The 119877-nt window shown below is 47.5% G+C and overlaps 3 protein-coding genes across 5 annotated transcripts in view; 1 reads left to right on the top strand and 2 right to left on the bottom strand.

Moving 5' to 3' along the window:
- Positions 1-23892: 23892 nt before the first annotated feature.
- On the top strand, positions 23893-70260 carry MMS19 (MMS19 homolog, cytosolic iron-sulfur assembly component). 2 transcript variants are annotated; one of them, XM_040436011.1, is made up of 31 exons: positions 23893-24036; positions 32372-32420; positions 35385-35485; positions 37524-37609; positions 38153-38227; positions 38317-38386; positions 39239-39367; positions 46417-46478; positions 46562-46648; positions 48452-48526; positions 49659-49736; positions 49814-49952; positions 50033-50187; positions 50793-50868; positions 51098-51223; positions 52465-52546; positions 52854-52951; positions 53902-54057; positions 54237-54386; positions 55516-55615; positions 55697-55799; positions 56523-56597; positions 57306-57432; positions 58113-58213; positions 59160-59216; positions 59704-59890; positions 60004-60086; positions 61219-61383; positions 61991-62050; positions 62131-62231; positions 69546-70260. In XM_040436011.1, exons 1-31 carry the CDS (start codon positions 23949-23951, stop codon positions 69571-69573), a joined length of 3069 nt encoding a protein of 1022 aa, XP_040291945.1. In that variant the 5' UTR covers positions 23893-23948; the 3' UTR covers positions 69574-70260. The 2 variants fall into 2 exon arrangements, with proteins under 2 accessions (XP_040291945.1, XP_040291946.1); XM_040436012.1 differs by lacking the exons at positions 23893-24036; positions 32372-32420; positions 35385-35485; ... (4 more) ...; positions 46417-46478; positions 46562-46648 and adding exons at positions 47960-48034; positions 48068-48112.
- Positions 70261-74915: 4655 nt separating this feature from the next.
- ZDHHC16 (zinc finger DHHC-type palmitoyltransferase 16) lies at positions 74916-103337 on the bottom strand. 2 transcript variants are annotated; one of them, XM_040435959.1, is made up of 11 exons: positions 103141-103337; positions 98750-98981; positions 98457-98651; positions 92579-92667; positions 90510-90538; positions 89549-89682; positions 86434-86481; positions 84552-84637; positions 83346-83469; positions 77868-77938; positions 74916-75254 (listed from the first exon to the last, which is right to left on the bottom strand). In XM_040435959.1, the coding sequence occupies exons 2-11, from the start codon at positions 98963-98965 to the stop codon at positions 75140-75142; spliced, it is 1107 nt and encodes a 368-aa protein (XP_040291893.1). In that variant the 5' UTR covers positions 98966-98981; positions 103141-103337; the 3' UTR covers positions 74916-75139. The 2 variants fall into 2 exon arrangements, with proteins under 2 accessions (XP_040291893.1, XP_040291894.1); XM_040435960.1 differs by lacking the exon at positions 86434-86481.
- A 16293-nt stretch (positions 103338-119630) lies between these two features.
- EXOSC1 (exosome component 1) overlaps positions 119631-119877 on the bottom strand; it is an 18086-nt gene continuing 17839 nt past the window's right edge. Inside the window, exon 8 of the mRNA XM_040437759.1 lies at positions 119631-119877. This exon is cut by the window's right edge and continues 155 nt beyond it. The gene's annotated coding sequence lies outside the window, so the exon portion shown is untranslated.

Here is a 119877-nt window from a genome sequence, read left to right as displayed (position 1 = left end):
CGTGGAACGGATGCGGACCCGAACTAAGGCTTTGTGCATGAGCCCTTAGAAGAACGTATATCTCCTATCTTCAGACGGTGGGGGTCTGACCCCTGGGGCCATGTTCCCGCACTTGAATGGAGCGGCAAATTCGCCATTCTATGGGATTGCCTCAATGGGCAGCACGGTGGGGTAATTTACTACACCATCTTAGATTCTACCCTGCATTGCCGTAAGAGTCATGCGCTTGTCCTAAACTAGACGTATCCACTTGGAACCGAACCCGAGTTCGGGAAATGTTTTTTTACAGTAGAAATTAATTTATGAAGTTATTGCGCGATGTCTCGTGAGACTAAAAATGTTCAGTATCACTGCCCCCACACATTACAAAAATAAAAACAAATAATGACAGTTACACTTTAAACATTAAAAGGGTTTTCTGAGATTTTAATACTGATGACCTATCCTCTGGACCCCTACGGATCAGCTGTTTGAGAAGGCACCGGCGCTCCTGTAAGCACCGCTGCCTTCTCCGTGCTCGCCAAGCACAGCGCCGTACATTGTAATGTGGCTGTGCTTGGTATCGCGCTCAGCCACATTCACTTCTATAGGGCTGAGCTGCTCCTAGGCCACGTTTAGGAAAAGCAGAGAGAAGGGCACGGCGCTCCTGCCTTCTCAAACGGCTGATCGGAGGTGGTCCCAGCTGTCGGACCAGCACCGATCAGATACTGATGACCCATCCAGAGGATAAGTCATCAGTATTAAAATCTCGAGAAAAAAAAACCTTTTTAAATTACACATTAGATCAGGGATGGCCAACCTGCGGCGCTCCAGCTGTTGCAAAACTACAACTCCCAGCATGCCCACACTGCCTACAGCAGGGCATGATGGGAGTTGTAAGCCGCAGGTTGGACATCCCTGCATTTTGGCCACTCCTGCAGAAATCGCTGGGTTCAATTGTGTAATGTGCATGGCCAGCTTAAGGCCTCTTTCACACGGGCGTGTGCGCCCCGTGGTCGTGCTGCGGCCTGCAAAATGCGGGCCGCAATGCACGAGCACAGTCCGTGGGGCAGCCGCAGCGGATCGCGGACCCATTCACTTGAATGGGTCCGCGATCCGGCCGTTCTGCAAAAAGATAGAACATGTTCTATCTTTTTGCGGAACGGAAGTACGGGACGAAAACCCCACGGAAGCACTCCATAGTGCTTCCGTAGGGTTCCGTTCCGCATCTCCGGATTTGCGGACCCGTTTAAGTAAATGGGTCCGCATCCATGATGCGGAATGCCCACGGAACGGCACCCGTGTATTGCGGATCCGCAAATGCGGTCCGCAATACGGCAACGGGGCGCACACGCTCGTGTGAAAGAGGCCTTAAGGGGATTTTAAAGGCTTTAAAATAATCATTTATGAAGGTCGCTGTAATTTTATAATGTATTTCTATTACCTTTATCGCTCCTGTCCCCCCTTTCTGGGATGTGGTCACATGACCATGTCCATGCCACTGCTTCTTATTTACTGTGATGCTACGTCCATGGGCGGGGCAGTGACAGGGGAGTGTCTATGTATCTAGCTGGGTGGGAGGGGCTATAAACTAGCTGGGTGTTGTTAGGGGCGGGGCTTGAGCTCTTTCAGAGGAAGGAGAAGTGCATCATGGGTTTGGTTGGATACAGCAACAGGAAGTGCTACATACAGGATGGAAACAAACCAGAGGGATTGGTTTACATGGGAAAACGGGTCAGGAGAGTCCAAATTGCAAAAAAACAAAGCATGGGGAAGCCATATATGAGATAAGCAACTACACAAGCGTATCTGTTAAAGACCAACGTAATCCTGGAAAACCCCTTTAAGAGCCCATTTACGTGGGCAGATTATCCTCATTCCTGATAATTTCCCAGTGTGGGTCTCTGTAACATGTCCATTCACTGACGTGTGAAAGAGGTCTAAATGTGCAAAACACTTGTTTTTCGTTTATGCGGCACCTATCAAACAATAAATCTGCACGGGGATGAATGATCGCACGATTTGCGATCATTCATCCCCGTGCAGATTTATTGTTTGTTAGGTGCCGCATAAACGAAAAACCCACAATGTTGGATTTGCAGGTGCATGAAACACCAAAGACAGCACAACGAACAGGGACTTGTCTCTTAGATCAAAACACACGCGTGCATGAAAAGCAGGGTCTCCAGTGACCGGTACTCCGCAGGGTGATGATGGTCTCGGGCATTCTCCCGGCAGATCGCTCTCCTGGGTCCAGCAGCACAACAGGAGCTGAAAAACCAGAGCTGCTGAGTAAGAACCTGAGATCTCACCGACCACAACCACAGATGCTATGCACTGGACTGGCACCACCCTGGTAATGGAAAGCGGGCATCAGACTTACCGAACGGAATACAGGCAGCATTGTGATCCCAAAATATGCCCTTTTCATCTCAGAATGTCTGTTCTTTGCATCTCCATCAGGGACATCCCTTTGCATAATGTGTGCCAGGGTCCGTCCAAACATGGCATTTCATCTTAAAGGGGGGGGGGGGGGACTTAAAGGGGTTTTCCAGAGAATACAATATTGATGTCCTATCCTTAGTATAGGTCATCAATATGTGATCGGTGTGGTCTGACTCCCAGCACCCCTGCCGATCAGCTGTTTGAAGAAGCCATGGCCCTTTGGTGAGCTCTGTGGCCTCCTTACATCTTACCAATCACAGCGCCATACATTGCAAAGTGGCTGTACTTGGTATTGCAGCCCAGGCCTATTCACTTGAATGGGACTGAGCTGCGCCTAAGCCACGTGACTGATTAATGTGACATCGCAGGCCTAGGAGAAGGCCATAGCGCTCACCGGAGTGCCTCGGCCTCTTCAAACAGTTGATCGGAGGGGGTACCGGGAGTAAAACCCCAACCAATCAGATATTGATGAGATGACCTATCCTGAGGATAGTCTATCAATATTGAATTCACGGAAAACCCCTTTAATAAGAGGTGCACTTTACCACTGCTAAACCAACCAAATGTGTGGAACCTCAGAGTTCAGGGCGCCCCCTGCTGGCTGGATAAAAAAAAAAACTACCAAAGGGATGGACATACTATCTTCAGCTGCACAGGGGCCCTTACCAGCTGTAGCGCAGGAGCATAAGTGCCCAGGCTGGACTGGTAAGCTGAGAGTGGGACTTAGCTGGCTCATGGTGGTGGAGTGTACCAGTGTAATGGAGCGGAGCTTGGCACTGTGATGGTGGCCATCAGCCATAACTTTGCTTGGGGCCCCAGATATGCTAAAGCCTCCTCTGGCTGCAGTAGGATGCACCACATTTTTTAATAGGCACAGGCGCATCTTCCGACCGTCTCTGTGCCAGAAAAGCAGTTTGTGCCATAAACCATAGTCAACTCTACCCCATCCATTAGTTTTTTTTTGAAATTACACATTTTTTATGCAAAATGTCCTCTGCACAAATAATGTGCAACCCTTGTATTGCAGATTTTTGTTTTTAATTCTCCCTTAATATATCTCATGTTAATACTCCCTTAAAATTGAAAAATCTTGCTGCAAAAAGTCATTGTGCAACCGTCCTCTTCCCTTTGGGGTCTGACCCCCGTGGCCAGCTGAATGCATTCTCTTGTGGCCTGTTTTATGGCTTCTCATTTTGAATGCACGCTGATAATTACCCGTGGCATTGTAGTGTGCGCCCCTCTATGACATCATGGCTTTGATCCATTTGTTCATTACGGTCACCAAACAAAGGCATCTGTTCCCAGTTTGGCTGCACATTTGGATGGGCTGATCTGACCATTTGGTGCTGTGGTCACAGGTGATGTGCACATTCAGCTCAGCACTCCCATCGGACCTCCTGGCAGGATAGACAATGCTAGGAGCAGGCACCTATGTATGTGGCATGGGAAGAAGTATGAGACCGTAGGGTGGAGCTGCTAATATGCCACAAAGTTGCACAAAATGCAGATTTTATGCAGCTTTTGCACAGGTGGATCCAGGAAAATTCGTCTGCTCTTCCAGATTGTTCAGGAAATACGAGCGCGCTCACTCACTCCCGTACAGGGGCGCGCAGATCTATTATTAGGGCTACTAGCGGCCACCAACTCGAGGGAGTCTCCTGCATATGTATTTATATTGCTCTCATTGACATCAATGTAAGCTGTAGAAATATGTATACAGTGATCTGTCATTTAAAGGGGTTGTCCAAGATTTTCATATTGAAGGGAATCCTCGGGACAGTGCATCAATATAAGATCAGTGGGGGGTCCGCTTTTTGAAGAGGCCATGGTGCTCCTGTGAATGTCGCAGCCGCCTAACTACTTACCAAGCAGAGCGCCACCCATTGTATAGTGGCTGTGCTTGGTATTGCAGATCAGGTCCGTTCACTTGAATGGGACGAAGTTGCACCAAGACCGTGTGATCAATGAACATGACGTCTCTGGCCTAGGAAGAGGTCGCAGTGCTCATTAGAGCGCCGGGGCCCCTTCACACAGCTGATCAGCGGGGGCGCTGGGAGTAGGACTCCTACCAATCACATACTGATGACCTATGCAGAGGAAAGGCCTTCAATATCAAAATAAAGGGGTCCTCTACTTTAGAAAATCCATTTTATACACCCTATTAGGGAATTAGAGGGGACCGTCCTTCCAAGTCTTTTTCTCTTGGACAGAGTGGTTACAAAGAGCGTCTCTTACCCTGGAGGACCCGTCCTGTCCTGCATTATACAGACATCCTATTTATATATGTGGGCACTGTGCAATGCCTAATTTCCCCTTTGGTGGTGCTGTAGGCAAACTAAACAAATACACCTACAATGGCCAGCAGCTATTTCTCTCGGTTTGAATGGCTAGAGAGGAGAACGTCACTGCCAGAGACCTCACTGACAGAACAGAAGGATCGGGCGTTGAAATTCCAACCTTGGCAGATTCTTCTTTCCCAAACATTATCTGTTGGAAGTCGGGAAGCCCCCTTACACATTAGTCATAACTGCTAGGTTTCCCCACAATAACTGATTCCTGGGGGACAACTTGTGATCAGCTTATTGTCAAAGAGACCTTTCCAACAAGTAGGTATTTCCGATGTGGAGAGCATCTTTAAAGCGAACCTCCAGTTCAAGAAAGAACAATCAGGTGACCTGGTGACCTCCTTTCCATCTTTTCAACAGGAGATCCGCTGATTCCAAGGCTCGTCTTCTGTCATCCAACAAGATGGCAGCCCCGTTCTCAGATTGTCTGATGCATACTGTTCCTTGGTGGTCCAGGTGGGGGGGGGGGGGGGGGTCGTTTCAGTTTTCGCCTCTGGTCAGGTGCTCCAGACTTCCCAGCAGGCCATGAGCAGGTCACCCCTATTACCTTTATCAGTGGTACAGAAGATATTCCCTTGTGCACCTTTAGCAACCAAAACATTTTTTTATTGCTGCAGTGCATCGAAAATGGAAAATAAAGCAATTTTGTAGATTTCTAGCATTCTAGGACTCTTATGAAGATCTATGTGTCTCCATGGTTACAGACTACAAACAAACCCTGTGTAGTCTGATCCTGTAGTCATACTCCAGTCCCTTCCATCTGTCCCCTAATGTTTACTACCATACATTCAGCAGATTAGGAGGTAGCAGGGGACAACAAGCAGGCTTGGACAGGCCCACCAGAGGATCCCCCAGTGGGCCCAAGCTCTAACGTTAATGGACCCCTAAAAAACAGAGATATATAGACAGAGGGTGGGTGCTCAGAATTATTTCTTCTGGTGGGCCCAAGGGAATTTGGTCCGACGCTGACAACAAGTATGACTGCAGGATCAGACAACAAAGGGTTTATCTGTTGTTTGTTGCCATGGGAGACACATAGGGCCAGATTTATAGTGGCTTTCCAGCTATTGCAAAACTACAACCCTCAACATTCCTTGACCGCCACATAGAATGCTGCAGGTTGTAGTACAAAGTTTTATTTAAAAAATTTACCCACGACACCTGAAATTATTATTACAGCTATCACATTTCGGGATAACGGGGTAGGATTTATATTACCGTCAGTCCTTGAGTCGGACTAAACAAAGGAGATTGACAGATCGATGGATGAAAGAGATGAAAGAAATGTCTCTGAGGCTTCAAAGCATGATGTCTGAGGCCACACATCCTTCCTGTATGGCTTTTATGGGTTTTCTTTGAGGAAAAATTAATAACAAATGGTGAATGAATCAGCGAGTTACCCATGTGAGGGACGGCAGCCGTCTCCAGCTCCGGAGCCCTCGGCAGCTTCCCTATTATTAGCGACTGATAAGTGAAACATATTGTAATAAAGAGTTAATTCAAGTCATTTTTTAGACTTTCGGGCTGCGATGAGATAGGACAATAAGTCTGAAATGTCCGTCAGGTGCATTGTTGCTATGCAAATCTATTAGCGGTCTCCATGGAAACAATGTACCAGGACCCTCCACCTTCCATGATGTCTGACGTATAATACTGGTGTCAGAGGGGACTTTGGACCGGCCCCAAGTGCCCCCCCTGGTGTGCCTCCTAAAGATACACCCCAGTCCCACATGATGATATGTTGTCCTCACAATCTATCATTTATGCAGCCTCAGGCTTCAGGCCTAAAATTCAACATCATATCCATACTTTCCTACACTTAAATTTGGGTATAATGGTTTTCCGAGATCTTTTTAGTGATGACCTATCCTCAGGATAGGTCATCAGTATCTAATTGGTGGGGGTCCGACACCCGGGACCCCCACTGATCAGGTATTTGAGAAGGCACAGGCGCTGCAGCCTTTTATCAGCTCACTAAGCACAGCGCCATTCAGGGGCGGATTGGCCATAGACCCTACAGGGAAATTTCCCGGTGGGCCGATGCCCACCTAAGCCCTCCTCTTTGACAAAATCCAGGTACATGAAGATCTGATTCTCTCAGCATTAATTCATGTTGGCAGTATGTTGTGCTGCACTTTGGTATCTGGGGCCACTTTTAGTTTTTTTCCAGGGCCACATTAAGTTCCCAGTCCGCCCCTGGCGCATACATTGTACAGCGGCTGTACTTAGTATTGCGCTCAGTTCCATTCACTTCTATGGGGCTGAGCTGGGCCTAGGCCATGTGACCCATGAACATGACGTCATTGGCCTAGGCAAAGCTGCGAGAAGGCTGCAACGCTACTGAGAGTCACACTGCCTTCTCAAACAGTTGATCAGCGGAGGTCCCGGGTGTCGGCCCCCCACCGATCAGGGTACTGATGGCCTATCCAGAGGATAGGTCATCAGTAAAAAGATCTTGCGCCCCAGGCACAGACAAACCAGTTGGGGACCACCCACTACTGGACTGAGGCTACATAAGTCTACCCATTTCAGGCCTGGACAAACCGAATTTTCCACGATTGTCTCTAAAAATTCAGTACAGTCCTGACAATACATGCAGAGAGCCTGAGAGAAGAGAGTGAGAGGATGACCAGGGTGGTGGTGAGGATAGGAGTAGTAGTATTCAAGTTAGTGGTCCTCGCTCTGGCACTTCCTGGGCCGTGCAGTGGATGGAGAGGTGCACCCTTTCTTCCCCTAGGGGCACACCCTGGTTAGGGGTCTCCTTGATGGTTGTAGTTGGGGTGCTCTTGGGGTTGGTGGGTTTTGGGGTACAAGGAGTGGACGAGAAACTCAAATCTACACCAGCTAGGGTCTGGGGAAGTGGTTACACCAGTCTCTGGTGGAAATTATAATAAATCGAGCAGGTCACAGAAGCCTGCTCTCTCCATTAGGCTCCACCTCTTTTGCTGCACTGTAGAAATGTGTCAAGAAGCTCAAAAACTCACAAATTATGGCGCAAATATGACGTTGACTGTACTTTGGAACTTTATAACGTGCCCCTCTTCGTCTATTTGGATACCGACTATTGGTTGGCTTAATTTGCAACAGAATTTTACAATTGTGGTGCAATTTTTGAGCTGAATGTTTTATATCAGACCACCCCCCTTTTCCTGAAAACCACACCCCTTTTCCATTAAGCCACACCTCTTGACTGGCTAGGCACAGACAATTTCTTTAAACCTAGATGCACCAAATTACGCCACAATTTTGGTACAAATATGCCAGAATCTAGGTCCACTCACTTAAGAAGATGTGGGCCTGTATGACAGTGGGCGGCAGCCGTATAGCTCTGTCCTAGAGAACTGCGTGCGCCGCATTTATAATTGTACAGACACAGAAGTTTTTTGTGGTCCAGTAATGCACAGAGAATGCACTTGGTCACTTGGAGGATCTCAGCCTTTATTATACTTTCAGGATATTGATCGAAATAATTTTGAGTGTCATTCATGTAATGAACCTGAGCTGTACCTGAAGTATGGAGGAAGCTGTTGAGGCCGGTGACCCAGGAGGATGAGCAACACGGTGGAATGCTGTTCTGTAGGTGACTTCTGTACAAGGGAATGGACGCACAATGAAAAAGATGTAGGAAGAGATTACCCCAGATCTGCTGGAGAAAAACAGGTTCAATGAGGAAGTTTGTCTTACATTAGTCATAACCAGATCTATCTATCTATCTATCTTCAATATGAGCCTTAAGTTTGGGAAAGGTACCACAAGTTGGTAAGGCTGATTAGTCAGCCTGCATTTGTGGGAGGGGCGGAGGCTCTTCATATACGAGCCACACCCTCACTCACAGGCGTGTGTTTTCAGGTGCACAGCTGCCACTGGGTGTCATTAGCGGACTAGCTTCTCTGGTGGTAGGAGTCTTTCTTTGCAGCATGGAACTTCTTATTTTGCTCTCTGCTACCGTAGCATGCAAGCGCCATACAATGTAAGTAGGTTGGGCCGGGGCCGTCTCTCCTGGCCGGTCAGAACCGACTTTGCTAGCGAACGGGAGGCTTCGCCTCAGAATCTGCTACCTCAGGTTTGTTCGTTGGGCCTAAATACTTCTATTTTCTTTTCAACTTTGTTTGTTGGTAATAGGAGTTAGTTCCTATAAATCTTACAAGTTTCACTTTGCTTCGTTCGTCTCGTATGAAAAGTTACTTCAGCCGGTTTGCTGTAAAGAAATAGTTACCCGGGCTGCACGTGATGTCATGTTGGAGATTGGACGCAGCTGTTATTTTTTAGGCCTCTTGCTGTAGCTGTAGCTGTTCCTTGCCATGTGTCTGCCCCGCTACCACCATCTTTAGACTTCATGTATTTCACTGCTCCATGTACTTAAAAACCCTGCCGCACTTTCATGCTCTGCTGTTATCCTGAGCGGCATTTACACTTTCGGCTTTTATTTCATGTCTTATGCTGCATCCGCACGTCCTCACTGTCCTGCACTTTTCTACTCTTGGTTCGTATTCACTCAGATTGGTCTCACATTCAAGCTGCGGTCACCTGTTGGCTGTTACATCTCATTCCGTCCCCAGCCGACAGCCCGTTCCGTATTACACGCCTGTTATTACATGTTGTATACTCGGCTTACAGCCATAGCTGCTACTGTTACTCCGTTTTCATGCTCTGGACGCACCACCCTGGTGTTCCCACCTTGCTCCACTCACAACCAGAGCTGCGTTTATACCAAATTTCATGCTCTGCTTATACCCAAAGTTGTGTTCACACTTCTACTGCTACACCAGGTCATATACCCCACTCACCAAAGCCGCTTTCCATGTCTGCTGTCACATCAAGTTAATATTCTGTTCACATCCAAAGCTGCGTCCGCATGTCTGCTTTTACATCTTGTCCTATACTCCTTTCACTACTAGAGCTGCGTCCACGTGTCTGGTTTAACATCACGTCAATACTCTGCTCACTTTCAAGTTGCATTTATACGTCTGCTTTATACCATGCTTTTCATGCGCTACCCATACTCAGAGCTGCGCCCATACCATGTTTTTTAGGTACCACTCACATCCAAAGCTGCATTCACCCATTTATTGTTACATCATGTGTTGTACTCTGCTCCCACTCAAAGCTGCATTCTCCTGTTCATTGCTACGTCATGGTTTTGCTCAATCTCACCGGGGCAGTCTGCACCCACCGCTCTGGTACCTCTCTCCCGACAAACATAACTGCGTTCTTTTCAGGCTTACGTTCCCTTCCTCGGTGGTCTGTTACATTCCATAGGCCTACTTTCTGTTTTAATCCTGGTTCATATTCACTCAGACTGGTCTCCTTTTACTTCTGGCTTGTATTCACTCAGATTGGTCTCCTGCCCCAGTTCACCAAACAGCTCCTCAGCAGAGGTCAGTGGGCCAGTAACTTTCCTGCTATGTTTTCACAAGCTGTTTATTTGTTTGTCACGATAAGAGACTTCTCTTACCGAACTTTCAATGCCTCAGGCTCTATTTTTTTCTCCCATCTCTGTTTCAATTTCATGTTTACGTTTATGGTTCGCGGTGGTTAGTGTTTTATGTATGCACGTGCTTCGGATTACTAATGTCTATATTTTTAACGCCTGTTGGCAGTCCTCTTCCTTAGGCCACCTTCCAGCCAATCCAATCATTCAAGTCTCTTCATATGCCATCAGGTCCAGCTTATGTTTTAATTACTTATCGTCACCGCAACGTCATCCCTCTGTCTTCGGGGGCCCTATGACTGATCCGGCCTCATGGCTCCGGGGGCCCCATGACCGTTTTTTCATGTTTTGTTTGTTAGGGGTACGACATGATTGTAGGCTGGTTAGTGTTCCAGGTTTGCTGTTGGAGGGGGTCATGGTTATGCGAGTCCCCAAGGCATTCTGGTGCTGCATAAGTGGTTTATAAAAAAAAAAAGAAAATCATAAGAGGCTCGCACGAGTGGCTCTTTGCTTATAGGACCTCACGACTGGCATCGTCATTCGTAGTTCGCACAGTCATGTCTCCCGCCATAAGGGGCTCTCACGCATGTCTCCCGCCATAAGGGGCTCTCACGCATGTCTCCCGCCATAAGGGGCTCTCACGCATGTCTCCCGCCATAAGGGGCTCTCACGCATGTCTCCCGCCATAAGGGGCTCTCACGCATGTCTCCCGCCATAAGGGGCTCTCACGCATGTCTCCCGCCATAAGGGGCTCTCACGCATGTCTCCCGCCATAAGGGGCTCTCACGCATGTCTCCCGCCATAAGGGGCTCTCACGCATGTCTCCCGCCATAAGGGGCTCTCACGCATGTCTCCCGCCATAAGGGGCTCTCACGCATGTCTCCCGCCATAAGGGGCTCTCACGCATGTCTCCCGCCATAAGGGGCTCTCACGCATGTCTCCCGCCATAAGGGGCTCTCACGCATGTCTCCCGCCATAAGGGGCTCTCACGCATGTTTATATTTTACAGATTAGTACTTGCGGTTCATTTCAGCCTCATTTCATTAAGAAGCTTTACCCCATGTCTTTGTCTTTCTAGGTTATCGAGTCCCGGTTGATTACTAAACCCATTGGGTTAAGCCCCAATCTTTTCCCCAGCCGTCCTTAATTCTAAGGTTCGCATCCCGGCGGCTGCCCGGCCCCATGGGCCCCTGGTGGTTGCTTCGGCCCCATGGCTTCAGGGGTCCGACCAATGGTTGTCTGTCCACCTGTGCAGCTATGCTTTTGAATGACTCATATCTTTACCTGCTTGCCATCTTATGTTATTCAGGTTTAATTTTAGTTTATGTCCGTTATTATCTCCATTTTCTGTCACGTTTCCCTTCGTCTTTTCAGGTCATGCAGTTGAACTCATATTGGGGTCACCTTCCACGTCGGTCAGGTCATGTTATTCAGGCCACGTAGTTTATCTTAGGTATCGCCTGCCACATCGGTCAGGTTCATGGTTTAATTTCACCTGCACCTTATTCAGGTCACTTTTCATAGTCATAATTATAAGAAAAAAAACAAAAAACGGCCCCATGGCTTCGGGGGCCCGATGACTGCTTTGGCCCCATGGCTTCGGGGGCCCGATGACTGCTTTGGCCCCATGGCTTCGGGGGCCTGATGACTGCTTTGGCCCCATGGCTTCGGGGGCCCGATGACCGCTTCGGCCCCATGGCTTCGGGGGCCCGATTGCCGCTTCGGCCCCATGGCTTCGGGGGCCCGATGGCCGCTTCAGCCCCATGGCTTCGGGGGCCCGATGGCCGCTTCAGCCCCATGGCTTCGGGGGCCCGATGGCCGCTTCGGCCCCATGGCTTCGGGGGCCCGATGACCGCTTCGGCCCCATGGCTTCGGGGGCCCGATGACCGCTTCGGCCCCATGGCTTCGGGGGCCCGATGACCGCTTCGGCCCCATGGCTTTGGGGGCCCGATGACCGCTTCGGCCCCATGGCTTCGGGGGCATCTGGGCTGATTTGGCCCCTATGTATCGCATACATACCTGCTTCCCTAATTTCCTAATAATCCATGTTGATTGCTCACTTTATGTTTTGACCGCAAACTGGTCCGGTTCACCCTACAGCATCATTGTCATGTCTTGCGCAGATATTTCGTCTTTCTTTAATTGTTCATGCTTTCGTTCAGGTCCTGCCAGAGGAAGAACAACAAGTAGGGCAATTCCCTCTAACATTTCAGTCTCTGATCGTAGTCGATCATATCTTGTCAACCAGGTCCCTGCGCAAAGTCTTTGCCTTTTTACCACGACCAGGAATTCATTTTCGCCGGTAGCTTCATTGCATTGCATTCCCTCACTCATGGGAGGGCATAGACAGAATCTTGTATATTATGGCTTCGTAGCTTCTTGCCGCACTAACCTCAGACTCCCTACAACCACGTTGAATCGGATTTTGGACAAGGTCCAGCATTTCCTCACGGTAGAAGATTCAGATAGTAGGTCGGTCTTCACGTCTCAAGCGTAAAAACAATTCTCAGGGGCTCACAGTAGAACAACGCGCGGACCATGGCTAGCAGTTAGCTGTTGTCTGGGGAACTATTCAAGGACTCTCTTCCTATGTACATGGTTCTTTTTGGCCCTCATTCCTGCATAGTCTAGGCAGTTAGGTTGCGGTCCCACGATCTCCTGAGGCTAGGGCATTGCCTGTACTCGCACTAGAACCAAACTTTACTAGTTTCAGTTGGTTTTTATGATCCATTTCACAACGTATTCCCGGTCCTCCATTCCGCTTTGGGGCAGTATCCGCAATATTGAGCATCATGTCTCTGGCCTTATCATCCACAAGATGGGTTGTAGGTCTCCTACTGGTCTTGCCTCATATACCCCGAATTTTCGCTCAAGATCCCTGATGCCTTGCAGTTGGCTTGGGGATTAGTTTGCACATGCCATTCGAATTCCTTTTCTACCCTACTTGGCTTGGTTTTTGCCCACTTATAGGCCTACCCACGATCATGGCTTAGGGCACACAACAAGCCATTTAGTCAGGTCAGCTAAGACACTCCTAGCTGGGTCAGGTTGTTCCCGTTGTTTCTCTCCCTAGGGTTCTTCGGATACCTCTTGGCCGTAGCCATGACCACAAGTTGGTAAGGCTGATTAGTCAGCCTGCATTTGTGGGAGGGGCGGAGGCTCTTCATATACGAGCCACACCCTCACTTCCAGGCGTGTGTTTTCAGGTGCCCCACCCTCCCTCCCTTATCTTCTCATTTCCACAGGGTATGCCCACTTATAGGCCTACCCACGATCATGGCTTAGGGCACACAACAAGCCATTTAGTCAGGTCAGCTAAGACACTCCTAGCTGGGTCAGGTTGTTCCCGTTGTTTCTCTCCCTAGGGTTCTTCGGATACCTCTTGGCCGTAGCCATGACCACAACTGTGAAAATCATCTTGTGTGGTACCAGTTCAGAAGATACCTCATCCGATGGACCTCAACAGCTACACATCGGTGGCATTGACATCCCACTTGACGAAGGTCTTGGAGAGGTTGGTTCTCACTCATCTCCGCCTTCTAGTGAGCTCATCTATGGAACATCTCCAGTTTGCCATCATCCACCTTCTAGACCAAGCTCTTTCACACCTTGAGAAACCTGGGAACACTGTGAGAACAGTGTTCTTTGATTTCTCCAGTGCTTTCAACACCATACAGCCAGGGCTACTAAGAGAAAAACTGGATCTTGTAGACAACCAATTTGATCGTAGACAACCTGACAAAACGACCTCAGTATGTGAGAGCCTGGGACTGTGTGTCAGACATGGTGATCTTTAGTACAGGGGCACCTCAGGGCACAGTTCTTGCTCCTTTCCTCTTCACATTGTACACTGCAGACATCAGGTACAACTCATCTAGCTGCTACTTAAGAAGTTCTCTGATGACTCGGCACTAGTAGGCCTCATCACAGAGGAGAATGACATGGAATACAGAGAATCGACCCGGGAATTTGTGGATTGATGCCAGAAGAACCAACATAGGATTAATGCTGGGAAGACTAATGAGATGGTGTTGGACTTCCCCAAGCACAGACATTCTCCTAAACTGGAGGACATCCAGGGGCCGCCAATGAGATTGTCAACACTTATAAGTACCTGGGTGTGCTCCTCAATAATAAGCTGGACTGGGCCGATAACATGGACGCACTATACAGAAAGGGTCACAGCAGGCTCTACCTGCTTAGGAGGCTGAGAGCTTTTGGAGTGCAGAGGGCACTTCTTAGGGCCTTTTTCAACTCTGTAGAGCATCACCCATCCTATTCGGAATGGCCTGCTGCGGTAGCAGCATCTCCACCAGTGAGAGGAAGAAACTAGACAAACTGATTAGAAGTGCCAGCTCCGTCCTGGGAAGCCCCCTAGAACCAGTGCAGCTGGTAGAAGTTGATCTCCATGCTGGAGAATAACTTGCATGAGAAAGTCAAAGCATGGAGTTGGCAAATCTCCCAGAAAGCAGCCCTCCATATATTTAGCTGTATGCCCCCCCAGGATTATCATATGCAGTATCAGCACCCAAAGGGCACTGAGGGGGCAGAGCATCATATGAATGGGGGGAAGGGGGGCTGCATAAGGGGAGTTCACTGTATAAATCAGAGTTGATATAGCTGTGGCTTGATAAAAAGGGTGTCCCGATGATGGAGGCATTTGGCACTTTGTGCCTATACAGAGGCATATATTGCACCCATGAATACATGAACAGAGTCTGACCATAGGAACATGGAAAGCAGATTGGGGGCAACCAAAACCCCTAAGCTGATTAGATTCATTCAACTTTTTCAGAAACAGATATAAATGTATGATGGCAGGACAGGAGGGGTGAGGGGGGGACGCTCTTGCATCCGAGTAAATCTGGGGTCAGTCCAGCCATGCATAGCGCTGATCTGCCAGCAGATTGCAGGCGGACCTGTAAGCCTATCCAGCCACCATTAAGCTGAGTGCATTGTCTATTTATATCAGCTCCTTAGTGCCGGGATCAGCGGCTCTTAACCTGCCGGCCGCTTCTCTGAGCGCAGAGGACAGAGTACTATGCACTAAGGCTGGGTTCACATCATGTTTTCTCCATCCTTTAAAAAGACTGCCCTACAGTGGCATCCGTTCACCATAGAGGGCCCAAACTGACCTGGAGGCCGCCATTCTAGACTACACATCCAGACTGCTGTTATAGGGGCGCTCCAGACTACACAACCAGACTGCTGTTATAGGGGGCGCTCCAGACTACACATCCAGACTGCTGTTATAGGGGGCGCTCCAGACTACACATCCAGACTGCTGTTATAGGGGGCGCTCCAGACTACACATCCAGACTGCTGTTATAGGGGGCGCTCCAGACTACACATCCAGACTGCTGTTATAGGGGGCGCTCCAGACTACACATCCAGACTGCTGTTATAGGGGGCGCTCCAGACTACACAACCAGACTGCTGTTATAGGGGGCGCTCCAGACTACACAACCAGACTGCTGTTATAGGGGGCGCTCCAGACTACACATCCAGACTGCTGTTATAGGGGGCGCTCCAGACTACTCATCCAGACTGCTGTTATAGGGGGCGCTCCAGACTACACATCCAGACTGCTGTTATAGGGGGCGCTCCAGACTACACAACCAGACTGCTGTTATAGGGGGCGCTCCAGACTACACATCCAGACTGCTGTTATAGGGGCCGCTCCAGACTACACAACCAGACTGCTGTTATAGGGGGCGCTCCAGACTACACAACCAGACTGCTGTTATAGGGGGCGCTCCAGACTACACATCCAGACTGCTGTTATAGGGGGCGCTCCAGACTACACATCCAGACTGCTGTTATAGGGGGCGCTCCAGACTACACATCCAGACTGCTGTTATAGGGGGCGCTGCAGACTACACAACCAGACTGCTGTTATAGGGGGCGCTCCAGACTACACATCCAGACTGCTGTTATAGGGGGCGATCCAGACTACACATCCAGACTGCTGATATAGGGGGCGCTCCAGACTACACATCCAGACTGCTGTTATAGGGGGTGCTCCAGACTACACATCCAGACTGCTGTTATAGGGGGCACTCCAGACTACACATCCAGACTGCTGCTATAGGGGGCGCTCCAGACTACACATCCAGACTGCTGTTATAGGGGGCGCTCCAGACTACACATCCAGACTGCTGTTATAGGGGGCGCTGCAGACTACACATCCAGACTGCTGTTATAGGGGGCGCTCCAGACTACACATCCAGACTACTGATATAGGGGGCGCTCCAGACTACACATCCAGACTGCTGCTATAGGGGGCGCTCCAGACTACACATCCAGACTGCTGTTATAGAGGGCGCTCCAGACTACACATCCAGACTGCTGTTATAGGGGGCGCTCTAGACTACACATCCAGACTGCTGCTATAGGGGGCTCTCCAGACTACACATCCAGACTGCTGTTATAGGGGCGCTCCAGACTACACATCCAGACTGCTGTTATAGGGGGCGCTGCAGACTACACATCCAGACTGCTGTTATAGAGGGCGCTCCAGACTACACATCCAGACTGCTGTCATAGGGGGCGCTGCAGACTACACATCCAGACTACTGTTATAGGGGGCGCTCCAGACTACACATCCAGACTGCTGTCATATGGGGCGCTCCAGACTACACATCCAGACTGCTGTTATAGAGGGCGCTCCAGACTACACATCCAGACTGCTGTCATAGGGGGCGCTCCAGACTACACATCCAGACTGCTGTTATAGGGACGCTCCAGACTACACATCCAGACTGCTGTTATAGGGGGCGCTCCAGACTACACATCCAGACTGCTGTTATAGGGGCGCTCCAGACTACACATCCAGACTGCTGTTATAGGGACGCTCCAGACTACACATCCAGACTGCTGTCATAGGGGGCGCTCCAGACTACACATCCAGACTGCTGTTATAGGGGCGCTCCAGACTACACATCCAGACTGCTGTTATAGGGACGCTCCAGACTACACATCCAGACTGCTGTCATAGGGGGCGCTCCAGACTGCACATCCAGACTGCTGTTATAGGGGGCGCTCCAGACTACACATCCAGACTGCTGTTATAGGGGCGCTCCAGACTACACATCCAGACTGCTGTTATAGGGACGCTCCAGACTACACATCCAGACTGCTGTTATAGGGGGTGCTCCAGACTACACATCAAGACTGCTGTTTTAGGGGGACCCTCCAGACTACACATCCAGACTGCTGTTATAGGGGGCGCTCCAGACTGCACCTCCAGACTGCTGTTATAGGGGGCGCTCCAGACTACACAACCAGACTGCTATTATAGGGGGCGCTCCAGACTACACATCCAGACTGCTGTTATAGGGGGCGCTCCAGACTACACATCCAGACTGCTGTTATAGGGGGCGCTCCAGACTACACATCCAGACTGCTGTTATAGGGGGCGCTCCAGACTACACATCCAGACTGCTGTTATAGGGGGACCCTCCAGACTACACCTCCAGACTGCTGTTATAGGGGGCGCTCCAGACTACACATCCAGACTGCTGTTATAGGGGGCGCTCCAGACTACACATCCAGACTGCTGTTATAGGGGGCGCTCCAGACTACACATCCAGACTGCTGTTATAGGGGGCGCTCCAGACTACACATCCAGACTGCTGTTATAGGGGGCGCTCCAGACTACACATCCAGACTGCTGTTATAGGGGGCGCTCCAGACTACACAACATCGACAAGAATCAATACAAAACTAGGTTTACTAGCTATCCAATTAATGCAATATCATACATTCTGGACAGTACTTGAAAACACTTTAAATATTAAGCACAGTAACTAGCCCGGGACACCTGGAGACTGACAGCTAGAGCAGCCAGAGGGACATTACATCATTATTCTTTCTATTCTCTGTAATTGTCCGGCACAGCCATAAAATACAGGATGAGTTTATAGTGCAAATGTAGCTGACCGGGTTATTTTATAAATGTATTATTCATGGCAACCTTTAGGGTAAATGTGCTGTTGTACAAAATCAGATAATGCATATGAAAATGTGCCTGAGACCAATGAATCTACCTACCACAAGCTGGTTTACTGGTATAAATAGGGCATATGGATGTAGCAGAGTTGAATGTGTCCTTCGAATGTTGAGGGCTCACCATCCTTCCCAGCAAACATCTCTTATTATATTGTACCTGTTAGTCTACTTTCACACTCGCGTTTTGGCTTTCCGTTTGTGAGATCCGTTCAGGGCTCTCACAAGCGGTCCAAAACGGATCCGTTTTGCCCTAATGTATTCTGAATGGAAAAGGATCCGCTCAGAATGCCTCAGTTCCGTCTCCATTCCGCTTTGGAGACGGACACCAAAACGCTGCTTGCAGGATCCGTCCTGGCACACAATGTAAGTCAATGGGGACGGATTCGTTTTCACTGACACAATCTGGCACAATAGAAAACGGATCCGTCCTCCATTCACTTTCAATGGTGTTCAAGACGGATCCCTCTTGGCTATGTTAAAGATAATACAAACGGATCCGTTCTGAACGGATTCAGACGGCAGTATTATCTGAACGGTTCCATCCATGGCGGATCCGCACAAAACGCCAGTGTGAAAGTAGCCCTAGTTGACCTATGGGCAGTTTTCTGGATTTTTCTTTATCTATCAAAAAGGGTTTTATGGATTAAAATTTTTAAAAGGGTTGTCTAGGTTAGAAACCCCATTCTATCAAATGTGCTGCTAGGGCAATCCTTTCATTCTGGGGACCTGTCACATGTGTGCATTAGGCCCCTTTCACATGAGCGAGTTCCACGCATTGGACTTGCAGCGTGTGTCAGCGAGAGCACCCGCCCTGACCTTCCAGGACTGCCAGAGTCGCATAGCATTATATTGATTTATGATGCTATGTAACCTTTACAGTTCAGGAATGTATTGTATAACACTGACGGCATTATGTCAGTGTTATACAATGCATTCCAGAACTGTAAAGGTTACATAGCATCTACACTGACAGCATTATGTCAGTGTTATATAATGCATTTTGGAACTGTAAGGCCCCTTTCACACGGGCGAGTATTCCGTGCGGATGCGATGCGTGAGTTGAACGCATTGCACCCGCACTGAATACCGACCCATTCATTTCTATGGGGCTGTTCACATGAGAGGTGATTTTCACGCATCACTTGTGCGTTGAGTGAAAATCGCAGCATGCTCTATATTCTAGTTTTTCACGCATCGCAGGCCCCATAGAAGTGAATGGGGTTGCGTGAAAATCGCAAGCATCCGCAAGCAAGTGCGGATGCGGTGCGATTTTCACGCACGGTTGCTAGGAGACCCGATCATTATTATTTTCCCTTATAACATGGTTATAAGGGAAAATAATAGCATTCTGAATACAGAATGCATAGTACAATAGGGCTGGAGGGGTTAAAAAAATTAAACTCACCTTAGTCCACTTGATAGCGCAGCCCGGCATCTCTTCTGTCTCCTTTGCTGAACAGGACCTGTGGTGAGCATTCATTCCAGGACCTGTGGTGACGTCACTCCGGTCATCACATGATCTTTTACCATGGTGATGGATCATGTGATGGATCATGTGATGACCGGAGTGACGTCACCACAGGTCCTGGAATGAATGCTCACCACAGGTCCTGTTTAGCAAAGGAGACAGAAGGAGATGCCGGGCTGCGCTATCAAGTGGACTAAGGTGAGTTTAATTTTTAGAATTTTTTTTTTAACCCCTCCAGCGCTATTTTACTATGCATTCTGTATTCAGAATGCTATTATTTTCCCTTATAACCATGTTATAAGGGGAAATAATACAATCTACAGAACACCGATCCCAAGCCTGAACTTCTGTGAAGAAGTTCGGGTTTGGGTACCAAACATGCGTGATTTTTCTCACGCGAATGCAAAACGCATTATAATGTTTTGCACTCGCGCTGAAAAATCGCAGGGGGTTCCCGTAACGCACGCGTACATTTTCCCGCAACGCCCGTCTGAAAGAGGCCTAAGGGTTCTATAGCATCACAGTCTACCAACTATGTAATGCTTCATTTCTCCTTTGGAGGCGCTGCAGGGTAATTATAAACTTGCTGTTGGGTCCCTCCACATATTACAGGGCTCCCAGCAGATTGGCTAATTGTGGAGGCAACAGTGGGTGACCAAACTGGACAACCTTTCTACAATCTACTGACGGCCACAGAGTTAAAGGGTAACTCAAAAGACTTGCATTCACAAACTAAAAGCCTTTAAGGGGTTTTCTGAACCTTTAATATTAATGGCGTATCCTCAGGATTGGCCATCAATATCTGATCATCAGGAGTCCTATACTCGACATCCTCATGATCAGCTATTCAGCTACGATGTGGGAACAACACAGCTCTGACCATTGTGTAGTGGACGGAGCCGATTACTGAAGAGCCGCTCCCATTCACTTCAGTGGGAGCAATGCTGCAGTAACCGTCCACAATAGAAATGGACAGAGCTGTGTCTGCATCAACATTGGGCCCACATACCAAAGGTTGATAAACCAGGAGCAGGTAACCTGCAGCTAGTTTCCAAGGCAGTATGTGTAGTGCATGGATGTGCCGGGTCCGGATGCTCTTTGTAGTCGCTCTCTGCTCTGGCTAAAAAAAAAAGGAGTGTTCTAGATAGAGGACTCCCTTATATTACAATACTAACCAAGAGTTAAAAAAAAAAACACAAACATTAAAACAGCACAATCCTCCGCCAAACCAGCACAGATGTTCTCGTAAATGTACACGCTACTTGCCACTTATTACTACTGATATATCATGACCTAGAACAGGGGTCAGCAACCTCCGTCACTCCAGGTGTTGTGAAACTACATCTCCCATCATGCACACTTGCTTGGCTGCTCTCTAAACTCCCACACAAGTGGAAAGAGCATGCTAGGAGTTGTAGTTTCACAACAGCTGGAGTGCCGAAGGTTGCTGATCCCTGACCTAGAAGAATGAGAACCTTCACAGACACACTTGGCGTCTCTCCCCGAACATCCAGGAGGGCTCCAGGATGAGATTCATTGCTCCCTGTTCATTGCTCCAGTTGCTCTGCTAGATTCACTTCAGGCTTGCAGCTCAGGGGGCTGGTCCTTTCTCAGTGTGTCCTTTGTCATATGGTGTGTCCTTTCTGCTGCAGCTCTCCCTGTAACTTTCACAGCTTCTAACAGATGATACGGCTGGTGGCAGGCGAAGGATGCAACTGCGTGTCTACCTCGGTGACACGGACAGAAATATAGGGAAAGGAATAAACAGCAGGTGGCGCTATAAAGATACACGTTGTTGAATAACTCAATGGTGATACTACATTTTGAATTAAATCCAATTATAAAAGTATTCAGATCCAGGTGCTGGTTTGCAATATGTAAAATATTTTTCGTGAGACAACCCCTTTTAACATCAAAGGAAAATCGTCTTCTACCCGCATGTTTTACTAAAAGCTCACAAAACATTGCCTAATCAATGCCAGATCTTACAGAATCTAGGTGAACTACACGAGGTGAGATGTGACTGCTGTTCACTCATTATATCTAAACTACACTGCTCAAAAAAATAAAGGGAACACTTAAACAACACAATGTAACTCCAAGTCAATCACACTTCTGTGAAATCAAACTGTCCACTTAGGAAGCAACACTGAGTGACAATCAATTTCACATGCTGTTGTGCAAATGGGATAGACAACAGGTGGAAATTATAGGCAATTAGCAAGACACCCCCAATAAAGGAGTGGTTCTGCAGGTGGTGACCACAGATCACTTCTCAGTTCCTATGCTTCCTGGCTGATGTTTTGGTCACTTTTGAATGCTGGCGGTGCTTTCACTCTAGTGGTAGCATGAGACGGAGTCTACAACCCACACAAGTGGCTCAGGTAGTGCAGCTTATCCAGGATGGCACATCAATGCGAGCTGTGGTAAGAAGGTTTGCTGTGTCTGTCAGCATAGTGTCCAGAGCATGGAGGCGCTACCAGGAGACAGGCCAGTACATCAGGAGACGTGGAGGAGGCCGTAGGAGGGCAACAACCCAGCAGCAGGATCGCTACCTCTGCCTTTGTGCAAGGAGGAACAGGAGGAGCACTGCCAGAGCCCTGCAAAATGACCTCCAGCAGGCCACAAATGTGCATGTGTCTGCTCAAATGGTCAGAAACAGACTCCATGAGGGTGATATGAGGGCCCGACGTCCACAGGTGGGGCTTGTGCTTACAGCCCAACACCGTGCAGGACGTTTGGCATTTGCCAGAGAACACCAAGATTGGCAAATTCGCCACTGGCGCCCTGTGCTCTTCACAGATGAAAGCAGGTTCACGCTGAGCACATGTGACAGACGTGACAGAGTCTTGAGACGCTGTGGAGAACGTTCTTCTGCCTGCAACATCCTCCAGCATGACCGGTTTGGCATTGGGTCAGTAATGGTGTGGGGTGGCATTTCTTTGGAGGGCCGCACAGCCCTCCATGTGCTCGACAGAGGTAGCCTGACTGCCATTAGGTAGATGAGATCCTCAGACCCCTTGTGAGACCATATGCTGGTGCGGTTGGCCCTGGGTTCCTCCTAATGCAAGACAATGCTAGACCTCATGTGGCTGGAGTGTGTCAGCAGTTCCTGCAAGACGAAGGCATTGATGCTATGGACTGGCCCGCCCGTTCCCCAGACCTGAATCCAATTGAGCACATCTGGGACATCATGTCTCGCTCTATCCACCAACGTCACGTTGCACCACAGACTGTCCAGGAGTTGGCAGATGCTTTAGTCCAGGTCTGGGAGGAGATCCCTCAGGAGACCGTCCGCCACCTCATCAGGAGCATGCACAGGCGTTGTAGGGAGGTCATACAGGCACGTGGGAGCCACACACACTACTGAGCCTCATTTTGACTTGTTTTAAGGACATTACATCAAAGTTGGATCAGCCTGTAGTGTGTTTTTCCACTTTAATTTTGAGTGTGACTCCAAATCCAGACCTCCATGGGTTGAAAAATTTGATTTCCATTTTTTTTTTTGTGTGATTTTGTTGTCAGCACATTCAACTATGTAAAGAACAAAGTATTTCAGAAGAATATTTAATTAATTCAGATCTAGGATGTGTTATTTTTGTGTTCCCTTTATTTTGTGTTATTTTGTGTTCCCTGCGGATCTCCGTTCTCGATATAGGTGCAGGTCCCAGCGTTGTCCATGATGAGATAACCCCTTTAAAGAGCGACAGAGGGACATGGGTCAAAAAGAGGGACACTTGGGAGGCATGCGACTATATGACCCAAAGCTACCGGTTACAATAAATTAGCAACGACAGCCAAAAAAATAGGACTGATGTAAATAATGTAAGCTTTAGAACATCGCAGAAATAAATTTAAAAAATACACTTATGCCCTTACAAATAAAAATTTATAGCCAGTTGCGAACAATTCTGGTCATTAGGGGGTTAATAAACATACACTCAATAAAGTTTACCATTTTGAACGTCACGTGATTCAGCAAAGCGAAGAGGGGAAAAAAACTTTATTTATAAGAACTTTCGGCACAACTTTTAGAAATACGCCTAGCGATTCTGTCTCCTGTCGTGCTCACGGGCGGCCATATTTCTGTAGCCTTCTCTTAGCGCCCTTCCCCTTGAGGCCGGGTTTGCCTGAGCAGACAGAAAGCTGACGTTACAATTTTGTTCTCTAGTGAAAGCGCGTCCCGTCACGTGATACGCGGCGAAGCGTGCCGCTGGCGCAGGCGCAGTTTTGCTGCCGTCTTCTGCCCCCGGCCTCTGGCAGCGGTGTGATGGCTGAGGCGCAGGAGTCGCTGTGGGGGTTGGTGGAGGAGTTCGTGTCAGGACAGCAGGATAGCAGAGCGGCCGAGGTGGCAGCAGGTAGGGCTGGTAGTACATTGGACCTTTCTCCTGGGTGAGGTGGGAGACATGTGACTGCCTCGTTATTTACATGCCCATTGGTCGGTGGATGCCCATGCGCCTCATGTAATGCATGTCCCCTGCAAGCCTGATGCTGTAGTCACACATTTAAAGGAATTGTCCATATTTGAGCTCATGACACCGATTATTTGTGGAAAGAAAGTGGTTGTATGTGAATAAAGTGCAGCCGTTATATACCTGATTTATTCTTCAACTTTCTCATATACCTTGTGCCAGTTCTTCACCATTTGCAAGATCTCTGCTTGCTGTCAGTGTATGAGAACGTTCTTGTTTAGAGCCAGAGGTTGAAAACCTGTAAACACTGAATCCCTTTTGACAGATGCAGGTTTGGTACAGTCTTAGGTCTCATGCACATGGTCGTGCGGTCCGCAAAACACGGATACCGGCCGTGTCCGTTCTGCATTTTGCGAAACTGAACTGCCGGCCCCTAATAGAGCAGTCTTATCCTTGAACTTAAAGGGGTTGTCCGAGTTATGAAAAATAATAATATTGCACTGAAAATCTGATATATAACTGAGCTAAGCAAGTTTTATGCAAAAAAATAATATATATTTCCTCATTTCCCTGGTTCTTTTCTGGCCCTTTGTTTACATGCAATAAAAACAATCTCTGCCCCTCCCCCCTGCTCTGCTAAGGGAGTGGCTACAAGAGCTGCCGTGAGTGACCTGTCTGCCTGCTGGGAGACTCTGCAGCATGTTGTATGTGTAGGACTACAAGTCCCAGCTGTATAATGACACTGCTAAGGGAGTGGATACAAGAGCTGCCCTGAGTGCTGGGAGAATCAACAGCAACTTGTAAGTGTAGAACTACAAGTCCCAGCTGTATAATGACACTGCTAATACACACAGGATCTTCCCCCTACCTTCTTGTGCAATGCTCTCTCTAGTATGTCAGCACCAGTGCCAGGCATTGTCTCCTCACTGCCTGCAGAGCTGTGCAGCTGAAGGGGTTAAGAATCCTAGCAGAGAGCAGACGGCAGTGAAGGGGGGGGGCGTGGCCAGCACAGTGATGTCTGGTTTACAGGCTTGTAAACGACCTTTATCAGAGCAGGGAGAGAAGCTGACCTCACAGGTCATGTGATCCTCAGTGAAATCTGAGAAACCAACCACTGGAGATAAAGTGAGTTAATTGGAAAGCTGTTACATTTTCTTAGATAGGAACATAGAACAAAAACATAACTCGGACAACCCCTTTAACAATAATAACAATCATTTTTTTTTTTATACTTTATTTTTTATATTTTTAGTTAACTCGTTTTTATTTTTCATACATGGGAGAATGTAAAAAAAAATGTTTTTGTTTTTCACTTTTTTTCCTTCAAAGCACAAATGAAATATTTATATTTATTTAGGTTGCCCTGTGTTACGGCCATTTTCATATTGGAATATATTATTATTATTTTTTATAGATATTTTTCTTTACACATTGTGCTGCCCATAGTATCATACAAGGCTTTTGGGGACATTTTAGTTTTATTTCAGATTTGTCCTGTAACTGGACCTGATGTATTAGCCCAAGCTACAAGAGGGGTGTACAGCTCCCGGAGCCTCACTGCGGAGCTGTTCTGGGTCTGCTAAGACACAGCATCTCCTGCAGTTACCTGGTGATCATGTGATCAGCAAGTTGGGAGCAGGAAGCGTCAGGATAACCTCAGAGAGGTTGGGGGATTGAGGCCTCTTCCACCTAGGTTCAGTGGTGGTCCAAGCTCATGTCCGCGCACCAATGGCCAGCTTCCTTCATGCGTAATGCAAGATATACTTGACCACTGCTTGTTGACAGGCTCCTTAACGCCCAACCGGACGTGACTTAACACCCAGCGCTGTACATGTATGGCGCAAGGTCCACGGGGCTCTAGGGAAGGATCGGGGGGGGGGGGGAACGTCGCGGCACCATGCCTACTCTTACCGGCAGGCAGCCATGCCGGGTAAGGGCAGCATGGTGCTGCACGGCCCCCCGGCAGCTCCAAGCGCTGCGATTGGCCGATCAAGGAGACCGGCACATTGCAGCGCAGGAAGCTGTCAGAGGCATCGGGGCGGGAGGAGGTGGCAGGGGCTGAACAAGTCAGGTGAGGCAGGGGACACCAGTGTTTTGGGTCCCCTGCCAGCGATGCTATTGGCTGGAACAACTCTCCAGCCAATGGCTGCGCAGGAAGAGGCAGAACTTCCCTGCATGCAGCCATTCTAGCTGGTGACTGCATGCAGAGAGGTTCTGTGCCTTTCTGTGCTGCTTGTGGCTTGCTGGGACTTGTGATTTAACCCCTTTCATGCTGAAAAGAAGAGAGAACATCTGGAATAGCTGCACAGATTTTTTTTTTTCTTTTGCAGCTGTTCCAGATCCCTAAACCACCCTCCATCCCTGTCCCACTTTTCATCAAACACTACATATTTATTTCTGTATAACACCTATTAGGTCAAAAGTGCCCTTTCCACCCCTCAAAATGTTCGCACGGGGGTGCTCTTTTCCGAAATGGGGTCACTTGTTGGGGTTTGTCATTTCTGGGGACCTCAGGAATTTATTTAATGCGACATGGCAGCTAAAATACATGTCTGCCAATTTAGGCCTGTCAGCAAAATTCATATTTAGCTGTTAGGGCCCATGGCAGGGCTCTAGAGTCATACATCATTTTTTGAGCACATATGAGGTGTTGGCGTATTTGGGCGGACATGGGGAACAAAATGTGAGGTGCATTTTGTTCGGTTACCCCTTGTGAAAGTGAAAAATGTGGGTGTAAAGCATCTTTTTCTGGAATTTTTTTTTAATTTTCACAGCCTATTTTTTCCTAATTCTGTGAAACGCAGATGGGTCAAAGTGCTCGCTACACACCTTGAAATATTCCTTGAGAGGTGTAGTTTCCAGAATGGGGTCCCTTTTTGGGGGTTTCCACTCTAGGGTTACCTCAGGGTGTGTTCAATTGCAAGATGGCGCCTGTCAATTATTCTGGAGAAATCTGCCTTCTAGAAGCCATTTGGTGCTCCTTTCCTTCTGACCCCTGTGGTACGCCCCCATTTAGCAGTATACAAGCACATATGGGGTATTGCTGTAATCAGGAGAAAATGGGCAATAAATTAGGGGGTACATTTTCCCCAGTTCCCCCTTTTGAAAGTGAAAAATGTGGGCCTAAAGTAAATTTTTCTGGAAATTTTTTTTAATTTTTCATTTTCACAGTCAACTACATGAATCACTTTTGAGGACAAAGTTCTCACTACACATCTTGAAATATTCCTTGAGGGGTGTAGTTTCCAGAATGGGGTCACTTTTTTGGGGTTTCCACTCTAGGGGTACCTCAGGCTGTCTTTATATGCGACATAGCTCCCAATCCTGCAAAATCTGGTCTCCAAAAGCCCTATGGCGCTACTTCCCTTTTGAACCCTGCCATGCGCCCATACTAGGGATCGACCGATTATCGGTTTGGCCGATATTATCGGCCGATATTGAGGATTTTGAACGTTATCGGCATCTATTTTGCCGATATACCGATAACGTATTGGGAACACAGAACGCGCTGCTCTCAGCGCGTTCTGTGTTCCCTCAGCAGCACAGGGGAGAAGGAAGCAGTGTCTCCTCCCCCTGTGATGCTGCTGCCGCTGCCTCCAATGACAGGACGGAAGACAAGAGGAGGGGAGGGGCTGTGGCCGCTGCGCCACCAATGAAGATGAGTCTTTCATTAATTCAAATACAGGAGGCGGGAGCTGGCTGCAGAATCATATAGCCGGCTCCCAACCTCTATGAACGGCAGCTGCGGTCCGCGGTAGTTAACCTCTTAGGTGCCGCGGATCGCAGCTACCGCTCATAGAGGTCGGGAGCCGGCTATGTGATTCTGCAGCCAGCTCCCGCCTCCTGTATGTGAAAGAGAGGTATCTTCATTGGTGGCGCAGGGCGCCCCCCCCCCCCCTCAAGCAGTGCGCCCCCCACCCCAATAGTAAAAACATTGGTGGCGCAGTGCGCCCCCCCCCCCCCCCTCAAGCCCCCTAGTATTAGTCATTGGTGGTGCAGTGCGCCCCCCCACCCCAATAGTAAAAACATTGGTGGCGCAGTGCGCCCCCCCCCCCCGTTCTAATCATTGGTGGCAATGGCCACAGGATCCCCTCTCCCCTGCTCCTCCGATCGGAGCCCCAGCAGTGTAAGCCTGGGGCTCCGATCGGTTACCATGGCAGCCAGGACGCTATTGAAGCCCTGGCTGCCATAGTCAGCTCCATGCTGCTGTGTGCACAGAGCACAGGGCAGCAGGGAGAGTGCGAGATCCTATTCACTCTGATAGAGATCTATCAGGGTGAATGGGACAAGGGTTCTAGTCCCTAAGGGGGCTAAAAGTTAGTAAAAAAAAAAACACAAAAATATTAAGTATAAATGAAAAAGATTTACAAAAAAAATAAAATAATACACGTTAACAATAAACATTAATTTTCAGCAGATTTGTGTAGGAAATTTTTTTTTTTTCCTCAAAAATAAAAATACCCAGAATATCGGTATAAATTATCGGCTATCGGCCTGAAAGTTGACAAATTATCGGTATCGGCCCTAAAAAATCAATATCGGTCGATCCCTAGCCCATACATCATTTTTTTTAGCACATATCGGGTGTTGGTGTATTCGGGGGGGGGGGAAATGGGGAACAAAATGTGGGCTGCATTTTGTCCTGTTACCCCTTGTGAAAGTGGAAAATGTGGGTGTAAAGCAACTTTTTCTGGAAAAAATTGTAATTTTTCATTTTCACAGCCAATCGTTTCCTAATTCTGTGAAACGCCCGATGGGTCAAAGTGCTCACTACACACCTTGAAATATTCCTTTTTGGTGGTTTCCACTGTAGGGCCACCTCAGGGTGTCTTCACATGCGACATAGCTCCCAATTACCATTCAAGCTAATTCCTCTCTCCGAACGCCTTATGGTGCTCCTTCCACTCTGAAGCCTGCTGTGCGGCCATACATCTTTTTAGCGAACATGGGGTGTTCTTGTAAACTCCAGATTCAGGGTAATAGATTTTGAGTTTTGTTTGGCTGTTAACCTTTGATGTGTTGCAGGAAAAAATAGCTAAAAATTTAAAATCCTGCCAAAAAAAGTGAAATTTTGAAATTTCATTACCATTTTCATTTTATTCTCGTGGGACACCTAAAGGGTTAACAAAGTTTGTAAAATCAGCTTTTAATACCTTGAGGGGTGTAGTTTCTAAAATGGGGTGATTTATGGGTGGTTTTTAATATCTAAGCCCCAGAAAGTGACTTCATAACTGAACTGGCCCTGAAAAAATTGGGGTTTGGAAATGTTCTTAAAAATTTTAAGATTTGCTTCTAAACTTCTAAGCCTTCTAACATCCCAAAAAAATAAAATGCCATTTTCAAAATGATCCAACATATGGGGAATGTAAAGTAATAACTATTTTGGAGTTATTACTATTATAAAATAAGAGAAATATAAATTTGGAAATTTGCGAATTTTTCCAAATTTTTGGTAGATTTGGTATTTTTTTTTTATAAATAGAAATGAAGTTTTTTTGACTCAATTCTACCATTGTCATGAAGTACAATATGTGACGAGAAAACAATCTCAGAATGGCCTGGATAAGTAAAAGCGTTTTAAAGTTATCACCACATAAAGTGACACATGGCCTGATCATTAAGGTAAAAAATGGCCAGGTCCTGAAAGGGTTAAAACTGTATTCCAGTTGGTAAAAGTTATCCTCTTTCCACAGGATAGGGGATAACTATTAGATTGATGGAGGTCCTACCGCTGGAACCCCCACCGATTAAGAGAACGGGGGCCCTGTATCTCCTGCAGCCTCCTGAAATGACGGGAGCAGCCGGTGAACAACACAACATTGCATATTCGCTGTAGAAATGTACTAATGCTACGTTATAAATGTGAGATTCTTGGCAAATACATTTTGTACAAAATTATTTGTGCCTGTCCACCAACGACAAGGCGATCTCTTTAGGACAGGAACCTACGCTAAATACTACCTCCTGTGGTGCTGTACTGGCCTCCATTAAATTCAGAGTATGCAGGTTCTACATGCATGCTGAGCCCATTCTGTATTCTACCTCTTTTGGTGCCACAATGGCCTCCATTATCTTCAGGGAATGCAGGTTCCACGTGCATGCTGAGCGCACTCTGTATTTTACCTCTCTTGGTGCCTCCTTTAAATGCAGGGACAGCAGACTACAGCTTTATACTTGCACTAATTAAAATCAGTCCATTGGACGGACGGGTTAGTCAGGAGCGCACGACCAACGGAGTCCGCCACGCCTCCAATGCAGACTGCAAAGAAAGAAATGAGGGTTAGTGCTCATGCACACAAACTTTTTTTTTTTTGCGGCTCATATGTGGAACCATTCACTTCACTGGGGTCACAAAAAGAAAAAAGGAAAGGACTCCATGTGTATTCTGTTTCCATATGTCCATCCACAAAAAAATATCCGCCTTACTGAGAAGGATACTGTTCTGTTGGGGGCCAGCTGTTCCATTCCGCAAAATACAGAATGCACACAGCCAGTATCCGTATTTTTCGGATCCGCTGTTAACGGACCGCAAAACACCCAACGGTCGTGAGCATGAGCCATTACAGTCAGCACATCCCAGTGCGCAAGTCCACGTCGCCGTGCTGGACACACTACTTTGTTTCTACAGTGGATTTGCTTTACCTAAGGATCCGTACACAGAGGACTGGCAAAGGCGGTGAGCTGATTGCATTTATTTTTTTGGTGTATTATTTAGTGTAGGTTCCTGTCCTAAAGGGATCACCTTGTTGTTGGCGGACGGGCACAAATAATTTTGTACAAAATGTATTTGCCAAGAATCTCACATTTATAACGTAGTATTAGTACTACGTACTAGTACTTTACATGAAGGCTTACAGTGGGGGGGGGGGGGGGGGGGGGGGCTGCAGTGTGTTTAGCACAAGCCGGGGGCGCTATCAGCTTGCCCCATGTGTTGGCAGAGAAGGCAAATTTATATAATAGTCCTAGTGAGATACGAGATAAGATAAGATCACTGATAGCGACGCTGTATGAGCTCACTGCAGACAGCTCCGGTTTCCTGTATGTCGCTGTTTCTTTCAGCAGCATACACTTCATTTCCTGCACAAGTAAACAGAACAATGTGCGGTCACTAAGTGGTTAATGCAGAGGAAGGAATCATGCACACAAATGTATTGCCGCTCTGTACAGCGCAGTATTGACTCCATGGCACAAAAAAAGTACCTTATGTATTATAAACATCATGGGTGGTGCAGAAGCGGGAGCTGTGCCCACAGCGATAGGTGCCAGCTGTGCCGCCCCCTGACACCCTGCTGCAGAGTGACCCGTCCTGTGTCTGCCTGATAGTGCTGTGACGTCACAGGTAGGTTAGACATCATAGACTACTACTCCATCCGCCTCGTCTCGTGGATCTGCATTACCAGCCTTGCCTCCGTAATAGAGCTAATTACTGCACGGTGCGAGCTTGCAGAGGATGCGTACAGCGATGAAAAGCAAAAAAAAAAAGGGAAAAGTTCTTGGGTTAATGTTTTTCATTATCCTTGTGGCCAAGGTCATCCAAAATGTAAAATACATCCTGACCCTAAAAGGAAAACCACCTGCCGGTCTAGGCGCGGTTCGCGACATGGATTTAACTAAAGGGGTTGTACAGAATTAGAAAAACATGGCTGCTTTCTTCCAAAAACAGCTCCCCCCCTGTCCTCAGGTTATGTCTGGTATTGCAAATAAATCAAAAATTGGAAGGCACACCGTCCAGGAAGAGGGAATGTAAATCCCGAGGGGAGGTGCTCAATGGAGGGGCTGTCACGCCACTATACAAAAATATATAAATCCACGGCACTCTCGTAGAGATTGATTAGATGAATTTATTGTTGTATCCAACACCAACTTTATATAGCAGTACAAGAACGCAGGACCTTGATCACGGCCTATAAGTAACATAAAGACATATGTATAGCATCAATGAGTTGTTGGATCACAATAGTCAAAATAGATTACATACAAGAAAAAATGCAAAGAAGTCTACAATTGCAGCTCTGCCCCAGAGCTATTCTGAGCTGCAGTACCAGATGCAACCCATGAACAGGTGTGGCGTTTTACAAGGAAGCCGCCATGTTTTTCTGATCCTGGACAAGCGGAGGACACCAAAGTGAGAGAATTTCTGCGCTTTACATTGCCCTTCTCAGGCCCTGTACAAAGTATAACCCAATGGGCCTGAAATCTGTCATTTTTAGTGCACAGTACAGGTATATGTATGTATGTGTACCGGAGTGGTCATTGACTCTGCCGTCTGTTCCTCCCGCAGGTGTGAAGGATGGGGCGTTCACGGTGTTACAGGTGGTGGAAGCTCTTGGGTAAGACATACTCTGGCTATATCGCATATTGAAGAATTCCGACTCCAATCATTCATCTGTGAATCGCCGTAAAAATCACAGTGTCCTGGAAATATTAGTCCCAGTGTCGACCTGTATTCTGCTTCTTCAGTGTCAGGCCTCTTTCACACGTCCGTGAATCATGAACCACGGACAGCACACGTACCCATTGATTTTAAAGGGGTTAACAGAGAATTTATATTGATGACCTATCCTCGTGGGGGGCTGACACCCACCGATCAGCACTCTGTGAAACACCGCAGCCTCTTCCTAGGCCATGTTATGTCACTATACCTCGGTCGCGTGGCCCAGTTGCAGATGAGCCCCATTCAAGTCAATGGGACTGAGCTGTAATACCAAGCACAGCCACTATGCAGTGTATGACGCTGTGCTTGGAGCCTGCATTGCCCACCAGAGCTCCGGAGAGCGCTGCAGCTCCCTGAAACAGCTAATCAATGGGGGTGCTGGGACTCGGACCCCCGCCAATGGGATAATGATGACCTATCCTGATAACCCCTTTAATGTATTTATTTACCCATGAGCGAACCAAACATGTTCACTGAGGTCTGTGAAATCAACTGAAACATCATGGATGCCCTCCATGTTCATTCAGGGATTTTTCACTGATGCTTGCTATGAGATTCTCTGGAAACGAATTTTCAGCCAAGCATTTTATGTGGAATACAAATGACGCACCTTTCAAAACCGGATCCTTCGCTGACCATCGTGTCATTGATGTCATCACGAACGTGTGAAAGAGGCCTTATATTGGTAGAACAGGTGCCGTGCGGAGATACCTACCTCCTGGTGACCTCCATTATCAGAGCCCATTGGGGTTGTCATTCACTCATTTACTGACCGTGAATTACAAATAAAACATTATGCAGGGTGACCTCGTCCTCCGCCATCTTGCTGCTCTTCCTATATACCTATCATAGTATTTCAGGAACACTAGATGTGACCTTGATGGTACAAATGGCCCATATCTGGCTGTAACATTGGTATTGGCACAATATTAACTTATTCTCTATCCAGAGGATAGATGTTGAGCATGTGATTCGTAAAGGTCTGACTGCTGGGACCCCCAGTAATCACAGTAATGGGGGTTTGGTGCACCAGTAAGAATGGAGTAGTGCTTTGAGCACTCCCTCTACAGCTCCATTCATTCTCTGTGGGACTGTTGGAGATAGCTGAGCGCTGCACTCGCCTCTCCGGCAGTGTTTCCCAACCAGTGTGCCTCCAGGTGTTGCAAAACTACAACTCCCAGCATGCCCGGACAGCCTATAGCTGTGCAGGCATGCTGGGAGTTGTAGTTTTGCAACACCTGGAGGCACACTGGTTGGGAAACGCTGATCTAGAGAATCAATAGATTATTGGAGGTCCAAGGGCTCTGACTCCCACCAGTCAGTTCTTTTTCCCCGTGGATAGGGGATAAGTTAATATCATCGCACAACCCCATGAATGTTGCCATTTTATACTGTAGATGAACATTTTCTAAGTCTAAGGGACCCCTTGGGTTCTCCGGTAATTAAGAAAATGAAAATATTTAAATATTACTTTATTGTAAATATGTTCCCAAATAACTTTCATTAGGTATAATGGCTTGTTTTGTCTAGGAAGCAGTTGTCAGGGGAAATAAAATGGCCGCCATCCTATTAGCACATAGAAAACCTGTCCTAATCACACATGAGGACAAGTTACTTCAGAACACTGAGCCAAAGAGCTGCCTCATCCTCCTCTCCGCTCGTCGGGGATTATGATCCTGAATACAGCCGATTTAAGGCTAGATCTACACGACGACATTTGTCGCACAACAATTTTTATAATGATTGTCTATGGTGTCGCACTGCGACATACTGCGACGCGACAGTCGCAAAAAATCCATTCGAGATGGAAACTGTCGCAGCATGTTGCATTGCGACACCATAGACTATCATTATAAAAATTGTTGCGCGACATTGGTGCGACAAATGTTGCAGTGTAGTTGTGCCCTATCTGTCGCACGACACATGTCGTCGTGTAGACCTAGCCTAAATGAATCTGTTGGAATGGAGCTCATGAGGAGATTGGATGTGGCTAATGAGCAGCAGTTGTATGCAGTCTCCATTACCACAGCCCAACATTACCACAGCCTGTCCGTCCTCTCTGTACTTCATGTCTCCTCATGAACTCCATTCCTACAGAGATTCATTTAATTAGCCGTATTCAGGATCATAATCCCTGATGAGCAGAGAGGAGGATGAGGCAGCTCTTTGGCTCAGTGTTCTGAAGTAACTTGTCCTCCTGTGTGATTAGGACAGGTTTTGTGTGTGCTAATAGGACGGCGGCCATTTTATTTCTCCTAATGATTGCTCCCCAGAGAAAACGAGCCATTTAATGAAAGGTATTTTGGAATAGATTTATAATAAAGTAGTAATTAAGTATTTTCAGTAATTTTTATTTTCTTAATTCCCAGAGAACCCCTTTAACCCCGTAAGGCAGTATAGACTTTGCTGTAGGAGGACCCAGAATAATGACAGGTCAGCGGCTGTAGTGTCAAGACAGAAATCTAGTCTGGAATGGAGCCAATGGTCAAAGCCTGGATAGAGACAGCGGGTACTGGGTAAACAGTCTGAAGGATGAAGCCGGAGCCATGTCCATGAACAAGGCCGTGGTCAAACAGGAATCTGGATCAGGGGCACCAGAACAGATAATGAATCTAGCAAGGCATGCCGGGAAGATTCCCCTTTAAATAGGCCGCAGTGTCTGACATTCTGACATACTTTTTGGCTGCCAGTTGCCTTAGTTACCTGATGCTGTTGTGCCAGGAGCAGCCATAGAGGCTGCCAGGGGTGAAATGAGTAACAAACGGTCATTGGCATTCACCGCTCTTAGAAATGCCATGTCTCCAGTGGTTAGGACTCTGGTCGTACAGATTCTTTGCTTATCTTTTTTCTTTTTGCCCAGGTCCTGTCTGGCAAGCCCTGAACCCAGGACTAGAGGGCGAGGCGTTCAGCTCCTCTCGCAGGTCTTACTACAGTGTCATGCCAACCTGAAAGAAAAAGAAGGTACAGCGCGTCCTCGTCAGCCCTCACGAGCCTCTCTCACGTTCTGTTCCTCCGTCAGGACACATTGTGATTTGCAGGGATGACTCCGCTGTGTTACAACAGATGTTTACTTTGATTTTAAAGCCGTTCTGTTCCTTTGTAATTGTCGGCTAATGGGCACGTCCAGATGTTTTTGATGGCCGGGCTCATTGGTGCGGATTCTGCTCATTGTGCACTGGCATCAGTACAATAGCCCAGTGAGCGCAGCGAAAATTGTAAAAAAATAAATGCTGAATATGAAATTAAATGGCTCAAACGCAGCGGATGTCTGTATGATGCTGACTCTCAATCATCTGACTTGAGTCATGGAAAAAGCAGATATTTCAGTTCTGACGATCTGTGTCATAATGGCAGATTAATTACAACCAGGACCTCGCTGGATGTCCTATACAAAGCAGTAATAATCTGAAATTGCATTGAAAAATGTCCAATGAAGCCGCGTTGCAAATAGCTTTGATTAAAAATCTCCTACCATGATGTGTGTACAGCTCCTGTGAAGATGGATGTGTGTTCATGGTGCCAGACAAACCCTGGGCAGCCATACTGTCTTCTAATTCCCTCCTACCTCTGAAGCTTCACTAGGGAGCAATTCATATTGGTAACCATATACTTATGGTGCTATGTGCCCGCAGCTGCAGGTAAATACCGCCTCTGTGTGATGTCTCTTGACGATTCAGGTCGGGAGTTGCTGTACTTGGCACGTAGTGTTCTAGTGCAATATTATCAGCGTCTTTTAGATCCTCTTAAAGGGCATCTGTCAGCAGTTTTGTACCTATGACACTGGCTGACCTGTTACATGTGCGCTTGGCAGCTGAAGGCGTCTGTTGGTCTCATGTTCATATGTGCTCGCATTGCTGAGAAAAATTAGGTTTTAGTATATGCAAATGAGCCTCTAGGAGCAACGGGGGAGTTGCCGTTACACGTAGAGGCTCAGCTCTCTCTGCAACTGCTGCCCCCTCTGCACTTTGATTGACAGGGCCAGGCAGCGTAAACGTCATAACACCTGACCCTGTCAATCAAAATGCAGAGAGAAACAGAGAAGCCTCTAGGTGTAATGGTAACGCCTCCGTTGCTCCTAGAGGCTCATTTGCATGTATTAAATCATCATTTTTCTCAGCGATGCGGGCACTTAGGGACATGGGACCAACACAGATGTCTTCAGCTGCCAAGTGCACATGTAACAGGTCAGCCAGTGTCATAGGGACAAACCTGCTGACAGATGCCCTTTAAATAAATGGTGACGGTTTCCTTTTAAACCAGGGGATACAGGGGGGAATTTATCGTCGGAGGAATATTTGAAGTCAGTTTTGATTGAGTCTGTGTTGAGGCTGTACTCTGTGCCACATTTTAAATGTCACAGGTTGTTTTATAAATTTGGCTTTTCCTTAAACCTAACACTTCTGTGTAGAGAAGCTCCTCCAGTTTTCCTCCTCTTACTGGAGTGAGATTGCGACGTTAAAAAAAGTCGCAATGATAAATCTGGAGTGCAACTCATTAACATAGCTAACCTCACCCACTTTTCCACCCATATTACAAAAAAAATTTGCGCAAGTGAGTGTAAAAAGCTGTACGTTTTTGCGGAAGCGCTTAATTATTGCACAGTCAAGTGTGAAAAAGTTGTGACTTTTTAATGCCAGAATTCTGGAGTGAAGGTGTGATAAATCAGGGCCACAGAGTGTTGTTCACATATCGCATCATTTCTGTATTCATTATGCCATACAGTGCACAAAAAGTCTGGCCTATCGCAAGCCTTTTTCAATCTTGTGAACTGCATGGGATATTAAATAAAGACAGATTATGGGATATAATGGCCCTTATTATACAGTCCTATAGTTCCTCTGCCTACATTTTGTGGTATATTTGCCGTTCAGAACTTTATCAGAGCTGAATGATAACTGATGCAGAAGCTGAAAACTTCTATCTATCTATCTATCTATCTATCTATCTATCTTGTTCTTTGACTGACATTTGCTTTCTTCTGTGTTTTTGTGTCATTTAGTGGAGGTCTTAGTTGTGTTTTATGAAAACAGACTGAAGGATCACCACATCATTACACCACATGTCCTCCATGGACTCAAAGCGCTGGTAAGTCTGCTCGTATGCCATCTTCCTTCTGTGCCAGCAAAGCAGTGTACCTCCAGTTATAGAGCATGAGTGTGTGCAAATATCATTTTTCTAAATACATTGCATTGCAGATTCTGTCTCCAAATCGCAGCATGGATCGGCCAGCCCATGTGCTGTGGTCTGACTGTATCCTACTGTCTCCTAGGCGTCTGTATTGGCTACAAGGGCGCTGTCCGATGTACTGTGGATGAGAGCCTGTGAGACGGAGCAGGACACAGACTCCTAGTGCATAGATATGAATAACCTGTATCACGGGCATTGGCTGCTCCATGCTGTCTAGACGTGTAGTCTTAAATGCAAATTATTTAGAAAAATTATTATACACACCTTACATGATATATTGCTTACGGCCCCAAATGGGGAAAACATCATTAAATTCCCCAATAGATTATATACTGTGTCCTGATGCTGTTACCCCATTGTCCTATTATTGATCCACATGGTTCATTTTCACAACGATATATGCCACCAGGGATATATAGAATTGCACGTTTTCTCTGGCAGAGTATGTCTGTGGTCTTCCCCCCGGGGCGCGTGGTGTCGGTACTTAAATCCATATTCCAGGAAGTCCACGTTCAGGTTAGTATCTGGATTGCCTTTCCACTATTGAATTCTGCAATGTCTTGGTTCTAAGTAACTGACTGTTTATCGTCTTCCTTGTGTTCCAGTCTTTAATGCAACTTGACCGTCACACCGTCTATAGGATCATCACCAATTTTATGAACAACCGGGAAGAAGGTATGAGCCCATAGAAATCTATGCCATCTATGACCTCTTAATGGTCCCTGACTTCTCAACAAACTTTGCATAACTTCATCGTACAGGTGAATATAGAAGATCTTATTAGAGACAGCAGTTCACTCCTCCTCGCCCCTCTCCTCTCCGTAGACTTCTATGAGCAGAACTTCCTTCTGTGAAATGACAGTCCGTCTTTTGTCTCAAGACAGATTTAACAGAATGTTGATTTAGGAGGGGGAACAAAGCATTTTTCTTTGATAAGGTATATTACACAGTTTCTTATATTCACCAGAACAAGTAATTTATGCAAACCTTGTTGAAAGGTTAGTGATCATTTAAATATAACAAGGAAGGGAAAGCTATATGCCCTATACTTTGGGGGCAGTTGGTGTCAAACCCTTTTACAACCTTGAGGATCCTTAAAGAGGGTTTTCAACTTTTGGATTGATATACTAGTCCTTAGAATAAGCCATCTCTGTGTAAATGATGGGGGTCTGACCCCTGGGCCACACACCGATAAGCAGAGGTAGTTCCTCTGAGGTATTGCCTCAGGCTGTAATAATGTCCTCCTTGGTGCCCCGGAGAGTAAATGTTCCCCCATTTTTTGAATTGAAGTTAATTGGGGCTGAGCGCGATACCAAGCACAGCCGCTATCAAATGGACAGTGCAGTGCTTGATGAGCAGGGAGAAGGCAGCAACAGTACTGCGAGCATCGGTGCCTTTTTCAAACAGCTGGTCAGCGGGTGTCAGACCCCCACCGATCAGATACTGATGACCTAAGTCTCGGAAAACCCCTTTAAGGTTCGTTAGTTGTTGCTGCAGCAGCTAAACCATTTAACTATTTCACTGCAGAGCTAAAGAGCCTTGGAGCAGATTTCACATTTGGGTTTATTCAAGTCATGGATGGAGAAAAGGATCCAAGGAATCTTCTGGTGGCCTTCCAGATTGTACAGAACATCATTACGAAGAACTATTCTCTTGGTAAGGTAACATCTAGTATAGTGATGGGTTTTACCAATGGAGGTGATGCCTTGTGCCGATTTTAGAGGACCTGTCACCTTTTTTTTAATACCTTTTGCTGTTGTCCTTTCTAAGGAGATTCCAGCATTTTTTTTCCCAAAGGGCCCTTCTTTCCAGCGCAACGACCGTATGTGTTTTGTGGTTCACAAATTGCGGATCCACCAAAAAAAACGGATGACTGATCCATTGTAACAATGCCTATCCTTGTCCGCAAAATGGACAAGAATAGGACATGTTCTATTATTTATTTATTTTTTTGCCGGGGCTACGGAACGGACAGACGCATGCGGATAGCACACATTGTGCTGTCCACATTTTTTGTGGACCCATTGAAATTAATGGGTCTGCATCCTATCCGCAAAAAAAACGGAACAGACAATGAAACAAAATACATTCGTGTGAATGTAGCCTTAGGCCTCTTTCACACTTGCGTTGTCCGGATCCGTCGTGTACTCCATGTGCCGGAGGTGCCTGCCGGATCCGTAACACCGCAAGTGAACTAAAAGCATTTGAAGACTGATCCGTCTTCAAAATGCATTCAGTGTTACTATGGCACCCAGGACGCTATTAAAGTCCTGGTTGCCATAGTAGTAGGGGGGAGCAGTATACTTACCGTCCGAGCGGCTCCCGGGGCGCTCCAGAATGACGTCAGAGCGCCCCATGCGCATGGATGATGTGATCCATGCGATCACGTCATCCATCTGCGTGGGGCGCCCTGACATCACTCTGGAGCGCCCGGGGAGCCGCACGGACGGTAAGTATACTGCTCCCCCGCTCCCCACTACACTTTACCATGGCAAACAGGACTTTAGCGTCCCGGCAGCCATGGTAACCATTCAGAAAAAGCTAAACGTCGGATCCGGTAATGCGCCGAAACGACGTTTAGCTTAAGGCCGGATCCGGATTAATGCCTTTCAATGGGCATTAATTCCGGATCCGGCCTTGCGGCAAGTGTTCAGGATTTTTGACCGGAGCAAAAAGCGCAGCATGCTGTGGTATTTTCTCCGGCCAAAAAACGTTCCGTTCCGGAACTGAAGGCATCCTGATGCATCCTGAACGGATTTCACTCAATTCAGAATGCATGGGGATAATCCTGATCAGGATTCTTCCGGCATAGAGCCCCGACGACGGAACTCTATGCCGGAACAGAACAACGCAAATGTGAAAGAGCCCTTAGAAATAGCAGCTGGGAGGAAGAGGAGGTTGTTCATGGTAGATAAGAGTGTGGAGAGGAGGGAAACATCCAAGGAGCGCAGACAAACACCCTGCTGCAGTGGCCAGGATTAGAGCTAGACTGGGTTATCAATATTACAGACCCTGCAAATAGTTTATATTAACTTTTCTCGCTCATATCATTGGGGGACACAGGACCGTGGGTATAGTTTGCTGCTGCCACTAGGAGGCGACACTAGGCTGAAAACTGTTAGCTCCTCCCCTGCAGGCTATACCCCCTCCAGCCTGGAGAGAGCATTTCAGTTTTTAGCTTAGTGTCGTAGGAGGCAGACCTCCCTGCTTAGCAGGGTGGCTCTTTTGGAAATTTTATTTTTTATTTTGTTAGGTTAATGGGGCACAGATTCGCATGGCGTCTGTCTCCCTGGGAGGCTAGCTGGTGTCGGTTGTCCCACCGCCTTGCCCCCCCAAGAAGACATGTGGACCAGGGCGGCCTCGCTCCCCTGCTTCCCACCAGCAATAGGGCCACCTACTCACCAGCCCTATCCTGCCCGGACCCCTGATGCATTCTGCCAGCGGTCGTTGGGTGGCCCTGCTGGGACGACATCTAAGGGCGAAGTCCACAGAAGACAGGTGAGTATTAATCCCACTCTCTCCCTCCCTTAGCTCCTCACCCCTGTCTGCTGGGTTGCGATCTCCCTCCTGCGTCCTCAGATCCTCAGCAGCGGTACGGCACTGCAGGTTTAATGTCGGCAGCATCGCGGCTGCAGCGGCTCTGCTACTACAAGGAGAGCGGTCCGATCTCTCCCTCTTCAGCGCTCTTCCTCCCCACTCCACTTCTTAAGTCTCCAGGCATCTCCTGAGGCAACATGTCCGGCGCTATATTAACCCCTTCCCGTCTCATGGCGGCTCCTAGCATGCGGGGGGGGGGGCTTCTTCCCGGCCGTTTCCTCAAACGACCCGTGCGGGGGCGGAGCCTATATTCCCACTGCGGCACTCCGGAAGACCTCTCCAGTGCTCCCTTGCCACAAGGACACAGGACCTGGGACTTCTAATGGTAGGAGATCGCTACCCCCTCCAGCATAGAGAAGCCACACAATGTCAGACCCAGCCAAGACCCCTCCCCAGGCACCCTGCAGGACCACTTATTATGCCTGCACTTCATGTTCTGTTAAATTCCCTCGTGGCCAGTCACTCTCACTATGCTCTGCATGTCAGGCAGCCCCACAGAGCCATCAATCCATATTGTCACAACCCACAGGAGTTCAAGACCCCTCTGGCTGTGGAGAACCTGACTGGGCAAGGTCCCTGTCCCGGGCAGTAGAAGACCTCTCAAGTCTCCCATTCCACCCTTTCATTACTGGGTCGTTTGGTAGAGAAATCACCCACAGTGCAGCCCTCACCTTCGCACAAACTAGGAGCAGGCTTACTAGCAAGCGTCCCAGATCAGGTCGTCATTCCTCTTCTGACGCCTCTGCATCCCCTCCCCCTCCTGGTTCCCGATCTCAGACGTCCTCCATTTTAGGTGACGCACTATCAGATGGTGAGATTGTGGATTCAGATACGGAGATGGACCTGGAGCAGTCTTCCCAGATTGCGTCTATGGTAGATAGTCTGATTTCAGCTATCCGGGACACTTTCCAAGTTCAGGAGGAACTCCCCTCCACCAGCCACCAGGGAGTGTCGTTTTTGTGTACAAAGCAGACCCCTAGGTCCTTCCCTGTACACAACAACTTTTCCGTTTGTCGCAAAGGCTTGGGACTAGCCAGGTTTGCGCTTCATTGTCCCAAAGCGTGGGATTGTGGGAAAAATGGGCCTCCCCTCCGAAGGTAGACCCACCGGTCGCTCGCCTCACAAAGAACACGATTATTCTGGTGGCGGATGGCTCCTCTCTCCAGGACCCAGTAGATCGGCGCATTGACTCGCTATCGAAGTCGGTCTTTGCAGCCAGTGGTTCAGCCTTACGCCCAATCTTCGCATCGGCATGGGTAGCCAAGGCGGTTTCAGAGTGGGCCCTCCGTTTGAAAGACCTTGCGACCAATCTTCCTTCGGCGGAATTCCAGTCCTTGGCGGTACAAATTTCCCAGGCAGGAAAGTACCTCTGCGAAGCGGCTCTGGACGCGGTGCCGATGGTCGCCCGTTCCTCGGCTCTCGCGGTATCTATCCGCCGAGAACTGTGGCTTAAAGTCTGGTCGGCGGATTCATCCTCCAAATGTTCTCTTTCAAGACTTCCCTTTGCCGGTTCTCGAATCTTTGGTACCCGGTTAGATGATATTATTTCAGAAGCAACAGGGAGAAAAAGCCCAACCCAAGGTGAAACGTTCCTTTCGTCCTAGGGTCACATCTTCCCGTTATCAGTCCTTTCGTAGGTTTGCAGGCACTCGTCCGGCGGCCCCACCTGCATCTAGGCCACCCAATCAGGACCAGCGAAAAGGCCCATCCTTCAAACCCCAGCCAGCATGGCGTCTGCGAGCGCAACAGCCTCGCTCCGCTCCCGGGAAACAGCCCTCAGCCCTCACCCTTACAGGTGGGGGGTCGTCTCCTTTTTCAGGAAATGTGGCGAACTCATATATCAGACGCTTGGGCACGAGAGGTGGTGACATCAGGATACAAGATAGAATTCAAATCTATCCCACCCAACCGTTTTTCCCTCTCCCAGCCGCCCAAGGATCCAGGTCGGGCGGCTGCTTTCTTCCAAGCAGTCCAGTCCCTTCTCATACGGGGCGTTATAATTCCGGTCCCCTTACGAAAAAGATTTACGGGTTTCTATTCAAACCTTTTCGTAGTACCCAAAAAGGAAGGCGATGTTCGCCCAGTGCTGGACCTCAAGATAGTGAATCGCTTCCTCCGCATTCAACGGTTCAAGATGGAGTCACTCTGCTCCGTGATTGCCTCTTTGGTACAGGGGGAACTCATGGCATCGATAGATATCCAAGACTCCTACTTACACGTTCCCATCGCACCTGCTCATCAACGTTTTCTTCGTTTTCTTCGTTTTGCCATTCATTCATGTCACTACCATTTCTTCGCCCTGCCATTCGGCCTAGCGACAGCTTCGAGAGTGTTCACAAAGGTGCTTGCCCCCCTCCTGGGTCTCCTGCACTCCAGGGGCATCACTCTCCTCCCGTATCTAGACGATATCTTGATCAAAGCATCTGCGGTCTCCCAATGCGAGGAGAGTCTTCAGATCACTTTGAGCACCCTGTCCCGCTTCGGGTGGATAGTCAATCGGCGGAAATCCTGCTTATCTCCCACCACACAAATCAGGTTTCTGGGCATGATACTAGACTGCCATTGGACAAGAGCGTGGACATTCAGAGATCTATACGCATATTACTCAAACGCTGCAATACGTCTATCTGCAATTGCATGCGGGTGCTGGGCATGATGGTGGCCTCCTTCGAGGCCATTCCCTTCGCTCAATTTCACACGAGGTGTTTTCAACGAGCCATTTTGTCCTCTTGGGACAAATCCCCGGATTCTCTGGATCGCCGGATCCGGCTGTCTCCAAACACGTACAGCCCTCGGTTGGTGGACAGAGTCTGCGCATCTGTTGGCGGGGAAATCCTTCCTTCCAGTGATATGGACGATCATTACAACAGACGACAGCCTTCACGGTTGGGGCGGAGTTCTCGCCACACGGACGGTCCAGGGTGTTTGGCCTACATCGGAGTCCAAACTTCCCATCAACATACTGGAACTCCGGGCCATTTATCTCTCCCTTGTCCATTGGACTCCACTTCTGCAGGGTCGTCCGATCAGGGTGCAGTCGGACAATGCCACAGCTGTGGCCTACATCAACCACCAAGGAGGGACTCGCAGCCTTCCGGTGATGCAGGAGTCTGTGAAGATTTTGCAGTGGGCGAAGTCCCATGTTCCGATGATTTCGGCAGTCTTCATCCCGGGAGTGGACAACTGGACGGCAGACTTTCTCAGCCGGACAACAGTAGACCCGGGGGAGTGGTCCCTCCATCCGGAGGTGTTCGAGGCCATCTGTCTCAGGTGGGGATGTCCGGAAGTGGACTTGATGGCGTCCAGGTTCAATCACAAGCTCCCGTGCTTCCTCTCTCGCGCGCGCGAGGGATCCAACAGCACATGGCGTGGACGCTCTCGTGGCGCCTTGGGACAGCTTCGCGTTTCTTTATGTGTTCCCACCGTTACCACTTCTACCTCAGATCCTATGCAGAATCAGGAAGGAAGGCATCAAGACGATCCTGATCGCCCCAGACTGGCCTCGACGAGCTTGGTACTCAGAACTCATTCTTCTGCTAGGAGATGCTCCGTGGCCTCTGCCAATCACAACCGATCTACTCTCCCAGGGCCCAGTCTTCCATCAGAGTTTAGATACGCTACGTTTAACGGCGTGGCTGTTGAAACCTTTCTGTTAAAACGCAGAGGTTTTTCTGATGCGGTCATTCAAACCATGATTAGGGCCAGGAAACCTTCCTCTTCTAGGATTTACTACCGGACCTGGAAATCCTTCCTGCGTTTCTGCGAGGAACGAGCTCTTCCTCCCAGGCGTTTTTCCCTTCCGACAGTTCTAGCGTTCCTTCAGTCAGGATTGGACCTGGGCATGGCTCTCAGTTCCCTCAAAGGGCAGGTCTCGGCCCTGTCCATTTTTTTCCAACGTACTCTAGCCTTCCTAGGTCCGGTTAAGACTTTCTTGCAAGGAGTAGATCACACCGTTCCCCCATATCAGCCCCCATTACATTCTTGGGACCTGAACCTGGTTCTCGGTGCACTCCAGACAGCGCCGTTCGAACCCCTGAGTGAAGTTTCCGTCCGTCTACTTTCCTGGAAAGTGGCCTTTTTAGTGGCCATTACCTCTATTCGACGGGTTTCGGAACTGGCAGCTCTCTCCTACAAGGAACCCTTTTTGGTGGTTCTTCGTCCATTGCCATCTTTTTTACCAAAGGTTGTTTCTGCCTTTCACGTGAATGAGGACATTGTTTTGCCCTCAGCCTTCTCATCCACGGGAGGTCTCCCTCCATCGTCTGGATGTAGTACGGGCCTTGAAGATCTATCTGTCGGTGCCCCTTTAGACGCACTGACGCTCTGTTCGTTACCCTCGGAAGGCCCTTGTAAAGGTTTGGCGGCTTCAAAGGTGACTATTGCTCGGTGGATTCGCTCGGCCATTGCCGAGGCCTATCGTTCCAGGGACAAGGTTCCTCCACCCGGGATCACGGCTCGCTCTACCAGAGCGGTCAGGGCTTCTTGGGCACACCACGATTCTGCGTCTAAGTTGTGTAAAGCAGCGACTTCGTCCTCTCTACACACCTTTACTAAATTTTACCGGGTGCATTCATTGGCCTCGGCGGATGCTTCTCTCGGCCGCAGGGTTCTGCAGGCCGCAGTTCAGTGACTTCCATAGAGAGTTGGTTTGGGAGAATTTTGTTTCCCTCCCCGGGAACTGCTTTAGGACGTCCCACGGTCCTGTGTCCCCCAATGATATGAGCGAGAAAATGAGATTTTGGTGAACTCACCTGTAAAATCTTTCTCGCTTGATTCATTGGGGGACACAGCACCCACCCACATATTGTTGTCAGGCAAGTGGGGCAGATGACGGTGTACAGTTTTCTGTTGATTTTCATTTAATTTGGTCTCTCCTACTGCTGGAGCACAAACTGAAATGCTCTCTCCAGGCTGGAGGGGGTATAGCCTGCAGGGGAGGAGCTAACCGTTTTCAGCCTAGTGTCGCCTCCTAGTGGCAGCAGCAAGCTATACCCACGGTCCTGTGTCCCCCAATGAATCAAGCGAGAAAGAGATTTTACAGGGGAGTTCACAAAAATCTCATTTTTTCCTTTATTTTAATTGAATATTTTTTTTCCCTTTTTTATTAGGTCCATTTGTGGAGGAATTATTTGAAGTGACGTCCTGTTACTTCCCCATTGACTTCACCCCTGTAAGTGTCCACTGCGCTGTGATTTTATTCATTTTATCACCATGTTGTTTTGGTATCCTGTCACCTATTTGGTTGTTTTGCAGCCAACCAATGATCCACATGGAATTACCAGAGAAGATCTGATACTGGGCCTCCGAGCTGTGCTGGCGTCTACGCCTCGTTTTGCTGAGGTGAATCGTCCTGTATAAAATAGCAAATTAATACAATTGTGGAACTGTATATCCCAATATCCTTTATTGCAGATTTAGCTTAAAGGTTTCGCCCAGTTTCAAGCTGCAATAAAGAACGGGTAAGCACTTACCTGCCAGATCCTGCGACGCTTCACCTGTTCTTCCACCCTCCTTTATTTACCTGGATGCAGCAGTGACATCACGTTGACAGCACATGACAGCTGCAGTCACTCACTGGCCTCTTCGGCTGCACCATGAGGCCATTGATTGGCTGCAGCAGTCATGTTTTGTCGACGAGACATCTCCACTGCAGCCAGGTAAATAGAGCCCAGCTGGGAGAAACTGAGCAGCAGCATGGGATCTGCCGGGTAAGTACCTACCCATTCAGGAGGGTTGTTTTAAATGTATTGTCTCCTGAGGCTTCCGCAGTCAACCCACTTGTCTACTGGTTTTGGACTCCTTAAAGAGCCTGAGCTGTACCTGAAAAGCTAAGACTCCGTCCACATACCCATTTACAAAGTAGTCTGTTCCGGCAAAGAACAGACTACCGGTGTTCACTGTATCCGGCATAGCAGAATACTGCCGTGTACCGCCAGATCCATATTGACTATAATGGGATCCAGCAGCTTTCGAATAAATGCTGTCATTTATGCCGGAAACCATTTGGATCCCACTATAGTTAATGTGGATCTGGTAGACCGCAGCAGTATCCAGCTGTGCCTGGTGTAGTCGATTTGTAAATGGTTATGTGAACGTAGCCTAACCTGTGGAGAGAAGACACTTTGGGGGAGATTTATTAAGACCGGCTCTTTCTGTGCTGGTCCTCATATCCTCTGCAATGCCGGAGGATGCGCCTAATATATGACAGGGCGCATGCCTCCTCATATATTAGATGCATCCTCCAGCAGTTCATGTGACTAGACCGCAATCTACAACAGTTTGGAACGGTCATAGATTTCTGGCTTAATTTGCGCCGGGAAAACTGGCGTAAATGAAGATAAATTTGACGTGGCTGCTGGTCACGCCCCTTCCCACCCTGCCATGCCCCCTTTCGGAAAAGTGGTTTAGCTAAAACCCACCACTTGCGACAGTTTTTTTTAAGTCATGTTTAAAAAGAGGCAAACATTGCGTTTGTGACTTTTTTTTTTTTAACACCACTTTTCTGCCGCAAACTAAATTATAAATCTGCCCCTTTGAGCAGTACTTGCCCTTTGGTCGCTCCGCTGATTTTGCAATCCTGGCGGGGAACACATGACCTCCTGAGTGGCAGCTGGCTCTTCCTCGTGACCAGATGTGCTGCTCGTTCTTTCTGTTCAGCTGCTTAATGTAGGTGTAGCTGAACGGGAAGAAAGAGGAGCACATCTGGCCGCAGCCACTTGGGCAATCGCATGATCCCAGCTGGGATAGGAAGAAAGAGGAGCATGATCCCAGCTGGGATCGCCGAATCGGCGCAGCAATGGAAAAGTAAGTACTGCTCAAAATGTCTTCACTCCGCAGGTTAGCTGAAAAAGGCTTTTTAAGTACAGGTCCGGAGCATCCCTTTAACCGTAAATGTCTACAGCAAGGCTCTAAAGTAGCTGCCAGTGAATGCACATGTGTTTGTATCCTCTTCTTTCCAGATATGTGTGTGATCGGTTTTCCTACTTTGCCTTTGTATGATCATTTCCTGTTTTAATTAGAAATATGGTGTCCAGCAACATCATCCCTAGCCCGTCAGCAGCGATGTCCAGTCCCTAAACGAAGTACTAGTAATATGCTCAGAGATGAGTAGTAACGGACTTGCCATATGTTCCTGTTTTACAGTTTCTGCTTCCGCTGCTGATTGAGAAAATGGATTCTGACGTACAAAGTTCCAAAGTGGATGCACTGCAAACATTGGTAAGGAAATGATATTGGAAAGCGTGTGGTCTAGATTATACCCCTGGTCAGTGTTTGGCATCGCAGTGTAGTTAAAGGGGATGTCCGTTTTTTTTATTGTTTTTTTTTTATATTGATGACCTCAGGATAGGTCATCAATATCAGATCGGCGGGGGTCCAACTCGCAGCACCTCCGTCGATCAGCTGTTTGCAGAGAAAGCCGCGCTTGTATGACTGCTGCCTTTTCTTCATTGTTTACTTGCTTGCCGTTGCAACCGCAGTGGTGAGCAGGTGTTATTACACCTAAGCTGTGCTATTCACTTCTATGGGACTGCTTAGTTGTAATTACATCTACTCACCGCTGCAACGGCGAGAAGCTAAACAGTGAAGAGAAGACAGAACTCGTACTGCACTCGGTGGATCGGCGGGGGAGCCAATCTGATATTGATAATTAGAGTTGAGCGAAGCGAGTTTCGGATGCTTAATACCAATTCACTTTGTTTAAAACTTCAGAATGATACTGTACGGAGATTAGTCTCTGGAAAGTATTAGAATGTATGGGCTCCGATGAGCCAAAGCAAGTTATTCACGAAGCCGCGCGAGACTTCGTTGAATAACTTCAGTAATTGATTATTATAGTGAAAAACCACTTCAAAACTTGGAACCGAAGCCGACTTCGTGAATAACTAATTTCGGCTCTTCGGAGCCCATACATTCTAATACTGTACGGAGACGAATCTCCATACAGTATTATTCCGAAGTTTTGAACGAAGATGACCTATCCTGAGGAAAGATCTTTAATCTAATTTATTTTTTTTTTTAAAAGTGGACAACCCCTTTAAGGACAGAAGAGGATACTACAAACATTACCTACATGTTCAGACTCCAAAATATAGTCTTAGAAATCTCTGTCCTTCCCTAGATTGGCATCAGTATTGCTGTGCAGTTAACATTACTCTCTGGTATTGCTCTGCTTGTGTCAGTCTTCACTGTAGTTCTGGCATTCAGTTCATCAGGCAAGCTCAGGATGAAAGGTGCTATAGGTCTGAAGCTTATATAGGAAATATTCATGAAAAATGCATAAAAATAATTAGCAGTAAGCAATACATGTGTGGCCGCAATCATTCATATAAACCTCTGCCTTTGATCGCAGACTGCGGCATGTGCGGTGTATGAACAGAAAGAACTGAAAGAGTTTCTGTCTGGCCTTTGGTCTTCCATCCGCAGAGAGGTTGGTTTCTCTTGATGTTTTCTACGGATTGCTGTTTTATCATGATGGATTTGTGGTGATTGTTGCTTGTCTCTTAGGTATTTCAGACAGCGAGTGACAGGGTTGAAGCTGAAGGCCTGGCCGCTCTCCATGCTCTGTCCGCCTGCCTGTCCCGCTCCGTCCTAGGTCCAGACTCTGAAGATTTATTAAATACTTTCTTAACCAATATCTTGCAAGGTAAGAACACCGCCTGCTGATATGGATTGCTCAACCATAACGATCAGTACCGTTTAATCTTCCAACTCTTGTCTTCTTAGACTGCAAGCATCATTTGTGTGAGCCAGATATGAAGCTGGTATGGCCCAGTGCTAAACTACTACAGGCCGCCGCTGGTGCCTCCCCCCGGGCCTGTCTAAAGGTGACCTCTAATGTCCTGCCACTGCTTCTGGAGCAGTATAACCAGCATGAACAGGTATGTGGCCTCTCTTGGCGGTTACCCTACCCTCCTCTAGGGTTGTATGGGATGGCAGTGCATATGCTTGGCCACTGCTTCATACAGCTCCTCCTTACCATGCATGTGCCGGTGGGGCAGAATGGGGGCTGGGTATCCCACTAACTTAACATTTAAGACATAATGTATGACATGGTAAATTTGATGGTTGGAATATCTATTTAAGATGACCTAATCTAAAGTGGTTTTGAAAATAAAATTTATTGAAGATGTATTCTTATGTTATAATGTTGCGGCATATTGCTATGAAATACCATTACAACCTGGAGCCGATTTCAGGGACTCCCAACGATCCGTTGTCTAGTGCCTCAGTGATGGGTCCATAGAAGGTAGGTTTTACACTGTATGTAGTAAGGTCAACACTCGCTGCATAATCCATTGTGCATATAGCTGCACCAATCTGCTGTAGCCTGAAGGAAGTCTGCATAGCCCGAGACATCAGTATATGACCTGCACCTTACCAACAGCTAGGGGGCGCCACACTGCTGGAAAATCAGAGGATTTTAGCGGTAGCAGCCGGGTCACTGAGCAAACCCTTTCTGAACAATTTTGTTCTCTACTTTCAGAGCAGCCATCGTAGGACAATACTGGAGATGACGCTGGGATTCCTCAAGCTGCAGAGCAAATGGCTTCCAGAAGAAGGTAAGAAGGCATGTCCATCCCACATTAACGCACGGCTCCGTTCTCTATTTTCAAATGGTCTCTTCAGACATTTCTAAGTTACCTAAAAAACCGATGGCGGAGCCTTCCTGTATCATTGTAATTGTCTTGCACTACGATTTGTTCTATAGCAGTTCTGCATTTGTAAATTAACCTTACATTTTTTATTACTTTTTTCTTATGGTTTTTTTTTTTTTTTTTTTCTTTGCAGATGAGAATGGGCTGAGTCAATTCAAAGACCCCCTGTGCAGTATGGTGTTCTCCGCAGTCACTGATCCCAGTCCACAGCTCCATCAAGTAGCCGTAAAAACTCTCACCGTGTTGGGCACACACCAAGGTATTTTACCCATCTCGTCGAGAGTCGGCCCTCTTTACGTAAGGAACCCCCACTAAAATCAATGTTATAGGATAGCCTACTGTTATGCTATAACATGCTAAGATTGGAATTCCCATTTAACCCTTTGTCACATTAAAATTGGAAACATTCTCCTGAAAAGTCACTTTTTTTATTGTAGATTTTGAATTTATGTCTGAAGTAAATCTAGTTGGCACACAGCTCAGGGGACACTGGGCTATTTTAAACCCTTAGGCTGGTTTCACACGGGCATTGCGGGAAAAGATGCGGGTGCGTTGCGGGAACATGCTCGAGTGCAAAACATTGTAATGCGTTTTGCACGCGCGTGAGAAAAATCGGCATGTTTGGTACCCGAACCCTGACTTCACAGAAGTTCAGTTTTGGGTTAGGTGTTGTGTAGATTTTATTATTTTCCCTTATAACATGGTTATAAGGGCAAATAATAGCATTCTGAATACAGAATGCTTAGTACAATAGCGCTGGAGGGGTTTAAATAATAATTTAACTCGCCTTAATACACTTGTTCGCGCAGCCCGGCTTCTCTTCTGTCTTCATCTTTGCTGTGCAGTAGGAATAGGACCTTTGATGACGTCACTGCGCTCATCACATGGTCCTTCACATGATCCATCACCATGGAAGGAGGGCTGCATTAACTCTTCATAACTTGGGCTGTGTAGCAGCTAGATATATGGGACTGTTTGAAAGCTGACAATCTATGCTTTAAAACCAGACCAGAATCACAGCATTATCTCCACTACATTGGGAAATATGGCTGTTAGAATTCATGTCAGGAGTGAAAGCAGCTGAAACCTGTTTTCACTTTCAGAGCTGCTATCACTCCAGACTTTCAGAGCTGCTATCACCCCCAAAGTAGAGTAGATAATGGATAATGCTCTGATTCTGCTTTTTTAAACCTTAGACTGTCATCTTTCAAACAAGACTGCTACCGATCCTTAGATACAAGTGCATAAAGCAGCCCTCGCCCCTCGCCCTCCTGTCTGTGCTCTTCTGAGGCTGAACTATTAATTTATTTTGACAAAGCCTGAGCAAACGATGGGCAAAACCGTTAAAGGGGTTTCTAATTTTATAACAATTAAGTAATTATGGCCTTATTAAAATCTCTGCCTGTGCCTACAGACAGTGAATAGAATATTTTTTGCTTTCAGACAGAGGCTGAAAACATGTCCTAGTACTTCTTACTCTTTTGTGTTTTTTTCTGAAAGGTTTCTTATCATCTGGTGACATTGATCTGGTGGTTGACCACTTGACCCGACTTATCCTGGAAGAAGCAGATGCTCAGAGCTGGTATTTCTGCCTTTACTGTTCCTGTAAAGAGGGGGAAGATGGTTGTATTTCTTAACGTCTACTGATAGTAATTAGACATCCCATTTAAGCTGGCACTACAGGTTCTATCAATTTCAGGAAATCCTAATAACATTTTTTGATGCGCCCAGGGGCATTCTGATTGTCCCCTAATGTCTCCTGTTGTGGAGGCCAGGCTGTCCATTCAGTGGTTAGCCACTTATCCTTTCGCAATATTGGGTGACCCAATGAGATTGTGTTTATTCCTGCAGTTGTTTTCTGTATAACATGATATTCTCTGTTTTTGCAGCCAGGCTGCGATTGAATCTTTAGGATCATTGGCCCGAGTTCACCCTGCAGCGTTTACCAGTCGTATGGTGCCTCAGCTCTGTTCAAGGCTGCAAACAGGCAAGTGAATGAGTCTGTCAGGTAGACGGGATGCCTTTGTGCTGCATGTGGTGATTTACAGTTTTATTTTTTTTTCTCATCCCACAAAGTAAATGGGCTATCATTTTATAATTGGCGGGTGACTGCTGAAACCCCCCCTTCCCCCCCCTCCTACAGATTCTCAAAATTGCAGCACAACCGGTGACGAGGAGTACCGCTCTGTATGATAAAACTTAAGAGGCCAACACCCTTTTTTTTTTTTTTTTTTTTTTTTTTTTTTTTTTTGGCACTGTGTCTGGTGTTGCAGAATATAATCTATGGGCTGAGATGCAATACCAGGCACTGCCCATCAACCAGTGTGATACCACTTTGTAGAGGTTTTCTGGCATGAGAATATTGATCGCTTAGCCACAGGATAGGCCATCGACAGCAGATAGTGGGGGCCTGACTCTGCACCCTACAGATCCACTGTCTGAAGGAGCGATGGCACTTGTGTGAATTGTGCAGCTGCTTCTTTGTTTATTCGGGTCTGCCTGCATGCCCACATGCTGTCTTAGTACGGATCGTGTAGGGGATTGCAGCTTTGTCCTGTTAAATTTAATTGGGTGAAGCTGCGATATCCTGCACTTGGCGTGCAGGTTGACGGTAAGGTGTCAACCATGAAAAGACCGCAGAGCTCGTGCAAGCATTATGGCCCCATCAAACAGTTGATGGTGAGAGTTGGACCGCACAAATCTGATACTGGGGGCCTATCCTGAGGATATGAACATAGGATCAACACAGATGCCTTTAGCTGCCAAGCGCACATGTAACAGGTCAGCCGGTGTCATAGAGACAAGCCTGCTGACAGATGGACTTAAAGACAAATAAATGTATGAGCGAAAATTGTGGAGAACAAGAATGGATAAGGGAAAGCATGGTTTGGGTGTATTCCGATATTTATCCCCTACGTAATTTTATGATTTTTCTAGTGCCTATGGAGGGTGCTGATCACCCTGCCAGCGTTGTACCCCAGCACAGTATATGGCAGCGCTGTCTTGAAGCCTTAGCTGCAGTGTCCACACATTACAGTATTGTTCAAGAGACTGTGCCAATACTCCTGGATTATGTGCGACAATCACAAAAAGGTAAGTTCCTTTTACATGAAGGTACTGACTGTACTACAGCCGTATGTCGCGTTAATATACTCTTTACAAAATAACTCCTTCAATGCCGTCCTACGTGCCATTTGTACTCCTTAGTAGAGACTTGCTATTCAGCTAGACCTATGTACTTATGTATTTATTTTTTTCCCTAATCATTCAAGGAGAAAGAAGTGCAGAAGATGTGGTCACTGTGTGCAAGAGCCTTCATCATGTCGCAGTGCTGTGCCAAGAAAACGCAGAGTCTCTCTGTTACTATCACCAGAAAGTGGTGCCCTGTCTGCTGTCCCTGACCATACAGGCTGCAATGCAAGGTAACACAACCTTCTGGATATCAGCTCTGTGACTACCCTCCCGCACACAGGCAGAATCATTGCTCCAAATCTGCCCTCCCTCCTACCACACCGCTGCTAATTGCTGAAAAATGTACTGCTGTCTGCTAGGTCAGGGCTGTGCAACGGGGCTGTGCAGTCAGAGGGCCCATGCTGAACCCTGTACACTACTGAAAGGGCCTACATGGTGCACATCAGCAGCAGAATTGGACCATTGTCCTGGAATGGTTTGAGGAACTAGACAAAGAGTTCAAATTGGCGATTTGGCCTAGAAATGCTCCAGATTTTAATCCAATATTCCTCTGTGGGATGTGCTGGAAAAACAAGTCCAGTCCATTTTGCTGCAACCCACAATTTTCAGGACAGGACATGTTGTGACAGATCCCATAGGACTCCTCCAGAGATTTTGTGGAGTCCATGCCTCGACGAGTCAGGTGTTTAGGACATATAAAGGGGACCTACACAATATTGGGCCGATTGATTTAAAGAGGACCTTTCATGGTTTTATATTAATTGAGATAAATACCTTTAATTGGGAAATAACCCCCCCACTGATGCTGCCACCCTGCCTGATTTTTTTTTTTTTTTAAATATCGCTCCTACGCCCCGCCAGTTTTCGCTCTCAGGATGCTAATACTGAGCATCGGTACACGGAGGCCAGGGTTTCTCAATGGGCGTCTCCCTCTCCCTGGCTGTGCCGCTATCCAATCACAGCGGAGAGCGTCACAGCCAGGCAGAAGGTGAGCTTTTTTTTTTTTTTTCTTCCTCCCCTGCTGTGACCTGCTCTGCTGTGATTGGATCGGGAGACACCCATTGAGAAACCCTGGCGTCTCCTCCCTGTACCAATGCTCAGTATTAGCATACTGAGTGGGAAACATACAGGGGGGCACAGCGGGGTGTGCGTGATATTTTAAAAAATCAGGCAGGGTGGCAGCATCTGCAAGGGGGGGGGGGGGGGGTACCCCGCAAGTAAAGGTATTTATCTCAATTAATATAAAACCATGAAAGGTCCTCTTTAATGCTATGGCTGATCTGTGTAAATCAAAATCTGTGAATTATTTGGGTGTAATTGCTAGTGTTCAGATTACAGATTAATGGTCTCCTTTCTCAGACAGGGGGGATGCAGCAGATCTTCACGTCCTCCTCCATGACAGCCTCCTTACAGCTATGGCGTCATTAATCATTGCGTCCACTACACGCCTCAGCCCTGAGTGAGTATTCGGATGATGACCAGTCTCTGGTGGTCCTCCACTACCGATCTGCTGCTCACTTTCTGTTCTGGACTCTCTTAGGTTACAGTCTTCAAGTGTTTCCCAGGTTGTAAACCTGTTCCTGGATGGGGATGTCTCCATTCTTACAGAGAATAGCTTTACCTCCAAGTTCCTTCCTTTCCAGGTAATTAACTCGTTCAGCCCCGAACGGTTTTCCAATTTAGTGGAGCCATGGCTTTATCTTTACGTTCACCTAAACATATGGAGGCTTGTTTTTTGAGGGAAAAAGTTGTACTTTCTAATGGCACAGTGTGATACTGCATATTGTGTAGGGGGAAGCTGGGAAAAATTTCACTATTGTTTTATGGGTTTAAAAACATTTTTTACGCATCTTAAGTCCCCTTAAGGGACTTTAACAAGCACTTACTAGATCACTTGTCCTTTAGGCTGCAGTGAATTACCGTTGCAGGCCTCCATAAGAACTACTGCTGTCTGTAGTAGCCTCAAATCCTTCAGAGGGACTGAGGCTACTAAAGGAATGAACAGCTCCCCCTATCGTTACTTGAGGGAGGCGTTTTGGGCCCCGATAAGCCCCCGTCAGATTCCGTGGTCACAAATCACCAGGCGTCTGAGGGGTTAAATGTCTGTGATGGGTGTTATTGCTGATCACGGACATTAGCCCAGGGTCTCTGCTCCGAAGCAGGCACCATCTTTAAAGACCCCCCCAACAGCACCTTACATGAATATGCCGCTGGTCAGGAAGGGGTTAATGAAGGGCTTTGTGTGAAATAATGCCATTCTCGCTGGAATCTGCTAAATGCACCTTTACAATTTGCAGTTGCTCTTTAGCAGCAAATTCGTTTTCCATTTCCTGTTAAAAATAAGGACTATCCTTTCTTGATTCCAGGTTGATGGACCGGCAGCCACTCAGAGCCGCCTAGTTGCGCTGCTTATGGCTTACGTGTGCTCATTGCCAAGAAATGTGAGTAACGGCAGTAGATGAAGCAGAGGCGGAAGTTCTGTGTGCAGAATCTGTAACCTGACCCACACCGTCTACGTACCAGTTAGGATACCGGTGTTATCCTATGTGGCCGAAGAGCCTTGAGTGTGACTGCTGTACTTTGCTCTTTTTGTAACTAAACCCTTAAAATATACATCACTTCTTGGTACAAAATCACAAATCTAGGCATCCTGTGAGTAGGTATGGTTGCTCTTATGTCTTGGATCATGTTTTCCGAGCCTGCATTTGATTGGTAATGCAGAACATCCAGAAACAAGATCTAAGGTGAGATTGACATGTGCAGTTTTTGTTGCAGTTTTTTGAGCCAAAGTCTGGAAGTGGATTCAAAAGGCGAGAACCACAAAAGAAAGACCTTGTGCGTCTCCTTTATCTCATCCACTCCAGTGTTTGGCTAAAATGCATCAACTGCACCAAAACCTGCATGTGTGAAGGCAGCCTGTATAAAAGTACATTCAATCCATAATTACATAGTGAGATGTACAAATACAAGTGCTAGAAGCTGATGCACATGGGGTGAGAGAGATGTAAAAAAAAATAATCTTCAGAGAAGCCACCTATCACCCTGTCATTGATCATGCGTAAGAGATGAAGGCAACCGTGGACAATGATATGCCTTACTTATGCCCCATGTCAGGTGATTCTTATTCTGAATTGTAATTTTCCCTGCAGGTGGAGATCCCACACCTGAGCCGCTTGCTGCAGGATTTGCTGTCCCTGAGCCTCGCTGGATGCTGTGCCTTTGCTTTCACATCTGCTGCTAAATGCTTTGCTGGTCTGATAAATAAATGTCCTGCAGGTCAGTGGTTATTGCACTTTTCTTTGGACTCTCGTAACTGGTTCTTTCCACTCAGTCTTTTGATTCTGTTCTCCTCTGTAGACAATCCATTCTTAAAGGGGTCATCCAGTTAAGGATAATGATGACCTACCCTTAGGATAGGTCATCAATATCAGATCGGTGGGAGACTGAGTCCCAGGATCCCCGCTGATCAGCGCCTGAGCTCTGGGGAGCGCAGCCAGCTCCTGGCAGCTTTCCAAGCACCGTGCTGTACATAGTACAGCAGCTAAGCCCTATTCACTTTTGTGAGGCTGAGCTGCAACTAGGCCATGCGACCGATGTACAGTGATGTCACATGGCCTTGGAGGAGGCCGCGGCGCTCATTCAGTGGTGTTGGAGTGTGAGGTTTGATCCACATGCTGTCATTTTGCTACCACGAATAAAGAGATAAGCGACACAACAATTAATTTGCAGTGCTGCTGCTGGAACGTCATTTATCATTGTTTTGCTACCAAGAAAAGTGTTGTTTGTAACCGCTCTCGCCTAGAGATGAGGATCCTGAACAAAGGAGCCCCGTCTAACCCAGAATTATCTAATTGGGTTATGAGAACGGGGTTTCTAAAACCGAGAATCCCATTAAAGGTGTGCTAAGTTCAGATGATCATCTTGACAAAGCTTTTGTGCACTTCTTTGCACTTTAGGGGAGCAGCTCGATGATATTCTTCAGAGTGCGTCTCGCGAACTGACGTCGGGACTGGAAGATGAAAGCAGAAGAACTCAGGCTGTGACGCTGCTTGCTTGGGTAAGACTGAGAATTCATTCTGCTGTATTAAGTTATATGGTCAGACGGTGTAGACGCCTCCAGTCACTGCTTACAAGGAACGCTCCATCCTGGCATTTGCCATTGACGCGACCCTCAGGTTCAAAAAGAAAACTTCACATTGACTGGGGAACAAATAGAACACTTCCCTGGAGCTTTTCCCTTCCATCTTTTCAGCTGCAGATCTGCCTGCAGGTCAGTGATTATTGCACTTCTTCTGCCATCCAAGATGGCCGTGCCGCTTTTCAGACTACCTGATGCGTACTGTGTATTTGGTAGCCCAAGACACTTCCTGCTGCTGAAGTGAACAGCGATGGCCAATCCAAGAACAGGGCTGGACAAGCAGGATGGGTCTTGGACTTGTCATGCACAGTGTACACCAGGTAGTCTGAGAAGGGGTGCAGCCATCTTGGACGACAGAAGAAGAGCTCGGGAATCGATGGATCTGCTGATAAAAAGGAGGCCACCAGGTAATTGTTCTGTTTGTTCCCCAGTTAATGTAAACTTTTTTTTTTTCCTTCTGAACATGGAGGGTTGCGTTAACTACTCCGTGCCAGCTTCCTTGAAGGTCTGACATCTTATATAAAGTTGAAGGTGGGATTCCTATTATCCTTTTCCTATAAAATAGAGGCAGGGGCATTCAGTTCTTCAAACTACCCTCCCCCCACCATAAGAAACTTGATACCCTATAGCAGGGATCAGCAACCTTCAGCACTCCAGCTGTGAAACTACAATTCCCAGTATGCTCCATTAATTTCTGTGAGAGATCTGAGAAGATGAGAGGAAGTATGCATGCTGGGAGTTGTAGTTTCTAAACAGCTGGAGTGCCAGAGGTTGCCTACCCCTGCCCTATAGTATATGTAACCACCATATAGACCATATCATTCGTTTTATGTTTGTGTTGAACACAGATCTTGTTTTTATCCAGGTAACCAAAGCTTTGATACTACGGTACCATCCCATGAATGGACAGCTCACTAACAAGGTGACTATAACACAGGAACGTGGGCACGTCTTATAATTCGCTTGATGAGACATAACAGAACTTGTCATTGCTGGGACCCTTATGGCCTATAAAACTGAAGTGGCTTGCACTAATCTTAAAATCTGAGGGATGCTGATGGGCTTTTGCATGAAGAAATAGTGTCCAGCGCCTGGGTATACGCAGGCCCCCATCCATTCTAGCAGACCGTGGGAGTTCTTGTTCCTAGACCCCCTTTATGAGAGTGACTAAGGTCAAGGTGACGTGTGGTTTCTAGTAGGGGTGAAAACAAGCCTGCATATTATGATTTTAGGAAACCCAAACCAGATGGAGAATTTGTGTGATAACCACAAGTTGCATGAAATTTTAGTTCCCATTGGGAATAATGGAAAAGTCTTAAGTCTTTGTTATCATGTGGCTGGTGAATGTTGCCTCTTATTACTCGGTCTGAGCTCATTCGGTTTCCTACACCTGTTGGGTTCTCTTGTAGATGATCGGTTTGTTGTCTGACAGAGATCTCGGACCCCTGGCTGCTGACATGTTCTCTCTTCTCGTCTCCGATTCCCCTGATATCCTTAACAAAGCATGTCACGCTGATATCCGCATCATGTTCCGCCAGAGATTCTTCACGGAGAATGTGCCCAAACTGGTGCAGGGTTTCCATGCTGCTAATGGAGGTAACACATAAGAGCGTGGCTTGCTTCAGTCTCGAGGTGAAATAGGTCATGATGGATCACGAAAGCGACTGTAGCTGCTCACGTTATAAACGTATTTGTTTAATTTCTTACAGACGACAAGCCCAATTTCCTAAAAGCCTTGTCCCATGTGCTGAACTGTCTGCCAAAGCAAGTTCTCGTCACAGAACTCCCATCGGTGAGTGAGCGCAGCCCAGTTTTCTAGATTGCTGGGTTAATGAGGTTTTTCACGATTTACATTAATGGGCCGTCCTTAGAATAAACTATAAATGTATGATTGTGGATGGGGCCTCCGCCAATCTGGAGATGGTCAACCACCTGATATGGCACCCTCCATGTGTGTGTGTCAGCCTAGTACACTTAGGCTTTATTCACACGTCAGTATTTTGTAATGCAAATTTGCAGAACAGAATGCGGACCCATTCATTTTAAAGGCCCTGCAAAAAATGCGGGCAGCACTCAGTGTGTTGTCCGCATCCGTTGTTCCTTTCCATTCCATTATGCGGATTCGCAAAAAAAAAATAGGGCTTGTCCTACTATTGTCCGCAAAATGCGATCCATGGTCCCGTTGTCAGTGGTTTCGCAAAAATTTGGATGACATGCGGAATGCATCAATGTCATGCGTAATTGCTGATCCGTTTCCAGGAAATAGAAAAAAAATATTTTTTAGTACCCTAGCAACATATATACCTCCCGTGTTTTTTTTTATTTTTATTTTTTTGCTGAAAAACTGAATGGATGCGGATGTACAATTAATAAAAAACCGAAGGTTTTTGTGGAAACGTGGATCCGCAAAAAACAGAACGAAAATCTGGAAAACAAAAATACAGAAATGTTAATGCCTCTTCAAATGCCCAGGCCCCTCACACAGATTGTACTTACCTTGCTCCCCGGCATCCGCGCCGCTTTTGATGCCTGCGTGGGTGACGCCAGGGAGGTTTGTTCCTGTCGCGGCCTGCTATTGGCTGTAAACTCCTTGCCCCCATAATCCTGCATACCCCCAAACACCTGTTTTCATCCGCTCAAGGGGGAATTGAAGCATTGGCCATGCAGGCATCAGAAGCGACGCGGGTACCGGGGAGCAAGGTAAGTAAAATCTGTGTGAGGGGCCCGGGCCTCTGGCGAGGCATTATAGGAGTTGCATAACCCCTTTAAATGAGTAGAGCTGCAGGACCAGACATGGCCACACATATGAAGATCATGTTAGGGAACAGACCCCCCACTGATGATTCATTACTGACCTAAAATCCTGAAAAGCACTGTACCTGCACTATGATAATCCCAGGACTTGTTACCCTTTTCTCCTGTAGTTGATCTCCTTGCTGCTCGAGGCTTTATCCTGCCCTGACAACGTGGTTCAGCTTTCCACACTGACCTGTCTGGAGCCACTACTTCTAGATGCTGCTGAAATATTGAGTGTTCATATAGATACCCTCATCTCAAGGCTCCTCCGCCTGACGTGTAGCCCCAGCATGGTAGGACTAACGCGCTGATGTCCTGCATTATTTTACACCTTTGTAAATATTTAGGTGGTTGTTTGTAGTGTTTGATACCCTAATGCAGGGATGCTCAACCTGTGGCCCTCCAGCTGTTGTAAAACTACAACTCCCACCATGCCCTGCTGTAGGCTGATAGCTGTAGGCTGTTCGGGCATGCTGGGAGTTGTAGTTTTGCAACAGCTGGCGGGCCGCAGGTTGAGCATGCCTGCTTTAATGGATGGCTATTGAACCCTTTAATCGCCATAAATACACAGGAAGCTTTGACTGCTATGATGCCATCTCTCCCATATACATGCACGCTCAGTGGAGAATGCATGTGTGAACTGCTGAGGGGAGTAATCTATTTGCAGACAACACTGGGATTGGTTGTTGAAATCAAACTGCCTGACATTGCAGGAGAGTTGGAAGGCTCCGGCTTACACAATAGATGGCGGGTTCTGCTGACCTACTTCCCTGCACAGTTCTTACTCCCGTTTATACAAGTAGCTGTCATTGAAATAAATGCTTATTTGGGCAGTCCTGTAGAGTCTATAGCAATTTGGAGAACCACTTTAATCCTAGGAGTACATTTTTGTGTTTGCAGGCGGTGAGGATTACAGCTCTGAAGTGTATGCTGGCCCTTCCAAAGCTCCCTTTGCCTATGGTAATTTTTTAAAAATTTCGTTATGACCGACTTCAATGACTGTCTTGCCGACTTCAGCTGTTAATTTCTTGTCGTCACAGCTCCTGCCTTACAAGCAACAAGTGATCTGTGCCTTAGCTAAACCGCTTGATGATAAGAAGAGACTAGTTAGGAAGGAGGCCGTTGAGGCCCGATGCCAGTGGTAAGTAAAGATGTTTGGTTTTTTAGGTATTATACGTTGTCAGGTTTGCTGAACCTTTTCACTTTCAAGGACGTATGTCATGGCTTTAAGTGATTGTCAGAACTTTTCTTCATGTTAGTAATCACAGGAGGATCTGTGGTTTCACAAAAAATACAGCAGCCAGATGTTGCCAAGTAGGAAATTATAATAATTCTTTATTCTGTCCCTTGGCATTTGTTTACACTTTTGGCTGAGTTTTTATTTTTTTACCTAGACGTTTTCCCATAGACTTCTCTTAAAGGGGTTCTGCAGTTTGTTTAAACTGATGATCTATCCTCTGGATAGATCATCAGCATCTGATCGGTGGGGGTCTGACACCCTGGACCCCTGCTGATCAGCTGTTTGAGAAGGCATCGGCGCTCAAGTGAATGGAGCTTAGCCCCACCCAGGACAGTGATACTAGTCATGACGTCACTGGGCCAGCGGTAAACGGTGAGAAGGCCGCGGCGCTGCTGGAGTGTTTTTACAAGCCATTAAAAAATTGTGTCCGCACCTGGAGGGGGTGGGGGGGGGGGGGGGGGTTTCTTTCTCTCTCCCTACCAAACGAGTGGAAAATTACCTGATGCATCCACTGTGGATTCAAATGTTTACTGGCATCTGCACCGCTGAGATTTTTGGTCTCTTCAGTTCTGGGATGAGCACATGTAGATGTAAGTGCTTTGTCTAAAATCTTCACATCAGAGATGGGTGAATAGATTCTTACAAATTGAAATAATTCAAAATCTGCCTCCTGGAGCACCAAGGGGCTGGCCCCACTCCTCAAGAAACTCCTCCCTCCTTGAGTGACGGGGTCACATTGAGCCTGCGCAGTTGCTCATAGTATCAGCACAAGCGTAGAGGATCGGCTGCTACCCGAGCAGTGCAGATACCGACATCTGGGTACACCTGACTGTACAGTGGGCATCCTTCTCTCACTGCGGGCATTGGTGATAAGCCAGAGGTCTTACATTGGCTGCTGGGTCTACCGCGTACCAATGCCTGTAATGTCCTAATAGGCTATCTATCACTTACAGACATAAAACATTGCAATACAGAAGCACTGCAGTGTATTGTGACTGATCAGAGGACTGCATGTTTAAGTCTTACATTTTTAAATATAGTCTGAAGAAAGTGAATATTTTTATTGGAAAAAAAACTATACATTTCTGTAACAAGCCTTAAAATAAAATGGTCACAATATTTTTCCAATTCAGTGAACACTGTAATAATAAAACCAAAATTGTTGATTTTGTTCATTCTGTGCTGAAAAAACCCCCCCATCAAAAAAGGTGATTAAAAATCCTATGTTCCCCAAAAGAGCTGAAAAGGAGATTTTTTGTGAAACTCGCCTGTAAAATCTTTTTCTCGTCTTTTCCATTGGGGGACACAGACCATGGGTATAGCTTAGGCCATTACTAGGAGGAGACACTATGCAAATAAGAAAAAACAGCTCCTCCTCCACTGGCTATACCCCCATGCTCCAACAGGAGGACCTCAGTGCGTGCAAAAGCAGTAGGAGAAGGAGACCAAATATTAACTAAGAACAGAACCTAGGAATACCGCCGTCAGGGCGTTAACCATAAGGTCCCAATAGAATAGAACCAACCCCTCCTGTAACAGACAAGAATGGGTGGGAGCTGTGTCCCCCAATGGAAAAGACGAGAAAAAGATTTTACAGGTGAGTTTCACAAAAAATCTCCTTTTCTCGCCCATTCCATTGGGGGACACAGACCATGGGACGTCCCAGAGCAGTCCATGGGGTTGGGAAGACCAGCACCTCCAGAGGGAAACGTCCAACGGTTAAACAGGAACCACAGCCTGCAATACCTTGCGCCCTAGGGCAGCATCAGCCGACGCCAAAGAGTGCAGCTGGTAGAACTTTGTAAAGGTATGTAAGGACGACCAGGTGGCCGCCTTACAAAGCTGTGATGTAGAGGCTCGATTGCGCCTAGCCCAGGAGGCCCCCACCGCCCTGGTGGAGTGCACGGTAACCCCCGCTGGGGGAACCCTACCCCGGGACCTATAGGCCATGGCAATAGTGGACCGAATCCACCGAGCCACAGTGGCCTTGGAGGCCGACAGACCCTTACGAGGCCCCTCGGGAACCACAAAAGGGAGTCCGAGCGGCGAAATGGGGCAGTAACCAACAGGTACACCCGTAAAGCACGGACAACATCCAGAGAATGTAGAGCGCGCTCCTTGGGGTTCGCCGGGGCAGGGCAAAAGTATGGCAGGACTATGTCCTCGTTAAGATGGAAGGCGGAGACCACCTTGGGCAAAATAAAAGGGACTGGGCGCAGTACCACCTTGTCCTTGTGGAAGACCAAAAAGGGCTCTTTAGAGGAAAGGGCGGCCAGCTCCGATACCCTCCTGATAGGTGATGGCCACCAAAAAGACCACCTTCCAGGTGAGAAGACTCAGGGAAATGTCCCTCAGGGGCTCAAAAGGAGCCGCCTGGAGAGAAGACAGAACCAGGTTCAGATCCCAGGGGGGCAGAGGGGGGACATACGGAGGGACCGAATGTGCCACCCCCTGCAGGAAGGTCCTCACCGGACCTAGCAGAGCCAGAGAGCGCTGAAAGAAAATGGCCAGAGCGGAGACCTGACCCTTCAGAGAGCTCAGGGACATTCCTATCTCAAGACCCGACTGGAGAAAAGAGAGGACCACCGGAACGGAGAAATGAAGGGGAAAAACGCCTATCTTTTTGCAAAAGGTAAGAAAGTCCTTCCAGGTACGATAGTATATCCTGGAGGAAGCTGGCTTTGATCATGGTCTTCACGACTGAGTCCGAGAAGCCCCTCCTCTTCAAGATGGCGGTTTCAACAGCCACGCCGTTAAACGAAGTGGTTGTACATTCTGGTGGAAGAGAGGTCCTTGAGACAGCAGGTCCTCCCTGAGCAATCGGGGGCGATGAGGATGGTCGGGATTCCTTCTGCCGCGACCCTGCGAAGAACCTTTGGGAGTAGAGGCAGTGGTGGGAAGACATAGAGGAGTGCGAAGTCTTGCCACGGAGACACCAGAGCGTCCACCCCGTACGCCTCCGGATCCTGAGCTCGGGCCAGGAACGTTGGAACCTTGTTGTTGAGCCTGGACACCATCAAGTCCACGTCCAGGCGGCCCCAACGGCGACAGACGTCCTCGAATACGTCCGGATGCAGAGACCACTCTCCCGGATCCACCCTGTTGCGGCTGAGAAAGTCCGCCGTCCGGTTTTCGACCCCTGGGATGTACACTGCAGACAATATTGGAACGTGAGCCTCCGCCCACTGGAGGATCCTCTTCACCTCCTGCATCACCGGCTGGCTGCGGGTTCCGCCCTGATGATTGATGTAGGCCACGGCTGTGCCATTGTCCGACTGAATCCTTACTGGGAGACCCGCTAGGAGGGGGGTCCAATGAGACAGAGAGGAAAATTGCTCTGAGCTCCAATATGTTGATCGGAAGACGGGCTTCCACTTCTGACCACACCCCCTGAACCGTCCGAGCCCGGAGAACGCCGCCCCAACCCAGGAGACTGGCATCGGTGGTGACGACTGTCCAGGAGATTGGGAGGAAGGATTTCCCCGATGTCAGATTCTGAGGGGACAGCCACCACTGGAGGTCCATGCGAACCCGAGGAGGAGGCGGATCCGAGAGTTCAGACCCCTCGAGGTTCTGTCCCAGAAGGATAGGATCGCCTGCTGCAGAGGCAGTGTGTGAAACTGGGCAAAGGGGACTGCCTCGAAGGAGGCCACCAGAAGCCCCCAGAACCTGCATGCACTCCCGGATGGAGAGACACGGGGAATGCAGAAGGTGAGACACTGACTCCCGTATCGTGAGAACTTGCAATCCGGGATGAATACCCGGGCTGCAGTAGTGTCCATAATCAACCCCTAGGAAGGTTGGAGAGAGAACTTCGGGAAGTTGATCAGCCAGCCGAACTGTTGCAGAGTCTGAACAGTGATCCTGACGCTGTCTTCGGCCTGGGAGAGGGAGCCTTTATCAGAATGTCGTCCAGGTAGGGCAGCAGAGATATGCCCCTGGTACAGAGAAGCGCCATGATCAGCGCCAAGATCTTTGTGAATTCCCGCGGGGCTGTCGCCAGCCCAAAGGGAAGAGTGACGGACTGATAATGACGGTCGCCAATGGTGAAGTGCAGGAACCTGTGGTGAGATTCTGCGATAGGGACATGCAGATAGGCGTCCCGGATGTCCACCGACGCGAGGAACTCCCCTGGAAGAAGAGAAGCAATAACGGAGCGGAGGGACTCCAACCGGAACCTCCGCACCCGTAGGGACTTGTTTAACAGCTTCAGGTCTAGGACCGGACGCACTGATCCCTCCTTCTTTGGCACTACAAAGAGATTTGAGTAGAAACCTGCCCCCTGTTCCTCCAGAGGAACTGGGACAACTACTCCCCTGACCAGAAGGGAAGAAACCGCTTGTAAAAGGGCCGAGGCTCGTCTGGAAACAAATTCTATCTTGTAACCGGAAGTTACAATTTCCAGGGCCCAGGCGTCTTGAATGTGAGCTCTCCAGACATGCTGAAAGGAGAGCAGATGGCCCCTTCAGGCGGAGGACTGCTTGGGAACCGCGGGATGGGCAGAACTCCCCTGGAACTGTGCCCGCGGGCGCCAGGAAGGTTGAGGCTTAAAGGAAGGCTTCGTGCGGGAGTCCTGAGAGCCGCCGGAGGAGGGGGCTGTCGCAGACCTGGAGGAGGAAAAGCGCCGAAAGGACTGGTTTCTAGAGCCAGAGGGGCGAGCTCTGAAGGCACGCTTGGATCTAGATTGGGGCAGGTGTGTACTCTTGCCCCCTGTCGCGTCAGAGATAATCTCATCCAGTTTAGCCCCGAAGAGCCTGGAGCCCACAAAGGGGAGGTTAGTGAGGGAGCGCTTGGAGGAAGCTTCGGCGTCCCAGACCTTCAACCAGACCTCCCTGCGCTGCGTGACCGAGAGGGCCGAAATCCGCGCAAAGAGAGTGCTGACATCCAATGAGGCCTCAGAGGAATGTTGTCGCCTGGGACATCTGGAGGATGAAGTTCAGGGTGTCCGGAGAGGCATCCTGCTCTGCGAGGTCCTGATGATGGTGCTGCAACCACACCGAAAGCGCCCTGGCTACCCAGGCCGAGGCAAACGCGGGCCACAGACCTGTGCCCGCCAGAGAGAAGATGGCTTTGGAAAGCGAGTCCAAATGCCTGTCAACTGAGTCCTGTAGCGAAGACCTGTCCAGGACTGGTATTGCCGTATTCTTAGCCAATCTGGCCACCGGCGGGTCGACTTTAGGAGGAGAAGACCACTGCTGCACATTATCTGCCAGGAAAGGATAAAGAGTATCCATACGCCTTGTAGCAGAAAAACGGTGATTAGGGCGTTCCCAGGCCTTAGAAAGGACCTTGGTGAACTCGCCATGAATGGGGAATGTGACTGCCTCCGGTTTTCTGGAATGGAAGAGGGGGAATTCCTGGCTACTAGTAGAAGGAGGTTCCCCCTGAATGTCAAAGGTGTCACGTACCGCCGTGACCAAGTCTGCCACCATGGTGGAGAGCTTAGGTGAGGGTTCCGGCTCAGTGTCCTCGTCCGAGCCGGACCTTTCCCCTTCAGACCTGTAATCCCTGCGAGAGGGAGAGGCTGAACACGCCTCCAGGGGGGGAAGCAGAGTCATCCGAGGAGGGATGCTGCTGCGTACGCTGCCTCTTAATGGTCGAGCGTCCTCTGTGGGGGGCACCGGGGGTGGAGCGGTGCTAACCACAGGCACCGCAGGCGGTGGATCAGTGGCCGCCATGCGTTCCATAAAGGCCATGGCCGCGTGCGAGACTTGGGCCAAGTCCGCGGCCGCCCTAGCTATGGCAGAGGCCCAGGAGGGCTCCGAAGGGGCGGAGGAGGGACTGGGCTGGTTTGGTGAGGGAGGAGGAGGTGGATGATCCCGAGGCAAAGCAAGAGTCACAGGAGCCTGTAACAGACAGTGGCAAGCAGCAGACCTTACAGGATCCCAGTGGGACCTGAGGCGTCACTTTAGATTTTTGGGAGGCCCAAGGTTTAGGCATGATGGTGGCAATCCCGGAGTCAGGGTCTCCTACTGTTTTGCAGAACACTGCCTGTCCTACCGTGACCTGTGAGGAGCTGGAGTAGCAGTCAAGCGTGGAGAGGCGCTGAACAAAGCGGAAGCGCCGGAGCTGACACGATAGGCTCCGCCCCCCCAGTCACGTCACTGATCGTGCGAAAAATTCACGGGGAAAAATCATGGTAAAAAAAAAATCACTGTAAAAAATCGCGCGTGTGCGGGAACTATGAAAAAAGGCAGACCCCGGCTCCAAAAATGGCACCCACCGCCAGAATGCAGGGGACAAGAAGGAATCCCTCCTCCCTCTCAACCAGCCGGCCCTCCGAGATCCACAGGTAAGCCCTAAAGAACCGTGTCAGTGTGAGCACGGGGGGAGCTTGCAGGAGAGCCGTGTACTTATCTGAGTCCTGCAGTCTTCACCCTCTGTACCGGACCAGCAGGGGGTCACCTCTTCAGTCATCTGGCACAAGGAGTGGCAGTGCACTGGATAGAGGGCAGGACTAGGTGACCCCAGATCTGGTAGGCCACCAGAGCTGCAGGTCGAGTCCGGTTCCACTTATCTTCTGGGGGAAAAGGGAGGTAGCCGGGGACGGCCTTTCGACCCCAGCGCTCGCTCCACTGAGAGACCAGGGACGCACCATGCGACCCTGCGTCCTCTGTTTAGAAAAAAAACAAAGCTATAACTGAGGTCCTCCTGTTGGAGCATGGGGGTATAGCCAGTGGAGGAGGAGCTGTTTTTTACTATTTGCATAGTGTCTCCTCCTAGTAATGGCCTAAGCTACACCCATGGTCTGTGTCCCCCAATGGAATGGGCGAGAAATACAAACTGCAGGTTCTCCTGCAAAAAAAAACAAAAAACTCTCAGCTCTGTGGATGGAAAAGTGAAAATGTCCTGGGTCTTTGAATGCAGCAACACATAACTTACCGTATTTTTTTTACCCTATAAGACAGTTTTGTGCTTCCATTATGGAGGCCCTCATTAGTATAGGAGGACCGGGAAGCAGTAAATGCAGCACTCCCCAGGCTCTGTACTCGCCACTTCCTGGCCCTCGGCCGCTCGCCGTGCTGTGACTGCGCACATCGTGAGGAAGTCCAAAGTATTTTTATTGTGCAAAATTGTAAAAAAAAAAAAAAAAAAGTTTCTAGGATCTTCGTAATTGTACTAAGCTGCAGCATAAAGTTACCATGTAATGTATACAACAAAACTCATCCTGCATCATTGTCTGAGATTTATCACCTTCTTCTGTTCTGTGCTTAGGTTCCTGATCGGGAGCCCCGGCAGCTGAGACTCCTCCTGAAGATGGATATTTGCACGGAGACAATCTAACCAGGATGCCACTTATTTACTGACCTGTAGATCGCCAATGTCATAGTGCCATCTTGTTTAGCCACCTCTACCACGAGGGACAGCCAGAAGACTCCCCCCTCATATTTCTTGCATTCCAGATTTACGTTGCGTTCAGTACTTCGCTTCCGGAGCTGGATGATGAATTATGTTGCACTTGAATAACCATAGCAAAAATTTACAATAGGAAATCTCCTGGCTGGCGTAGACGGGCTAGACTATGAAATCTAACGAGGGCCAGTCTTTTAAGGCGGAAGGATTCTAGTTGGGCTGAAGAGCGCTATTCCTTCGGGGACAGTATCTCATACTTGGCTGTAGCCTTAGATAGTGATGGTCACTGTGGGGTTGGGCTCGGTGTAGGCACAGCTGATGACATCACAAAATTTTAGTACAACATAACACCCCCCCCAACAGTCTCATACATTATTTTGCACATATGTAATTTTGACTTTGCAGATTAACAGAGTATGTTATAGCGATTACGTGTTCCCAACAGAGGAAAATATATGTAAAGCAACATAGACTTTTACACCTTTCCAAAAAATCATTTCTGGTTTGTGAATAGAGATCATTTCGAAAGGTTTGCATCAAGTTTACATTAGGAAATAAAGCCGCTATGTTCAATCTGTGTGTTACTTCATTTATTGTTTTCCTGCAGTTCCTCGGAGGGGCATTGGGAAACCACAAGGAGGTTCTTGTTTTAAGTGTTAAAGCGGTTGTCTCTCACTTTAGCAAATAACATTTATCATGTAGGGAAAGGTAATACAAGACACTTACTAATGTATTGTGATTGTCCATATTGCTTCCTTTGCTGCCTGGATTCATTTTTCCATCACATACACTGCTTAGATCCAGGGGTTACGGCCAGCACTGCCTGTGAGGTGGCTGGGACAGGAGTTGCTGCAAATATGTGCCTGAGCAGGCTCCCACAGTCCCGGCCACCAAAGAGGCTGATGCTCTTTCCTATAGTGCTCAAGCACGACCACCACTGCTGGATTACAGGGTGGTCGTAATCCCCTGGATATGAGCAGTGTATAATATGATGGAAAAATGAATCCAGCCAGCAAAGGAAGCAATATGGACAATCACAATACATTAGTAAGTGCCTTGTATTAACTTTCTCTACATGATAAATGCCATTTTCTAAAGTGAGAGACGACCCCTTTAATACTCAGAACTGTGTGAGTGCAGGACTAGCAATATATTTTTGCCATGGTTTAGGTATTTGGTGTGGTGTTTTGCTTTTAGCTACCGTTGTAACCAACACATGTTCAATGGATCCACTTCTGTTACCGCAGGAATGTGGAAATTAGGAATGAAACGCCAAAAACATTCTTAGAAATAAATTTATATAGAATATAGTTAATAAATAACACCGTTACAGAATCGGCACACCCGCAGCTTCATACAAAACAGCAATAGTAGAAAAGGAACCAATTTCCCTAAATCTGCCCAGGAACTGTGATCAATGAGAACAAAGTAAGATCGGAGCCAAATTCCTGCAAACCAGAAGTAATGTAAAGTAAGAACAATCTCTGAGAAACTGGCAGCACTACAACTCCCATCATTTACGAAGACCAATTTGATAACCTGCAGGAGTGAGGGATACTGCAAAAATTCTCACACTAGTCCTAAACTAAAGATGGCAACAGATTATGACCCTTATCCATACTATTGGGAATTTATGGTGGTGGTTGTTTGTTTTTTTTGCTGTTTGTTTATTTATATAAAGAAAGAATCTTTCCGTTTTCACACCAGCACAGAAGCATATACAACAGGATAACATGATCTATCCTGCACAGCCAATTGGCTTCAGCTTTGATGTGTAGATTGGGGCAAAGTCAGTGGAGTCATTTCATTAATTCGTTTGGGAATTCTCTAGCATGACAGCTCTATAGTACTGTTGGATGCCTAGAGAAGACAGTATAGCAACATTATACACAATGTGCACAAGTAAGGCTCTGGGTGGGGGCTTTAAAGGATATCCGTTATCCCTCAAATATATTAACCTGTAGTCTGGAGAGGACTCCTTTTCATCTATCGGAGAGTTTTGTAGGCATGCTCTGTGACCTATGCAGGGAGGGGGAGTAGAAAAGCTTTCACATTGCTGATGTGAATGGTGGATCTTGTTTTATTTATAGTCAGATGTTACCTTTCATGGTAATCCTTGCCTGTGATAATGAAGGAACTGTGGGGGAAGTGATTTCTACAGAACATGAAGTATCAGCCTATTATAAGGCTCAGTGGTCAGAATGAAAACTGCAGGATTATTGAAAAATTTAAATTATTATTTTTTTTTACAAAATTTGTGGGGGAAAAAGTTCAAATTCTTGTAAGTGTCCAGTGATGTTTTCCTCACATTGTAAACCTATGCTGGTGTATTAGAATTTCTGGATCATTAGATGTTGCATTTAATGCAATTAAGATAAAATGATTTTTCTACTGGAAACCAGTCCTACAGTAAAATGCATTAAAAATATACAGGTTATCCTTCATTATAACGGACATTACCAGTCACAGAAGTGCTGATTATATTATGCATTTTTAACTGCGATATGGAGTAAAGTCCACATAGTCAAAAAAAAATAATGAATACTTGTAATTCTGGGGTAGTGCCTGATGTTCCACTTTGGTTAGAAACTATCGACACTAAGATTTTACTTTATAAGAAAAAATCTAAATTTCATAGAAGACAGAGCCACTGGTATGGCAGCTCAACTCAAAAGGGGTTGAGAATAGATATGAAAAACATGGCTGCTTTCTTCTAGGAACAGTGCTACTCTTGGCCATGGGCTGTGTCCATTATCATCACTGGAGCCTCATTCAGCTATGATGGTGGTGCTGCTGCTACGAAAGTAACAGAAGCACCAGATCAGGCGCACAGCTGATTATAAATGGGGTCTACCAGGTTTCATTTAAGAAGCCTGGCGTTTCACCAGAAAGAAAAAAATAGCGCAGGATGACTCCCATAAATTATTGGGGCAGAGCTGCCGTACCAGCCACAGCCTATGGACAAGGGTGGCGCTGTTTCTGGGACAAATCTCATCATCCCTTTAACAAGTGCCGACCCATTTAAATTATCTAGTGGACACCGATGGACTCAGCGGCTCCCTGCTCTTTAGAGGTTTACAATGATGCATACATCACCAGGCTCCCCATCAGCTATTCTGCTGAATATTTATAAAAATCCTCATTACAAGGGTGGATTAGAGAAACATGACTGCTTTCTTCCAGAAACAGCGCCGCAGCAGTCCATAGGTTGTGTCTGGTTTTGCAGCCCAGCTTCCCTGAAGTGAGTAGGGATGAGTTGCAATACCACACACCACCTGTGCACAGGAGTGGCAATGTTCTTGGAAGAAAGAAGCCATGTTTTTCTAATCTTGGAAAACTCCATTAGGCCTCTTTCACACGACCGTATGGCTTTTTCAGTGTTTTGCGATCCGTTTTAAACTGATCCGTTGTTCCGTATGGCATATACAGTATACAGTAATTTCATAGAAAAAAATTGGGCTGGGCATAACATTTTCAATAGATGGCTCCGCAAAAAACGGAACGGATACGGAAGACATACGGATGCATTTCCGTATGTGTTCCTTTTTTTTGCGGACCCATTGACTTGAATGAAGCCACGGAATGTGATTTGCGGGCAATAATAGGACATGTTCTATCTTTTAACGGAACGGAAACGGAATGCATACTGAGTACATTCCGTTTTTTTGCGGAACCATTGAAATTAATGGTTCCGTATATGGACCGCAAAACGGAAAAAAAAAACGGTCGTGTGAAAGAGGCCTTAATTTCAGGTAAATGGGGGTTCCCATTATATAGGATGACACATTAAATAAAATTTCACTTTGCCTATAAGGTTCCCTTAAAGGATTGTCCAGTGAAAAATATTGTAGTTTTCAAACCAGCACCTGGATCTGATTACTTTTGTAATTGCATGTAATTAAATATTGTGTATAGCCACCAAGTAATTCAATAAATTGTCTCTGTATAGCGCCACCTGCTGTTTGCTCTTTTTCTCATGTCTTTGTCCTGCTCACAGATGGCCGCACATGCTCAGTTTTATCCTTCAACTGCCTCCTGAGCTGTGATAGGGAGAGCATGGACACGCCCCCTGAGCTGTGATAGGATGAGAGCTCCAGCAGACAACACAAACCCCTTGAGCTGTCATTTTGATATAAATCCAGCAGAGCAATGAGGGAGATCTCTGGATCCATGTGAGTTACAGGGCCGGTTCTAGCTTTGTTAGGACTCATGCACACGGCCATTGCCATATTGCGGCCCGCATAGAGCAGGTCCGCAATACACGGGCACCGGCCGTGTGCACCCCCGCATCACGGATGTGGACCCATTCACTTAAAGGAGTGCCTCCGCACCGCGAAAAAATTGAACATGTTCTATTTTTTTACGGTGCGGACGGTTCACTGATCCATTAAAGTTGAATGGGTCCCAGCCGCCTCACGGATGTTGCCCGTGCATTTGGGACCGCAAATTGCGGTCCCCAATGCACAGAACGGCCATGTGCATGAGGCCTTAGAAAGATATTGTCATGTACTATATGATGTCAGAGTTTCATTTTTTACATTAATCATGTGATAAACCCTTTAAGGTCTGTGGGATTTTCAGCTGCCTCTGCAGTACAGTCTATCAGTATCTTATAAGCTATTTAAAGGGACATTCCGTAATCTGAAAAGAAATACAAAATCTTGTCTGTAGCCATACTGGGAGAGCAGAGTCATATCGGTTAATAACTCTGCTGCACAGAAAAGGGTGTATCTGCAAAGTAATCCTCATTAGAATAGTCGTTGCAGAGCTGGCATGACAGATTGCAGCTCTAGTGTTCTCTTGATAGACCTAGATATACAGGCAAACAGAGGAGTGTATCGATTAGTATAAAGTGAGAAGTCCTGACCGGTCCCTGGGTCACATGCCGCATGGATGACACGGCAGCAGTCACGGGACCCACTTCAAACCAAAAGCAGTAAGGAGTGGGAAGCCAGCGGCAAGGATCAGGCAAGTATGATTTTGGGAGGGGGATGAACAAACCCCCTTTAAGTGAAACCCCCCGCTGTGCTAAAAGCCCAGACAAAGATGACGACTCTTATCCCCAGGCTGCCTCTGGAATAGCTCAGCCCAATTCACTTGAAAGCTGCAATACCGGGCATAACCCAAGGGCAAGAGTGGCACTGTTGTTGGAAGAGAGCAGACAAGTTTTTCTAATCTCATACAAACCCTTTAAGGAATGAAAAATATGTTCTTGTACTTTTCCCTTTTATATTGGAGGTAAACCATAAAACTATTCATTATCTGCTGGGTCCCTGACCACACAACTGCGCAGGAATCGCTCTGCCGCCATCTCCGGCATGTTACATTATTGTACAGTTTCTTTTTGCGCTGTTGCTGGTATTACACACACAGTACAGTTCAATAAGCTTGTGCGGTTGTTCTAGCAGGCGTCTGGTGGTAGACTGTACCATCTCCTGGAGGAGGGGGTTTCCGCTCTAGATTGCAAGGACAGAAGTCTGTTTTGTGGGGAGCCAATGTGGAGTGTTCCACTTCAGACCGTCCCCGTAAGCCGGATGAGAAGACGGCAGGACGACGCGTGTGATCCATTGCCTAAGTCAGAAGATAAAGAAAGACAGAAGTGCAAGGTTTAACAGAAAAAAGGAAAAAAGGGGGGGGGGTGACTCGTAAGGAATCCTGGGGAAGGTCACGCCCCCATCTGTTACAGTCTATAAATATGTTCATTTTAACTCCTTGGCAACCTCCCCTGTACATGTACGGCGGCACCTGCTTGCGCAGCACCATAGCCACCAGGTTTCTGCTGTTTCAAACAGGAGAGACCCGGGATGGATGCGATCAGCCCTAAGGGTCCATTCACACGTCCGTAAGTGTTTGGCGGATCTACAAAACACGGACACCGGCAATGTGTGTTCCGCATTTTGCAGACCGTACATCTCCGGCACTTAATAGAAAATGCCTATTCTTGTCTGCAATTGCGGACAAGAATAGGACATTGAAAGACAGAAACATGCAATGCGACAATTAACTGCAATATAGAGTACAAAATTGCATAATAATTACAAGTGCTACACTATAAGTGCGAGATACTTGGCAAATCGTTTTGTACAAAATTATTTGAGCCCGTCTGCCGAGCGTCAAGGCGATCTCTGTTAGACGGGTTCCTACGCTAAATTCTACCTGTTAGGCGCCATGACGGCTACCATACACTTCAGGGAGTGTAGGTTACACAGCAGGCCCACTCCACAACACCACCTGGCGCCAAATGGCTAGCAAGGACTGCAGTGAGAGTCCACAAACGATCTCACTCCTGGTGCCATGGCTTCAGTGAGTGAGGGGAAGCAGGCCTGACTATGTACTAACACTAATTAAAATCAGCCTATAGGGCAGACAGGGTGGTCAGGAGTGCATGACTGAGGAATAGGAAGAATAGGACATGTTCTATTTTTTTGGGGAACGGAAGTGCGGATCCGCAATTCCGGATCCGGGCCGCACATCGTGCGGCCCCATAGAAATGAACGGGTCCGCAATTCCGTTCCGCAAAATGTGGAACAGAATTGCGGACGTGTGAATGGACCCTAAGGATGATTGCATACATTTAACCCCTCAAATGCTGTGGTCAAATGTGACCACGGTATCTGAGCAGTGTGGATGTGGAAGCCCGTAACAGCGTTCCCTGACTGTCATAAGCTAGTATTAGCTCAGAGGCTCAAGAAGGCTCCGATAGCTAATACTGGAATATACCAATACAGGCCAGCAGGTGGCAGCACTGTATTGTTTTACAGTAAAATTGTGTCTTCTTTCTATGCCTTCACAGAACAATATGGGCAATCTAATGATTGTCAGTTATAGTCAGCCAGGGTGAATAAAAAAAAAAAAAATAATAATAATAATAATAATAATTATATATAATTATTTTTTTAAATCATCTCCTATATATCCCGTATAGCAAATGGCCAATTCGCCATATTTTTCACTTCACTGCCCCAAAAGAATTTAATAAAAAGTGATCAAAAAGTCACATACATTTAATCGCTGAAAAGATTAGCCCTCAAACAGCTCTGTACACAAATACAAAAAAGTAGTATTTTCTGAAAAGAAAATAATTTTTTTTCAAGGTTTATTTTTTATTCAGTATTAAAACGCAAGAAAAACTATACAAGTGTGATACCGTTGTAACCGTACCCAGCTGGAGAATGAGGGTAACAGGTCAATTTTACCACGTAGGGAATGCCGTAAAAAAAAAATAAAAAAAAAAAAAATTTCTTCCAATTACACCCCATTTAAAAATTTTGTTACAGCTACATCATATGCAATAATAAATAGTACCATTAGAAAGTACAACTTGTCCCTCAAAAAAAAAAAAAGTCCTCATAAGGCTAAGTGAACGAAAAAAAAAAAAAAGTTATGGCTCTGGGAAGGTGGGGAGTGAAAAACAAAAACGCAAAAACAGAAAAATCGCAAGGTTCTCTAAGGGTTAAAGGTTTTTTTCTTTTTTCCCCCCCCAAGCAGAAAATGAAATTACTCTGTTAGATCATGTAAGCCACAATCTTTGTAATCCTTTTTATGTCTCTAGATACTGGTGTCACATACTTGCGGTGTCGTCACCTGACGCTTTCACTTCCCTCCCAGAACATCCACCTTAGGCCTCTTGCACACGACTGTATGTATTCTGCGGTCTGCAAAAAATACGGATGACATCCGTGTGCATTCCATATTTTGTGGAACGGAACAGCCGGCCCCTAATAGAACACTCCTATCCTAATAGGACATATTCAATTTTTTTGCGGAAAGGAAATACGGAACGGAATGCACATGGAGTACCTTCCGTTTTTTTCGCGGACCCATTGAAATGAATGGTTCCGTATACGGTCAGCACAAAAAAAGAAAAAAACGGAACGGACACCGAAAGAAAATACGTTAGTGTGCAAGAGGCCTTGTGTGTGCAGCACTGGTGAGAAGAAACCACGGCTGGTGTGTCAGTTCTTTACTGGTCTGTCCAATAGCAGAAGTCGCCCCACTGCCCCGTGCATTCTGCGTTCACACGGATGGAAAATGGTATTGTGGGAATCAGGCCATTCAGTTCAGTCTTTATCAGCTACGTAATCGCTCATCGTCTTCCGCCATTTTGAAAGCTTTTCACGGTTTGTGCGGTGCGTTGTATAGAAATGGGATTACTACTGGTTACTGGATCTCATGAGAACTTACCATTGTGTTTCTACTCCAAAGAACAGTCTCCAGTTGCTGAAGCGGCCGTAGCTGTAAGGATTCTGAAATATCTGCAAAAGGGAAAAATATATCAGTCACAACCGACCCACCTCATAAGTCAAACTCTAGTGACGTGTCCACTTGGCCCCTAAAACACAGCCACATTGCAACTGACCCTGCGTCTGTCTGTGCAAACCCACCGACCGCGGAAAACTGCGTCCCAACAGCATAGGCAGGATCCATCACACAGGATATCATTCTGAACTGTCAGCAGGAAGCTGGATTCACACAGATCCAACTCTAGGGCTGGATTCACACAGATCCAACTCTAGGGCTGGATTCACACAGATCCAACTCTAGGGCTGGATTCACACAGATCCAACTCTAGGGCTGGATTCACACAGATCCAACTCTAGGGCTGGATTCACACAGATCCAACTCTAGGGCTGGATTCACACAGATCCAACTCTAGGGCTGGATTCACACAGATCCAACTCTAGGGCTGGATTCACACGTGGTTTTCGGTAGATTTTCTACCAACTTTTGCAGTTTTTGACATTTTTGTCCCTGCATTTCTAAAGGTGCGTTTTTTGCTGTAAAAACCATAACACCCAGAAAAAAATTGTTGTGCTTATGTTTTTGTTTCATTTTTTTTAAAGGAAGCATCTTGAAGGATTGTCATTTTTTTTTTTTTTTTACGTTTTTCCAGAAAAATCACAAGATATATGTGACTTAAAAAAAAAATAAATGCATTTTTCATGTCATTTTTTGAAAAAATGCCAAACCACAATCATATGTGAAGGAGCTCTTAACTTTAGAGGCCATGGACCCGCGTACAGCTTCAAGCAGCGGCTGTCCGCACACCGGTCTAGATCCCTTAACCCCTGACGAAGGTGCAACTGCAGCGAAACATGTCAGGAGGGGTGTGCGATACTATCTTTTAGACCAGTTGCCAGCTAGCTGCTAAGTTTAAAAAAAAAAAAAAAAAAAAAAAAAAATCCACGGCACTTCCAAAGAGTAAATTAAACTAGACGGTGTCGTTTCTGAAGAAACCACAGGATGTTGGCTTGAAATCTGATTGGCTGTTGGTGGCTCCACCCACTGTTTTGAATTTTAATCCCAGTCCTCCAGTGACCAACTGCGCCAAGTTTGAAGACTGTGCCAATAAAAGTCTAAGGCCTCTTTCACACGGGCGTTGCGGGAAAATGTGCAGGTGCGTTGCGGGAACACGCGCGATTTTTCCGCATGAGTGCAAAACAATGTAATACGTTTTGCACTCGCGTGAGAAAAATCGTGCATGTTTGGTACCCGAACTTCTTCACAGAAGTTCGGCCTTTGGATTGGGGTTGTGTAGATTGTATTATTTTCCCTTAATGCACCTTAGTCCACTTAATAGCGCAGCTCGGCATCTCCTTCTGTCTCCTTTGCTGAACAGGACCTGTGGTGACGTCACTCCGGGGATCATGTGGTGATGAGGGATCATGTGGTGATGAGGGATCATGTGGTGATGAGGGATCATGTGGTGATGAGGGATCATGTGGTGATGAGGGATCATGTGGTGATGAGGGATCATGTGGTGATGAGGGATCATGTGGTGATGAGGGATCATGTGGTGATGAGGGATCATGTGGTGATGAGGGATCATGTGGTGATGAGGGATCATGTGGTGATGAGGGATCATGTGGTGATGAGGGATCATGTGGTGATGAGGGATCATGTGGTGATGAGGGATCATGTGGTGATGAGGGATCATGTGGTGATGAGGGATCATGTGATGGATCATGTGACGCCACCACAGGTCCTGTTCAGCAAAGAAGGAGACAGACGAGATGCCGGCAGCGCGAGTAAGTGGATTAAGGCGAGTTAAAAAAAAAAAAAAATTATATTTTTTTTTAACGGCGCCATTTTACTATGCATTCTGTATTCAGAATGCTATTATTTTCCCTTATAACCATGTTATAAGGGAAAATAATAATGATCGGGTCTCCATCTCGATCGTCTCCTAGCAACCGTGCGTGAAAATCTTGCGATTTTCACGCAACCCCGTTCACTTCTATGGGGCCTGCGTTGCGTGAAAAACGCACAATATAGAGCTTGCTGCGATTTTCACGCAACGCACAAGTGATGCGTGAAAATCACCGCTCATGTGAACAGCCCCATAGAAATGAATGGGTCGGTATTCAGTGTGGGTGCAATGCGTTCAACTCACGCATCGCATCTGCGCGGAATACTCGCCCGTGTGAAAGGGGTCTAAGAGCAGCGGCAGTTAGAATTTTTCCCATTTAAACTAATGGCTGAAATTTGATTGGATGTTGTAGACTCCGCCCGCTTTTCATACATTTTAACTTCAGTCACCCATTGAACAATGGTGCAAAGTTAGGGTACTCTGGCTTAAATACTGTGAGAATGGCAGCAATTTAAATTTTCTCATTGAAGTCAATGGGGAAATTCTGATTGGTTGTTTGTGGCTGTGCCCACTTTTTAGAGTCCCCAAAATGAGACAGACAATTCTCACAGTCCTCCAGTGACCAACTGTGCCAAGTTTCAGGACCCTGCCATTAACAGTCTAAGAGCAGCGGCAGTTTTGTTTAAATGGGAAAAATTAAATGGCTAAAATTTCATTGGCTGTTGTAGACTCCGCCCACTTTTTTTAAATTAATTTTAACCTTTGTCACACACTGACCCACCCTGCCGAGTTTGGGTACTCTGGCTTAAATACTGTGAGAATGGCAGCAATTTCAATTTTCTCATTGTAGTCAATAGGGAAATTCTGATTGGTTGTTTGTGGCTCCACCCACTTTTTAGAGTCCCGAAAATGTGACAGAAATTTTCAGGTTGACCCCATGACTAAGTGACCCAAGTTTGGCAAATTTAACTTAAAAGCTGTACGAGTGGCAAAAGTTTAAAATTTTCCAATGAAAGTCTATGGGAAAAAAATTGGATCATCGGGGAGCCGCCCCAGGGGCCCGGAGGGTGGGATCGCTTAACAAAGCACAAGCAACCTATTCGGGTATGTGCTGAACAAGTGTGCAAAGTTTGGCAATTGTACTCCTAAAACTGTGGGAGGAGTAGCGTATAGAAAATTGCTAAATTTTCATTGGCCGTTGCTAGCTCCGCCCACTTTGGGGTGTCAGTTTTGTTCGGGGTGACACCAACAATATGTGATCCAAGTTTGGGGAATGTAGCGTCAAAACTGTGCGAGTGAGAGCGACTTGAAAATTTTCCCTGTCAAAGTCTATGGGAAAAAAAGTGGCGTTTGGGGGCCCGTCACAGGGGCCCGGAGGGTGGAAACGGTTATTAAAGCACAAGCAATGAACTTCTCTATAGAACGAAGAAGTGTGGAAAGTTTGGGGTATGTACCCCCAAAACTGTAAGAGGAGGAGCGTTTAGAAAGAGAGGGGGCGCCAAGAATAATAATAAGCTGAACCACCATCGAATAACAGTATGTTGGCTTTTCCAAGCCAACAGAATAAGCTGAACCGCCATCGAATAACAGTATGTTGTCTTTTCCAAGCCAACATAATAAGCTGAACCACCATCGAATAACAGTATGTTGGCTTTTCAAAGCCAACATAATAAGCTGAACCACCATCGAATAACAGTATGTTGGCTTTTCCAAGCCAACATAATAAACTGAACCACAATCGAAGAACAGTATGTTGGCTTTTCCAAGCCAACATAATAATGTATGTTTTAATCCCCAAACAGCAACTCTTACTGTACCTCTCTCACCTAATAATTTTAGGCACACAGATTATGAGGAAAATATAAGTGCGATGTGGCTATAGGGAGAGGCTATATAGGCAGGGGCAGTGTGTGAACAAGGCCTCATGCACACGACCATTGTGTGTTTTGCGGTCCGCAAATTGCGGAATGGCACGGACAGCCATTAATATAACTGCCTCTTCTTGTCCGCAAAACGGACAAGAATAGGACAGGTTTTATCTTTTGCGGCCCCATTGAAGAGAATGGGTCCGCATTCAAGCCGCAATAACTGCGGCTCGGATGCTGACCAAAACAACGGCCGTGTGCATGAGGCCTAAGTATGTGAGCAATTAAGATGTGACAGCGCTGGTGCAAATGGAAACAAAGCTGTGAACAGCAACTTTTCAACTGATTGAGCACAAATATAGCTCTTGCTGGCCTAAGGCCCCTTTCACACGAGCGAGTTTTCCACGCGGGTGCAATGCGTGACATGAACGCATAGCACCCGCACTGAATCCGGACCCATTCATTTCAATGGCTCTGTGCACATGACTGTTTTTTTTTTCCACGTATCAGTTCTGCGTTGCGTGAGAATCGCAGCATGTTCTATATTCTGCGTTTTTCACGCAGCCCTGACCCCGCGGAAGTGAATGGGGCTTCAGTGAAAAACGCATTGCATCCGCAAGCAAGTGCGGATGCAGTGCGTTTTTCACTGATGGTTGCTAAGAGATGTTGTTTGTAAACCTTCAGTTTTTTTATCACGTGCGTGAAAAAAGCATCAAAAACGCAGTGCACCCGTGTGGAAAAAAAACTCAACAACTAAACGCAGATAAAACTGACTGAACTTGCTTGTGAAATGGTGCGAGTTTCACTGAACGCATCCGAAGATAATCCGCCACGCTCATGTGAAAGAGGCCTAAATGGGATATATTAGGATTAGATTAAAAGCGGGAGCGCAGTGTACAGCTCGACAACTATAATTATCTGTCTGATATAGCTCCTGCCCTGAAGGGGTTGTCCCACAAAAAAATATTCTACAGTTTTCAAACCAGCACCTGGATCTGAATACTTTTGTAATTTCATGTAATTAAAAATTTTGTATAGCCACCGAGTTATTCAATAAAATGTATCTGCATAGCGCCACCTGCTGTTTGCTCAATGTTATTGTCACTGGTTGTTTTTGATGTACACAAGTTTTTCATTTATCTTTTAATATCTTTATTTAAAGTTACGTTTTAAACAAAGCCACGTGAGGATCCCAAGTGGAAATCATTTGGTCAAAGTAGACCACAGTGCCTATATTAATCACATTGTGCGGCTGTAATTCATTATATCGCTGTTCAATATTCAAGTAGACTGCCAACCTGTGAAGACCCTGCATAGGTTTCGCCTGTAAGGCACTAATGCACACTAATGCGGCCCGTAAACAGCGGGTCCGTGTGCGCACCGTATCATGGATGCGGACCCATTCACCTGAACAGGTCCGCATCCTGGGAGATACAGTGCAGTGCGAAATGGAGACGGAGCGCTTCCGTGGGTTTTCTTTCCGTGTCTCTGCACCGCAAAAAAGTAGAGCATGCACTAGGTTTTTGTGCAATGCCGACCATCAGATACAGATCACGGACCCCAAGTGAATGGGTCCGCAGGCGGCGACCACATGGTTGGTGCACTGCGCCGTTCTGCAGCACAGGCAAGGCCGGCACGCGGTCGTGTACATGAGGCCTAATGATGTGGTTTTAAACGTAGCATGAAAAACCAAAAGGCGCCACTTACCTTCCCTTTACCCTGCAGTCTCTTCCGCTCCTTCTTGTTAATGTGTCTCTCTATGCTGGTCTCTCCCCGGGTGATGAGCATGGCATGCCAGAGCGTGAGGGCGCCAAGAGCCACGGCGACAGAGCTGAAAATGACGTCATTCCGTGCAGATGTGTTACTTCGGGTCAGGTGGGTTTATTAATTATTAAAACACAGGTACAGGCTGGATAATAATCTGACCTTGTCCTTCTCCCCCAGATTGCACTCAATCTTGTCCTTTGGATTTGTCACCTGGTTCCCTTACTCCTGGCCTGCCTACCAACGAAAGTCTCGTCTCACTCCCCAGCTTGCCTCCCCCTGCCCGTTATTCCACCAATGACCCCCGGCTATGTTCCTGACTTCGCTTTACAGGGGTTGTGCCAAGTTTTAAAGTCATCCCCTATTCACAAGATAGGGTAACTAATTGACCAGTGGGGGTCCAACAGCTGGGAAATCCACTGATCCCATTAATCCGTCTCTAATGGGTCTGATGGCGATAGCCAAATGTGGAACTTGGCTCCTTCCGGCAGCCCCAAACAGAATGAATGGAGCAAACAGGGCTAGTGTGTAGCTTAAAAATGTGGCACAACCCCTTTAAATGTGGTGCCAATCGGTGAGTTTTCTGGGGACCACGAACTGGGAAACCAACAAAGGAAAGCCCATGTCTCCTTATGGGGGTTAAAGCTGCAAAAAAGAAGAAGAAGATTCTGCACCCCAGCCTAGGCAGCACCAAACAGATTAGAGGATCCACAAGTATCAACGCCTATAAAAAGCTGGGGGTCCTGGAGCACCCACTTAAAGGGATTCTGTCATGACATTTTAGGCCTATAACCTAAACATATGGCCAGGTCCGTCCAAATAGCATGAATCCGAAACTGTACTTATTAAATGTGCCTGTGGCTCTATTAGGTTATAAAAACCTGTTTTATGTGCTGTCATTCACCTACCTAAGGTGCCCAAGGGGACGTCGCTTCATACAGGGTGCCCGGCTGCAGCCATCTCCTAATAGAGCCACAGGCAGATTTAATAAGTACAGTTTCGGATTCATGGTATTAGGACGGACCTGGCCATATGTTTAGGTTATAGGCCTAAAATGTCATGACAGAATCCCTTTAAGAAGTCTAAATAGTGAAATTAAAAATAATAAATAAAAAAATAAAAAAAACACAAGAACGACCAATAGCATACCTGCAAAGAACCCAGAGGTATATGATGCACTTGTGAAACACCCTCTCCCAGAAGGAGAAGGCGGGAGGCGGCGTCTGGCTGTAAGTCTAGAAGATATAAATGATAAAGACATGAACGCGCCATATTTTCACTGCAGTTTTTACAAGAAACCAACTACAGGACATTACACAAAAGAAAAACAAACAAACATAAAAACCTAAGAGACACCAGTAACAAGTGAAAGCAACATAGTGAGTGGGAGCAATGGCGCTCATAGAATATTGGAATTGTAGGTGTGAGGGCTTTCATGGTAAGAACAGACCCTTTAAAAGAGGTTCTTCACTTTGGACAGTCCCTTGTTGTTGGAACAAACCGATCAAAAGATGTTCCACTGCTGATCACCGGTGATCGGCTGTGCTCTCTAGTCCGAGTGCTCAATTCCCCTGCAGTGCCACCACTGGCGAAAAGAAGCATTACACCACTGCTATCAAGTCTGTGTAAAGTGTGCATATGCTGGGTCCTCCACCACACGATTTGTTGCTTCCCTGGCTAGCCTGTAAACCCTTGCATCCATTCAATGCCCCTTCCGCCACTTTAGAGCTAATCTGGGGGATAAAAGTAAGTGCTTGCTTTATACATAGAACACACCCAGTCTCATGCAAAGTCCTCTCGGGCAAGCCTCAACATCAACCTGAACAGAAGACCTTCCGTATCTACCCAGCCACGAGACACTCCGAATGTGTGACCGACATCAGCAACCAGGGAATTACACGCAACTTTTGGGATTGCTCCCGCCTTGCCTCTGCTCAGAGAAGTACGTACAGCAGGGCATAGCCGGAGCTCAGCCGAGCGCTCCTGACCATTACAGCAAATGGCGAGTGCCAATACCCAATCCCCAGTTACGTAACCAAAGGTTTATCAGCCATATAGTATTAAACAGGTTTTGGGATCAGGGATGGTGAAAAAGGCTTTTTTCTTTTTTTTTTATTCTTAACTCTTTGTGGTCCTTTAAAGGTGTTTTCAGAACCTCAAAAATGTAGGTATAGATGAGAAGCATTAAAAAGGAATCCGTCATCAAATTCCGCTTGTCCAACGAGCCCGGCGAGTTGCATCACTTGTACTGCGTGGGCGCCAAAAACCGTGGTGATCGCACTTCCGGACGTGAATAAGTCTACACATCTGGCCCGGTCAGTCAAAGAGATGGGGCTGCGGCATGTAGAGAGTGCGCAGTGCAACAGCAAAGCCTTCATTGCACCCAGGGACTAGTTTGCATATGATTAAAATGCTGTTTTCTCTGTGATAGGGCCACTGAGCGACTTGGGGGCAAGAACATTAGAGACATCTGGCAACAGCTTATTGGACATCTAAGCCGGATTTAATAGGAAGCTTTACTCACCTGTCTGTTCCACCATCTTTCCAGCATCACTTTTGGCAATGCAGCGATTATGTCCCCAACTACCTCAGATCACTGCTGCCAATCACTGGCCTTAGCGATCAGGTAGGGTAGTGAGGAACATCTACACTGCAGAGCAGGACCAGCCCCAGAAGAGGCAAGGGGGATCGTACAGGTGAGACAACGCTCCTTGGCTTCACATCAATTTTAGGGGGTCTCAAAAACCCTTTCAAGTGTTAGAGTCATTGTAGCCCTGCAACTTATATTCCACGGACTGTATGCCTAACGACTCCTATAATAAAGTCTGACAGCCAAGACGATGACCTTGAACACTGGTTGGTCACAACTTGGCGTCCACACCAGAACAACAAGAGACGGACAACACAATGATAAGGAGGTTCCCACAAGTAGCATTCCTGTATTAGAAGCAGAGAAGAGCAGACGCATGCATTGTGAGCAGGACGGGGGGGCTGCGTTAGTGTCACACACATAGGTAGCCAGATAGCCCACCTCATTGCCTGCAAGCTGGAGCCTCTGCGCCTCATGGTGCTTCATTTTCTAATAAGAGGGAGATATGACCACAATTACCTTCTAGTGGAACAGTGCAATGCTCTGCAGACTTCACCACAATGGAGGTCAACAAAAACATGGGGAAGGACAAAGTACTTAAGAACTGTGACAGGAGAGTATAACACATATGTAATGAAGAGGAATAGTAGAGGTCCCGAGTCCCCCGCCCACAATGATTGGACTCACAGGCTATTTATGAGTGGACAGTGAGAAATAAACTCGCAGGCTCTCTCTATGAGAAGGTAGGGAAAGCAGGACTCACGGGCACCCTGAGTGAGCGGGGGTGGAGGAGGAGGTAGCAGGACTCACAGGCTCTCCCTATGACTGGGCGGGGGTGGAGGAGGAGGTAGCAGGACTCACAGGCTCTCCCTATGAGTGGGTGGAAATGGAGGAGCAGGTAGCAGGTCTATCAGGCTCTCCCTATGAATGGGTGGGGGTGGAGGAGGAGGTAGCAGGACTCGGGGTGGAGGAGGAGGTAGCAGGACTCACAGGCTCTCCCTATGAGTGGGCGGGGGTGGAGGAGGAGGTAGCAGGACTCACAGGCTCTCCCTATGAGTGGGCGGGGGTGGAGGAGGAGGTAGCAGGACTCACAGGCTCTCCCTATGAGTGGGCGGGGGTGGAGGAGGAGGTAGCAGGACTCACAGGCTCTCCCTATGAGTGGGCGGGGGTGGAGGAGGAGGTAGCAGGACTCACAGGCTCTCCCTATGAGTGGGCGGGGGTGGAGGAGGAGGTAGCAGGACTCACAGGCTCTCCCTATGAGTGGGCGGGGGTGGAGGAGGAGGTAGCAGGACTCACAGGCTCTCCCTATGAGTGGGCGGGGGTGGAGGAGGAGGTAGCAGGACTCACAGGCTCTCCCTATGAGTGGGCGGGGGTGGAGGAGGAGGTAGCAGGACTCACAGGCTCTCCCTATGAGTGGGCGGGGGTGGAGGAGGAGGTAGCAGGACTCACAGGCTCTCCCTATGAGTGGGCGGGGGTGGAGGAGGAGGTAGCAGGACTCACAGGCTCTCCCTATGAGTGGGCGGGGGTGGAGGAGGAGGTAGCAGGACTCACAGGCTCTCCCTATGAGTGGGCGGGGGTGGAGGAGGAGGTAGCAGGACTCACAGGCTCTCCCTATGAGTGGGCGGGGGTGGAGGAGGAGGTAGCAGGACTCACAGGCTCTCCCTATGAGTGGGCGGGGGTGGAGGAGGAGGTAGCAGGACTCACAGGCTCTCCCTATGAGTGGGCGGGGGTGGAGGAGGAGGTAGCAGGACTCACAGGCTCTCCCTATGAGTGGGCGGGGGTGGAGGAGGAGGTAGCAGGACTCACAGGCTCTCCCTATGAGTGGGCGGGGGTGGAGGAGGAGGTAGCAGGACTCACAGGCTCTCCCTATGAGTGGGTGGGGGTGGAGGAGGAGGTAGCAGGACTCACAGGCTCTCCCTATGAGTGGGCGGTGATGGAGGAGGAGGTAGCAGGACTCACAGGCTATGAATGGGCGGGGGTGGAGGAGGAGGTAGCAGGACTCACAGGCTCTCCCTATGAGTGGGCGGGGGTGGAGGAGGACGGTAGCAGGACTCACAGGCTCTCTATGAGTGGGCGGGGGTGGAGGAGGAGGTAGCAGGACTCACAGGCTCTCCCTATGAGTGGGCGGGGGTGGAGGGAGGAGGTAGCAGGACTCACAGGCTCTCCCTATGAGTGGGCGGGGGTGGAGGAGGACGGTAGCAGGACTCACAGGCTCTCCTATGAGTGGGTGGGGGTGGAGGAGGAGGTAGCAGGACTCACAGGCTCTCCCTATGAGTGGGCGGTGATGGAGGAGGAGGAGGAGGAGGTAGCAGGTCTCACAGGCTCTCCCTATGACTGGGCGGGGATAGAGGAGGAGGAGGAGGAGGAGGAGGTAGCAGGTCTCACAGGCTCTCCCTATGACTGGGCGGGGATAGAGGAGGAGGAGGAGGAGGAGGAGGTAGCAGGCCTCACAGGCTCTCCCTATGACTGGGCGGGGATAGAGGAGGAGGAGGAGGAGGAGGTAGCAGGTCTCACAGGCTCTCCCTATGAGTGGGCGGTGATTGAGGAGGAGGAGGAGGTAGCAGGTCTCACAGGCTCTCCCTATGAGTGGGCGGAGATGGAGGAGGTAGCAGGTCTCACAGGCTCTCCCTATGACTGGGCAGGGATGGAGGAGGAGGAGGTAGCAGGTCTCACAGGCTCTCCCCATGACTGGGCGGGGATAGAGGAGGAGAAGGAGGAGGAGGAGGAGGTAGCAGGTCTCACAGGCTCTCCCTATGACTGGGCGGTGATGGAGGAGGAGGAGGTAGCAGGACTCACAGGCTCTCCCTATGACTGGGTGAGATGGAGGAGGAGGTAGCAGGACTCACAGGCTTTCCCTATGAGTGGGCGGAGATGGAGGAGGAGGTAGCAGGTCTCACAGGCTCTCCCTATGACTGGGCAGGGATGGAGGAGGAGGAGGTAGCAGGTCTCACAGGCTCTCCCCATGACTGGGCGGGGATAGAGGAGGAGGTAGCAGGTCTCACAGGCTCTCCCTATGACTGGGCGGTGATGGAGGAGGAGGAGGTAGCAGGACTCACAGGCTCTCCCTATGACTGGGTGAGATGGAGGAGGAGGTAGCAGGACTGACAGGCTCTCTGTTAGTCCTGACAATATTTACAAAGATTTTTAATATGAAAATAGCAGCTGCAAGCACAAAATGGATACAGTTTTTCTTAATCAAAAATACTTGCAAAGCTATTTTTTTTTGTAGGTGCATTAGAGCAATAACAAAACTGGTTGGAGGTGTAGTTCTCCAATTTGAAACAATATACTGCATACTCAAGGAAAACTATCCCTGAGCTCAGCGTCTCCCGTTCTGCCCTCAAAGATCTAGAAGATGTTATAACGCAAGTCTAATGACCTCCACAACTAATCAGAGGAGTCACCAAGAAGTACAAGCTCTCAACAGCACTAAATTCAGGTACGCATTACAGCCCATTCCCATCCAGATAGGCATTTTTGATTATACTGGTTTTGCCCCTCCCCCTCCCCGCCGTGTGAAAAAACTCAGCGGCAGAAGCCTAGTGACTGATCTCACCTGTATAGTTGCATAGGCTTCCTGGAACATGACGCGGCTGCTGATGCTACAGTAGATACAACCCAAGGTCATGAAGAGGCAGAAGGAGAAGAAGTAGCGATGGTTGTAGTGGCCCACACAGTTATTAAGCCACGCTTCAATGGGAACAATGTTAAAGAATAATATGGCAAACACGATAGAAGAAACTATTGTATGAAACCCTGAGGACAGGCCATCAATATAGGAAACCGGACAACACCTGCAGTATGATGCATAATAGGATTTCTGTGCACCAGAAAAGCTATGAGCGTAAAGATTAGTAAATCTGTTGGGCGGCAATTTTTTATTTATTTTTTTAAAGTGATGGGACAACCCCTTTAACAACAGCTGCCCAGGACATAATGCAGGCTAAGGCTACATTCACACGACCATGGTGCTTTGCAGATCCGCAAAACAAGGATACCAGCCCATGTGCCAATTTGCGGACCGTACATGCCGCCACTATCATAGAAAATGCCTATTCTTGTCCGCGGACAATAGGACATTTTCTCTCTATTTTTTTTTTTTTTGCGGGGTCGCGGAACAGAAATACGGATGCAGACAGTACACCGTGCGCTGCCCACATCTTTTGCAGCCCCATTAACATGAATGGGTCCGCATCAGTTTGCGGAACAGATGCGGACTCATTCATACGACTGTGTGAACGTAGCCTCAGTTAGGGGATGGTGAGAACAATTTTTACGTTCCGTCAACAGCAGAAACCAGGTGGATTCACACATCGGGAACGAGTCACTGGAATTCAGTTGTGGATTCTGTACCGAATTTCTGCAACAATTTAAATGGTCATATAAAACATGCTGCATGGAATTTTCTTAAATCCACACCGCACCCTACAGGCTCCGGGAACACTGCAGATTGTCACCACCGATTTCATCCACTGCAATGCAACCCTCAATTACCAGGAATATCTACAAAAGGATACGACAATGGTGATCCATTTTCAAAATGCACCTGTGAAGAAAAGACGATTAATAATTTCACATTATGGACAAGACCTTTTTATAAAATGACTGGACTAAAGAAACAAGATAACTGCGGTTACTGCATGAAAGTGGTGGGGGCCAGAATGAGACAACTTTAATTAGATCCTCTTAAGATGCAGAGGATTAGGGGTAAGAATGTACAGAGTGCGACTGATGTGGATGAGCGCAGAGTACTGATCAGTCACACATGGAGAGTACACAGTAAACGTCCTTGTGCGGTGGCGAATCAATAGTGGGCGGACTTTATTTATTGGCAGCCGCAAGCCAGTCTCCTTTCCCCTCTGGCAGCCGCAAGCCAGTCTCCTTTCCCCTCTGGCAGCCGCAAGCCAGTCTCCTTTCCCCTCTGGCAGCCGCAAATATAAATAATTGTATCAAGGAGTCTGGAGCAGTGAGAAATATAGTAGTTAACTGCTCACAAGCCAGTCCTCAGAACAGTCCTCTCAGCTTTGCTGTAAATTGCGGCACTAACTGACGAGCAGGACAGAGCTAATTCTATTGGCTGCCCTGCAGGGAACAGAGGATCACTATGCAGCACATTGCTATATCCTGTAAACACCAGGTGGCGCTATACTATCTAATTAAAGATGACCTTTCACCAAAAAACATGTATAGAAACAGTTACATTACCTAACAGTGCGGCCCCCAGTGATGTATTTATGATTATTATTTTTTCAAAGGCCCCCCCCCCCCCCCTTCCTCTTTCGTCCCCTGTGGTCTCCGGTAGTTCTGGCGCCTCATATGCTAATGAGGCGATTCGGTTAGAGTAGGCGGTGACTAGAATTTGTACAGGGCGCAGTTTTCTTCTCCCTGGCTAAGAGCGCATCCAATCAGAGCGCCGCGCTCTTAGCCAGGGAGAAGGAGCTCAAGTTCTCGCGAGAACTTGAGCTTTTACACAACCCGAGGCGTGCCCCATCTTGGCGGAGAGGATCGCAGCGGCGGCATAGGCAGCAGCAGCATCCAACTTACTGACAGGATGCTGCTGCGATCCTCTCCGCCGGGGACTCCAAGATGGCGCACGCCTCGGGATGTGTAAAAGCTCAAGTTCTCGCGAGAACTTGAGCTCCTTCTCCCTGGCTAAGAGCGCGGCGCTCTGATTGGATGCGCTCTTAGCCAGGGAGAAGAAAACCGCGCCCTGTACAAATTCTAGTCACCGCCTACTCGCCGAATAGCATATGAGGCGCCAGAACTACCGGAGACCACAGCGGACGAAAAAAATAATAAAATCGGAAATACATCACTGGGGGCCGCACTGTTAGGTAATGTAACTGTTTCTATACATGTTTTTTGGTGAAAGGTCCTCTTTAAATATAACTGGATTAATTCATGTAACTGTCACACATGCCTTATATTGTATGAGTTGAGCAATATAATATTTACTGGAGGGACAACCCCTTTAAACCTCCCACCACCTTCCTTTCTTCACTTTGTAGAGTAAGATGGGATTTCATAGGACCCCTTTCTCATGGCAGAAGCTGTGTGAGGGATACTGCCATCTAGTGGCCCTATATATGTATTGTACTCACAATTCTGTTCTTACTCTAGTACAGGCATCCTCAAACTGCGGCCCTCCAGCTGTTGCAAAACTACAACTCCCAGCATGCCCGAACAGCCTACAGGTATCAGCCTACAGCAGGGCATTGTGGGAGTTGTAGTTTTACAACAGCTGGAGGGCCGCAGTTTGAGGATGCCCGGTCTAGTATAAGGGGGTTGGGTGAACATCTGGCTAGTTGGGGGAAGTTATGGTTTACACTCCCATCTTATTAGAAAACCAATCATTACAATGTAATCAACTTCTATAAGCTCCCCTTTCCTGTAGGTCTTTTCTGTTCTATAAGGACGTGTACTGTGAATAAAGTGAGGGGCCTTTTACATGGCCCTTTAGCCACGTTAGAGCCCACACATTGACGCTACTATGGCTAATAGCCGGGGCCTCCATTCTGCGCCCCGAGACGAAAGGATCGGGGCGCTGTCACTGTAAAATACACAGATAAGAAGACCAGCATCCTACCTTTTACAGATGCTACAGTGATGGGTCCGAGCAGGTTTTGGTGCGATGCACTTCCGGCATACTGCCACTGACGGGATGTTCTTCTGCACCTAATAATCATCATCATCACATGCGGAAAAGATTAAACTACTAATATAAATCTCAAACTAACGAGATTATTTACAAATCAAATTTCTGCATTACTGGAGATGGAGATAAGTTTCAGGCTGCAATGTTCCTTCAGGTCCCTGATATTCAGTGGACAACCTATCCTGAGGTTAAAGGGGTTCTCCGGGAATTAAAAAAAAAATGAAAATACTTGAATATTATTTTATAATAAATATATTCACAAATACCTTTCATTACTTAGAATGGCTTGTTTTGTCTGGGGAGCAATCATTAGGAGAAATAAAATGGCCGCCGTCCTATTAGTACACACAAAACCTGTCCTAATCACACAGGAGGGCAAGTTACTTCACAGCTGCCTCATCCTCCTCTCTGGACTTCATGTCTCCTCTGAACTAAGCTGAAGATCTTATCACCTGTATTCAGGATCATAATCCCCGACGAGCAGAGGAGGAGGATTAGGAGGATGAGGCAGCTCTTTACCTCAGTGTTGTGAAGTAACTATTCCTCCTGTGCGATTAGGACAGGTTTTGTGTGAAATAATGGGAGGCGGCCATTTTGTTTCCCCTGATTGCTCCCCAGACAAAACGAGCCATTATAACGAATGAAAGGTTTTTGAGAATATATTTATAATAGTCATATTTAAAGGGGACGGCCACTCTTATTAAGGGTCCATTCACACGTCCGTAGTGTATTGCAGATCCGCAATACACCCGGTCAGCACCCCCATAGAACGGCCTATTCTGGTCTGCAATTGCGGACAAGAATAGAACATGCAAAAAACAAATGTGATAGTACTCTGCATCCAGCACTCTGCCCTGCCTCCATGCTGGATGAGACATTGGTGTACATTTTGGCCAAAGCGTAATAAGCCACTCACCACGTCAAGGTCGCCTCTATTTGAGTGGTCCCTAACACTAGTTCCCACCTGTTCATGGGCCATGACAGCCACACAAAGTCCAGGGAATGCAGGTCAGCGTGCACGCCAAGCACACTCTGCTTTTAACCCCGTCCGGTGCCATTACAGCTTTCATCGGATCCAGGGATGCAAGTACCAACATGCACGCTGAGCCCACCATTTACTTCTCCTGGAGCCAAATGGCTACTGGTAGGTGCTATATAAGCAGACTCAGTTTTATACTGACTTTAAAACCAGCCTCCAGGACAGATTGACTGGTCAGGTGTGCATGACTGCATGGAGATCGCCACGCCTCCAATATATGCTACAAAGAAAAAATGTGGGGGATTGAGTCAGCACAACCTGTATGTGGTGCACATCGCTATGGCGAAATACATATACAAACGCAAAATACAAATGTGATAGCACTCTGCAACCAGCGACCTTGACGTGGTGAGTGGCTTATTACGCTTTGGCCAAAATGTACACCAATGTCTCATCCAGCATGGAGGGCAGAGTGCTGGATGTAGAGTGCTGGATGTAGAGTACTATCACATTTGTATTTTCCGTTTGTATATGTATTTCTCCATAGTGATGTGCACCACATACAGGTTGTGCTGACCCAATTCCCCACATTTTTTCTTTGCAGTATATATTGGAGGCGTGGCGATCTCCATGCAGTCATGCACACCTGACCAGTCAATCTGTCCTGGAGGCTGGTTTTAAAGTCAGTATAAGGGTCCATTCACACGTCCGTTTTTTCTTTCCTGATCTGTTCCGTTTTTTCAGGAACAGATCAGGACCAGATCTGGACCCATTCATTTTCAATGGGTCCTGGAAAAAATCGGACAGCACAATGTGTGCTGTCCGTTTCCGTTGTTCCGTTCCGCATGTCCGTTTAAATATAAAACATGTCCTATTCTTGTCCTGAAAAATCGGATCCTGGACCAATACAAAGTCAATGGATCCGCAAAAAACGGAAGACATTCGTATGTCATTACGTATGTCATCCGTTTTATGCGGATTCCGTTCCTGGAAATTAGGCTTCCTCCCCAGTATTAAATGTGCCCCCCTCCCTCTATATTCATTGGTGGCCAGTGCGGCAGTGCGGATTCCCAGTAAGTTTTCTACAGATCTGATTTTTCCCTTCGTGAAAAACTCAGATCCGACAGTATATTCTAACACAGAGGCGTTCCCATGGTGATGGGGACGCTTCTAGTTAGAATATACTGAGAACGGTGTACATGACTGCCCCCTGCTGCCTGGCAGCACCCGATCTCTTACAGGGGGCTGTGATCTGCACAATTAACCCCTCAGGTGCTGCGCCTGAGGGGTTAATTGTGCATATCATAGCCCCCTATAAGAGATCGGGTGCAGACCCCCCTCCGTCCCCAGTATTAAATGTGCCCAGTGCGGTCTCACCTCTCCCCCCCCCCCCCCACCCCCCCCCCCCCCCCCCCCCCCATCATTGGTGGCCAGTGCGGATTCCCAGTAATAATAAGTGTGCTGAGTGTGGTCCCACCTCCCCCCCCCCCCCAATCATCGGTGGCAGTGCGGATTCCCAGTATTAATAAATGTGCCCAGTGCGGCCCGGCCTCACCTCTCTCCCCCCCCCACCTATCATCGGTGGCAGTGCGGATTCCCAGTATTAATAAATGTGCCCAGTGCGGCCTCACCTCTCCCCCCCCCCCTCCCCCTCCCCCCCCCCATCATTGGTGGCAGCGGAGAGTACCGATCGGAGTCCCAGTTTAAATCGCTGGGGCTCCGATCGGTTACCATGGCAGCAAAGACGCTATTTCAGTCTTGGCTGCCATGGTTACTTAGCAATAAATACAAGCATTATACTTACCTGCGACTGCGAGCTGCGATGTGTGTCCGGCCGGGAGCTCCTCCTACTTGTAAGTGACAGGTCTGTGCTAAAAGCAATGCGCCGCACAGACCTTTCACTTACAAGTAGGAGGAGCTCCCGGACGGTCAGACATCGCAGACATCACTGCAATAGCGTCTTTGCTGCCATGGTAACCGATCGGAGCCCCAGCGATTTAAACTGGGACTCCGATCGGTACTCTCCGCTGTCACTAATGATGGGGGGGGGGGGGGGGGGGGGAGAGGTGAGACCGCACTGGGCACATTTATTAATACTGGGAATCCGCACTGCCACCGATGATGGGGGGGGGGGGGGGGGGAAGAGAGGTGAGGCCGCACTAGGCACATTTAATACAGGGGAGGGAGGGGGTCTGCCCCCTCCTGCCTGGCAGCACCTGATCTCTCACAGGGGGCTATGATTCGCACAATAATTGTGCGGATCACAGCCCCCTGTAAGAGATCGGGTGCTGCCAGGCAGCAGGGGGCAGTCATGGACACCGTTCTCAGTATATTCTAACTAGAAGCGTCCCCATCACCATGGGAACGCCTCTGTGTTAGAATATACTGTCGGATTTGAGTTTTCACATGTTTCCGTTTTTTGCGGATCCGCAAAAAACGGATGACATACGGAAACATTTTCAGGAACAACGGATCCGCAAAAAACGGACCGAAAATCGGGATGTAGAAAAATACGGACGTGTGAATGTAGCCTAAAACTGAGTCTGCTTATATAGCACCTACCAGTAGCCATTTGGCTCCAGGAGAAGTATATGGTGGGCCCAGCGTGCATGTTGGTACTTGCATCCCTGGATCCGATGAAAGCTGTAATGGCACCGGACGGGGTTAAAAGCAGAGTGTACTTGGCGTGCATGCTGTACCTGCATTCCCTGGACTTTGTGTGGCTGTCATGGCCCATAAACAGGTAGGAACTAGTGTTAGGGACCACTCAATAGAGGCTACCTTGACGTGGTGAGTGGCTTATTACGCTTTGGCCAAAATGTACACCAATGCCTCATCCAGCATGGAGGCAGGGCAGAATGCTGGATGCAGAGTGCTATCACATTTGTATTTTGCGTTTGTATAGGTATTTAGCCATAGTGATGTGCACCTGCATACAGGTTGTGCTGACTCAATCCCCCACATTTTTTCTAAGAATAGAACATGTTCTAGTTTTTTCGGGAGCCGGAAGATCAGGGCCGCGCTCCGGAAATGCGGACAGCACACTGTGTGCTGGCCACATCTCTTCCAGCCCCACAGAGAATGAATGGGTCCGGATTCGTTCCACAACGTTGCGGAACGGATCCGGACGTGTGAATGGACCCTAAAACTGTAAAGAAAGTAGGGAGATATTACACTTACTAATATATCTTCTTAAGCAGATCTGTCTGGTTTCCTGGCTATTGGAGGCCACGCCCCTCCTGCCCTCACCACGCCCCCCCCTCCTGTCCTGCCCTCACCACGCGCCCCCCCCTCCTGTCCTGCCCTCACCACGCGCCCCCCCCCTCCTGTCCTGCCCTCACCACGCGCCCCCCCCCTCCTGTCCTGCCCTCACCACGCGCCCCCCCCCTCCTGTCCTGCCCTCACCCCGCGCCCCCCCCCTCCTGTCCTGCCCTCACCACGCCCCCCCCCCCTCCTGTCCTGCTCTCACCACGCCCCCTCCTGTCCTGCCCTCACCACGCCCCCCCCTCCTGTCCTGCCCTCACCACGCCCCCCCCCCCTCCTGCCCTCACCCCCCCCCCCCCCTCCTGCCCTGCCCTCACCACGCCCCCCCCCTCCTGTCCTGCCCTCACCACGCCCCCCCCCCCTCCTGCCCTCACCACGCCCCCCCCCCCTCCTGCCCTCACCACGCCCCCCCCCCTCCTGTCCTCACCACGCCCCCTCCTGTCCTGCCCTCACCACGCCCCCCCCCCTCCTGCCCTCACCACGCCCCCCCCCCTCCTGCCCTCACCACGCCCCCCCCCTCCTGTCCTCACCACGCCCCCCCCCCCCCTGTCCTGCCCTCACCACGCCCCCCCCCCTCCTGTCCTGCCCTCACAGCAGATTCTATCCGCGATGGGGACGCAACCAAACCAAACGGAATGCAGTCGTGTGATGATAGACAGGAGGCTCCCCGCTATGTGAGCAGAACAATTTCTACAAATTTATTCATGCAAAAATGGTCTGCCCCCCCCCCCCCCCTCTTCTCCTCGAGCCCTCCGTGCACCTAAACAGAAATCTATGACTGCTCAGAGCTGCCATAGATTTCGGGCTTCATTAGTCAGAAAACTGGCAAAAATTAACATAAAATTTGTTTTGGTGACTGGTCGCGCCCCCCTCCCTGCCATTGTCACGCCCCATTTTTTTTATTTTTTAAAAAAAAAAGTTAAAAAGTTGCAAACAGATAGTTTTAAACTTTTTACTGCCGCTTTTCAGGAACAAGGGAAATGATAAATCTCCCCCTCTATTCATGGATTATATCCAGTGGCACAACTAGAAATGACTGAGCCCCACAGCAAATTTATGAACACGGTACACCCCCCAGTAACATATGTATGATAGATTAGCACCATATTCCTGTGCGGGGCGGGAAATAACCTCTTTTTACTGCTGGGACTGGGGCACACTTTCTATTGCTACGTCTGCAGTTATTTACTGATGACTGAGGGGCTCTTGTCTCTATAGGAACACAGGTGGGCGGGGGGGGGGGGGGGGGGGGGGTCATGTGACTGCTCCCCTGAGCATGCTTGCATTTTTACTTTCACTTTGCAGCTGCTCCTCCAGGGAGGCGCGTCACGGTGAACAGGTTAGAACAAGGATATATAGCCAGTACATGTCACATGATAAAAACACTTCATCGTTTTGGTTATTGTCTAGGGCACTTTGGATTTTTGATATTTAGGGTAAGTATTTCCATTTTCCTAATTCCCAGAGATCCCCTTTAAGGCTTTTCTCATGTAAACTTACAACAAATATAAAAAATAAAAAAAAATATAATTAAATTTTGCAAATCCTGTCGCCAGTTCCACGTACCTGCGGTGGATATCCAGGGGACGTGGTGATTGCCTTGTAATAGTGAAAGACAATCAGGATGAGATTCCAGTGGCCATAGGCAAGATGCCAGCAGATCCAGGCAGTGGAATACGTTTGGAAGATAAGAGGAAGGACACAGAGGTAGACGATCAACACAATGGAGCTGGTCAGTAAGATCACCAGAGCCACAAACACCTGAAAATAAATAAATAAATATTGCCAGGATTGCCGACTACAGAGCCAATATTTATTAACGATAAAAAAAATTAAATAAAGAATATCGAAATACTCACGACGCCGAACCATCTGGTCAAGTGATCCACCAACCAGTAGACGGGCTCGAACAGGGACTCGATGACAACATCGCTGTTAGTGAAGGTGTTGTGGGTCAGAGACACCAGGCAGAGGCGGCTGTAGCGCAGGTAGTCGCTCAGCGCGCTCACATACGTGAAAGTCCTTCTGTGTCCCAGGCGAAGGCACCGCAAGAAAAGGCGCCGGATGTTTCTCATTCCCACTGTTCATTACCTGCGGGGGGGGGGGGGGGGGGCGGCAAAACATACGAAGAGGGGTGAAACACAGCATTACCATCACATCAATTTTTACCTATGGGAAAATGCCGTATTTTTTGCGATATTTGCAGTCTGACTAAATGGTAATATTAATGAGGTTTTCCTGGAGTAAGATACAGACGCGCCATCTTCAGAAGAGGTCATCGGTATTTGATGGGTGGGGGGTCTGACAACCAGGATCAGCTGTTTGAAGAGGCAGAAGTGCTTGGACCTCCTGAAAGCTTACCAAGCACAGCGCCATCCATTGTATAGTGGCTGTGCTTGGTATTGCAGCTCAACTCCATTGACTTGAATGGTGCCGAGCTGCGCCTCAGGCCATGTAACTGATGAAAGTGACAAACTCTGGTGGTGCCGGGTGTTGAACCCCCACTGATCAGATACTGGAAAACCCCCTTTAAAGTAAACCGGTCACCAGAATATTACCCCTCCCCCAAACTGACCGGGCTATATTAAAGGGGTTATCTGAGACTAAATAAAATGTCCCCCATATGCTGGGCCCCTTACACGGATTCTACTTACCTGGCTCCCTGCGCTGCTCCTGGTCCCAGCACGGCCACTGCTGCTCCCCATACACGGATGAAAATGGCAGGCGGTGAAGGGGACGAGCCTCCCTAGCATCGCGGGTGGCACTAGGGAGGATCGTCCCCACCAACGTCTGCTCCCCCTGACACCGGATGTTTTCATGCGTGCACGGGGAGAAGCAGCAGCGGCTGTGGTGGGACCAGGAGCGGAGAGGGGAGCCAGGTAAGTATATTCACTGTGAGGGGCCCGGAGCCTATGGGGGAGCATTTTTTAGTCTTGGATAACCCCTTTAAGGGTACATCCACACGCAGTGGCTGTGACATGGTCAGGTTGAGGCCAAGAACCGCACGGCCAATTAGCCGCAGCTGCCTTTCACTTACCTAATGAAGACCGACTATACGGTACGGTCTTCATTAGTTAAATGAAAGATAGCTACGGCTGATTGACCGCAGCATGGCCGCAACCCGACCATGTCACAGCCACTCCATGTGGCCGTACCCCAAGGCTTCATGCACACGAAAGTTGTTTGATTCCGCATCCGTTGCGGCGTTCCCCGCCAAAAAAAATTAAAAAAATAGAACATTTCCTATTCTTGTCCGTTTTGTGGACAAGAATAGGCATTTCTATAATGGGCAGCCCATTCCGTTCCGCAAATTAAGCAACGCACACAGCCGTCATCAGTGTTTTGCGGACTGCAAAACACGCAAGGTGGTGTGCATGAACCCCAAGGCCCCTTGCAGACGGGAGTGTTCAGTTTTTATTGCGCGGGTGCAATGCGTTTTGATGCGTTTATCACGCGCGTGATAAAAAAAAACGTATGTATACAAACAAAAGCTGTTAGCAACCATCCGTGAAAAAGCGCATTCACTTCTATGGCAGAATATAGAACATGTTGCGATTTTCACGCAACGCACAAGTGATGCGTGAAAAACGACGCATTGAAATGAATGGGTCCATCAGTGCGTTTGCATCACACATTGCACCCACGCGGAAAACTCGCTCGTGTGAATGGGGCCTAAGAGTCAGCTCCTCCTGTTCCCGATGGCGTTCTTGTACGGTTCCCTTGATGTCCTATTTAGCAGGCTTTATTCACCGCTTGCGTTGTATGTAAATGAGCAGTTTGGCGTAAAAAAGGCGGAGTCTTCTTGTATCTGGATAGATTTGGGCGCTATGAAATGAACCAATGGCAGGCAAAACATGAGGGCCAGATAACGATACACAAGTGCTTTTCACACAGTCAAATGCAAAGGGGGATGAACAATCGTTATGACGATCATTTATCCCCCATCCCTGGTTTACACTAAGCTACGTGCAGCAGCGCCGCTACACAAGCCATGGATCAGGAATGTTGGTTAGCCCTGACCGGCCCGATCCTCAGCCAGAGGTAAAAGGGCTCTAATAAAGACCCCTTTATTGAATGTATGGACAATAGTGACCTATTAACCTAGGCAAAAATGCAAGCTCTGTTGCCAAGTCTCCGTCTCCACCCCTTAGGTGAGAAGGAGGATGACATTTTTGCCCTACATTTTGCAGTAGCCAATCATTACCTCTAATGACAGGGTGCTGGCGCAGATGCCCTGCCAAAATCCGTGACACATCTGACAACCAACCGCACCCCAGCTAAGGCTTTACATCAGCGCCGGATCCGTCACATGACAACAATGGCGCCTAACAGACGCTGCACTATGTCAGGGCGCCCCTGGGGTGGATGTGAACACTGCCTTCATTTCATTTTCCCTCTAGATGGCTGCAATCATTGATCGCCGTGATGCTACAGTGAGACCTGCGGCTAATTACTGTGACCGGCAATAATGCCGATCGCGGTAATTAAATGCTTTAGATGCTGTGATCAAGCGAGATCACGGGCACCTAAATGCGCAAAAACCCGGAAGCTCGCGTTTCCGGGCTTCCTACCTGAGCCCCTTGTGTCCAATCCGGGCACAGGTAGTTGCGCTGAATACTGTAAGCCTTACTGAGTAAGGCTACTTTCACACTTGCGGCAGAGAGATCCGGCAAGCAGTTCCGTCGCCGGAACTGCCTGCCGGATCAGGCAAAATGTATGCTAACTGATGGCATTAGTAAGACTGATCAGGATCCTGATCAGTCTTAAAAATGCCTGATCAGTCGAAAAAATGCATTGAAATGCCGGATCCGTCTTTCCGGTGTCATCCGGCAAAAACGGATCCGGCATTTATTTTTTCACCTTTTTTTTCAGTCTGCGCATGCGCATACCGGAAGGACGGATCCGGCATTCCGGTATTCTGAATGCCGGATCCGGCACTAATACATTCCTATGGGAAAAAAATGCCTGATCCGGCATTCAGGCAAGTCTTCAGTTTTTTTAGCCGGAGATAAAACCGTAGCATGCTACGGTTTTCTCTTTTGCCTGATCAGTCAAAACGACTGAACTGAAGACATACTGATGCAAACTGAACGGATTACTCTCCATTCAGAATGCATGGGGACATACCTGATCAGTTCTTTTCCGGTATAGAGCCCCTGTGACGAAACTCTATGCCGGAAAAGAACAACGCAAGTGTGAAAGTAGCCTAAGCGAACAGTATCCAAACGGCAATTCTTATTTTGACCACCAGATGGCAGGCCAGGAAAAGAAATGAGCAAAAGTGAGCAAAATAAGTTAATGAATTCCTGATAAACCAAAATAAAATAATGTAATAAGCTCATATATGAGGCAAATAATAATCCCTAAAAATAAATATATAAATGTTTAAATCACACCCCTTTCCATATAATTAAAAAAGACCTAAATAACAATAAATATAAACATCATAGGTATCACCACGACTGAAAATGCCCATACTATTAAAATACAAAAAAAAAATAATCCAATATGGCGAATGGCGTAACGGAAAAAGGGTCAAAATGGCCGATCTGCCATTTTTTCATTGCTTCTCTTAACCCAAAAAAAATTTAATAAAAATGTGATCAAAAAGTCACCCACACTCCAAAATGGTATCAATTAAAAGTACAGATTGTTCCGCAAAAAATTTGCCCCTAAACAAGTAGACAGAAGTATAAAAAAAAAAAAGTTATGGGGGTCAGAATATGGTAATGTAAAAAATAAAAAATTCTCAAAGTTTACATTTATTTTAGACATAAAGAACCTATACATATGGGGCATCGTTGTAATCGCACTGACCCGTGAACAAAACCCGTAAAACGGTGGAGGGATTGCGGGGTTTTTCCCAATTCCATCCCATTTTGAGTTTTTTTTACCACTTCCCACAACATTTTATGCCATAATTAATGGTGGCACTGGAAAGTACAAAAAAATAAGCCCTCGTCCAGCTATGTGACCGGAAAAATAAAAAAAAAAGTTATGGCTCATGGAAAATAGGGAAGAAAAATGAAAATGCAAAAACCTCCGGTAGCCAAAGGGTTAAGTGGGTGACTGGCTGAGGGCGCAGTATCTACTGACACAATCCGCACAGTTACAGCTTCTCTATGACCAATGCCCCATCTGCAGAGCTGCCCCAGTGATACCCATAGGTCAGGGACCTGTCAGACCACATCGTGCTCTTAGAGGGCAGCTCTATACACAGTAACCTGCCCCCAGGGTGACTACCACTCACCTGCCCGCCAGTATCACTGGGTGAGTCTTCTTACAGCTGCTCCTCCACCTCGCACCCTTCATCCCGGCTCCCAGACACCTGCACTGACCGGATGTCACTCCACTCAGCCTACATCAGCCGCAGCCATACCTACTAAGCATGCGCAGTGGAAGCCCGGTATGTTCGCGTCCAGAATGGAGCTGCTCCTGGCAGGTATGATGTCACGGGAAGGGGCGGGGCGCGGGGCCTACCAGAAGAAGAAAGGGAGGGTAGTGGCTAAACTCCATGCGTCGTATGGACCTTCTGACGTCACAGGGTCATGTGACAGTGGAAGTCTGAATCCCAAAGTGAGGAGGGAGAAGTCACGTGAAGTGACTTGATGAGGATATTGATGTTTTACAGGGGACTGTTTTTCGAAGGGATTGATGTTTTACATGGGGCTGTTAGAAGGGACTGATGTTTTACATGGGGCTGTTAGAAGGGACTGATGTTTTTACATGGGGCTGTTGGAGGGGGACAGATGTTTTTACATGGGACTGTTGAAGGGGATTGATGTTTTTACATGGACAGTTTGTTAGAGGGGCATGATGCAATGGGAATTGATGTATTTTTACATGGAACTACTGCAGACATCCCAACCTGCAAAAACTCATTTCAGGGAGGTTTTCTTTTTTTTTCTTTCACAAACTTTTTATTACATTTTCCAGACATATGCAGTATCTGCACACTTTGCTCTATGGTGTGGAAGACGGGGCTCATTACCCTGCCCCAAATTATCATATTTCTGTATATGATTAAAGGGATTCTGTCCCCACCTATAAGCCCTGTGAGCTAAACATCTGCTCATGTCCAGGGCAGCATTCTGATTTCTAAGGTGGCCTTATAAAAGCTATTTGTGGCTTTATTCTGCGGAAAAACTGGTTTTACTAACCTGTCAATCACTGAATTAAGGTGCCCAAGCAGGGGAGGTCTGTGGATGCATGGTGCCCGGCCGCACGCATCGCCGTTCGTGCCCAGCGCCGCCATCTACTCCTCAGTGCCGCCTCTCCCTCCCTCCCCCTCCTTCCGCTTTGAGATCCCGCGCATGCGCACAGGCTCAGCCTGATGCTCCGTTGCGGACTGCTGGCATCGGCTTTTTCTTGCACTGTGCGCACGCGCCGAGAAGGGGACACTGCTACAGGTCGCCGGAACGGTTTACTGCGAGTAAACTAGAGATGGGAAGTTCGGATCTTTCACATGAACCGATTCATGAATCGAATCTTCGGTTCATTCGCTGAGTTGACAAGAAGCAAGTGAACCGAAGCTTAGGTTGCGCAATGCGCATGCGCGGATGCTTCCATTTACTTGCTGAGTCGGCTCTTGGTCTGAGTCAGGAAGTTTATTCTTTAAAACCCTGTGTGTAATTATCTACCCCACTGTAGGAAAAAAACAAGCATCCAGGGGAGGTGAATTTAACACTGGGGTAAATAATGTAAATAAAATGGAGGGTTAAATGTGTAAATGTATTAAAAAAAATACATCTCTCTCAATAGTTCTATAGCTACTGAATGAGACAGAAGGAGGGATGCCTTTAACATATATATCTCCTTGAGAAGCCAATTTGACCCTAAAGGGTTAATTCAGCCTGTAATCTAAACTCTGTCCTGTCACTTCTCTTATCTCTCTGCTCTGCTATCAGTAAACCTTTCCGGGATATATTGTCTCACATGGGGTGTCAGGGAGCCGCTATCTAATTGCGGGAGATTCCCTGAACGTCCGGGAGACTTGAGATCCCTGCTACTGTATGTTGGAGATGGATGAAGGGGGGGTTACATGGGACTGTTTTAAATGGGACTGATGTTTTACAAGGGGTTGACTATTTTGGAGGTGAGTGGGATTTTACCATAGGACTGTATGTGATGGTGATGGATCATGTGATGGACCATGTGATGAGCGCAGTGACGTCACCACAGGTCCTTTTCCTCCTGGGAATCAAAGAAGAAGACAGAAGAGATGCCGGCTGCGCGAACAAGTGGATTAAGGTGAGTTAAATTATTTATTTCGTTTTTTAACCCCTCCAGCCCTATTGTACTAAGCATTCTGTATTAAGAATGCTATTATTTTCCCTTATAACCATGTTATAAGGGAAAATAATAATGATCGGGTCTCCATCCCGATCGTCTCCTAGCAACCGTGCGTGAAAATCGCACCGCATCCGCACTTGCTTGCGGATGCTTGCGATTTTCACGCAGCCCCATTCACTTCTATGGGGCCTGCGTTGCGTGAAAAACGCACAATATAGAGCATGCTGCGATTTTCACGCAACGCACAAGTGATGCGTGAAAATTACCGCTCGTGTGCACAGCCCCATAGAAATGAATGGGTCCGTATTCAGTGCGGGTGCAATGCGTTCAACTCACGCATTGCACCCGCGCGGAAATCTCGCCCGTGTGAAAGGGGCCTAAGAAACCTAGACTATCCGTTCAATCCTCCTCTGAGCCAGAGGACATTGATAAGGATGCCTCCACCTCTCGACTGATTTTTGAGGAGGACCTTATTTCGGAAGGAGAGATTATGGAAGATGATAAGAAATATTTCTTCTCCTCAGATCAAATGGAAGAATTACTCAAAGCCATGAGATCTACCATGGGTATTGAGGATATCCCTAGGCCACGTACAGTACAGGATGAGATGTTTGGGGGCGTTTACGTGCAAAAAAAAATCTAAAGTATTCCCCATTAATGAAAATATTAAGGATATGATCCTGGATGAATGGATCGAACCAGAAAAAAGGCTAGGTGTATCAAAGGAATTTAGGAGTAGGTTATGGTTTGATCCAGCCGAATGTAAGATATTTGATGAAATCCCCAAAATCAACATTCAGGTGGCGAAAGTAGTCAAGAAGACGGCTTTACCATTTGAAGATTCTTCGCAGTTAAGTCATCCGATGGAAAGCAAAGCAGACTCCCTTCTAAGGAAAGCTTGGGAAGCGTCGATGTTTGGCGTCAAGAAGACGAATTTTGCAGCCACATCTGTGGCCAGAACTATGTATTTCTGGTTATCAGAACTGGAGGAGCATCTAAAAAATAAGACTCCCAGGAAAAATATTATAAACTCTATCCCACTTTTAAAATCCGCAACAGCTTACCTGGCTGATGCATCAGCTGAGTCCTTACGTTTTTCCGCCAAGGATGCAGCTTTATCCAATGCTGCCAGAAGAGCCTTATGGATGAAAGCTTGGTCAGGGGACAAGGCCTCCAAGGCCAAGTTATGTGCAATCGTCTTTGTATTTGGGCCAGTATTAGATAAAATACTGGAAAAAGCTGCCGACAAAAAGAAGGAGAAAGATACTAAAAAGAGACCCTTTCGACCGTTTTCTTCCCAGTCTGGACCCTATAGAGGGACGGGTAAGACAGGTCGGTGGAGCTACAGTAAAGGTAGGGGGTTTATCCTCAATCCTCAGAACAAACAAGGAAACAATGACGCCAGAGCAGGAGGAAGGTTGAAGAATTTTCTAGAGCGATGGACTTGCGTCACGTCAAATCCCTGGGCCTTAAACATTTTAGCACAGGGTTACAAAATAGAATTTTCTTCAACCCCTCCAAAGAAATTCACCATTATGACCCACAACAAGGGGGTTCAAAAAAAGATCTGGCTGGGGGTTCAGGATCAGATCAGGGGTCATAATAAGGGTACCATATGCTGAAGAAGGGCAGGGGTTTTACTCGAGACTCTTCTTATTTAAAAAAAAAACAATTCTTACTGCACAATAATAAATCTAAAACCCTTAAACAAATTAATCGTGTACAGGAGGTTCAAAATGGAGTCTGGGCCTCTACCATTCCCCTGATTCCAGAGGGCGCCTTTTTGGCGTCTATAGATTTAAAAGACGCCTACTATCATATACCAATCCATCAGGCTTCTCAGAAGTACTTAAGGTTTGGTGGTAAGATATCCCAGAGGTTCCCTCCACCACTTTCAGTAGGTGGCGCTTCCATTCGGCCCCAAGGGCCTTCACCAAGTTGGTGGTGGAAATGGTGGCGTTTCTACGCAGAAAGGGAGCAAATATCGTCCCCTATTTAGATGACTTTCTAATCATTGAAAGCTCAAAAAAAGAGACCTCCAAGGTAATAAAGGATTTTATAGACACCCTCTCAGATCTGGGCTGGTTGATAAATCTAAAAAAAATCTACACTCACCCCGTCCACAAGAATAGGATTTCTGGGCGTAGTGTTAGATTCTGTATCCCTGAGGACTTATCTACCGCAGGATATGATAAGATCCCTCAAAGATTTCAGAACACTCACCGATGCTCCATTTGAAAGGCGATGAGTCTGCTAGGTATCCTAACCTCGTGCATAAATTCAGGCCCACACCAGAACCATGCAATCATGGATGTTGAAAAACTGGAACAGGAAACATTCGTCCCTGGACAGGATAATCAGCATTCCACCTGCAGTCAAAATACAGGGTGGGCCATTTATATGGATACACCTTAATAAAATGGGAATGGTTGGTGATATTAACTTCCTGTTTGTGGCACATTAGTATATGTGAGGGGGGAAACTTTTCAAGATGGGTGGTGACCATGGCGGCCATTTTTAAGTCGGCCATTTTGAATCTAACTTTTGTTTTTTTAATAGGAAGAGGGTCATGTGACACATTAAACTTATTGGGAATTTCACAAGAAAAACAACGGTGTGCTTGGTTTTAACGTAACTTTATTCTTTCATGAGTTATTTACAAGTTTCTGACCACTTACAAAATGTGTTCAATGTGCTGCCCATTGTGTTGGATTGTCAATGCAACCCTCTTCTCCCACTCTTCACACACTGATAGCAACACCGCAGGAGAAATGCTAGCACAGACTTCCAGTATCCGTAGTTTCAGGTGCTGCACATCTCGTATCATCTGAAGGCAATCGTCTATGCTGTGAAGATACGAGATGTGCAGCACCTGAAACTACGGGCCAGATATATCCCCCACCCCCCAAAAAAACGATATAAATAATATTATTTAGATACGTTTTATACTGAATTCTTATATCTAGTTGGGTATGAAGTAATACTCAAATGGGGGCCCACATAGATTGCTCACCTACCTTGGTTATTTGGAGGGTGAGGAGGGGTGCGGGCAATTTAAACTCCCTCTGTATATTCCTGCCTCTACAGAAGTCAAGGGTCATCTCTCACTTGTGCCCGTCATGGTGGATTCAAGGAAACGGAATTACCGGTAAGTCTAATTATTTTTTTTTTTGCGGACTACAGTCGTGTGCATGAGCCCTTATTGTAAGGCATTCAGTGTGCTGCAAACCCCCCCTTCTTCTGTCCACACAGGACCGAAAGCCTGTGGAAACCTTCTGAGCAATTTTTTATGATTGTATTTTACTTATTTTGGGCTAAAAATCATTTTTTCTGTAGGTTTTTATTAAAAAATTTCAGCCGTTTTGGTGATACATGCGGTTAAAAATCAGTCTATTTGCAGACAGTCATTCCTGAGTCCCATCATCTGACGGCTGATGTGAAGCCTTATCTCTGATCTCCTGACCTTAAATACTCATTTAAGGCCTCTTGCACACGACCGTATTTTTGGTCCATGTCCAATCCGCATTTTTTTTTTAAAGTTCAAACACAGTCCTATTCATTTCTATGGGAGCACAAAAAATGTCATCCATGTGCTGCCCTCCTCCATGTATTCGTCCTACAAATTATAGAATATGTCCTATTCTTGTCCATTTTGCGAACAAGAATATACATTTTCTACTACTGGGCCTGCAAAAAAAAAAAAAAAAAAAAGCAGTGTGCACACAGCCAGCGTCTGGATTTTGCAGATCTCTGGTTTGGGAACCTCAAAATACATCCGGTCGTGTGTGTGAAGGTCTGGGAGGTTTAGCAGCACCAGCGAAGGAGTTATGGGGGCAGATATTGTGCAAATTTGTTGAATAGCTGCTGATACCGAGTCCCAGAAAGGCGTAATATTTTTACAGGACCACCAGATATGGTAGGCTGTGCCCCTTTCCTCGCGGCATCTCCAGTAGAGTGGGGATGCCAAAGGATGTATCTTGTGAATTATGTCAGGGGTACGGTACCATTTAGTGATCGGTTTATATGCGTTCTCTTGGATCTAACGCATTTCGAGAAGCCATGAGAGTTTCCAAGAACCAAGGAAACCTCTTTATCAGAAAGTGTTGAACCTTTTCCTAGGGTTTGGAGCTGCTATAATGGTATCATACCAGGAAGGGATATATTCATTATGCGCAATATTGAAGTATTGCTGGCACATTTCCTTAAAGTGGGAATAATGGAGGAAGGACCAGTTTACCGCGAGATGCGATGCCTGAAGGTCTAGCAAGGAAGGGGACTAAATTTCCTTTCAGCACATCCCCAACAGTAGCATCGCCCAGGGAGGACCACATTCCTAGATTGTCTATGTAGTCCTCGTTCAAGTAAAAGGGAAGAAGTCTCAGCGGCATAAATGGTGAGGGGCTTTGGGGGAGATTAAAGAGGGAGGACAGTTTTGCCCAAATGTTAAGGACCCCCTTGTATGCTGGAGGGAGCATGCGACTTTGTGTGGACAGGGCTGGCACGGTCAAAAGGCGTGCAAGGACGAGGGGGTGGAATTGTGGCTCGGGCAATCTGACAACCCAATTTGTTATTTAAGGGGTTTACGAGTTCTGAATGAAGTCTCATTTGGATGGACATGTAATACGCTTTAATGTCTGGAAGCCCGAAGCCACTCTTGTGCTTGGGCAGCACCAGGGTGGAGTAGGCCACCCGTGGTCTGGCTTTTTTCCAGATGAAGGAGAAAAAGGTTCTGCGGACGGCTAGAAGGAACGAATCTGGAAGGGAAATGGGTAAAGTCTGTAGTAAGTAGAGTAATTTTAGGCATAATACATTTTTTAAGAAGGTTCTTCCTGCCTATCCAAGACATATAGGGAATATTTAGGTCTTTAAGTTGTTGCTTGATATTTGACAGGAGAGAAGGTTAATTTAGTTGAAAAGACAGGTTAGGGTCTTTCGGGATGTTCACCCCCAGGTAATTTTATGTGGGAATCAGTTCATTGAAATGGGAATTCCACAGCCAGTTTTTAAACCGTATGTGTGGATATATTAATACTCAAGGCATTGCATTTAGTTAGGTTTATCTTGAAATTGGACATGTGCCCAAACTCTACAAATAGTTTAAGAATAGCTGGGAAAGCTGCTTCGGGGTCTGATAGGAACAGCAGCATATCATCTGCGACTGCAGCGATCTTATGAGTCTCTGTACCCACAACCAGGCCCTTAATCATGTCATCCTGTGTGATGATGGCCTGTAGAAGTGACTCTAAGCAGATGATGAAGAGTGAGGGAGAGAGTGGGCAACCCTGGCATGTGCCATTCGAGATGGAGAAAGAGGGAGAGAGCACACCATTCACCTTAATTCTAGCGTGCGGAGAGGAGTACAGGGACATGATTGCCTTGATAAATTTGTGAGGAAAACCAAACTTGACAAGAGTGGCTTCCATAAACCTCCAATCCACCCGATCAAAAGCTTTCTCTGCATCTGTGCTGAGCAGGGAGAGCCGGGTGCCCATTGCTAGGGCATGTACAATGGCCTGCTGTACTCTGAAGGCGCTGTCTCTGCCTTCTCTACCCCCCGTCAAACCCGGAGTGGAAACCCAGGGGATATTCGTTTTGAGAGCAGGGGAGCAATCCTGCTAGCTAGGATTTTTGCCCATAGTTTAACGTCGGCATTTAGGAGACAGATGGGTCTGTAACTCGAAGGGCATTCGGGATCTTTATCTGGCTTGGGAAGGACCACAATATGGGCTTCTAATGCTTGATGTGCAGGAGAAGAACCAGAGAGTAGTGTATTGAAATAGGTCACCAACTGCGGTCCCAATACCGGGAGGAATTTTTTGTAGTAGGAGATTGGTAACCCATCAGGCCCGGGGCTTTTACCTTTGGGGATTGTGGTGAGGACTTTCTTCACTTCCTCTAGTGTTACAGGGGGTAACCAGCAACATACAGTCATTAGGGTCTAATGCGGGCAGTTTAAGGGTGGAGAGGAACTTTTGTATGTTTACAAGTCTGGTTGTCGGGGGGTTCATCGGGGCGTATATTGTAGAGGAACTGGTAGTATGCGGTGAAGATCTTGGCTATGTCAGGGGTTGAGGTGCTAGTCGAGCCATTATGTGACTTCATCTGTTTAATATGTAGCTGTTCTGCTTCTCTTTTTAATGAGCGTTGACATGATTTTGTTGCCTTCATCACCATGGGCGTAGTGCTTGTGTCTTAGCCTAATGAAGGCGTTGACAGCTTTAATGTTCAGGATGGATTTGAGCTCGTTCCGCAGCGTGTTGTGATCCCTCACAGCCAGTGACCTTTTGTGGGAACTCTCTATCAATGCGATTTGTGAGAGGAGAGAGGTGATTTGTGACAAACGTTTTTTCTTCAAGTGAGATCCTAGAGAGATCATCTCCCCTCGGATAACCATTTTGTGTTCTTCCCAAATGGAGGAGGGTGAGGCCCCTGAAGGGTTGTTTATTTCGAAGTAGTTTTGAATTGTCTTGCTTAAGGGGGTATCTAATAAGGTGGGGTTCAGACGCCAAGTCCACTCTCTGTCTGTGATCTCGGGTACATACATGGACATAAAGACCGGGCATGGTCTGATACCGTGATGCTGTGTATATCTGCACTGAGTATTTGGGATAGATGGCGATCGTGAATGAGGAAATAATCCAGACGCTGATAAGACCTATGGAGATTGGAGTAGAAGGAATAGTCTTTTTTGTCAGCGTTTTTTGACCTCCAGACATCGCTCAGGCATGGGTCTCTAAGCCCAGTATGAACTCCTTTCAACTCTCTATATGAGACCGCCGATTTCCCAGAGGAGGAATCAAGCAATGGATTTAAGATTAGGTTAAAGTCCTCCCCTATTATAAGTAGGCCAGAAGTGAACGAGGCAATGTCTAGAAGTACCTTTTTCAGTCATTTGGCCGTGCCTGTGTTAGGAGCGTACAGGTTGCACAAAGTGACCTCCCCATTCCCTAATTTACCCTTCAAGAAAATGTATCTCCCTTCGGGGTCTGCAATCCTGGATACGGCCGTAAAAAGGCACATTCCTATGGAAACCTATGCTGACTCCCCTAGACGGGCAATCGTAGCAAGCGTGATGCCACTCAGAGAAACCTGACCTCGACATTATTGCGGTTCGCCCTGGTCTGAAATGCGTTTCCTGCAACATAATCACATCTGAATGTTCCCTCCGCAATACCTGGAAGATACGGCTCCTTTTGACCGGGTTGTTACACCCTTTAACATCAAAGGAGGCTAACTTAAGCCTCAAGGGGGCCATCTTCTGAGGCATTGAGGCTGTAAACGTGAGCTGGCCCTGTACTCTATGAACCAGCAGTGAAACATTAGAACAAAAACAATTAAAACGTAAATGTAGAGCTCTGGGTGATAAGCAACGTAAAAAAGGGCTACAAAGGGAGCAGGTTGGGGAGAGGTAGATATAAACATATGTGTAGCCTGATCTGCCCAAGCTGCTGTTGATAAGCCTATGGCGTGAAATGAGATGTAGGAATTGACTCTTCTGCCGGCTGCAGAACATAACATGGAGGAGAAGTGGTGAAAGGCTACGATCAAACACTAGAGTTGAGACCGCCTAGAAAAAGACGGCCCAAACTCCTACTGTAATACTAGGGTTAGGTAGAGTAATACCCCATGAATAGTAACAGTTCCGAAAAGTGTTCAGTCATTGGTGTCCAGGCGAGCAGATCTATTGCCCCTCGCGTGCCTCTGCTTCCTTACGACGGTCCAGGTGGGCGTCATCTTGGGTGGAGAGGTGTCGCTGTCTTGAGGCACAGGTAGCCAAGAAGGAACCTCTAACGGGGATATGTTTAGGGCTTCCAACAATTGGTTCAAGTCCTCTGGGTTGCGGATTGTGAAATGACGGGTACAGGAGGAGATAAGGAGGCCAAAGAGGAAAAGCCACCTATAGGGAATCTTAGATGACCGCAGGGGGTCTTTGAGGGGTTTCAGGATCCTTCTTTTCTGGAGGGTGATAAGTCCTGGTACAACTGTACTTTGGCGTCCGCCATGATTATTTCTGACATGGCTCTTGCTTTAAATAATATGGCTTCGGTGTCGTGGTAGCTTAATAAGCCGCAGATGATGTCCCTGGGATGATCCAATGGAGGGGGTTTGGGGCGCAAAGCCCTGTGGACACGTTCCACAATTATGGAAGATGCCTTTTGGGGACCCAGTAGGTTGGAAAATAAGGCCTGCATTGCTGCAAACAAGTCTTCCTTGTCTGAAGCCTCAGGAAGACCCCTTATTCTTATATTTCGTCTGCGGCTCCTATTTTCTTGGTCCTCTACTCCAATAGGGTGTCGTTTATTACAGACCTGTGGGTTTCTATTGCGTTTGTATTCGCTAAAGCGAACGAGTGCAGTGTCTCTTGTGATTGTTCCAGGGCGTCCACCCTGTTGCCAATATGGCGGATATCCTCTTTGATGGCCGAAAGCTCTGATGCTATAGGGGTAAGGGCTCTCTGGAGGGATTGATCCAGGTAATCCCTGGTAAGGGCTGAGGATTCACTCACCGCTTGTTGTGCGTGAGGTGCAGCATTGTCTCCATCTGGATCGTCGCAAGGACCGTCCGCGCTGTGCTGCAGGGAACCACGTCCTTTCGGCGCCATCTTGCTTGAACGTGCGGCTGAATGGGGTGCCTGTTTGCTGAGGAATTTCTCCATTTGTGAAGCCGATTTCTGCAGGCTTCCAGCTCCAGGGGCCTCGGTGGGTATGTCCTTGGGCTGGATCTTCACCATTCCGGCGAGGTCAGGTGCTAAAATAGGCTTAAACGCAGCTTAATGGCGGGAGCGCTTCACTCAAGCAGCCGCCATCCAGCGCGGTCAGGCTCTGACCATTTTTCAATGGAATTCTGGATGCGAAATCCACATGACGAATGGACAGGACACTTGTTTTTTTCTATGATGCCATTTTTTTTAAAACCTCAAACAGGAAAAAGCTCTGTATGTTTTACTATGCAGATTCCCTATTGAAATCAATGGAGAAGTTCTGCCTGCCTTTTTGGTGAAGATTTTAGGTGCGGAATCCGTGTCAAAATACTGCGGGTGAACAAAGTGTAAAGCTTTTGGATGCTTGCAGGAAATTCTAGAGAAGAAGTAGGAATAGTGAGCATGAGGATTCATCAGTATATACACTACGCGGTCCCGATGCAACCGTCACAGGAAGTGTAGAAATGGTACAACGGTCACCAAAGCATCCCCGGAAATACAAGAGGAAGTAACAAGACTTCAGTGACTGTCAGTATCTATGTGCTTGACCAAGGAGTCAGGTTTAGGCCTAAGGCCGAGTTCACACGGCCACAGTTCCGTGTGCATTCCACATCACGGATGCGGACCCATTCACTTCAATGGGTCCACAAATCCGGAATTGCGGAACGGCCGCAAAAATATAGAACAAGTCCTATCTTTTTGCGGAACGAGCGGATCGCGGACCCATTAAAGTGAATGGGTCCGCGATCCGATGCGGCTGACCCACGGCCAGCGATCGTGCATTGCGGCCCGCAGCACGGGCCACACACGTTCGTGTGAACTCGGCCTAATGCACATGACCGTTGCCGGCCGTGTCCCATATTGCGGCACACAAACAGCGGGTCTGCAATACACAGGCACCGGCCGCGTGCTCCCCGCATCAATGACGCAGACCCATTCAAGTGAGCTGTGTTGCGGAATGGAGGCACGGAACCCCACAGAGTGCTTCTGTGGTGTTTCTCTCTATGCCTCCGCACCACAAAAAAATAGAACTTGTTAAAAAAAAAATTAGGGTGCGGATGGATCACGGACCCAAGTTGAATGGGTCTGGATCCGTCACAGCTGCCACACGGATGGGGCCCGTGCATGAGGCCTTAGGGAGACTTTCATGACCCTGCGCCTGTCCCTCTGCTGCCAGACACCTTGAGGTTGGCGCTCATCGGTTTGATGTGCCACGTAAACACGCCCAGACATTGATGAAATATGGCAAGGCATCTTCAGGATTCTTGTCCTGGCAAGATGACGATATAGCGGTAGCATAGGTGGTAACCTTGATCACTGCGGTCATCCTGACAATGAAGGGGAGGTACTGCTGGTACAACGCTGTGTGTGGCACTACTGATAGGCAGGAAATTACAGCATGGCCAAATTCAAGTGAATAGTCTTGGCCAGAAGAGCCGCTGTTAAAGGGGTTTATCGGGATTCAGATATTGATGACCTATCTGCTGTAGATCAATATCTGATCATGGGGGTGTATTTCTGGGCACCTCCTCCAAACATCTTTTTTCACAACTGGACATCCGCCGCGGCTGCCAGTGGCATCTGTCCTGACGCAGCTCCAAGAAAGGACATATGCTACCTTGGCATGGGCATGGCTTTAAACTTTTAGCCTGTGCCTCCATCAGAACGGGAAACTTTTTTACCAGCGCAGTCACCAGTAAGTCCTTTACCATCAGGACATTCATCAATTGCAGGACCATTGGCGTGGTCTATTTGGCCACGTGTCTTTGTGGCCTGCAATATGTAGGGAAGACCAGACAGGAATTCCGTCGCCGAATAGGCGAGCACCTCAATGACATACGCAATAGGACGGATACACCGATAGCGAGAGCTATTGCTTTTCAAGTGGTGGGGATATGGAGACCAAACTTCTGCAGAAGGAGGCACAATGGACGTTACTTCCTAAAGGTCTGAATGATTACATCTCTTACACCTCCTTTCTGAGATTATCCTCTCTGACTGGCTGGTATCTCCACCTTACCTCCTCCACGCTCTTGCGTGCCTGATGTCCCCACACTAAGGCCTCATGCACACGACCGTATGTAATTTGAGGCCCGCAAAAAATACGGATGACGTCTGTGTGCATTCTGTATTTTGCACAACAGAACAGCCGGCCCTTCATAGAACAGTCCTATCCTTGTCCGTAATGCAGACAATAATAGGACATGTTCTATTTTTCTGCAGAACAGAAATACGGAGTAACTTCCGTTTATTTTTTTGCGGACCCATTAAAATGATTGTTTCCGTATACGGTGCGCCAAAAAAACGGAACGGACACAGAAAGAAAATACATTTGTGTGCATGAGCCCTAACTGTGATCCATCCCCCGATAGGTTCATATCGCTACTTCCACCTACAGGTAGTGACTATATACATGATTGGACTGACTTCCCGGGGGTAATAAAACAGCCTTTTGACTTCCCACCGTCACTTGACATTACTTTTGACTGCCGCGTCACACATTGGGCTGAGTTAATAATGACATGGAGTTTAACTTGTTTTGCAGGTCTTTACTTCGGCCACCAAATGGTTATGCTGGGTTTGACTGACGCACCTTGCCCGTCTGAGATCAGGCTGGTGTCACCGGGGGTGCATTTGAGTTGCCTTGAGGTGTGTCAGTATCTTTTGTATACAGGTAAAACAAAAAAAAAATTTGAATATTGTGCAAAAGGTTGAATATTCTAGGCTCAAAGTGTCGCACTCTAGTCAGATAATTAATCCATACCCCCTGAGCAAAGGGGACCTGAGATTGTGACTTTGGGGTTTCATAAGCTGTAAGCCATAATCATCCAAATTATAGCAAATAAAGGCTTGAAATATCTCGCTTTGCATGTAATGAGTCTCATATGTTAGTTTCACCTTTTAAGTTGGATTACTGAAATAAATGAACTTTGCACGCTATTCTAATTTTTCGAGTTTCACCTGTATATATATTTTTGTTTTTGAATTTTTGATATCTAAGTATGTTGTGCGTGGAATACTTGGTGTTGATTGGGCATGTAATGTTATGGTCAAGCTGGCCATTGCCATACATTAATTTAAAGTCCCGATCGCTAACTGTATGTTACTTCTTGCTTACATACAGACGCTATTGATATCCATCATAGCGGAAGGAGCACCAACTGGCTGCTAGCTCCTGTCCCACTGGTTCTCATACTAACCGCGATTATGTCCCATTACACCATTTCTAATGCAAGCGATCAGTGCCAGGCCCACGGGGAGGAGACAACCCACCCACCTCCTGACTGAAAGCCGGCCTAATTCGCTCCACCCTCGGGGGGGGGGGGTTTGCTCTTTAAAGATCAGCTGGCCACATACGGCCACACCCCCGCCACGAACAGTGTGGCGGGGTCAGCACTTTACATACCGCTGAACCTTAGCTCCGGATGAAATTGGCAACAATCAGAAACACGTTGAGCGTGATATAGAAAGGGAGCATTACTTTGAATAAGTCTTAGGGCGTGTTCACACTACCGTGTCGTGTTTTGCGGTCCGCAAAACACAGATGCTGCCCGTGTGCCTTCCGCAAATCGCGGAACGGAACTGGCGGCCCATTATAGAAATGCCTAATCTTGTCCTCAAAACGGTAAAGAATAGGACATGATCTATAATTTTTGCAGTGCCACGGAACAGAGCAATTGAAGTGAATGGGTCCGCACCCGAGCCTACACTAGGTTCACAGCTGTTCAGATTAGTTTTTCAGAAGAGTGGCTGCCCTTTGTTTTATTGGGCATTGTTGAGTCCTGGCCATTGAGGCTACTGTGTGAGTGGTATCTGGGGAACGGTGATCATTTGCAGACCTCTGCAAACTTCCCATCAGTGTTACATAGTCCTTTAGCATGGGCAGCCACTACTCCTCCCAGCATTTATATTCTCACTAACAGGGGCAGTGACCACAAATTTAGGATGAGGAACTTGCTCACCTAGTTTGCAACTAGTGTACGACAGTTCCACCTTCTGCTGCTAGTCCACGAGCCGACTGCTTTGTAATTTCCCTACCCTCTATATGTATTTTATATTATAAATGAATTCAAGATTTTTTGTTTTCTTTTAGCGTTTCCCCCTGGCAGTGATCCCCCTTTAAACTGCCAGAGTCTGTTGCAAAATCTGTCATGGGAACATGCTCTTAGAGGCTGGAAAATTCTGGTAGCAGCTTACTCCTGGGGACAAAAGCATTGGGCATGCTGTAATCCAGTCCCCATCTCCTCTGACACATTAGATGGTCAGCCACCATTAATCTAAGACAGGCGTGCTAAACCTGTGGGCCTCCAGCTGTTGCAAGACTACAACTCCCAGTATGCCCTAATAGCTGTAGGCTGTCCAGGCATGCTGGGAGATTGACATGACCGTGATTGGCCCAGGAAACACGATCCGTGTGTCGGCCGCCTCTCACGTGAGTACACAGCAATAGCGCCGCAATCAGATACAAACTGACTATAATAACTTACTATGAAACAGTCCGTTCGGGTCAGGAGAACCAAGGTCAGCCTGGGAGATTCAGCTTTAGGCCTCATGCACACGACCGGTGTGTTTTGCGGTCCGCAATTTGCGGAACGGCACGGGCAGCCTTTAATAAAACTGCCTATTCTTGTCCGCAAAGCCAGGACAAGAATAGGACAGGTTATATTATTTTTTTTGCGGATCACTAAATGGAGCAACGGATGCGGACAGAACACGCCAAAACTGCGGCTTGGATGCAGACCAGAGCAACGGTCGTGTGAATGAGGCCTTACTAGTTTATATACTTTTTTTTAACGACACATCTGATAATCCAAAAACTATGCAGTCCCACTCCTGCCACACTTTCGCCATGACACACATGGCACAGCCAAAGATGGCACCGTAGCACCTCCTACATCTTCCCCTATAACCTTGCTGGATTTCTCGTGACTCATGTCACTGTACCATGCAACGTGCCACCATTTACTACCATTAGTTGCGATGCAGGCAGTGCTACGCTGTGATCTTTGGCTGCGCCACGTGTCGTGGCCATAGGCACTGTGTAACCTAAAGAAATTTTACTTCATGCAAGTACTTCTTTTCGTGTTGCTACCATGAGATTTTTGAAGAAAGTAAAGAAGGACACGATGGAGAATCTGTTTTGTGCCGTGGCATGCTAGCACAGCAAGAAAAAGAGCGGTGGCGGCATCCAAGGCAGGGGAGGCGAGTTCATGTTTTGTTTTTTTATCTGATCAGAGCATGGGGGGTCTTTCACATGGAGGTCTGATTTGAGGTCTAATTGGGGGACTTATTGAGGTCTAATCTGAGGTGTGATTCGGGGTTATTCATTTGGAGGTCTGATGAAAAGTATTTTATTTATTTTTCTCCTCTAAAACTTAGGTGCGTCTTATAGGGCAAAAAATACAGTAAATGTATTTATCCCATAGGGTGATAAAAAAAAATCTAAATGGCCACTTCACAGCTTTTTAGTTGCTTCACTTCACTTCAAACCCCACCCCCCCAAAAAAAAAAAAAAAAGTCATACACTCAAAAATGGTATAAATAAAAACTACAGATTGTCCTGCAAAATACTTCATCGTATGCAGTATTAAATGGTGACATTAAAAAGTACAACTTGAGTTGCAAAAAGTATGTGAACAGAAAAATAAAATAAGTTATGGCTTTAGGAAGGCAGGGAGTAAAAAATAAAAACGGAAAATTAGCTGAGGCTGAAAGGGTTAACTCAGACACATACAACGGTAAGAGTCCAAAAGGCATAAAACTGTTTACTGTATATAAAATAAAGTTATAAAGCATGGCTTCCATAGAAAATCAAATGCATTGCAGAGGACGCTCTCCTGCTCCAACAAAAAAAAAAGGAGAATGCACAGGAGCGGGCAGAGCGTCGTGAAACTATCGATCGGAACCATCGGTCTTGGAAGGCATGTAAACAGACAAGTGTTATGTCCACGGGTAGGAGGACACGTGAGATTTACTTCTCAGATGGAACCACAC

Source organism: Bufo bufo, chromosome 6, assembly GCF_905171765.1.
Source record: "Bufo bufo chromosome 6, aBufBuf1.1, whole genome shotgun sequence".
Classification (NCBI taxonomy): Eukaryota; Metazoa; Chordata; class Amphibia; order Anura; family Bufonidae; genus Bufo; species Bufo bufo.
This window is presented reverse-complemented; position numbering and strand designations above follow the sequence as displayed.

Coding starts and splice junctions, on each gene's coding strand:
- MMS19 (XM_040436011.1), top strand. CDS start 23,949: ATGGCTGAGGCGCAGGAGTCGCTGTGGGGGTTGGTGGAGGAGTTCGTG. Junction 46,479..46,561: donor TCCCCATTGACTTCACCCCT/GTAAGTGTCCAC, acceptor GTTGTTTTGCAG/CCAACCAATGATCCACATGG. Junction 61,384..61,990: donor TGACGTGTAGCCCCAGCATG/GTAGGACTAACG, acceptor TTGTGTTTGCAG/GCGGTGAGGATTACAGCTCT.
- ZDHHC16 (XM_040435959.1), bottom strand. CDS start 98,965: ATGAGAAACATCCGGCGCCTTTTCTTGCGGTGCCTTCGCCTGGGACAC. Junction 92,668..98,456: donor CCCCTGGATATCCACCGCAG/GTACGTGGAACT, acceptor GATGATTATTAG/GTGCAGAAGAACATCCCGTC. Junction 75,255..77,867: donor TTTGGAGTAGAAACACAATG/GTAAGTTCTCAT, acceptor CTTCTGACTTAG/GCAATGGATCACACGCGTCG.